Source organism: Pisolithus orientalis, assembly GCF_024613125.1.
Source record: "Pisolithus orientalis strain OTSU chromosome Unknown F5J12scaffold_20, whole genome shotgun sequence".
Taxonomy (NCBI): domain Eukaryota; kingdom Fungi; phylum Basidiomycota; class Agaricomycetes; order Boletales; family Pisolithaceae; genus Pisolithus; species Pisolithus orientalis.
The window spans coordinates 512910-614049 of NW_026260801.1; the positions used below are offsets into that span (position 1 = coordinate 512910).

General features: G+C 48.4%; 27 protein-coding genes across 27 annotated transcripts; 12 read left to right on the forward strand and 15 right to left on the reverse strand.

Annotated features, from left to right (window-relative positions):
* Positions 1–1331: 1331 nt before the first annotated feature.
* F5J12DRAFT_783805 (uncharacterized protein) lies at positions 1332–3285 on the reverse strand (the record flags this gene model as incomplete). Its single annotated transcript, XM_051742916.1, is given in 12 exon segments — positions 1332–1446; positions 1680–1804; positions 1918–2064; positions 2110–2307; positions 2355–2386; positions 2439–2442; positions 2474–2673; positions 2693–2747; positions 2861–2887; positions 2942–3042; positions 3135–3150; positions 3199–3285. 12 exon segments carry the CDS (start codon positions 3283–3285, stop codon positions 1332–1334), a joined length of 1107 nt encoding a protein of 368 aa, XP_051598772.1.
* A 1522-nt stretch (positions 3286–4807) lies between these two features.
* Positions 4808–5213, forward strand: F5J12DRAFT_783806 (uncharacterized protein; the record flags this gene model as incomplete). The annotated part of the gene is made up of 2 exons (XM_051742917.1): positions 4808–5009; positions 5059–5213. The coding sequence occupies 2 exons, from the start codon at positions 4808–4810 to the stop codon at positions 5211–5213; spliced, it is 357 nt and encodes a 118-aa protein (XP_051598773.1).
* A 2333-nt stretch (positions 5214–7546) lies between these two features.
* F5J12DRAFT_722914 (uncharacterized protein) lies at positions 7547–8127 on the forward strand (the record flags this gene model as incomplete). The annotated part of the gene is made up of 2 exons (XM_051741410.1): positions 7547–7576; positions 7630–8127. The coding sequence occupies 2 exons, from the start codon at positions 7547–7549 to the stop codon at positions 8125–8127; spliced, it is 528 nt and encodes a 175-aa protein (XP_051598774.1).
* Positions 8128–8854: 727 nt separating this feature from the next.
* F5J12DRAFT_680849 (uncharacterized protein) lies at positions 8855–9370 on the forward strand (the record flags this gene model as incomplete). Its single annotated transcript, XM_051740246.1, has 2 exons — positions 8855–9138; positions 9184–9370. Coding segments are annotated over 2 exons (471 nt in total), but the record flags the coding sequence as incomplete, so codon positions are not given.
* Positions 9371–11092: 1722 nt separating this feature from the next.
* On the reverse strand, positions 11093–12366 carry F5J12DRAFT_840333 (uncharacterized protein). Its single transcript, XM_051746103.1, has 5 exons — positions 12126–12366; positions 11833–12066; positions 11562–11775; positions 11235–11505; positions 11093–11182 (listed from the first exon to the last, which is right to left on the reverse strand). Exons 2-4 carry the CDS (start codon positions 11899–11901, stop codon positions 11471–11473), a joined length of 318 nt encoding a protein of 105 aa, XP_051598776.1. The 5' UTR covers positions 11902–12066; positions 12126–12366; the 3' UTR covers positions 11093–11182; positions 11235–11470.
* F5J12DRAFT_947471 (uncharacterized protein) lies at positions 12051–12528 on the reverse strand (the record flags this gene model as incomplete). Its single annotated transcript, XM_051749761.1, has 2 exons — positions 12051–12368; positions 12427–12528. The coding sequence occupies 2 exons, from the start codon at positions 12526–12528 to the stop codon at positions 12051–12053; spliced, it is 420 nt and encodes a 139-aa protein (XP_051598777.1).
* A 2141-nt stretch (positions 12529–14669) lies between these two features.
* On the forward strand, positions 14670–15732 carry F5J12DRAFT_783808 (uncharacterized protein; the record flags this gene model as incomplete). Its single annotated transcript, XM_051742918.1, has 3 exons — positions 14670–14915; positions 15028–15433; positions 15599–15732. 3 exons carry the CDS (start codon positions 14670–14672, stop codon positions 15730–15732), a joined length of 786 nt encoding a protein of 261 aa, XP_051598778.1.
* A 1823-nt stretch (positions 15733–17555) lies between these two features.
* F5J12DRAFT_208564 (uncharacterized protein) lies at positions 17556–18928 on the forward strand. Its single transcript, XM_051738422.1, has 3 exons — positions 17556–17796; positions 17862–18023; positions 18078–18928. The coding sequence occupies exons 1-3, from the start codon at positions 17725–17727 to the stop codon at positions 18510–18512; spliced, it is 669 nt and encodes a 222-aa protein (XP_051598779.1). The 5' UTR covers positions 17556–17724; the 3' UTR covers positions 18513–18928.
* A 1224-nt stretch (positions 18929–20152) lies between these two features.
* Positions 20153–21779, reverse strand: F5J12DRAFT_208306 (uncharacterized protein). The gene is made up of 6 exons (XM_051738421.1): positions 21320–21779; positions 21188–21265; positions 21079–21135; positions 20856–21011; positions 20367–20800; positions 20153–20303 (listed from the first exon to the last, which is right to left on the reverse strand). The coding sequence occupies exons 1-6, from the start codon at positions 21332–21334 to the stop codon at positions 20249–20251; spliced, it is 795 nt and encodes a 264-aa protein (XP_051598780.1). The 5' UTR covers positions 21335–21779; the 3' UTR covers positions 20153–20248.
* A 4523-nt stretch (positions 21780–26302) lies between these two features.
* F5J12DRAFT_913858 (uncharacterized protein) lies at positions 26303–27287 on the reverse strand (the record flags this gene model as incomplete). Its single annotated transcript, XM_051749104.1, has 4 exons — positions 27039–27287; positions 26844–26981; positions 26383–26628; positions 26303–26329 (listed from the first exon to the last, which is right to left on the reverse strand). The coding sequence occupies exons 1-4, from the start codon at positions 27234–27236 to the stop codon at positions 26303–26305; spliced, it is 609 nt and encodes a 202-aa protein (XP_051598781.1). The 5' UTR covers positions 27237–27287.
* Positions 27288–30001: 2714 nt separating this feature from the next.
* F5J12DRAFT_208689 (uncharacterized protein) lies at positions 30002–30887 on the forward strand. Its single transcript, XM_051738424.1, has 3 exons — positions 30002–30157; positions 30220–30727; positions 30795–30887. Exons 1-2 carry the CDS (start codon positions 30083–30085, stop codon positions 30697–30699), a joined length of 555 nt encoding a protein of 184 aa, XP_051598782.1. The 5' UTR covers positions 30002–30082; the 3' UTR covers positions 30700–30727; positions 30795–30887.
* Positions 30888–32417: 1530 nt separating this feature from the next.
* F5J12DRAFT_208678 (uncharacterized protein) lies at positions 32418–33492 on the forward strand. Its single transcript, XM_051738423.1, has 3 exons — positions 32418–32533; positions 32589–33023; positions 33087–33492. Exons 1-3 carry the CDS (start codon positions 32531–32533, stop codon positions 33300–33302), a joined length of 654 nt encoding a protein of 217 aa, XP_051598783.1. The 5' UTR covers positions 32418–32530; the 3' UTR covers positions 33303–33492.
* An 854-nt stretch (positions 33493–34346) lies between these two features.
* Positions 34347–35190, reverse strand: F5J12DRAFT_783815 (uncharacterized protein; the record flags this gene model as incomplete). Its single annotated transcript, XM_051742919.1, has 6 exons — positions 34347–34516; positions 34566–34614; positions 34662–34808; positions 34869–34900; positions 34952–34970; positions 35056–35190. 6 exons carry the CDS (start codon positions 35188–35190, stop codon positions 34347–34349), a joined length of 552 nt encoding a protein of 183 aa, XP_051598784.1.
* A 12637-nt stretch (positions 35191–47827) lies between these two features.
* Positions 47828–48700, reverse strand: F5J12DRAFT_783816 (uncharacterized protein; the record flags this gene model as incomplete). The annotated part of the gene is made up of 4 exons (XM_051742920.1): positions 47828–47911; positions 47969–48037; positions 48261–48583; positions 48670–48700. The coding sequence occupies 4 exons, from the start codon at positions 48698–48700 to the stop codon at positions 47828–47830; spliced, it is 507 nt and encodes a 168-aa protein (XP_051598785.1).
* Positions 48701–50214: 1514 nt separating this feature from the next.
* On the forward strand, positions 50215–51636 carry F5J12DRAFT_208974 (uncharacterized protein). The gene is made up of 4 exons (XM_051738426.1): positions 50215–50540; positions 50594–50783; positions 50846–51356; positions 51428–51636. Exons 2-3 carry the CDS (start codon positions 50613–50615, stop codon positions 51320–51322), a joined length of 648 nt encoding a protein of 215 aa, XP_051598786.1. The 5' UTR covers positions 50215–50540; positions 50594–50612; the 3' UTR covers positions 51323–51356; positions 51428–51636.
* A 1675-nt stretch (positions 51637–53311) lies between these two features.
* On the forward strand, positions 53312–54444 carry F5J12DRAFT_840460 (uncharacterized protein; the record flags this gene model as incomplete). Its single annotated transcript, XM_051746104.1, is given in 6 exon segments — positions 53312–53703; positions 53771–53929; positions 53984–54229; positions 54273–54293; positions 54313–54339; positions 54372–54444. Coding segments are annotated over 6 exon segments (889 nt in total), but the record flags the coding sequence as incomplete, so codon positions are not given.
* Positions 54445–56849: 2405 nt separating this feature from the next.
* Positions 56850–58206, reverse strand: F5J12DRAFT_928143 (uncharacterized protein; the record flags this gene model as incomplete). Its single annotated transcript, XM_051749430.1, has 7 exons — positions 56850–57093; positions 57157–57169; positions 57220–57271; positions 57319–57465; positions 57713–57831; positions 57857–57878; positions 58006–58206. The coding sequence occupies 7 exons, from the start codon at positions 58204–58206 to the stop codon at positions 56850–56852; spliced, it is 798 nt and encodes a 265-aa protein (XP_051598788.1).
* Positions 58207–59232: 1026 nt separating this feature from the next.
* F5J12DRAFT_783819 (uncharacterized protein) lies at positions 59233–61624 on the forward strand (the record flags this gene model as incomplete). Its single annotated transcript, XM_051742921.1, has 6 exons — positions 59233–59549; positions 59750–59840; positions 60070–60223; positions 60487–60523; positions 60672–61043; positions 61078–61624. 6 exons carry the CDS (start codon positions 59233–59235, stop codon positions 61622–61624), a joined length of 1518 nt encoding a protein of 505 aa, XP_051598789.1.
* Positions 61468–63582, forward strand: F5J12DRAFT_209093 (uncharacterized protein). Its single transcript, XM_051738427.1, has 6 exons — positions 61468–61979; positions 62033–62060; positions 62114–62188; positions 62241–62297; positions 62361–62630; positions 62677–63582. The coding sequence occupies exons 1-6, from the start codon at positions 61654–61656 to the stop codon at positions 63496–63498; spliced, it is 1578 nt and encodes a 525-aa protein (XP_051598790.1). The 5' UTR covers positions 61468–61653; the 3' UTR covers positions 63499–63582.
* Positions 63583–65480: 1898 nt separating this feature from the next.
* Positions 65481–68377, forward strand: F5J12DRAFT_928145 (uncharacterized protein). The gene is made up of 11 exons (XM_051749431.1): positions 65481–65677; positions 65737–66011; positions 66064–66211; positions 66271–66439; positions 66524–66689; positions 66781–66912; positions 67038–67154; positions 67266–67402; positions 67696–67780; positions 68078–68224; positions 68291–68377. Exons 2-11 carry the CDS (start codon positions 65903–65905, stop codon positions 68323–68325), a joined length of 1245 nt encoding a protein of 414 aa, XP_051598791.1. The 5' UTR covers positions 65481–65677; positions 65737–65902; the 3' UTR covers positions 68326–68377.
* A 172-nt stretch (positions 68378–68549) lies between these two features.
* On the reverse strand, positions 68550–70958 carry F5J12DRAFT_840524 (uncharacterized protein). The gene is made up of 6 exons (XM_051746105.1): positions 70566–70958; positions 70485–70512; positions 70341–70430; positions 70234–70293; positions 69799–70184; positions 68550–69748 (listed from the first exon to the last, which is right to left on the reverse strand). The coding sequence occupies exons 1-6, from the start codon at positions 70754–70756 to the stop codon at positions 68875–68877; spliced, it is 1629 nt and encodes a 542-aa protein (XP_051598792.1). The 5' UTR covers positions 70757–70958; the 3' UTR covers positions 68550–68874.
* Positions 70959–73541: 2583 nt separating this feature from the next.
* On the reverse strand, positions 73542–76333 carry F5J12DRAFT_840541 (uncharacterized protein). Its single transcript, XM_051746106.1, has 7 exons — positions 75649–76333; positions 75407–75593; positions 75324–75356; positions 75146–75265; positions 75014–75097; positions 73615–74951; positions 73542–73565 (listed from the first exon to the last, which is right to left on the reverse strand). Exons 1-6 carry the CDS (start codon positions 75834–75836, stop codon positions 73983–73985), a joined length of 1581 nt encoding a protein of 526 aa, XP_051598793.1. The 5' UTR covers positions 75837–76333; the 3' UTR covers positions 73542–73565; positions 73615–73982.
* Positions 76334–76906: 573 nt separating this feature from the next.
* Positions 76907–77404, reverse strand: F5J12DRAFT_209316 (uncharacterized protein). Its single transcript, XM_051738430.1, has one exon. It carries the CDS (start codon positions 77245–77247, stop codon positions 76987–76989), a length of 261 nt encoding a protein of 86 aa, XP_051598794.1. The 5' UTR covers positions 77248–77404; the 3' UTR covers positions 76907–76986.
* Positions 77196–78094, reverse strand: F5J12DRAFT_209309 (uncharacterized protein). Its single transcript, XM_051738428.1, has one exon. It carries the CDS (start codon positions 77838–77840, stop codon positions 77376–77378), a length of 465 nt encoding a protein of 154 aa, XP_051598795.1. The 5' UTR covers positions 77841–78094; the 3' UTR covers positions 77196–77375.
* On the reverse strand, positions 77974–79649 carry F5J12DRAFT_209314 (uncharacterized protein). The gene is made up of 6 exons (XM_051738429.1): positions 79341–79649; positions 78989–79263; positions 78885–78941; positions 78704–78835; positions 78137–78649; positions 77974–78082 (listed from the first exon to the last, which is right to left on the reverse strand). Exons 2-6 carry the CDS (start codon positions 79172–79174, stop codon positions 77996–77998), a joined length of 975 nt encoding a protein of 324 aa, XP_051598796.1. The 5' UTR covers positions 79175–79263; positions 79341–79649; the 3' UTR covers positions 77974–77995.
* A 1258-nt stretch (positions 79650–80907) lies between these two features.
* On the reverse strand, positions 80908–82859 carry F5J12DRAFT_783824 (FAD-linked oxidoreductase; the record flags this gene model as incomplete). The annotated part of the gene is made up of 8 exons (XM_051742922.1): positions 80908–81140; positions 81196–81307; positions 81358–81571; positions 81805–81825; positions 81847–82109; positions 82174–82476; positions 82555–82632; positions 82710–82859. 8 exons carry the CDS (start codon positions 82857–82859, stop codon positions 80908–80910), a joined length of 1374 nt encoding a protein of 457 aa, XP_051598797.1.
* A 5191-nt stretch (positions 82860–88050) lies between these two features.
* Positions 88051–89460, reverse strand: F5J12DRAFT_209477 (uncharacterized protein). The gene is made up of 4 exons (XM_051738431.1): positions 89357–89460; positions 89033–89304; positions 88609–88966; positions 88051–88522 (listed from the first exon to the last, which is right to left on the reverse strand). Exons 2-4 carry the CDS (start codon positions 89300–89302, stop codon positions 88176–88178), a joined length of 975 nt encoding a protein of 324 aa, XP_051598798.1. The 5' UTR covers positions 89303–89304; positions 89357–89460; the 3' UTR covers positions 88051–88175.
* Positions 89461–101140: the final 11680 nt, after the last annotated feature.

A 101140-nucleotide genomic window follows, 5' to 3' on the forward strand; every position in this document is an offset into this window, starting at 1 on the left:
TCACCACTGAACCACACTTTGACTCACACCAGAGAGACTGAAACAACCACAGAAGACCTTTCCAAGTGAATGACAGACCTGAGGTGACCAAAGAATGTCCTCCTAGAGGTCATACTGACAAAAAGAACATGCTGTCCAAGCTGGATGGGCTGAGAGGGCACAGATGAGGGTGGGATGTACCAGGATGCTTCAGGACAGAAGCTGGTAGGAATTCCTGGTAGATATAAGTAGCCATGGTCCCTAGCAAAGGGGACAAGTGAAATGATTGACATGGAGGCAGCCATATCAGAAGAATTTAGTGAAATGAGCATCTTTTGGAGGGAGTGCTGTAGAAACATGTGGAGTGTGCAAATCCTTTCCAAGTTTGGAAGGTAGGATTGCATGGCTGAGCACTACAAGCAAGTGTGGGAATGGTCTTGGTATCTGCAGAAATGATGGAGATATGTCAAAAACTGGAATGCTGTACATGGGCACTTATGAATTTTAACCAGCACTTAACTTGCTCCCTTTCTTTCTCTTTGGCACTGATGACCCATTCTTGTGCAAGGGATGACTGCCAACATTTCTGGCTGTCCTCTTCACATGAGGGCTACAGTCTTCATCTCCATTCATCAGCTGTGTCCATGTCCACCCCACCAAACACCTTTGGTGTGTGACAATGCCCATGCTCCAGCTAGCCTTAAAAAGCAGCCAGTTATGTGTAGATAGAATTATCACCTGACAGAAGTACTAAACCACCCTTACTCCAAGGTGGAGTGTCTAAAACAGCCAGCAGGAACAGTGGACTGGTGGAGGGCCAAAGGCCCTGCCACCAGGGCATTCACTCACTTGTAAGGGAAGGTAGGCCACAGGGGGCCTCTGGTTAGGTAGATAAACTACATTTGTATAGTGTGACATAGGGTTACAACTACCCTCAAGCACTTAAATATGAGTTAAAAATAAAAAATAAAAATAGCAACACAGAGCCAAAAAGGAAGCAGACTGCTCTCTCCACACCAGTGGGTCAGATAGTTGTTAGAAGTGTCTGTACCTGCAGTGGACCAGGTTACTGAAAAAATACTACAATACTGCACAGTTGTTATAGTACTAATGCATAGTGGTCTGTACCATGATGTAGCAAATTTGTCAGCCACTGCAATGCTGGCAAGATGGCTGGCCTTCTCAATCACAGATATTGCAATTAGATGTACTCGATAACACTCAGGGAATCCTGACTTAGTATCATATCAATATTTTCAAGAGTATTGAACAAAAAGATGCATAAATTGAAATGTATGGACATGCAAATCAAAGCATATGGATGCATAAATCAAAGTGTATGGATGCATAAATCAAAGCATTTGATGATATTGGTGAAGTTCAGACAGCCCTCCCTCAAAGGCCTGTGAGGATGATCTGGCCCATGGATATTCCCCAGCCTGAGGATCACCTTCTGGATTGATGTGACTGTATGTGAATGCAGTAGATGTTGGGTGGAAGGGAGCCTACCCCTGAGTGGGATGGAGCCCCATACATCAGCATTAGAGATGACACAGCCTCATAGACCACTACCTCATCTGCGCAGGGTATGAATACATGCAGAATCTTCTTTGGAGATGTGACAGTTTGGTTTGAAGAGATTAATTTCCTTGCAGTGGTTGTCATTTTCCATAGTCAAAACACCAAGCAAGGCAACTTACATTCCCTGTGTATTCAACCACATGAGGTGGGCAGTGAAAGCAGGCCCAATGGCAGTGTTCTGCAATGCTTCAATAAAACCCTCATAGTATGCATTGAATACAGGGCAGTAGTCTGATCCAGTGAACTGGATTGCACTACCAGAATTGTGTGTTCATCCTGGTGTGACATGGTCAAGAGAACAGGTAAACTGCTTATGAATTAGTCTGGAGGTATCCACAGAAATAATTATCAGCTTACTGCCACAGCAGAGAGTGCATACATGTGTGTTGGCATGGTCTTGTAGCTGCTGGCAAATGTTTTAACTGGGGAGACTGATTGCATATACCAGAAGTTTGTATGGAATCTCTTGAAAATGGAGTTTCCAAACCATCTTATGATGAGGCCCTAGAGACATGTCAGTTAGATGCAATTGGTTGTAAAATCATGCACATTATTGTCATGCTCATGCATAAAGAAGTTGGTGATATCAGTCTGGTCCTTGAGTTTTTCCAATAGCAAAGTTTTCCATAGGGTATATGCTGGAGGGTCTGCAAGAAGTTGAATATCATTGGTTCTGAAGAACTCCATCACATAGGTTTCACTGAATTCTACAGCTTTGGACCATACAAGACCAAGTGCCTTCAGAATCTGACAGGCAGATTAGTGAATGTTATCAAAAAATGCATGAAACTTACCAGCATTTCAATATCCTTCATCATTGCTACATCTATGTGGTAGCTTAAGGGCTTGAGTGCTCACAAAGCTTCAGGAAGACTTACTGCCCTGCAATGCCACATTTGCATGTGACAAACACATGGACAGTACTCTTCCAAACTGTGCAGGTGTTTTGGCCATGGAGCCAACTGATGTTCAAAATCATTTCACTAGCTAATGCCTGGCATGTGTACTTCAACACTTCCTGAACATCTTCTCTATACCATGCAAGGCACACTGCATTGACATTTTTCTTGTGGGTACTGCATGGTGCCCAATGCCTGGGTGCACTCCTGCCATCTTCATCATATGTAGATACCTGGCTCAAAGTGTGGATAAAAGTTGCTCTTGATGACAGGGTTCTTGAAAATGTTCTGAGTGATGATGTCCATCATGATGATATGGAGTAGATGGATGAATCTGCAAATGTGCAAAGTTGGTCTTGTGATGGGGCTCTAGAAGCCCCACAATGCCTTTGGTGGGTCACCAGGACATCCATTTCTTTCCCTGTGACCTGGTAATGAGTCATCATAAGGGTGTATTGATTTAGAGTTGATTGGATTGTTACCTGGATCATTGCAGCAGCTGCTTGAAGTCTGTTTGTGGCAGTCATTACTGGTGGCTGGGGTAAGGTGATTTGTGGTGTGAACACTACCAGATTTTCAGATACTGGGGGTGGATCAATCATACTCATATCAGCCTGATATGTATGAACATGGTGGGGGGGGGAATGGTATCATGGAAGGGTCAGTGGGACAAACTGATAAGGCTCATTGCCTGCAGGGGTTGTCAGTTAGTGTCAAATTGAGCTCAATTGAGTCTTACCAAGGTGATTATAATGAGTGAAGGATCTGTACCCATCAGGTTCAATATTGGTTGTGTTGGTGTCTGATTGAGATGGAGTAGGGCCATGGTATTTGATCAGATGGAACAGTGGCAGATGTTCCACAGGACTGGTCACTGATGATGCTTGATTGTGACTATGGCCATGACCATGACCATGACCACCTGCATTACTACTGCACCCTCTTGACTTGGAAGGAGGATTTGAGCCCTGTAGAATGAAGGTGGGGTGGGCCATCAGGATCAAACTCACATAAGACAGTGCACACTCACAAGGGGGCATATCTAGGGGACTGTAGCTAGAAAGAACCAGTAGGGTAGTATATATAGTAAGCCCTGGGGATGCATGTTTGCAGGCATGCTTCATGATAGACCCTACACCTAATCAGCTGGGCAAAAAATGAAAACAGTGCCATAGTAGGTTAAACTTACTGAAGCTCCATGGACAGAAGACCATATAGGATGCCAACTCTGGGGTGAGGTGCAGAAGTTGCAACATGTGGTGTGCCTCAAAATTGCTGCATTCATGCCAACATGCCAATGCTTGGTACAGACATAAGATGGACATTGTGCAGCCACAGCACAACACAGCACATAGACATATAGAACAAACAATAAGTATACCATGCTGTATGATGGGCATAAAGAATTCAAGCATTATCGAAATTGGAAGGGATGGGGGAGGCAGAACCTTCACATTCTGACCCAGAAAAGTCACTGTCCTCAGTGTTACTGTTATCTACTGGTAAAAGTTTGATGCCAGGGTTAAATAATGCTAAGCTTCCTTCACAGCTAAGGATATGCTTGACCTCCCCAACCTGACAGTCAGCAACTTTCAGAAAGGTCTTTGCCTCCTCGAAAGTCATCCATAGCAATCATTCACATCAATTCAATCTCTTGAAGGCAGAGGTGCTGATACTTGACACCTGTGGCAAATGCATCTCAGCTGGCCCAAGCAAGCTGCAGCATCAGATGAGAGCAAAGGTCCTCAACCTCTGGAGATATGTTGGCTGTAGTCTGTATCTCATTGTCAATATCAAGTCTAGCTGTTTACAAGATTTCCTGACCATTGTGACCAGTTTCTTGGTCTTTTTGCATGGAGAACCACTACTTTTATCAGATGGAAGGGCCAGCTGAAAGTGGGTGTGCTTGAGACTTTTGGGTGATAATGCAACATGATCCAAAACCTCTTCCTCCCTTAACTTAGTTGGTGGTGTACTCATCATATTTGTTTTTTGATGAAGGGGGGGTTGACAGAAGGGCAAATTGACTGGATTGTGGTGTGCTAATTGAGTGATTTTCTGATGACTGCATGGACATATTGGCACCAGTAAGTACTAGTGCACTTAGCAGTAGAAGGTGGTTTGAGGGAGCACAGCTCCTAACCCTAATCCTATATCACTACTCATGGGTTGGGGACACATGTAAACCACTGACTGTAGATCCCCATCTCTACAATGATCCTTGTCACTTATTCCCCCAGTAAGCTTTGCCCATCATCCATTTTTAAAATTGCATGACCCATGTAAAAAGAGGCAGAACAGTAACCTGGGACTTCAGTATTGGAATGGCCACCTCAGATCCCTTCTCAATGACTCTTCCTGCCCTAGCTAATACTGGCTTCACTTGGCCTAACTGCACTACACTGTTTACGACAGGGGATGCCATGATGCAGCATCTGTCTGGGCCAGGGCCATGTGGACAGTGGCTTGTTCAAATCCTACCCAGCATGGAGCCTGTAGGGTTGCCCTTTGGAGATGAATACCTCAATGATGTCAATGCTGCTAATGATGGTGTGTAGCATTCAACAATCTTTATGCAGTTAACATTTAAATTCTCTAGTTGACACAAATAGGAACTTCAACAACCCATTCAATGATAGTGATGATGATAGTGAGAACAGCAACCACACAAACATTTACCATTCCCTTGAAGATGACACCCACTACAAATATCCTGAAACTCTCCCCCCTTCAGCATCAGCTCCACATGTATGAACATATCATCCAAATCAGGGTGAGAGCCTCAAAGGAGGCTTGAATCATCTTCAGTGCATGGACCAAGATGAATTCACACATATATCTGACTCTGAAAACATTTATTATCCATTTGCATCAAAGGGTGAGTGGGAACTCACCAACTGGCTGGCAAGTGGTGCCTTATCACAGAAGGAGATCAATGCTTACTTACATCTACAACATGTGAGTGTGCTCATCCAGCACATGTGTGAATACTCACTGTTAAATAGACAAAAGACTTCCCTGTTTCATTCAACACCACCAAGGATCACCATGCACATATTGAATCTTTGCCTGAAGTCCTGCATTGGCATTTTCAAGATATTAAAGTAGAGTCTTATCAAACAAAAGATCTGCTCATCCTTGATTGGCATGATGGTCCTCAAGGCAGTCAAACACCTCTTTTGCAAGTCCAGTTTTTGCCAATTGTATGGACATGAGTCCATATTGAGAGTTTGAGGAAACACTGAATGGCAGAGAGCATTGTCACACACCAAAGGTGTTTGGTGAGGTGGACATAGATACAGCTGATGAATGGAGATGAAGACCATAGCCCTCATGCAAAGAAGGACAGCCAGAAATGTTGGCAGTCATCCCTCACACAAGAATGAGTTGTCAGTGCCAAAGAAAAAGGAAGGAAGTGAGTTAAGTGCCAATAAAAGTTCTGAAGTGCCTGTGTATGGCATTCCAGTTTTCAACATATCTCCACCAATTCTGCAGATACCAACACCATTCCCACACTTGCTTGTAGTGCTCAGCCATGCAATCCTACCTTCCAAAATTGGAAAGGATTTGCACACTCCACATGTTTCTACAGCACTCCCTCCAAAAGATGCTCATTTTGCTAATTCTTCTGATATGGCTGCCTCCACATCAATCATTTCACTTGTCCCCTTTGCTAGGGACCATGGCTACATATATCTACCAGGAGTTCCTACCAGCTTCCATCCTGAAGCATCCTGGTACATCCCATCCTCATCTGCCCCCTCTCAGCCCATCCAGCTTGGACAGTGTGTTCTTTTTGTCAGTATGACCTCTAGGAGGACATTCTTTGGTTGCTTCAGGTCTGTCATTCACTTGGAAAGGTCTTATGTGGTTGTTTCAGTCTCTCCAGTCCAAGAAGCATATGGATCCTTCCTCCCTGCTCCCTGCAATGTCTTCATACCAGTCTTGTCCATCATTCTTCCAAAATTGCAACAGCTACAGTATAATCTACTGTTCTCCACTCTCCCTGATTGCACCTATGATGAGTATGATGCACATCTTGCCTCCTTGTTGCAAGATACAGCAGAAGATGCTCCCCCCCCATCCTCTCTTCCAACAGAGCTCCAATCATGAAGTTTTTAGTTGCTTCACTGAGAGGACAGTTAGGGGGGGAAGTTGCAATCCCCTATGCTCCTGTCACCCCACAGACCCCCAAAGCTTGACCCCTGTTGACATCTGACTCACCCTGTCCACTTTTGGATGTACTATATCAACATCAGATCAGCACTGCCTCTCTGTCATCCCACTTTGGCCCAGAAGTGATCTCTTCAAGATGTGACATGCACAACCTCCCCCTAATGTGATTCCAGTGCACTTTCCCAGTTCCTGACATTACTTGACTCATACTTTGACATTCTGACTGTCTTTGACTCACCTGTTGCCAATACTTACCAATCTTTTGACCTTGCTTACTGATTCTTCACTTTTTGGCTTACTTATCCTTACCAGTGCTCACCAATGCTTTCTAAGATGATTAACCACCACTTACATTCCTTACTCATCAGTTACCAATCACTTACCAAGCATTTGCACCTTGTTTTCCATAGGCAATGCCCCTGTACTGTATATAAATCACTGTACCTAGATAGCTGAATAAGAAGAAGATGTCAGAGAGCCCCTCTTTCTCATAGTTTATCATCACTCAGTAATTCATTCATCAGCTTCAATAGTTGAGACTTTATTAAGGGTCTAACTATCATCTACTTCACTTATTATCATCTATCATCAATCTACTTTGCTCCAAGTCCTCCCTGAGCTCAGTGCAGCTCAGAGCATCAAATTAAGTCACCATCCATCCTTCTGTAGGCTGACAGCAGTCTACCCTATTGCATTCTATCACATTCTTGCTCCTTCATCAGGAGCACCCCCAACCCTCAGCACTTGTCTTTGAGTGTTGTAGCTTGCAAAAACCCTCCCAAATCAAAGGCTCTACCATCTAGGTACCACATAGGCACACCACCACTCACTCTTATTGTCTTTTGTGTTGGTTTTGGTTGGTTTTCACCACTGAACCACACTTTGACTCACAGTGTGTGTACAGCAAATTCATGAGTGCTGATTGGGCTTGGGAGATACAGGTCAGTAACATGTTGATCAAGTACATCTCTGACACTGAGACTTCCTGTGATAGGACTCATTACCCACTGGTCATTCCTTCCTTGGTGTAATTGGTGCTTCAGACAAGACTCCTTTGACAACTGGTACTGGCAATAAAGAAATGCACCCACTTTTGCTCTCCCTAGCTAATATTCATGCTGGTGTGCAGATGAAGGCCACATCACATTCATTTGCACTTGCTGCATACCTCCCAATTCCAAAGTTCCATAACATTTCACCTGCAGTACAGGCTGTTCTATCCTCCCATGTGTATCACTTTGCCATTTCAATCATGATGAAGAACTTGAAGTTAGCCCATCATGATGGTGTGGTCTTATCTGATCCCAACAGTGATCTTTGCATAATCCATACACCACTTGTTGCTTGGATCACATATTACCCTGAGCAGCTCCTTGTGGCCTGTGTTTCCTCAAAGAACTCTCCAATCTCCATTGCCTACAGCAGACCACTTTGGCAACCCCACCCCTCATCTCTCCTGTGTTCACCAGAATACCCTTGCAGCTATCCATGAAGCATGCATCACTTGTGATCCATGCAATATTGCTGCATTCCACAAGGTATGTTTGGAAAAGCATCTCAACAGCATTGTGGAACCATTCTGGGTGGATTGGGGGGATGCATGTCCATTGGTCTTTCTCACACCTGATGCACTCCATCAATGGCACAAGTTTTACTTTGACCATTGCTTGTGCTGGGTTATCAATATTATCAGAGGTACAGAACTCAATCATCACCTTGCTCTCCTTCAGCCAACAATTGGGACATGTAATTGGCTGAATGGAATTTCCACCCTCAAGCAGTGCACAGGCAGGGAACATTGTGATCTTGAAAAGGTACTACCCATTGTTGCCACAGGGGTGTTGCCAGACAATGTTCTTTGCACCATTTGGGCAATTACTGAGTTTATTTTTCTTGCACAGAACATCTATCACTTCAATGAGACCCTACATTCATTCATGGAAGCACTGTGGGAGTTCCATCACTATAAACAAAGTGTCATTTCTGCTGGAGGTTGCCAAGGTAAAAATGGACCACTTCAACACTTCCAGATCCCAAAGCTGGAGTTGACTCAACATGTTGTATGGAGCACATGTGCTATGGGTGCTCCTTACCAATGGAGCAGTGACATCATGGAAAGGTGTCATATTACCCATGTCAAGGCTCCCTATCACCTCTCCAATTGCCATGATTTCCATAAACAATGTTGTCATTTTCTTGATCAACAAGAAAAACAATGGTTTTTCCAGCTCTTCACCATGCTCAAGATGGCAGGTGCACCTCTTATCAATGAGATGCTGTATGAGGCTACCCAGATGCAGATTCACTACCTGGAATCAACTTGGATTTCTAATGTATTGCCAAATGAACAGTACATGGGCTCTGTAGCACCCAGGAAGTCTGTCTTCAACAGTGGCCAGTCTTGTATTTCTTCCAACAACTCCACTGCATTTCTCCTTACTGCCAAGCCCCACTTTCCTAGCATCTCCATTGACTATGCAGCTCCCCTTTTGATACATGACCTGTGACCTGCATTGGGAGACTTTTTTTTGGGCCAGTCATACACAAGCTGCCATGGCTGCCATCTCTCCTCACCCAATTCTCCCCTCCCTTTCTTGCACTTTCACTCCTGGGACAAGTTTTGCATTCAGCAGCATTTGGCACAGGACCCCCTCTCCCTGTCACCACCTCAAGCAATTCAGGCTGTTCCCCCGAGCACCAATATGCCATGGGGTTGGGCAAACACTGTCCTGATATGCCATGAGAGTGGTGATGTGATTTCAGCTGGTCATGTGGATGAACATTTGCTTTATATTCCTTATCACTTTTTACTCTCACCAACAACACCATTCTACCATTCTGGGTTATCTTGTTGCCCAAGTTCAAGCAATTTTACAACCTATCACCATTCCCCCATTCCCACCCCTCCTTTATGTTGAGTTCTTCAACTTCTCCAGTGCCCATTCTGCAGTGGTAGATGGTATACATGTCACTGTGCCTGCTCCCAAGATCAAAATGTTTGTCACTCAGCAGTGCTTCCAAAGCAATGGCCAGCAGTTAGGAGATATCATTTGCTTGGATGATGTTTGTCAGGCTGTCCAACTCATCCCCAAGTTCAGTGCACAGGCACCACCCAGGTTGACCTGTGACAACTGCCTGGAGGTTGGATGAGAGTTCTATGTCAATAGCTTCACAGATAAAGAGGTTTTCCATGCCATTCTTAGTTACCAGTAGTTGCTGCACATGATTACCAATGGCATTCTGTTTAATCTTACAATGTACTTGAGTCATATCCTTGCAAACAGATAATCAGGACTTGATCATCATGATTGCCACCACTTCCCGGTCAGATAACTGATAGTCCATGTACGTGATTACACCCGCATCTTTAGAATGGTAATTTGCTACCATGTGCGACAAGCTACTACAACTCGCTACAAACTGCTAGTTCGGCAGTGAGTTGCTACGAGCGGTTGCCTCGGCTGACCATTTCACTGATGCACTGTTGTTGAAAGATCAAGTCTTCTAATCTTCCTGAAAGTTCAGACTCTCCGCGCCCGTATTTAACTAATAATAAATTGATCGCAGTGATCGATCTCGATGTTCAATTTGAAGAAATCAATGTCAGCGGTACAAGCGACGACGGTCGGGGACGAGTGCAAGGGAATGAGTTAAAACTACACCTCTTCATCAGAGCAGCCTATAATCTACATTTTCACCGTATCCTGTTTGCACCTTGAGACGGAACGAGGAAATCATGTACCACACTGATCAGTGCAATGCCCGGTTCCAAGTATTTGAGAAAATCTCACGTGATGCATGGTGTGGCCAACGCAATTATGTAATGGCGGCAAACAAAGTGAAACTATGAAGTAGCCGAAGTCGTAAGTCCCTTGAAGCACATGGACCACTTGTGATGCTCTCACATTATCCTTGTCATCAAGCGCTGTTCTATGAGTGGACAAGGTTCAAATTCCTCAATTTAGTCCCATATTAACTTGGCGCCCAGGTGTGGCGTCTGGTGGAGTACTCTGCAGTTGAACCGCGACCGCTGACTCGACTTCTCGTCGATCCGATAGGATAGGTGGATGGTACGAGACACCGTAAAGCTGTAAATACTACAAAGTCACCGCGAAACAAATACAAGTCCAGTGAAAAATCGAGTAATACCGAGTTACCTACCCGTGATGTGGCCATTCTGTCGTTCTCGGGTTGGCAGCAAGCATGGGGTTTCAGGTAAGTCGCTGTCACAATGACGCGGTGCTTTTACAAAGCTCAAAAACGGTTTTAGGTTCACTGTCGCGGTGGTTAACATAACTTCGCGTACGTATGTACCGTCGAAGCGTAGTTGATTGCTTCCTGAGCGTTTGTTGACCATGCCGCGTGTAACATAGGTCCGGTGAGTGGAAACTGATAAGCGGTTCGATTCCTATGTGAATAGCTGTACTGGGTTATTTCCCGATCTGCATGATGCCGTAGCTAATATTTGATATTCAGCATTACCTGGTGGATCATTGTCTGTCGATTTTGAGCTAAAAATCCTGGCGATTACGTGACGAGGCGAGCAGGTAAGTATTGGCTCTCACATGCATATCTTCTTCTCTAAATGCCCAAGTCCAGACATGAAATCGACCGAGAGGAACCGGGGGATGCCAAATCGCGGAATCCCTGCCTGCTGAACAGTCTCTCCAACACAGGAGGCCGACTGGCGATACTACGATGGAGGTCAACCCTCGAACGAACTTGCTCAAGATAGTTTCATAGGAACTTTCACCTACATATAGGGGTTCCTAGTCAACAGGCAATGGCCCACCAACGTGCGAAGTCTGCGAAAATTCGCTGCAAGATAGGGGTACCTAGCGCGGTACCCGGAACGGGTCCCTTATATTTGGTATTTAGTATATGTATATTGCATGAAGCTTGGTGTCATAGTTATCCCTTTCACAGCCGGTATTTCCTTTGGCCACTCGGATTTCCAGCGACAACGGTAGCGGAATTCCACGCGTTGCGCAATAAAGGCTATTTTCCCGTCTTGTGCATGGAATCCACATACACTATTTCTGCTCCTGCCTAACTCAGAACTTTCTACTAACTTGCATCGTGTCTCCTCTTCGGGTGTCAGGTGATACGCACTGGAGTGGGTGAAATTATAAGGATCACCCTACACGGCATTTGGAATTAATATGACCTGATCAAATGAAAGTGTGAAAAGGCGCACGTCCGCGACTACGTCCTGTAATTTGGCGACGAGCATACGATACATGGGTGGAACGACCTGGACCGGCATGTTGATCAAGCGTTAACACAAGACGAGTCCTAGGTGGGCTTTGGCCCGATTTTGAACCTGTATTTTTGGTGCAGGCAGCAAAGACAACGTGCTGTAGAGGGTAAGATCCGCTGATATCTTTGGCAGCATATACTACCCTATGAGAGCCTTCACAGCAGGACTATCCTGTGCTCGTTTTGTCCATCAGTGAACGCTAAGAAATTAAAATCAGGAGGTAAGCGTACTCGGTATGCATCGCAGCTCAAGACAGTAGGAAGAGTACACGGGTTGCTCTCTTCGCCATTTGTTTTGATGGTGTTCTCGACGCCAGAGTTCGCTGCCGACAAGATCAAATCTGTTGACGTTCCTGTCTGCAAGCCTTCGGCGCCCGCGCCGAACAGTTGAATCAATAACTGATTGATAGCATGGTAATCGACCTCAGCGTTCAAATTGCAGAAATCAAAGTCAACGTCGACAAAAGCGGGTGTCTACTGAGGTAGTGGTATCAGCGAAGATGATCAGTATTGCAAGCGAATAAACACATACTTCTTCATCAGAACTATCATAATCTGCGTCTGTATCAGGATTTTGTTTGCGCTTTGACACAACAGACTCACAGGAGCAGCTTTTTTCGGATTTGTGGCCCATCATTTGGCCAACCTGATCAATGATATGACCTCACGTGATGGCGACACTGTCGTGAACGTTCAGAACATGTCTCACATTGCCCTTCCGATGTGCCAACGAGGCGCCGTTGTATAAGTACACCGTTACAGCGTTGTCCGGTGAGACGCTTTCCCGGTCACTTCTACTGACATGGCATCCAGTCGTCACTTCGTTAGTATTTCATGGTTCAATGTTTCCCGACCTTGTACTGACATGGCACTCAGCGTAACTTCTTCGTTAGCATGTCATGGATTGGTGATATTGCCGTGAATGTTCAGAACATGTCTCACATCGCCCTTGCAATGTGCCAACGAGGCACCGTTGTGTAAGTACACTGTTTTACAGCCTTTCCGGGTTACTTATACTGACATGGTATCCAGTTGTCACTTCTTGGTTAGTATTCCACAGCTCAATATTCCCCGATCTTGTACTGACATGGCACTCAGCGTAGCTTCGTTAGCATTCCGTAGTTCAACAGTTACCATGGATTCATTCTGGCTCTCGGGTTTTGTGTCAGAAAACAGCCACATCCAGGTCATTCTTTGGTATGACTGCGCACGGCTCCCACCAAGCAGTGTCCTTCCTTGCTGCTGTCGTTGGCACGGCCTGTATTGCCCACTGCACAAAATCGAGCAAAATCGAAGCGAGATTACTCGCTTCCTCCAAGCGTCTGTTGGTGGGACTTTAGCCGAGAGACGCTGTGCCTGACATATATCTGGCGATTGGGAGTTGATAAGCAGCGACTCCCCCATGTCAAAAACCTTCCCCCCCACTTCCCCCTCCCAGCTCTCTGTGCGATTCTAGGCTGATATCAGGATTCCGCGCTGTTATATGTAGGTTGCAAGGTTAGGGGGCTGTACGGGACCATATGAACATGTAAGCATAACCTCCAGCGGTAAATCTCGGTCCTGATTGACTAATTGCGACAAACAGCCGAAAGAAAAGGAAAAGACACCAGGAACCGCCGCCACAGCATCTGCAAAACTACCCGAGGGAGTGAGCAGGTTATACCTGCCTCCGTTTGGAAGTGACTTGTCGTAAGACTCGCTAAGACACTTGTTGGCCAATGAGAGAGCTCGCTCAAGTGCGGAAGAGCTGTTAACAGCCGCGTCGCGTAGCTGTTTCCCAGATGCACATCCCTAGGCTCATCACCATGACAGGATCTATTTTGGTGATGCAATGTTGGAGTGCAGAGCACCCCAACACCGCGAACGGACGCGCCGTGGTTCTACTTGGACTTTCATTTTCCCCGGCCAGTACCGCCAACCAAACGAATCAGCTGGGTGCGAACATCCACAGCAGCCAGTTGCATTGCCCAGGGGGGTCTCCTGGGTTGGTTCCTGTGTACTCGCTACATGCGTAATTTTGAACTATATTCATTGTCTCCGCAGTCAGTCACTCCTTGACTGTTCGGCTTCCCAATGGTTGCCTTGCTAGGCTTTTCTCCAAGGCGAGGTTGCGGTCGAGATAGCGGCCTGCCTCTCGAGTTAGAGGAAGTTCTTCGATCGAGTGAAATTTAACCCCCCAACCCGCTCATAATACCAGGGTGTAAGTGATGCTCACAGATTTCTGGAAGCAAGTTAACGCCTGTCGGAGTTCTATAGGACTTTCTGTTAATTCTTTCTTGCAGTCTGCTGTCAACTTCCCACTTGAGATCCGCGTATTTGACGTCCATTCCTGAATTTTAGTCCAACTAGGGCTGCCCTCCAACATCAGAATCCACCGCCTCCATATGTATTGCAGGCCCACAAATGTCTCTCATGTCTGCCTTTTTCCAGTCAATTCAATTGCGAACGAGGTCAGTCACATTCCCACCTCAGATCCTTGGCTGCCTTCCTTGGTCCACTGTTCTAAAGTATCCATAGTCTTCATATATAGATGCAGACCTCTGAGCGGAATCCCTTCATCAAGCTCGTTTTCTGTTCACCAACCCCTTCAAAATTATGTTCCCTCAGCCTCGGTTTTCGTCCGTATTCCCCACCCCCGTGGAGGGTTATGACGCGTCTGCTTGTTATCTTCACTACGATCTGGAAGACAGCGACTGCTTCCCCCCAGACGAAGACTTGCTGGGAAAGCGAACAACTTCTTTGCTATCAGAGTAGACCTTACGCCACCTCTTTGCAATGTGCCAGCACCTCACTGTCATCTTCTGCATCAGTGGTAGTATTCATTATGATTTTCCCGAGGTGAAGAGACCATCCACATTTATCTTCGGTGCAGCCTGCTTACGCTTTTTACCATATTCCAGCAGCCGCGCACATCGGATGCACCAGCTATATCCGGACAGTCCACAATCCGTGTGGATTACCTGCAAACCGCTACTGTTTTCGGCCACCAGGACAGTGTACAAGGAACAGCGAATCACTACAGTATGTCCCACTTGGGACCTTCCTATTTTCCCGCCGTGGGATCTGTCGCCGCAAGCTCGACTTCGATATCTGCATCGGCAGGGACTGATTAATGACTTCCATCTTTTCACAGTTCGATTCCTTAGTGGTCTCGGTTCAAGCCACTGAAGTCAACGTTCCCGCCAGACATCTTGCTCTTCCCCAAGGGTACCTGGGACCCTTTAGCAATGATGCCGGCGCCGTCGTCACCTCTGCCAGTTCAGTTGGCTCCCTCGCCACAGCCGACACGACAGCTTTTCCTTCGGAGATTTCCCGGGTGTGCCCCATCCCAATTCGGTTTACGAACACAGCAGCCGGCACTCCACAAGTAACGCCACAGCCCTATCGAAGGCCTTGTGAGTGGAAAGACAACAAGGGGCGTATATGCGGCGAACTCGTCGGTTGGTATTGTCAGGACCATCTGGCCATAGTCCACGGCATCGTCAACATATCAGGTAGCACCCACGTCACATGCGGTGCTTGTAGCGAGAAGAAGATACGTAAATTTATTTTAAGGCACTTTAGAGAGAGGCACATTGGGTTCCGTCGCTCAAAGCGAAATGCCGCGTAGGCTAGTAGGCAAGAGATTGCTATATTCTGGTGAGGCCTATGGATACCTCTTCTGTTGGACGAATTTGATAGGCTTTTTTTCCGTCTGTACACAGGTCTTACGTACACTGCAAAGAGGAATCCTATTCAGCTTGTGGTGCTTGATTACTTTCCTCGTGGGGTCGTGATCGCTGCTCATCCTTTTACACGAGCTGCTTCTGTTCCATCCTATGACTGTGGTGGTGAATGAACGCTGATATCCCATCACTGAGCATCATACACCCACAAACAAATAGAAGCCATGTCGTTCGGTTTCTGCTAAATTATTGGGTAACAATCTGAAAAACTCCGATTCGTACAACTGTGCCTACTCCACGGCTCTCTCTCTCCACTGTTGCACCCCGTTCCGGTGAACAGGTTTACGTAAGATTGTTCGTATTTTAGCCTCCGGTATGATCTCGGTCTTAACGAAGATTCACAGGGCCACGAGGTTGCCACGAATGTTAATGGTCCAGGCCCCGCCGAGAATGATGACCCTGCATTCAATACCACAGCATTGAGTTCCCTCAAGACCAATTCCTGTGACGCTGATACTAGGGAGCAATAAGCTTTCACCTACACTGGTTTCGGTGGTCTCGAAGACATGCCGTTCCATTACTCCGGAATAATTCACTCTTGGAACTGCTGCTATCTTAAGGTCCGCGTTGCATGGAACCTTGCGCTATGGTGTAAGGGACCTATTGAAGTGCAGATGTTCGGTTATCTCCGGTTGGTTCCAGCGAACGCTTACTTCCGCGGATACCGTGTTGGTACATATACAGATGCAAGGGCGCATCCACACCATTATTTCAGGGTTCGATTTGACCCATCTGGAAGACTAGCTTTTTACGGAGCTATCTCCGTAGCACCCCTTTTTACTTTTGGCGGACCTCAGTGGCAGCGTGCCAACATTTCCACGCTGCAAGGATACTTAAGTATCTGTGGGCTACGGCGTAGCCCTCATGCAGCCGAAGGCTTCGTCTCTCCCGTCCTTTCTTAACACTCAAACATTCCTTTTCCTAGAGCTTTCCGCGCCCGCGTGATCCCTTCTACAGATCAGACACTCATCCTACACGACACTGATGCCTAACATATATGCCATGTTGGACCATTCGCCGCCATCATTCTCTCGGGATGTGGCTCTCTCACAGCAGGAGTATGAGCTCAACTACATGCTGTATGGCGCAGTACCCAGGGACTTCTCGAATGGCGAAGATGCACTGCACCAAGACCGGACCATTCCACCGTTGACGTGAGCGGCATTTCACATTGGGTACCAATTTTTGACGTATCCCGTATTCAGAGGTCATCCTGTGATCTTAACCGAGGTTGGCCGTCCTACCATCTCTTCCACCTTAAAGGGGTATCTAAGGGATTTCTAGTATGATCAACTTTTTCCGATCCATTTGGCACAAACCTCGGCTATTGCGCCTGCCCCAGGAATACATGGAACGAGAGATGTACGGCTTCTCCACCGAGTTACCTGCCGTGACACTTATCGCACTCCCAGCGTGCTCTAGACACACTATGCCTAGCTGACGATGTTGGCAAGGTTGAGCCGTTCGTGGTGGGTTCATGTTTGACGGCATCCCCTGAGGTCGCTAACACATTACAGTTCCCCTTCGTGCAACAGCATCCCCCTTGCAAGTCCACTACCAGCCGCCCGGGCTAATGCCCTCGACCTGATGAATGGAGTCCAGCACTGGGATGTTCAAAATGTAGGAGTACATGATCCCCTTCCCGTTGCTTCATCGGCCAGTCACTGGCCAAGGACATGGAGGGCCGTCGATGGTAAGCTCGACTTTGGCGAGTGCTGCCTTGGGTTACTGATTAGTTGTGTTAAGTTTACGTTGCCGCCACATGACGCCCACTTCACCTTGCACTGACGCTAGTGTACAAATCGGCGAGCCGATGTGGAATATGAACATCGATCGAGAGATCCTTTTTAATCTCGGAACTCCCGGAGAATCTCGTGGCTACCAGGATGGACAAACCTTGCACAATTCGAGTGAATCATTATCTCCATTTTCCAACTGGACTCCGCCGTCTTCTCAGGGACTGCCCGCCGGGGCCGTTCCAACGCCCGCATATCCCCCAATCGTACCAGATATCGTTGATGGAACCACGACGAACGTGAGGATGATACCCCTCCCACCCTGATCGTACTGTGCCTCAGCCTGGAGGGGGGGACACTCATGAAAGGATGGACAGAATTTGTCACGCCTTTGGGAAGATGGCACTATTGTCATACTCAAATGAGCCGTGGAATCAGGAGGTAATGTGACTTCCACATTTCCATATCCCCGAGCAACCAGCTGAACACTTCTTACCGTATTCCAGCAGCTGTGTACACCGGGCACGTCAACTATGTCTGTGTTGTCGACGTACCACATGGACTCCCCGAAAACCGTCACATTTTTTGGCCACCATGGCGGGGTGCAAAATGGACCAAACGACCATGTCATTTCCCAGCCCTGCTCTCCAAATGCGGGACCTGTCATTGTAAGTTTGACTTGATACCACAAGAGCCGCCACTTACTCATGCTTTCCGTATAGCCCGCACAACACGTGCCCCCTGCGTGTCCTGGTCTTTTCACAGGATACTTGGAACCGCTCAACGGCGGTGCCAGCTCCGTCGCCACCTTTGGCAGTTCAGTGGGCGTCCTTGCCACAGCCAACTTGACAAATTTTCCATCGGAAGCTTCTCAGATACACCCCTCCCCAACTCAGCCCACAACCTTCGCAACCTCGGGGCCTCCACAACAGTCTTTCAGTGATCCGAAGCCCTGTCCTTGGAGAGACGAACAGGAGGTTATATGCAACGAACTCGTGAGCTGGGATTGTCAGGACCATCTGGCCTCTGCCCACGGCATCGTCAACGTCTCGGGTAGCACGCTTGTCACATGCGGTGCTTGTGATCTCCAACTGAAGCGCGAATCTCTTTTGAGACATTTTCGAGAGGTGGATCTCAGATTCCGTCGCCCAAGGTGAAATACCGCCAGCGATCGCTGACATCTAACAAGGTACGGATACCTAACTGTGTGCTTGAGAATATTGTGAGACCTTCATTTCGACCTGCATACAGGATTTTCGTACACTGCGAGAAGGGGTCCCGTAAACTGTGTTATTGTTATGACTTTTTTTGTGATCGTTCGCTCTTTCTACACACCCATTTCTATTCCATTCTATGGATGTGGTCATGAACGATGCTGAGCACTTAATCTGCCACTATGTATGTACTGGTTATCATACATTCACAAATAAGTACATGGCAGTCACGTCGTTTGGTTCCAGTCAGACACTTCAGTATGTAGGGCGCAATCAGACTGCTTGTTCTCATTCCGTAGCTCTCGTTCTGCTGTCGCACCCATTGCAATGCACGATTTTACTTATGTAAGGTAGGGAAGGTCGCAATGGAAATACCGCCTGGAAACGCCAAGTCTCGCGCAGGAAGTTCACAGTAAATGCCAATATTGTGGAGCTTTGGGTGAGAAAATTGTAACGCCACAGTTCGCGGAAAGCAGTGAATTCCCACCTCAGATCCTTGGCTGCCTTCCTTGGTCCATGTTCTAAAGTATCCATAGTCTTCATATATAAATGCAGACCTCTGAGCGAAGTCCCTTCATCAAGCTCGTTTTCTGTTCACCAACCCCTTCAAAATTATGTTCCCTCAGCCTCGGTTTTCGTCCTTGGTCCCCACCCCCGTGGAGGGATGCGACGCGTCTGCTTGTTATCTTCACTACGATCTGGAAGACAGCGACTGTTTCCCCCCAGATGAAGACCTGCTGGGAAAGCGGACAGAGTAGGCCTTACGCCACCTCTTTGCAATGTGCCAGCCCCTCACCGTTAGAAAAATGTGGATGGTCTCTTCACCTCAGGAAAATTATAAAGAATACTACCACTGATGCAGAAGACCTACAGGAGATTCCAGAAAAACGCTTACTCCCGCGGGTACTGGTGGTACATTTGCGAATAAATGGGCGCATTCACATGACCGTCCAATTATACAGCCTCGTGGCTGGGTTGGTGTGTTTGAAGGTTCGATCTGACCCATCCGGAAGACTACCTTTTACGGAGCTTTCGTTTCTAGGGCGCATCCTTTACTCTGCGTCGAGTACTTGAGGGGCAGCATGCCTGCATTGCCCCACTCAGTATAATGGTCTGACCACACCATAACCCTCGTACGGCTGAGGGCTTCGCCTCCCCTATTCCTTTCTAACTTCACTTCGTGCTCCTTTTCCCCCAGAGCTTTCTCCATCCTCGCAATCCGTTCTGTGGATATGCAACAGCATTCATCCTATGTGACACCAATTCCCAGCATGCATGTCATGTTGGATCGCTCGCCACCATCATTCTTTCAGGATGTGGCTCGCTCCAAGCAGGCGTACAATCCCAGCCGCTTACTGTACGGTGGAGGAGGCGGGTACCTCCCTGATGGCGATGATGCACCACACCAGCACAGGACCATCTCACCGTTCACGTGAGTGGCATTTCATATTGGGTACCAATTCTTGACATACCCTGTATTCAGATACGGTCATTCCATGATCTTAACTGAGGTTTGCCATCCTACCATCTTCAGTCATGAGGAAGTGGCCGCCCTCGTAGTATCAAACTTACAATGACAGCTTCTGCATTTGGATAACAAGACTGGGATATATCGTAGTAGTTTGGTGCTCTTTGCACACCGTCCTGGTGGCCGAAGAAGGTAGCGGAATTTGAGGGGTCTACGTGGTAGGTTGACAGCACAGACATAGTTGGTGTGCCCGATCCGCACAGTTGCTGGAATACGGCAACAAGCGTTAAGCTGGCTGCATGGAAGATAAACGTGGACAGCGTTCTTACTTCCTGATGCCACGACTCATTTGAATATGACAATAGTGCCATCTTGCCAGAAGCGTGACAATTTCCGTCCATCCTTTCACAATTGTCCCCCCCTCCAGGCTGGAGCGCAGTGCGATGGAGTAGGAAGGGTATCGTCCCCACGTTCGTTGTGGTTTCATTAGCAATGTTTGATACGATTGAGGTACATGTGGACCTCGGAACGGCCCCGGTGAGCAGTCCATGAGAAGGGGGCGGTGCCCAATTGGAAAATGGGGGAAACGATTCATTCGAACCGAGGAAGGTTTGCACATCCTGACAACCATGGGGTCCTCCGAGGGTTCCGGGATTAAAAAACTTCCCTCGATAACTGTATTCCACGTCGATTCACCCATTTGTACGGCATCGTCAGTGCAATGGGAGCAGGCATCACGTAGTGGTAGCTGGGGGTGCTGAACCTTAATAATTAACTAAGTAGTAACCCAAGACGGCACCCGCTGAAGTCCAGCCTACCATCAACGAGCCTCCACATTCCTCGGCGCGACTGGTCGATGAAGTAACGGGAAAAGGATTATGTACCCCCACATTTTGAGCACCCCAATGCCAGACTCCATTCATCAAGTCGAGGGTATTCGCTCGGACGTCTGGGAGGGTATGTGCGTAGGGAGGCTGTTGTGCGTAGGGGCACCGTAATATGTTAGCAGCCTTAGGGGGCATTGGCCAAAGCTGAACCCACCATGGACACCTCAACGTCTGCAGCATCGTCAGCTTGGCACAGTGTGTCCGAAGCATACTGGAAGTGCGATAAGAGTCATGACAAGGAACTCAGCAGAATCACGATTTACATCTCGAGTTCCATGTATTCCTAAGGCGGACACGATGACTGAGGTTCGTGTCAAATGGCTCGGAAAATGTTGATCATGCTAGCAATCTCTTAGAATTCCCTTTAAGGTGGAGAAGATGGTAGGACGGCGAACCTCGGTTAAGATCATGGAATGACTGTATCTGAATACAGGGTATGTCAAGAATTGGTACCCAATGTGAAATGCCGCTCACGTCAACGGTGGGATTGTCCCGTGCTGGTGCGATGCATCATCAGCATCAGGGAGGTGCCTGCCTCCTCCACCGTACAGTAAGAGGCCGGGATTGTACAGCTGCTGGGAGCGAGCCACATCCAGAGAGAATGATGGTGGCGAGCGATCCCACACGATATGCATGCTGGGAATTGGGGTCACATAGGATGAGTGCTGTTGCATATCCACAGAACGGATTGCAAGGATGGAGAAGCTCTTGGGGAAAAGGAGCACGTGGGTGAAGTTAGAAGGGAATGGGGGAGGCGAAGCCCTCAGCCGTACGAGGTTTATGGGCAACGCCACAGAAGCCTTCCAATGATTAGGTGATGTCCCTGCAGCAATATAATTAGCCAGCGAATCTGCCGCAACCATTCGGGGAAGGCAGTGGGTTCTGAAGCAGCGCCCGCTCGCCCACAAAGCTACCATCTCTCCACATGAACCCCTGTCTGCAGCTCGTTCGATCGCCCCGATTCGGAGCCTAACAGGGCTTAAGCCCTACCGCCAGTCGATGCCAGCTGCATATGCATACATTGATTCCGCCGCCGAACCTATAGAAAAGGTGACTCCATGTCGATCATAACCTTAATCCTTTCCTCCTTCGTGCGCACAGAAATCCATCCCGGATTAACGTACGACTCCACGGGCTTCTAATGAGTCTTCCTTCATCAAGGGGGGGTCCGCGTGGCTGCAGCGTTGCCTACCTTGGATGGAAGGTCAAATGAATGTGGAATTGCAAGAGATGACGTAGCTTTTGGACAGCATGTGCACCAGAAGCGCCCTCAGAAGTTGCGAAGCAACTCTGCACGAGGTCAGAGCGAGCAAACAACTGGGCCGTAGTGACCAAAGACAAGTGTGTCAGTTCTATTCGCGCTGCCTACCCTAGAAAGCCACTCGCAAGGTTCGTGGCAATCTATGTCCCATGCACTTTGATCCCTGACCTTCGAAGTCACTCTCAACATCGACTCTGTGAACAACCTCATCTACCACACGTTTGCTAAAGGTGATGTAAGCAGAGATCTCCATGTGACGGAAGGTCATTGCCAGTTACTGTCGTCACTGCCTCCCATTGCCACATAGCATTCTCCTCCGCTCTCGCACTATAATCCCGCGTATGCCTCTGTTTTCGTAGCGTAAACGTTACTTGTATGCGTGTACCGCTTCGAATTCTGCTGCGCAGAAACCGTCACTTCCTCCCTCGGATGTCAGGCGTGCGCTGCCCTTTAGTTGATGGAACTACCTTGTGCAGCAAACTGACTTAGTACGATCGGGGCAAATGAAAGTGTGAAGAAAACAGTGACCATATCAATATCGAATTTCGTCTCCGGGTATGCAATACGTCGACCAAGATTCGCGCCAAACAAGTTCTACGTGTACCTCTGTGCGATGCTGAACCGGTGATTTGGGCGCAAGCAGTGAAGACAGGGTGCTGTAGAGAGCAAGATGCCCTGTTACTTTTGACGGCATGCCATTAGCAGGGAAGCCGGAAAAATAAACATTCGTACCCAGTGTTGCAAGGATTGTTCCGCACAGTTGTTAGGAGATCAACATCTGCTGTGAGTGTATACATTCCGCGGCTGGTGTCGAATCAAAAACAGAATATTGATCGCATAGTGATCGATCTCGATTCCCGATGCTTAAATTGAAGAAATCACAGTCAGCGCTATTGACGTGGTGGTATCAGCGACGATGATCAGCATTTAGTTGTAAGGGAAGTGGGAAAAAGGATGCCCCTTCTGTAATCTATATATTGTTCGCACTTTGACGTAGAACAAGGTGCTGTTAGATTTGGCAAGTCGTACGTAGCCCATTTCGGCCGCGTCCATCCTGAGCCGTGAGAATCTGAGCTCCGAAGCTTCGCGTCCTGCAGCAGACCATATAACGACATACTCAGGCAAGTTCAGGTTTCCAGGAAGAAGTGCACAACACAACGCCACCGAATTGGAGTTTCTTTGAAATAGGTATAGCTCTTGTGCAGAGCCGTAACGTATGGATCACAGGCATCAAAAAGCGAGAAGATCAGAACCTCACGGAAGCCTTCCATGGGGCATCGAGTGAACTGACCACAGCGAGAGAGCTGGCATATGGTATGGTGCCGTACAACTGGCGGTAAGTGTTTACTTCATACTTGGTGTAGTAGGGAAGCCTGGGGACAGGAGGTAGCAAACAGTCACGTAGTGCTTAGTCAGACAGACGAAGACTTGGACGCGCAGCATGTGCAGCTACAAAGTTTAGCCTATAGCTTTCCCAGAGCTCAGTTCATTGCTCGGAGGCTCTCTCCAACTTCTTCATCGGAACAAATTCACAGAGACTTGTGGGGGGCGGGCCAAGCTTCTGGAGCAGATGTACTTCAATGATACACCCAAACATGGAAACAAACCCCTGCCCTGGAGGAGGATACAAAACAATTAGGACAAAGCGGTCAGAGTCGTAAAGGCCGCTATCGTGTATAACAAACCAACACGTAACACTATCTCATGTGAGTAGAGCTGCCAGCCTGGCGATATCAGTCAAGTCTTACCTATGTCGCCGAAGCTGAATACAGGTGTATCAGGTGAGTACTTGTCCTACTGGCACCAGTATGTGTCCCGTTTTTCGGGCGGGTGTGATTATGGTTGCTCAATGTTTTGTTGACGGCAAGATTTTAAACTTACTGCTGCATACCTAGTTACTAATTTCTGTAGATAAGCCTGGCACGTCGCAGACACACTATACTGGGTACGTGGGCCTAGCAGAACTCGAGTCAAAGAACCACCAGCCTCCTTCCTCCCCTGGGACCTTATTGAACTGTTCCTACACGATCAAATTCATCTCTCACCGATTGACACTGTCTGGATATACATACATTGATCCCCTCTCTGAACCTCTGGAAAAGTTGCCTTCCGTGTCGATCTTAACCTTAATCCTTTGCTCCTTCCTGTGCACAGAAATCCATCCCAAGATCGACCTGTGACTCTATCAGGCTTCTAGCGTTTTCTTCCATCAATGGAGACTCCGTTGCCCATCTTGGACGAACGGTCGAATAAATTTGGAGTTCCAGAAGACAGCGTAACTTTCTTGTTGCGTATGTGCATCAGAGGCTCACAGAGAAGCTCCGAAGCAGCTCTGCGAGGGGAAAGAACGAGGAAATGAATGATGTATGATGACCAAAGAGAAGTGAGTCAATTGTGTTTCGCGCTGCTTTACCCCTAGACAGTTACCTACAAGGTTCAAGGCAGTCCATGCCTGCGGACCTTCGCATCGTATATCCTGATCTGCTGGCACTATGAACACAAAGTCACTCGTAACATCGATGTTGTGAATAAATTTTTCTGTCATACTTTCGTAAACCGATTTTGAATTTGACACAACTCCGTACGACCACGAGTCATCTCCAGCACTGTTGTCACTGCCTCCCATTGCCACACTGTGTTTCTCGATCTCCGCACTACATACCTTTGTTTTCGTACCGTAAATGTTGAATCAGGAGTATACCTGTCTATCCCCCTACTAAGGAAACAAGTGATGAAGAAATTTCGGAGTCAGGGGAGTAGTTCACAAGGTGTGTATTGAGAATCATCATAGAAGATGAGAAGGTCCATTGACTGAACCTGCTCTATCGGCTTACTGAGCTCCTTCTCTTCTCACAATGAAGCAGGGAAAGAGTCAGAACATGACCGTGGTTCTGCCCACACGTTGACCGCAACCCGGGTAGCACACTGGTCAAAAGCAGTATCACCATGTACAACAGCTTTCACCGCCTTCACATTGACTCTAACCACAAGAAAAGAAAAGACCAACGACGCTATCGAGCGTGATGCCAGTCTGCTTTGTCGAGCGCAGGGAGTGCCACAAGATAACCCATTACAGGAACCTGGCACGACTCGTCTACTAACATCAAAATGGCTACTTCCTCGTTCTGGGGTACAAAATCTCTGCTCCGTGCTGATCCAGAACTTCCTGCCAACTCGTATCACTTCGTGTGCAGCGACTATCGCCTCCCCTCCCTCAGGGCATCGGGTGCTATACCCTGGGTATAACCAGGTATGTACAACTATGTAGTGGGAACTATAAGGATCACTTTGCACAGTGCTATGGTTTCTCCGATCGATTGCATAACTGCAAGAGCAAGTGGCACTGATATGTTGATCAAATGGGGCTCTGTAAAGTGCAAGATCCGTTGATGCAGTGCTTAACAGCATGTGCTGCACGAGAACCTTCACAACCTTCACAAGTCAGATCATCCGACATATTGTAGATTCGTCAACAGCAACACAGGAGCCGAAAAGGAAGCGGACTGCTCTCTCCACCAGTTGTTAAAAGATTTAATCTTTTAATCTTCCTGAAAGCGGACACTGTCCGCACCCGTGTTTAACTAACAATAAATCGATCGCAGTGATTCGATCTCAGTGTTCAATTTGAAGAAATCAAAGTAAGCTGGTACCAGGCAACGATGCTCGGGGCTCAGTGCAAGGGAAGGGGATAAAATCATACCTTTTCATCGGAACAGCCTATAATCTTCATTTTCACCTCATCCTGTTTGCACTTTGACCTGGTTTCAAGTTACACAATATCTGTGATAATCTCACGGTGTGGTTGACGCAGTTCTGTAATGACGGCAAACAAGTGAAACGATGAGATAGTCGAAGTCGTAAAGTCCCTGAAGCATATGGACGACTTGATGTTCCCACAATATCCTTGCCCTCAAGCACTGCTCTATGAGTGGACAAGGTTCACATTCCTCAATCTAGTCTCATATTAACTTGGCGTCTAGGTGTAGCGTCTGGTGGAGTAACATAGAAGTTGATAAGTGGTTCGATTCCTATGTGAAAGGCCGTACTGTGTTACTTCCCTATCTGCATGATGCCGTAGCTAATATTTGATATTCAGCATTATCTGGTTGATGAATGATTATCTGTCAGTTTTGAGCTGGAGATCCTGGCGGTTACAGCGACGACGCGAGCAGTAAGTATTGGTTCTCACCTGCATACTCTCTTCTCTAAATGCCCAAGTTTAGATATGAGATTCGACTGAGAGGGACTGGGGGATGCCAAATCGCGGGGACCATGCCCACCGGACAGTTTCCAACACGGGACTGCCAACTGCGATACCACGATGGAGGCCAACCCTCGAACGAACTTGCTCACGGTAGTTTCATTGGGACTTTCATCTGCGTCTGGGAGCTTCCTAGTCAAGAGGCAACGGCCCGCCAACGCGCGAAAGTCTGCAAAAATTTGCTGCAAGAGAGGAGTACCAGTGCGGCGTCCTGAACGGGTCTTCTTGTATTTGGTATTTGATTTATGCAAAATTGCATTAAGTTTGGTCTCATACTTATCCCTTCTGCAGCCGGTATTTCCTCTGGCCACTCGGATTTCCAGTGAAAACGGTAGCAGAATTCCACGCGTTGCGCAATACAGGCTATTTTCCCATCCTCTGGATGGATTCCACATACACTATTTCTGACCCTTCCTAATTGAGAACTTTCTGATGACTTGTATTGTGTCAAATCCTTCTTCGCAGCAGCCATCGCCTCCTCTTCCTCGGGCATCAGGCGATACGCACGGGAGTGGGCGAAATGATAAGGATCACCCTACACAGCATTTGTAATCAATATGTCCTGATCAAAGGAAAGTGTGAAAAGGCATACATCTGCGACTGCGTCCTGTAATTCATCAACGAGCATACAATACATGGGTGGAAAGATCTCTACAGGCATGTTGATCAAGCGTTCACACAAGACAAGCCCTAGGTGCGCTTGGGCCTGATTTTGAACCTGTATTTCTGGTGCAAACAGCAAAGACAGCGTGCTGTAGAAGGTAAGATCCGCTGATATCTTTGACAGCATTTACTACCCTATGAGCGCCTTCACAGCTGGATTATCCTGTGCTCAGTTTGTTCATCAATGAAGGCCGAGAAATTAAAATCAGGAAGGAATCGTACTCGGTATGCATCACAGCTCAAGACAGTAAGAACAGCACACGGATCACTCTCTTCGCCATCTGTTTTACTCCCGAACGCCCGAGTCCGCTGCCGACAAGATCAAACTTGCTAGCCTTCCCGTCTGCAAGCCTTCGGCGTCCGCGCCAAACAGTTGGATCAATGACCGATTGACAGTATGGTAATCGACCTCAGCGTTCAAATTCAAGAAATCAGAGTCAATGTCGGCAAAAGCGGGTTTCTATTGAAGTAGTGGTATCATCGGAATTTTGTTTGAGCTTTGACATGGTACACTAATGGGAAAATACAGCATGTTACACGTTGACACGGCAGACTCACAGCAGCAGCTCTTTTCGGATCTGTGGCCCATCATTTGGCCAACCTGATCAATGATATGGCCTCACGTGATGGTGATACTGCCATCAACCTGTCTCACCCTTACCATGTGTCGACGAGGCACCGTTGTATAAGTACGCTGTGTTACAGCCTTGTCCTGTGAGATCCTTTCCAGGTTACTTATACTTGGCATCGAGTTGTCACTTCTCGGTTAGCATTCCTAGTGTAGATGCCGGTTACCTCCGGTAGCAAACATCCATCTGAGCGACAAGCCTGAAGCACTGCCACCCTGCCTTTCTGCATCAGACGAGCACCCCCCAACAGACCGTCGCTGCTCCCACTCCAGCTCCTCACCCAATTGTCATTCCTTTCACCCACCCACCATGCCCTCTTCTTCACACTATAGCCACAGCCATAGATTAGCCCAGCCACCGTTCTAATCTTAGCCCAATAATTACATACTGTTCGAAATGCTACTGCTATGCCTACGCAGTCCTGTCAGAGCGAGCAGGTGACCCGCCCTCCCGAGCGGCTCCGCCTGCCTCGCCTCCGCCGAGCTAACGCTCGGCCCAGCCCAACCACTGACAGGACAGATCCTAGCGAAATGCGTGAGACGAGGATGGAATGGTTTAATATTCCCCGGTTTTGTACTGACATGGCACTCAGCGTAACTTATTCGTTGGCATTCCATGGTTCAACAATTACCATGGATTCATTCTGGCCTCTCGGATTTTGTGTCAGAAAACAACCACTTCCAGGTCATTCTTTGGTGTGATGGCGCACGGCTCCCACCAAGCTGTGTCCTTCCTTGCTGCTGTCGCTGGCACTGGCCTGTATTGCCCACTGCTACAAAATCGAGCAAAATCGAAGTCAGGTTACTCGCTTCCCTCAAGCAGTCTATTGTCGGGACCTTAGCCGATAGACGCTGTGCCTGACATATATCTAGGCGAATAGGGATTTGAATAAGCAGTGACTTGCCCATGTCGAAAACCTTCCCCTCCTACTTCCACTCCAGTCCTCTGCGATTCTAGGCTGATATCTGGGCTTCCGCTCTGTTATGTGTAGATTTAAAGGTTGGAGGGTTGTACGGGACCATATGAACATGTAAGCATAACCTCCAGCAGGTGAATCTCGGTCCTGATTGACCAAATGAGACAGACTGCCGACAGAAAAGGAAAAGCACCAAGAACCGCTGCCGGCACATCCCTGGGCTCATCATCGTGACTGGATGTAGTGTGGTGATGCAGTGTTGGAGTGCAGAGCACCCCAACACCGCGAACAGACACGCCAGTGGTTCTAGTCGGACGGTTCACTTCCCCGGCCAGCACCGCCAACCAGACAAAGTCATCTGGGTGCGAACATCCACAGCAGCGAGCTGCGTTACCCCAGGGGTAGGGGGGTCTCCTGGGTTGGTTCCTGTGTACTTGCTATATGCGTAGTTTTGAGCTATGATCATTGTCTCCGCAGTCGGTCACACCTTGGCTGCTCGGCTCCCAATGGTTTCCTTGCTAGGCTTCTCTCCAATGGCGAAGTTGCGGTCGAGATAGTGGCCTGCCTCTCGAGTCGATTCATCTATCGAGTGAAATTTAACCCCCCTCCCCCACTCGCTCATAATACCAGGGTGTGTAAGTGGCGTTTACAGATTTCTGGAAGTAAGTTAACGCTGTCAGAGTTTCATAGGACTTTCTGTTAATTCTTTCTTGCAGTCTCCTGTCAATTTCTAGCTTGAGATCCGCATATTTGGCGGCCTCTCCTGTCCTCAGTCCAACTAGGGGCTGCCCTCCAGCATCAGAACCCACCGCCTCCATATGTATTGCAGGCCCCCAAATGTCTCTCATGCCTAACTTTTCCAATCGATTCAATTGCGAACGAGGCCATCACGTTCCCACCCGAGATACTTGGTTGCCTTCCTTGGTCCATGTTCTAAGGGATCCATGGTCTTCATATATAAATACAGGCCTCCGAGCAGAATCCCTTCATCAAGCTCGTTTTCTGTCCACCAACACCTTCAAAATTATGTTCCCTCAGTCCTCGGTTTTCATCCTTAGTCCCCACCCCTGTGGAGGAATACGACACGTCTGCTTGTTATCTTCACTACGATCTGGAAGACAGCGACTGTTCCCCCCCAGATGAAGACTTGCTGGGAAAGCGAACAAATTCTTTGCCGCCAGAGTAGGCCTTACGCTGTCTCATTGGAATGTGCCAGCCCCTCACTGTCGTCTTCTGCGTCAGTGGTAGTATTCATTATGATTTTCCCGAGGTAAAGAGACCATCCACACTTATCTTCGGTGCAGCCTGCTTACGCTTTTTATCATATTCCAGCAAGCCCGGGCATCGGATGCACCAGCTATATCTGAACAGTCCACGTTCCATGTGGGTTACCTGCAAACCGCTGCTGTTATTAGCCACCAGGACATCATGCAAGGAACAGCGAACTGCTACGGTATGTCCCACTTGGTACCTTTCTATTTTCCAGCCGTGGACTCTGTCGTCGTAAGCTCGACTTCGATGTGTGCATCGGCAGGGACTGATTGATGATTTCCATCTTTCCACAGTTCGATTCCTTAGTGGGCTCGGTTCAAGCCACCAAAGTCAATGTTCCCGCCGAACATCCTGCTCTTCCCCAAGTGTACCTGGGACCCTTCAGCAATGATGCCAGCGCCATCGTCACCTCTGCTACTTCAGTTGGCTCCCTCGCCACAACCGACATGCCAGCCTTTCCTTCGGAGATTTCCCAGGTACACCCTATCCCAATTCATTTTACAAACGCCACAGCCTTGGGTGCTCCACAAGTAACGTCACAGCCCTATCGAAGGCCTTGCGAGTGGAAAAACAACGAGAGGCGTATATGCGGCGAACTCGTCGGTTGGCACTGTCAGGACCATCTGGCCGTTGTCCACGGCATCATCAGCATATCAGGCAGCACCCGCATCACATGCGGTGTTTGTGGAGAGAAGAAGAAACGTAAATTTATTTTAAGGCATTTTAGAGAGAAGTACATTGGGTTCCATCGCACAAAGCAAAATGCCACATAGACTAGTAGGCAAAGATTGCTGTCTTCTGGTGAGGCCTATGGATACCTCTTGTGTTCAACGAATTTGACTGACCTTTTTTTTTCGTCTGCACACAGGTTTTACTTATACTCCATGAAAGTATCTCATTAATTGTGCCGTTTGGTTACTTCCTGTTGCTCATTCTTTCATACGAGCTGTTTTTGTTCCACTGTATATGTTCGGTCATGAACTCCACTGATCCGCTAATGTTAACCATCACATACCCACGGACAAATAGAAGTCATCGGTCGGTTTCGGCTAAAGTATTGGGTAATACTTCAACTGGTACACTACGTTCGTTCTGCCGCTTTCACTTTGCTGTTGCACCCGTTCCAGTGGACAGGTCTATATAAGATAGTAAGTGTCTCACCTAGTTTTGGCTTCCAGTACCATCTCGGAATGTTCTCATCGAAGATTTGTGAGGCCACGAGGTAGCCTGCCACAAACCTCAATGATCCAGGCCCCGCCGAGATACTACGGAATTGAGTTACCTCGCCACTAGTTCCTAGTGACGCGGATACCCGGGACAATAACCTTCTCAGCTTTAATGGTTTCAGGGGCCCCAAAGATATACTGTCCCATTGTTTCGGGGCTATTCGTTCGGTTGAGGTGACTGGTCGGCATGCGCCTGCAAGCCACCAAAACATCTCGCCCATGAAACTGTTCCTATTTTAAAGTTTGCGTTGCACGGAAGCTTCCGCCATTGCACAGGGACCTATTGAGGTGCAGACATTCGCTTATCTTCAGGAGATTCCAGCAAACGCTTACTCCCGCGGATACTGGTGGTACATTTGCGAATAAATGGGCGCATTCACATGATCGTCCAACCATACAGCCCCGTGGCTGGGTTAGTGTTTTGAAGGTTCGAATCTTTTCCAGGACGCATCCTTTACTCCGCGCGGAGTACTTCGGGGGCAACATGCCTGCACTGCCCCACTCAGTATAATAGTTTCGGATCACACCATAGCCCTTGTACAGCTAAAGGCTTCGCCTCCCCCTATTCCTTTCTAACTTCACCCGCGTGCTCCTTTTCCCTCAGAGCTTTCTCCATCCTTTGCAATCCGTTCTGTGGATATGCAACAGCACTCATCCTATGTGACCCCAATTCCCAGCATGCATATCGTGTGGGATCGCTCACCACCATCATTCTCTCTGGATGTGGCTCGCTCCCAGCAGGTGTACAATCCCAGCCGCTTACTGTACGGTGGAGGAGGCAGGCACCTCCCTGATGCTGATGATGCATCGCACCAGCACGGGACAATCCCACCGTTGACGTGAGCGGCATTTCACATTGGGTACCAATTCTTGAACCCTGTATTCAGATACGGTCATTCCATGATCTTAACCGAGGTTCGCCGTCCTACCATCTTCTCCACCTTAAAGGGAATTCTAAGAGATTGCTAGCATGATCAACATTTTCCGAGCCATTTGACACGAACCTCAGTCATCGTGTCCGCCTTAGGAATACATGGAACTCGAGATGTAAATCGTGATTCTGCTGAGTTCCCCTGTTATGGCTCTTATCGCACTTCCAGTATGCTTCGGACACACTGTGCCAAGCTGACGATGCTGCAGACGTTGAGGTGTCCATGGTGGGTTCAGCTTTGGCCAATGCCCCCTAAGGCTGCTAACATATTACGGTGCCCCTCCGTACAACAGCCTCCCTACGCACGTACCCTTCCAGACGTCCGGGCTAACGCCCTCAACTTGATGAACGGAGTCCAGTACTGGGGTGCTCAAAATGTAGGGAGTACATAATCCCTTTCCCGTTACTTCGTCGACCAGTCGCGCCGAACAATATGGAGGGTCGTTGATGGTAGGCTTGACTTCAGTGGGTGCCGTCTTGGGTTACTGCTTAGTTAATTATTAAGGTTCAGCACCCCCAGCTACCACCACATGATGCCCGTTCCCTTTGCGCTGGCGATGCCGTACAAATGGGTGTGCCGATGGGGAATACGGTTGATCGAGGGAAGTTTTTTAATCTCGGAAACCTCGGAGGACTTCATGGTTATCAGGATGTGCAAACCTTCCTCGGTTCGAATGAATCGTTATCCCCATTTTCCAATTGGGCTCCGCCCCCTTCTCATGGACTGCTCACCGGGGCCGTTCCGAGGCCCACATGTACCTCAATCGTATCAAACAATACTAATGAAACCACAACAAACGTGGGGACGATACCCTTCCCACTCCATCGCACTGTGCTCCAGCCTGGAGGGGGGAACAACTGTGAAAGGATGGACGGACATTGTCACGCTTCTGGCAAGATGGCACTATTGTCATATTCAAATGAGTCGTGGCATCAGGAAGTAAGAACGCTGTCCACGTTCATCTTCCATGTAGCCAGCTTAACGCTTGTTGCCGTATTCCAGCAACTGTGCGGATCGGGCACACCAACTATGTCTGTGCTGTCAACCTACCACGTAGACCCCTCAAGAACCGCCACCTTCTTCGGCCACCAGGACGGTGTGCAAAGAGCACCAAACTACTACGAGACATCCCTGTCCTGTTATCCAAATGCGGGAAGTGTCATTGTAGGTTTGATACTACAAGGGCGGCCACTCATTCATAATTTCCATGTTACCTGACAGCCTGTACAATTCATTCCCCCTGTGGTCCCGGTTCAAGCCACTGAGGCCAGTGTTCCCGCCGCACATCTTGCCCAAGGAGACTTGGGACCTCTCGGCGGCGGCGCTAGCGCCATCGTCACTTCTGCTAGCTCGGTTGGCTCCCTCGCCACAGCCAACATAGCAAGCTCTCCATCGGAAGCTTCTCTGATACATCCCCTCTCAACTCAGTTTACAAACTCCACAATCTTGGGGTCTTTACAACAGACCTTCAGTGATCTGAGGCCCTGCCCTTGGAAAGACGATCAGGGACGTATATGTGGCAAATTCGTGGGTCGGGATTGTCAGGACCATCTGGCCTCTGCCCACGGCATCGTCAACATCTCGGGTAGCACGCTTGTCACATGCGGTGCTTGCGATCTCCAACTGAAGCGCGAATCTTTTTTGAGACATTTTCGAGAGGTCGATCTCGGATTCCGCCGCTCAAAGTGAGATACCGCCGATGATCGCTGACATTTAACAAGGTACGGATACCTAACTGTGTGCTCGAGAATATTAAGAGACCGTTGTTTCGGCCTGCACACAGGATTGCCGTACACTGCGGGAAGGGGTCCCGTAAACTGTATTGTTTTTATGACTTTTTTTGTGATCGTTCGCTCTTTCTATATGCCCATTTCTATTCCATTCGATGAATGTGGTCATGAACGACGCTGAGCGCTTGACCTGACGCTATGTATATGCTGGTTATCATACATTCGCAAATAAGTAAATTGCAAACTTCAGGCCGCTTGTTCTCATCCCGGCACAGTAGCTCTCGTTCTACTGTCGCACCCATTGCAGTGCACGGTTTTACTTAAGGTAGGGAAGGTCACAATGGAAATACCGCCTGGAAGTGCCCGTCTCGCGCAGGAGGTTCACAGTAAACGCCAGTATCGTGGAGTTCCGGGTGAGAAAAATTGCAACGCCTGTTATGCCACAGAAGCCTTCCAATGATTGGGTGATGTCCTCGCGACAATATAATTGGTCAACGAATCCGCCGCACCTGCCCCCGGAAAGCAGTGGCTTCTAAAGCAGAACCTGCTTGTCCGCAAAGCTACCATCTCTCCACATGAACCCCTCGTCTGCGGCTCGTTCGGTCCTCTCTCTGCGCAAACCAATCCGCTTCTTGGCTATGGGAACCGATACCGGTGACACCCTGTAATGCGTACCAACGAAACCGAGAAGACCAGGCCCACCTAGGAGGGTCGGGATCAAGTGATCAGAACATCGTGCGTAGCAGGCAACCTACATCGCCATCCCATGTGGGTGGCTCCTTGGACGGCGGAACCGCCAGCTACGTCGTACATACAAGACCGCCGACCGCCGAAGCAAATTGCATACATGCATCTCCTGATACCAGTCCCTCTGACACCTCATCTGCCTCTTCCGATATGTTCCCACTACAACAGGCTCGAACGCTGAGCGTTTCCCCTCTCGCGGAGGTACGATTATGTTGCTCAAGGTTTTGGTGATGGTAAGAACTTTAACCTAGTGCTACTTACCTAGTTGCTAAATCCTGAAAATAAGCCTGGCATGTCACGTACATACCGTGCCTACCGGGTCGTACCCCGATTCGAAGCCTAACAGGACTTAAGCCCTACCGCCAGTCGATACCAGCTGCGTATACATACATTGATTCCGCCGCCGAACCTATAGAAAAGGTGACTCCATGTCGATAATAACTTTAATCCTTTCCACCTTCTTGCGCACAGAAATCCATCTCAGATTAACGTACGCCTCGACGGGCTTCTGATGAGTCTTCCTTCATCAGGGGGGAGTCCGCGTGGCTGCCGCATTGCCTACCTTGGATGGAAGGTCGGATGAATGTGGAATTCCAAGAGATGACGTAGGTTTCTGACCGCATGTGCATTGGCGGGGCCCTTAGAAGTTGCGAAGCAACTCTGCACGAGGTAAGAGCGAGACAAATGAATGGTGTGTAGTGACCAAAGGCAAGCGTGTCGGTTTTATTCGCGCTGCTTACCCTAGGAAGCCACTAGCAAGGTTCGTGGCAATCTATGTCCCGCGCACTTTAATCCCTGACCCGCAGGCAGTTCGATCTTCGAAGTCACTCACAGCATCGACTCTGAAAACGACCTCTTTTACCATACGTTTCCTACATGTGATGTAAACGGAGATTTCCGTGTGACCGTAGGCCGTTGCTAGTACTGTCGTCGCTGCCTCCCACTGCCACATAGCACTCTCCCCCGCTTTTGGACTATAATCCCGCGCATGCCTTTGTTTTCGTTACTCGTATGCGTGTGCCGCTTCGAATTCTGCTGTGCAGCGACCATCACTTCCTCCTTCGGATGTCAGGTGTGCGCTGCACTGTAGTTGATGGAACTACCTTGGGCAGCAGTGGGACTTAGTACAATTGGGCAAATGAGTGAAGAAACAGTGGCCGTATCAGCATCGAATTTCGTCTCCGAGTATGCAATAAGCAGGTACGTTGACCAAGCATTCGCGCGAGACAAATTCTACGTGTGCTTGTGCGTGATTTTGAACCTGTGATTTGGCCGCAAGCGGCGAAGACAGGGTGCTGTGGAGGGCAAGACGCCCTGTTGTTTTTGACAGTAGCATGCCATCAACAGGAATAAAGAGGCTGAGAAAAAACAATCGTACCCAGTGTTACAAGGATTGCTCTCCACAGTTGTTGGAAGATTAACATCTGCTAACTTTCCCGTAAGTGTATTATACTCTCCGCGGCTAGTGTCGAGTCAAAAACAGAATATTGATCGCATACTAGTGATCGATCTCGATTCCCGATGCTCAAAATTGAAGAAATCAAAGTCAGCGCTATTGACATGGTGGTATCAGCGACGATGATTGGCGTTTGCTGCAAGGGAAGTGGGAAAAAGGATGCCCCTTCTGTAATCTACATCTTGTTCGCACTTTGACATGGAACAGGGGTGCTGTTAGATCTGGCAAGTCGTACGTAGCCCATTTCCGATGCGTCCATCCCAAGCCGTGACGCGCGAAAATTTGAGCTCCGAAGCTTCACATGAGCGACCTCCGTCTGATGTTTTTGAGAAAATCTCACGTGATGCATGGTGTGGCCGACGTAATTACGTAATGGCGGCAAACAAGTGAAACGATGATCATGGCCGCCGAAGTCGTTAAGTCCCTTGAAGCACATGGACGACTTGATGCTCTCACATTATCATTGCCATCAAGTGTTTCTCTATGAGTGGCCAAGGTCCAAATTCCTTTATTTAGTCCCATATCAACTGTTGGAAATATAGTAATAGTTCTGATATCTAGATTGATCCAGACTTACATGTGTATCAACACATTGTTTGTCACATGACTTGCCTTAGCAATCAGCCCCACAATGATGTCAGTTATGACATCATTTCATACATCATATTCCATGACATTCTCTGCTATTCCATACTATACATAGTAGTAGTTTCCTTTTATGCTACTGGTCCATGCATACCTACTCATGTATATAAACTTGGGGTATCTCTCCTAGAGTCCCCATTGTCTCAAGCAAACAATCTAGTGTTCACTCAAACAACTGAGCCCCTTACAAGTTTTCACTCAAGTCTACAGCTGTTCTAACAAAGGCAAGTGCTCTTGTCTTATTGCTCTTCATAGTAGCCTGTCCTCTGCACAATAGGTTATGAGCCCCACCTTCTAGGCAAGTGCTATTTACCAGTTTGCATAGCTTGATCACTGTTGACAGACACATCACTATGGACCATGTGGGCCTAGATGCGCTAGGAATGGCTGTAGCTATCTTCACTTTGTTGCTAACAGCTGGGTTAAACCAAGCTGTACTTTTACTTCATTATGGTGGTTTTGATCCTTTAATGTTGCAGGAGCTCTTTGTTTGCTCTACTGCCTTTTGGTTTACTCTATTAGGTCTTTCTGCCTGGTGGCAACACCAACAACTGATGCTACAAGAGCTCATTGTTTGTCAAGCTTTAATTCAAGCTCTCATTTGTCATCCACCTACTCCACCTCCACATTATCTACATTTTCACCTTCCCAACATTGATTTCAATGCTGACCTAGATCCTGTACTGCTGTACACCAAAGTTGAGGCAGCTGATGCTCCTCTTCCTCGATGTGCGCTGACTCCTCTTCCTGGGGAAGTCCTTGCTATGAATGAGTTGCTCAATCCTGAGCCTGTTCTTGCAATTGTCGGTGACCCTGATGGTCTCACTGAGTTTGATTTACTCTAACTCGTTCGTGGTTCTTCACTGTCATTACAGGAACTAATCTACAGTCATCACAAGATGTCTCTCATCATCACTAAGAAGACTGAACTTCTCACTGCTGAGCACCATGACAGGATGCATGAAGTGAAATGGAGGAAGTATGTGGTAAAAGAAATAATAGAGTACATTGAGATGTTATACGTATGCAACTGCTTGTCCTGGGAGGAAGCCATGCTGTCTTCTATGGCCTTCTTCAAGAAGCCTAACCCAGCTACATACCTCGTTCTGCTTGCTGACATGGAAACAGCATGGTCCCAAGTACCCCACTTTCCTGGCATCAATTCTCCATACTTCTATCCAGGCCTTCATCTCACATATCATGGCTACCTTACTGACTTCTTTCCCAAACTTTCCCATACCTTGTCACCTCATGCTATAGCTAACTTTAACGGTTGTGATCTTCCTTCAGTTACCTATGAAGATCCTGCCATCTGGACTGTTCTGGCCTTCACCATCACCCATGACACATTTGTCTACATCTACTACAATGTCCACATCCTCTACGATCCCTGCATCTGTGGGCTCATCCCTCCTCTCAGGGTTTGGCATGAACATCTTGAATGCCATTTCTGAGGAGTTTGGATTGATGGGACAACAGACATCCAATGTGTCCCAGGCTGGTTCAGGGAATGCTGACATGGAGGAGACCACTTTGATAGCAGTCTCACTGGGTTTATTGCCAGATTCAAATCTGAAGCCACTTTGGGAAGTAGTCTCAGATATTTGCCAGCTAACAGACATCTTAGCTGGACTGATGGATACGCTGTCGATTGATTCACTTACTGGCCAGGAAAGACAGAAATTCTTAAAGATCTCGAATGTACCATGGAGAATAGTAGTTTTGACTATCTCACAGAACCCTGATGCCAGGGAATACTTGCAATGGCTCTTAGTCAAGCTTGCACAGCTTGAGCTGTTAGACAGGCTTTATCCTCTTCCAGGTTCAATGGATGTACCATATGTATCAGGCAGCTGGTACCATGAGGGAACTGATAGTTGTGTCTTGGACGAATCCTATAATGTCTTTGAGTTACTTACTAAAGATGTACATTTTCACCACTCTGACTGCTTTAATGTTCCATATTCTTGCACCGATCCTTATCTAGGATTTACATCTGGAGGTGAACCTTTACATGATTGCCAATGGTCATTCCTTGGCTATCATTATTTCCCTCCACTAGACTTTGAATGTCTAGAGCACAACAACTCTCACATCCCCAATAGGAGATTTGCTGAGAGAGGAACAAAAATTATAAAGCAATGGAAAAATCCTCATCCATACACTCCCAAGTACTGCAAGCACCATCCATCTCAGTCTGCTAGAGCATCAGCTCGCAGAACCAAAATTCAAGGATCACATTTATTAAATCCTCCATCTATGTCAACTCATCCAACTTGTTCGTTTCTATACAAACATTTGCTTATGGACTTTTGACACCTAGATGTCCAAAGGTCTTTCTAAGCAAATCCCAAAACTTAACAGAGTCAATTATGCCTCTTGGTCAGTTCTTATGAAAGTGTATCTTCAAACACTTGGCATCATGGGAATCATTGATGGCACTGTTGCCTTACCTGGCAGCTCCTCAGGCAGCTATTCAATGCCTGGCACACTAGTGACATATGTGCACAGGGTATTCTTACCCTATACTGCGATCCAATGATCACTATGTCAATTGATGTGCTGGCGACTTCTAACACCAAATGGGTGGAACTCCAAAATCAAGTATGGCACTTCTTCTGCCATGACTATGTTTATGGAATTTCAAAGGCTTATCTGGATTCAAATAAAGCTAAAGGATGACATCATGGCTAAAATCTCTGAAATTACCATGATCATGGTGGCTATCTCCAGACAGGGCATTGCCCTGAATGATAAAATGAAAGCTTTAATTTTAGTCCACTCAATGTCACAAGCATGGGAGCAAGCTCCTGTCAATATCTTATCCTCTATTCCTGCTGATCAATTATCTGCTGATATGGTCATACCTCATATGAAAGAAGTCTGGTCCCATAAATCAGGAAAATCTATGCTTCCACAAGCTGAAAAAGCTTCTGGTTCATCTATGCAAATTAAACAGGAATCCAATTCCCTTCTGGCATGCATGAATAAGCCTCCTCTTTGCAATATCTGCAGAGGCAGCCATAATACTCAAGATCATCAAGGTGGCTCTGGATCTGGATCTTTCTGTGGAGGATGCAAAGGTTGAGGTTGAGGTCATGGATGTGGAGGTTATACTCCTTACCCACAACAGCAGCAGCAACAACAAGGTTCTGGCTCTCAGTGGCTGAGGCCAAAACTGTCGCTGTGGCAAGGGCAAAGCCTGCACCAATAATCTCAAAGTTGAGGGTGCAGAAGCTATTAATTCCGCCTATATCAAAGAAATCCCTGAAGGATCCTTATGATCCTAACACTCATTCCTACAATGGTGAGTTCGGAGGATATGAACCCTCCTATGAGAATTATGAAAATGCTGCTGAAGATTTTGATATTACTGCTTTAAATATTCCCTCTCGCAAACCTTCCCCTGAATATTCTCTCCCAGATCCTACTCCAGTTGAACGAGTTTATTCAAATGACCTCAACACCAATCTCGGCTCGCATGTTATTGCCAAGAGTAATGAATATGATCCTGATCTCTTGAGACAGGACTTGATTATGGCTATGGAGGTTGTTGGTCACACTCCCCATAACCCTGTCAGTCCTTCCACTGGCCAACTTGTGCCCTGGTACATTGATGAAATTTCCAATTACCAACCAGACCAAGTTGAGTCAGTCAAGATTCATGTTAAACTTCCTAAGTCTAATTCACCATGTACATGTTCTATTTGTCATTGAGCAGCCCTTGCTTGCCAGTGAGTGGACTCATCCCTATGGGAACCATGGAAATGGGAGACTTTGAACTCTCATCAGGGGGCGATTCCCCTTTCCATTACTCTCAAGGACTGGATATGTCCTTGTGACCCCCTCGAACCCTCAGTACGAATGGGAACTCCTGTTTTGGCTCATGAGAACATGGTGGAGGATAGGAATGTTGAGGACAATGGTGGTTCGGCTTCACTGACAGCACAGATTAATGATCTCTCTGCCTGACATGTTCAAGGACATGATCGTAGTGACAGAGGATCTCTCTGAAAATCTGTACTTGTAAAAAGTGTTAAGAAGAAAAACTGCCCTATGTCTCTATCTACCTTTCACAAATCTGTGCCAGATCCTGTTTCATGTAAACCATTACATATAAAGCATAATCCAGACATCAAGTATGATCCCAACAAATCTGCATCAGGATATCTCCCAAGTGCATTCAATGGCCATGCTTTTGATTCTTATGACTGCTACCCTTTGGGTGTGCATTTGTCATTCAAGAACCTACCAAAGGGTGAGTCTATATGGATGTTGGATAGTGGTGCATCACATCATGTGACACCCTTTAAAACTGATTTCCTTACTTTCCAAGAATTTAAAACTCCTTCCCTTGCATCTACTGCTGGGTTAAGTCAAGTTCAATTACTTGGAGAAGGAACAGTGGTTATTCGCCTGGAAAATGGCAGTAATCTGTCACTACATAATGTTGTTTACAGTCCTCTTTTTTCAAAGAGACTATGCTCAAGAAATGCGCTCCTTAAAAATGGGTACTGGAGCACAGTGACACTTACAAGCGAGATAATCAGAGCACCAGACAGCTGGATTGTCCTTGAAGCTAAAATAGCCTCACTGACTTCACCCCTTCATTGGTTTGTGGGCGTTGTCACACACCAAAGGTGTTTGGTGAGGTGGACATGGATGTAGCTGATGAATGGAGGTGAAGACCGTAGCCCTCATGCGAAGAAGGACAGCCAGCAATGTCGGCAGTTATCCCTCGCACAAGAACAGGTTGTCAATGCCAAAGAAAAAGGAGGAGGCAAGTTAAGCACCAATAAAATTCTTAAGCGCCCATGTACGGCATTCCAGTTTTCGACATATCTCCACCAATTCTGCAGACACCAAAACCATTCCCACACTTGCTCGTAGTGCTCAGCCACGTGATCCTACCTTCCAAGATTGGAAAGGATTTGCGCACTCCACACATTTCTACAGCACTCCCTCCAAAAGACGCTCATTTCGCTAATTCTTCTGATATGGCTGCCTCCACATCAGTCATTTCGCTTGTCCCCTTTGCTAGGGACCATGGCTACATATATCTACCAGGAGTTCCTACCAGCTTCCATCCTGAAGCATCCTGGTACATCCCACCCTTGTCTGCCCCCTCTCAGCCCATCCAGCTTGGACAGCATGTTCTTTTTGTCAGTATGACCTCCAGGAGGACATTCTTTGGTCGCCTCAGGTCTGTCATTCACTTGGAAAGGTCTTATGTGGTTGTTTCAGTCTCTCCAGTCCAAGAAGCATATGGATCCTTCCTCCCTGCCCCCTGCAACGTCTTCATACCAGTCTTGTCCATCATTCTTCCAAAATTGCAACAGCTACAGTATAATCTACTGTTCTCCACTCTCCCTGATCGCATCCATGACAAGTATGATGCACATCTTGCCTCCTTGTTGCAAGATACAGCAGAAGATGCTCCCCCTGCATCCTCTCTTCCAACAGAGCCTCATTCATGAAGTTTTTATTTGCTTCACTGAGAGGATGGTTTGGGGGGGAAAGTTGCGATCCCCTATGCTCCTGTCACCCCACAGACCCCCAAGGCTTGACCCCTGTTGACATCTGACTCACCCTGTCCACTTTTGGATGTACTATATTGGCATCAGATCAGTGCTGCCTCTCTGTCATCCCACTTTGGCCTAGAAGCGATCTCTTCAAGATGTGACATGCACAGCCTCCCCCTGATGTGATTCCAGTGCACTTTCTTGGTTCCTGACATTGCTTGACTCATACTTTGACATTCTGACTGTCTTTGACTCACCTATTGCCAATACTTACCAATCTTTTGACTTTGCTTACTGATTCTTCGCTTTTTGGCTTACTTATCCTTACCAATGCTTACCAATGCTTTCCAAGATGATTACCCATCGCTTACATTCCTTACTCATCAGTTACCAATTGCTTACCAAGTGTTTACACCTTGTTTTCCATAGGCAATGCCCCTGTACTGTATATAAGTCACTGTACTTAGGTAGCAAAAAAAGACATCAGAGAGCCCCTCTTGCTCGCAATTTATCATCTCTCAGTAAATCATTCATCAGCTTCGATAGTTGAGACTTTATTAAGGGTCTAGGTATCATCTACTTCGCTTATCATCATCTATCATCCATATACTTCACTCCAAGCCCTCCCTGAGCTCAGTACAGCTTAGGACATCGAATTAAGTCTCCATCCATCCTTCTGTAGGCTGACAGCAGTCTACCCTATCGCTTTCCATCACATTCTTGCTCCCTCTTCATCAGGAGCACCCCCAACCCTCAGCACTCATCTTTGAGTGTTGTAGCTTGCAAAAAACCCTCCCAAAGAACAGGTTCTACCATCTAGGTACCGCATAGGGACACCACCACTCGCTTTCATTGTCTTTTGTGTTGGTTTTGGTTGGTTTTCACCACTGAACCTCACTTTGACTCACAGCATACTGCTTCCACCTACTACTGTTTTTGGGGTCCTTTGCCCTCTGGTTAGGACAACTCAAGAGTCTCTCTGGCATAATCACATGTGTCACCCAGCTCAAGCTGTTCTCAGACACATTTGCAGATTAGGCCTAACACAAGATATACAAATACAGGGGGAGCAATCCTCATGTAAAGGTTGCACACAAGGCAAATTATCTTCTGAAGCTTTTAAACCTTCGTGGAAATGTGCTACAAAACCTCTCAAGTTGGTCCATGCTGACCTTCTTGAATTACCTGTTGAATCCTATTTTCAGTCAAAATGTATATTAACCCTCTTGGATGATTATTTGTCCTATGGTTTCTGTCTCTACCTTCACAACAAATCTGATACTTATACTGCATTTGCCAACTGGATGGTGTCCATGCAAAATACTACTGGGCATCATCTACTTGTGCTCTGTTCAGATCGAGGGGGAGAGTTTATGGGTCATACCTTCAAGGTGCTCCTTTCTTTGCACAGTATTACTCATCAGTTATCAATCACCAATCAACCACAACAAAATGGTTGTGCTGAAAGGTTCAACCGAACCATTTCCAAAAAAGCAGGAACAATTCAACATCATGCCTGCATTCCAAAATGCTTCTGGAACTTTGCCTTCAATTGTGCACTTCATGTGTACAATAGAACTCCTCTCAAGAGGATTCTCTTTAAAACTCCAGTTGAGCTTTTCTTAGGAAAAGTTCCTGACATCACCTACTTCCGCACCTTTGGCTGCAAAGCCTTTGTATGGGTTCCTAAAGAACAAAGGAAAGATAAATTGGAACCTCATGTGATCGAGATGGTATTTTTAGGTTATGAACCAAATACAAAAGGATATCAATTCCTTCATGGACAAAAGATCATTCTTTCTTGTACCACAAAATTTGTAGAAGACTCTTTTCCTTTCTGCTCTGATCATTCTTCAAAATCCGAAACCTTTGACCCTGGTTCCAATGACAACCATGAATCATCTTCTTCCGACTCTGAAAGCCTTCATTCACTTCTGGATCCTGATCAGATCCAACTGCTGACTCATCACTGGCAACCACCTCATCCTAATACTCCACTGAACCAATACCCACAGCAGAGAGCTGTGGACCAGCCTAGAGCTCATCAACAACAAAGAAGAGCACCTGCTGCTGTACCACCAGTTGACCCTCATCATCTTAGGCACCCTCATGAACCACAGAATATTCCTGGTGACTCATGAAATGTTTGTAGAGCTCAACCACCTGCTGATGACAGAGAACCTTGTCCAAAGCATCAATTTATTCCCATCTCTCATCCTGGAAACATATATGGAGATAGACCTCCTGTCCAGATTGGAAGGGACATACAACAAAATTGGGATCAAGCACAAGAGTGGATTCATAATGCTGAGTGCCATGCACAGCAATCCAGAGAAGATATTCAGAGATACTCAGAAGAACAGGAGACCTCCTTCTCCAAGGTTACCTCCTGCTTTAGTTCCTCCTCAAGTTCCTCATCAGTGGACTGAACATCCACAAGGAACTACTCCACCTTCTCCTTTATCACCACTCACTCCACTTCCTGGATACTCCACAATCTCCTAAAGGAATGCCTGGCCAAGAGGCCAAAATGCATCCTTTCAAGTTTGCACTTGCTGCTCAAATCAAGGAATCTCCAGAACACTTTAAAGATGTGCTAAAATTATCTCCTGATCTACAAAAGAAATGGGTCGATGCTATGAAAGATGAATTAAAATCTATTGAGGAAAGACAAGTATGGACTTTGGTGGATCCCCCAAGAGATCAGAAACCAGTAAAGTGTCGATGGGTATTCACTATCAAAAGTGATGGCCGTTACAAAGCTCATCTTGTGGCAAAAGGCTTTACACAAGAATTTGGCACCGACTTTGAAGATACCTTCTCTCCAGTGGCTCATTTTGAAACCATGTGCAAATTCTACTTGCATTTCACTGCCCAGAAAAATTGGGAAATGGAAGCCCTGAATGTTAAAACTGCCTTTTTATATGGCAATCTCGATGAAGAAATTTATATGGAGCAACCAGAAGGTTTCAAAGTTCCAGGTCAAGAGCACAAGGTTTATTAGGTTGCTTAGAGCCCTTTATGGCTTAAAGCAAGCAGCATTAGCATGGAATAAAGCCTTACATGCATCACTGCTTCACATGGGCTATATACATTCAAAAGTGGATGCTGGAATCTATATCCATATGTCAAAAGCTGGCATTGTCATCTTTCTCATCTATGTCGATGATGGACTCTTCCTAGGATCAGGACAAATGTCTTCTTAAAGCCAAGAAAGAAGAATTTATGAAGAAATGGGAATCCCTGAGACCTTGGTGAAGTCAAGGAATACCTTGGCATTCAAATTCACCATAATAAATCAAAGAAAGAATTATATCTTGATCAAATCCCTTACATCAAAAAGGTCATCAAAAGGTTTAATATGGAGACTGCTCGAAATGTTCGCACTCCATTACCTTCAGGATATCAACCAGAAAAAGGACCATCAGATTATCAAGCCACATCATCACTCAGATCACAGTACCAATCTATCATCAGGTCTCTACTCTATATGGCCCTTGGTACTTGTACTTGTCCAGATATCACTTATGCAGTCATCCACATGTCTCAATATATGGCAAATCCTACTGAGGATCATCACAACAAGGCCCTGCACATAGTTTGTTATGTTGCATCCACTCCGAAATTGGCCTTATACTATTCTGGCCTCAAATCTTGGATCTTTGGTTTTGCTGATTCCTGATTGAGCTGCTAATAAAGACACTCATCATTCCACTACCAGTTATGCTATGTTCCTCAGAACATCCCTTATTTCTTGGCAATCAAGAAAACAGAAGACTATTGCACTCTCCTCTACAGAAGCTGAATATATGGCTCTCTGTGATGCTGCACTGTCAAATCAAATGGCTACATATGCTATTTGATGAACTTAAACTCAAAACAGAAAAGACCATACTCTATTGCAATAATATGGGAGCTCACTTTATTGCTGAGAATCCTGTATCAGATGGTCATTCTAAACATATTGAACATCCAATGACACTTTGTTCACTGAATGTGTACAAGATGGTTTGTTCAGTATTGAATACATTCAAACTGACAAACAGAAAGCAGATGGTCTTATGAAATCTTTGACATGGCAGAAATTTGAAACTAATCACTTGTCAATGGGCTTAGTTAATCTCCCATTCTAGAGCGAAGGGGGAGTGTTGGAAATATAGTAATAGTTCCGATATCTAGATTGATCCTAGACTTACACATGTATCAACACATTGTTTGTCACATGACTTGCCTTAGCAATCAGCTCCACAATGACATCAGTTATGACATCATTTCATATGTCATATTCCATGACATTCTCTGCTATTCCATACTATACATAGTAGTAGTTTCCTTTTATGCTACTGGTCCATGTGTACCTACTCATGTATATAAACTCAGGGGTATCTCTCCTAGAGTCCCCATTCATCTCAAGCAGACAATCTAGTGTTCACTTGAAACAACTGAGCCCCTTACAAGTTTTCACTCAAGTCTACAACTGTTCTAACAAAGGCAAGTGCTCTTGTCTTATTGCTCTTTCATAGTAGCCTGTCCTCTGCAGTGATATCAACTTGGCAGTCCAAGTGTAGTAGTCTGGTGGAGTACTCTGCAGTTCAACTGCACAACTGCTGACTCAACTCATCATCAAGTCCGACAGGATAGGTGGATGGTACTAAGACACCTGTAAAGCTGTACATACTACAAAGCCACTGCAAAACAAATACAAGTCCAGTAGAAAATCGAATGTTACTTACCCATGATGTGGCCATTCTGTTGTTCTCGGGATTGGCAGCAAGCACTGGTGTTTCAGGTTAGTTGTTGTCACAATGACGCGGTGCTTATACAAAGCTCAGAAACGGTGTTAGGTTCACTGTCGCCGGTGGTTAACATAACTTCGCGTCCGTATGTACCGTCGAAGCGTAGTCGATCGCTTCCATGCCGCATGTAACATAGGCCCGGTGAGTGGAAATTGATAAGCGGTCCGATTCCTATGTGAATAGCTGTACTGCGTTACTTCCCTATCTGCATGATGCCGTAGCTAATATTTGATATTCAGCATTACCTGGTTGATGATTGTCTGTCGATTTTGAGCTGAAAATCCTGGCGATTACGCGACGACGCGAACAGGTAAGTATTGGCTCTCGCATGCATATCCTCTTCTCTAAATGCCCAATTCTAGACATGAAATTGACCGAGAGGGACCGGGGGTGCCAAATCGCGGGATCCCTGCCTACCGAACAGTCTCTCCAACACAGGAAGGCCGACTGGCGATACCACGATGGAGGTCGGCCCTCGAACGAACTTGCTCACGATAGTTTCATTGGAACTTTCATCTACATCTAGGGGTTCCCTAGTCAACAGGCAATGGCCCACCATCGTGCGAAAGTCTGCGAAAATTTACTGCAAGACAGGAGTACCTAGCGCAGCACCCTGAACGGGTCCCCTTGTATTTGGTATTTGGTTTATTCAATTGCATGAAGTTTGGTGTCAAACTCATCGCTCGTAGCCGGTATTTCCTTTGGCCACTCGGATTTCCAGTAACAACGGTAGCGGAATGCCACGCGTTGCGCAACTCAGGTTATTTTTCCCATCTTGTGGATGGAATCCACATACACTATTTCTACCCCTGCCTAACTCAGAATTTTCTACTAACTCGTATCGTGTCTAATCTTTCTGCACAACAGTCATCGCCTCCTCTTCGGGTGTCAGGCGATATGCACAAGAGTGGGTGAAATTATAAGGATCGCCCTATACAGCATTTGGAATTGATGTGACCTGATCAAATGAAAGTGTGAAAAGGCATACATCTGCAACTGCGTCCTGTGATTCGTCGACGAGCATACGATACATGAGGGAACGACCTGGACCGGCATGCTGATCAAGCGTTCACACAAGACAAGTCCTAGGTGCGCTTGGGCCCGATTTTGAACCTGTATATTTGGTGCAAACAGCAAAGACAGCGTGCTGTGGAAGGTAAGATGCGCTGATATCTTTGACAGCATGTACTACCCTATGAGAGCCTTCACAGCTGGATCATCCTGTGCTCGTTTTGTCCATCAGTGAACGCTGAGAAATTAAAATCAGGAAGTAATCGTACTCGGTGTGCATCGCAGCTCAAGACGGTAAGAAGAGCACGCAGATCGCTCTCTTCGCTACCCGTTTTGGTGGTGCTCCCGACGCCAGAGTCTGCTGCCGACAAGATCAAATCTGTTAACCTTCCTGTCTGCGAACCCTCGGCGTCTGCGCCAAACGGTTGATTCAATAACCGATTGATAGCATGGTGATTGACCTCAGCGTTCAAATCAAAGAAATCAGAGTCAACGTCGACAAGAGCGGGTGTCTGCTGAAGTAGTGGTATCAGCGAAGATGATCGGTATTGCAAGCGAATAAATACATCATCAGAACTATCGTAATCTGTGTCTGCATCGGGATTTTGTTTGCGCTTTGACGTGATACGTTAACGGAAAGATACAGCACTGTGTTACACTCTGACACGGCAGACTCACAGGAGCAGGCTTTTTCGGATTTGTGGCCCATCACATGGCCAACCTGATCAATGATATGCCAACCTCACGCCATAGTGATGCTGCCGTGAACTTGTCTCACATCGCCCTTACGATGTGCCAACAGGGCGCTGTTGTATAAGTACACTGTTTTACAGCCTTTCCGGGTTACTTATACTGACATGGTATCCAGTGGTCACTTCTTGGTTAGCATTCCATGGTTCAATATTCCCCGATGTTGTACTGACATGGCACTCAGCGTAACTTCGTTAGCATTCCATGGTTCAACAGTTACCATGGATTCATTCTGGTTCTCGGATTTTGTGTCAGAAAACAGCCACTCCCAGGTCATTCTTTGGTATGACGGCGCACGACTCCCACCAAGCAGTGTCCTTCCTTGTTGCTGTCGCTAGCACGGCTTGTATTGCCCGCTGCACAAGACGGAGCAAAATCGAGGCGAGCTTGGTCGCTCGCTTCCCCACGAGCGTCTGTTGGCAGGTCCTTAGCCGATAGACGCTGTGTCCAACATATATCTGGCGAATGGCAATCGATAAGCAGCCCACTCCTCCCCCATGTCAAAAACCTTGCCGCTACCTCGCACTCCGCGCCTATTTGCACAATACCAAGCAGTTGCTTGCTGATACCTGGGATTTAGCATTATCCCGTGCACTGTTATCTATAGGTTGCAAGGTTGGAGGGCCGTAAGGGGTCATGTGAACATGTAAGTACAGTCTCCAGCGGTGGATCTCCGCCTTGATTGATCCATTGCGACGATAGGCAAACTGAAAAGGCAAAAAAATACCCGGATTTCCAGATCGGTATACTCTACCCGATGTTTCTGAGCCCATCACTGCCGCAGACCGCCAATGCAGTGTTGGAGGGCGTTACGAATGGACATACCAACCCGACAAATCAACTCGTCGCCAGCATGTACAACAGGCGACTGTATCCCCTTTGGGGGTCTCCTCAGCAAGACCCTGTGCATTTGCTGTAAGGTAGCTTGGAATTATTATCCTTGCAAGCGATCGCTCGTTGTCTACCTGGCTTCCCAATGGTTGTCTGGTACCGGACCACCCTCACACGAGGTTGCGACCAAGAGCAGAGACCTGTTCGTTCAGTCGGAGGAGGTTCGGTGATCAATTGGGATTTAAAGTCTTATCCATTCACAATCGCGGGGTGTACAAGTGGCGCACTGACGGGTTTCTGGAAGTAAGTTAATGCTACCGGAGGTTCATAAGACTTGCCACTAACCTTTTTTTAACACCTTCAACTTAGGATTCCACTACTTTTCTCCTCAGTTTGCGTCCTTCCCTGCCCTCCATTCAATTAGCACGATGCCATCACATAGCCGTTATAGATACCCGAGCTGCCCTTCAGGTCGATGTTCCGAAGGATCCATGCCCTCCATATGTATGGCAGCCCTCCCAACGGTCTCGCATGGAACCCTTTCTAGCCAAATCATGTTCCTACCTGACCTCCAAGTCAGGAGGTATTTGACTGCGAAGGACGCCACCGTATTTCCACTTATGATCCTTGGAAGGTCTTCCACGGTCCATATTCTAGAAAATCTGAAGCCTCCGTATATTTGAACCCTCCTAACGTCTCCCTCCCACCAGCTCGTTATTTTCAATCCACCGTCCCCTTCAAAACCATGCTCTCTCAGTCCGAGTTTTCGATCCTCGACCGCGTCCCGGAGGCGGCATCCGATTGGTCTGCTTGTTATCTTCACGGTCTAGAAAACAGCTACTGCCACTTCCCAGACGGACCTTTTCTGGGAGAACAAACGAGTTCTTCGCTACCAGAGTAGGCATCACGTCGATTCTCTGCAATGTCCTGCCTCTCACTGTCATTTTCTGCATCAGTAATCGTATCTGGTATGATGATGATGCCGAGGTGCAGAGACTACTTATATTTATCTTTCATGCAGCCAACTTACGCTTGTTACCATGTTCCAGCAATCGTGTGCGTTGGCTATGCCAGCTATGACTGATCTGTCGATGTTGCGTATGGATTGCCCGAACGCTGCTGTCGTTGTAGGCCACGCAGATTGTGTGCAAAGTGCAGCAAATGACTACGAGATCTCCCAATACCACTGTCCAAATCCAGGATCTGACACCGTAAGTTCGACTTGGTATTACAACGGTGGTTACTTGCTGACTGTTTTCATGTTACCTGACAGCCTGCACAATCCATTCCCTCCGTAACCCCGGTTCAAGCCACTGAGGCCACCGGTCCTGCCTCGCATCCCGCTCTTGACCAGGGAAACTTAGAATCCTTCGGCGGCGGTGCTAGTGCCGTCGTTACCTCCACCAATTCGGTTGGTTCCTTCGCCACCGCCAGCATGGCAAGCTTTCCGTCGGAAGTTTCCCATACACACCCCTTCCCAGTTCAGTTCGCGAACTCAGGTCCTCCACAACAGTCCTTCGATGATCTAAGGCCCTGTCTTTGGGAGGACGATCAGGGGGGTAGATGTGGCGAACTCGTGGGTCGGGATTGTCAGGACCACCTAGCCTCTGCCCACGGTATCCTCAAGATATCGGCTCGTACGCGCATCAGATGCGGTGCTTGTGGCAAGGTGGGGCTGCGCAAATTTATCTTAAGGCATTACAGGGAAAGACATCTTCGATTCCCTCGCTCAAAGCGAAATGCCGCGTAGAACCCAAGGATTTGGATTGGATTGCTGTGTTCTGGTACGGCTTATAGATACCTCCTGTATTCGACAAAGCTGACAGACCTTTACTCCTGTCGGTGCGCCTGCTAGACGCACGCTCGCGAGAAGGGGTCTCATTAATATAGCCGTTTCAATTACTTCCTCGTCACCGTTACTCGCCCTTTCATACGACCTTCCTCTGTTCCATTCTACGAATGTGGTTATGACGATGCCGATCCGCCACTACTGTCGTCACATACCCACAAATACATTGCCGTCACAGTCTTTCGGTTTCGAATGAAATATTGGCTAACAATCAAACACGCTTCAACTCCTATACTACAGCCAGGCCGCTTGTTCTCGCTCGCCAGCTCTCACCTACTGTCTCACCTATTCCTGTGGACGGGTTTACCTAAGATGGTTATTGTCAGTCATGGCACATAGCTTTGTTTCCAGTATCACCTCGAAATATTCTAATCGAAGGTTCGCGGAGCCACGAGGTGCTTGCCTGTCACAGACTCCAGTGATCCACGCCCACCGCCAAGAACGAGAACTTGCGTTCAATGCCACAAAATTGGTGTTACCTCATCATCAGTTCCTGTGACGTGGATCCTTGGAAGCTATGGGCTCTCAGCCCTATTGGTTTCAGGAGTGTCACGCCGTCCCGTTTATCCGGAAATAACAGGTGCTGCAATCCACCAGCACAACCCACCCATCAATCGGCTCCTACTTCAAGGTCTGCGTTGCATGGAACCTCCCGATATCGCGTTGGAGGCCTGTCAAAAAATTGCTTATCTTCGGGAGATTCCAGAAATTATGTGCTTCCGCGCCTATCATACCATCCACAGATACAAGGGCGCAGCCACCCACCCCCATGCAGCCACACAGTATATCGGCGTATTTGATCGGACACGTCCCACGCGTACGGGGATATTTCCAGAATAGAATCTTTACTATCGCCATTCGTTTACTTCTGTGGCAATGTGTCAGCATTTCCACACTCGGAACATGTTAAATACGGAGTACATTGTACCCTCGTGCAGCTGAAGGCACTACCCGTCTCGTTCCTCATAGCGCTCCACTCTCCTTTTACCCAGTGCTTTCGGTCTGATTCTGATCTTCATGATCCGCTCTACCAGCAAGCCAAGGGCTTTATTCTACCCGGCGCAGTCGCCCGACATACAAATCGCGTTGGACCATCCGCCGCCATCATTCTCTCGGGACGCGGCTTCCTCAGAGCAGGAGTGTGAGCTCGACTACATGCTGTATGGCGCAGTACCCAGGGACTCCTCGCATGGCGAAGATGCACTGCATCAAGACCGGACCATCCCACCATTGACGTGAGCGGCATTTCACATTTGGGTACCAATTTTTGACGTATCCTGTATTCAGAGGTCATCCTGTAATCTTAGCCGAGGTTGGCCGTCCTACCATCTCTTCCACCTTAAAGTGATTTCTAAGGGATTGCTAGTATGATCAACATTTTCCGAGCCATTTGGCACAAACCTCGGCTATTGCGCCTGCCCCAGGAATACATGAAACTAGAGATGTAAATGTGCATCGCTTCTCCGCCGAGTTACCCGCCATGACACTTATCGCACTCCCAGTATGTTCTAGACACACTATACCTAGCTGACGATGTTGGCAAGGTTGAGCCGTCTGTGGTGGGTTCATGTTTGGCTTTGACCACTGGCATCCCCTGAGGTCGCTAACACATTACAGTTCCCTTTCGCGCAACAGCATCCCCTTGCAAATCCACTCCCAGCCGCCCAGGCTGATGCCCTCGACCTGATGCATGGAGTCCAGCACTGGGATGTTCAAAATGTAGGGGTACATGATCCCCTTCCCGTTGCTTCATCGACCAGTCACGGCCAAAGACATGGAGGGCCGTCGATGGTAGGCTTGACTTTGGCGAGTACCGCCTTATGTTACTGATTAGTTGTGTTAAGGTTCAGAACTTTATGTTGCAGCCACATGACGCCCATTCACCTTGCACTGACGCTAGTGTACAAAACGGTGAAACGATGTGGAATATGAAAACTGATCGAGAGATCCTTTTTAATCTCGGAACTCGCGGAGAAGCTCGTGGCTACCAGGGTGAACAAACCTTGCACGATGCACATGAATCATTATCTCCTTTTTCCAACTGCACTCCATCGTCTTCTCAGGGACTGCTCGCCGGGGCCGTTCCAACGTCCGCATATCCCCCATTCGTACCAGATATCGTTGATGGAACCACGACGAACGTGAGGATGATACCCCTCCCACCCGATCGTACTGTGCTCCACCATGGAGGGGGGGACACCCATGAAAGGATGGATAGAAGCTGTCACGCCTCTGGCAAGATGGCACTATTGTCGTATTCAAATGGGCCAAGGCATCAAGCGGTGAGGAGACTATCCACATTTCCATATTCCCCATGTAACCAGCTGAACGCTTGTTACCGTATTCCAGCAACTATGCACATCGTGCGCATCAACTATGTCTGTGCTGTCGGCGCACCACGTAGACTCCACGAAAACCGCCGCCATTTTTGGCCATCATGACTGTGTGCAAAGTGGTCCAAATTACCATATTTCCCAGCTCTACTCTCCAAATGCGGGACCTGTCATTGTAAGTTTGACTTGATACCACAAGAGCCGCCGCTTACTCATTCTTTCCATATAGCCCGCACAACACGTTCCTACCATGGCCTCGGATCAAGTCAATGAGGTTCCCTCCGCGCGTCCAGCTCTTTTCTCAGGATACTTAGAACCGCTCAACGGCGGTGCCAGGCTCCGTCGTCACCTTTTGGCAGTTCGGTGGACCACCCTTGCCACAGCCAACATGACAAGCTCTCCATCGGAAGCTTCTCAGATACACCCCTCCATAACTGGGCCTTCAACCTTCGCAACCTCGGAGCTTCCACAACAAGTCTTTCGGTGATCTGAGGCCCTGTCCTTGGAAAGACGGACAGGAGGGTGTATGCAACGAACTCGTGAGCTGGGAATTGTCAGGTCCATCTGGCTTCTTCCCACGGCGTCGTCAACATGTCCGGGTCACACCATTCTCACAGTGCGGTGGTTGCCGCTCACCACTAAGGCGCAAGTCTTTTTTAAAACACTTTCGAGTGGTGGAGCTTGGATTCCGTCGCCGAGAAATGAGCTACGCTAATGATTGTTGTCATCTAATAGGGTACGGAGAGCTAATTGCGTGCTCGAGAATATTGAAAGACCTTTGTTCCGGTCCTGCACACAGGACCTGACGCACACTTGCAAAAAGGGGTCCCGTGTTTATGTAATGACTTTCCTCTGATTGTTGCTCGTTCTTTCCACGCACCCGTTTCCATTCCATCATAGTTATGAATATGGTCATGAACGACGCTGAGCGCTGAGCGCTTGATCTGCCACTATGTATGTACCGGTTATCATACACTCATAAATAAGTAAATGGCAGTCACGTCTTTTGGTTCCAGTTAGACACTTCATCTTGTAAAGCGCAATCAGGCTGCTTGTTCTCGTCCTGTAACTCTCATTCTACTGTCGCACCCACGGTTTTACTTATTTGTGTAAGGTAGGGAAGGTCCCAATGGAGATAGCGCCTGGATGTACCTAAGTCTCACGCAGGAAGTTCAAAGTAAATGCCAATATTGTGGGGCTCTGGCTGGGAAAATCACAACGCCACAGTCCACGGAAAGCAGTGAGCGCGTAGAAAATAACCAAGGCTTCAACCTGCTTCTCCGTAAAGCTACAGTCTGCGGCTCACCCGACCGCCCCGCTCGCCGCGCGAGCCAGTCCGTTTCTTGGTAAAACAGTTCCTGGAATCTCGACTCTGGTGGCACCCTGTGAACGAAACGAAGAGGACCGGGCCCTTATATGGAACGCCATCAGTGATGGCAGGCGCAAAGATCGAAACGCAGGTTCACCTTAGACAAGGACCCAGGTGATCTGATCAGAACATTGCGTGCAAAGGGCTAACCTGTAACGTCATCGTATGCTGTGGGTCGTTCCTTGGACAGCAGAACTGCCAGGAGCTATACTATTATAACTTGTACGAGACTGCCGACCTCCTGAAGTGAATTACGTGCACTTCCTAGGATACCAATGTCTCTGACAGTCTCAACTACTCCCGACAGCGAGTTTGACAGTCGAGCATTTCCCCTCTTTCGTGGAGGCGTGAGGTTCTGTTGATGGTAAGAACTTTAATATAGCACTACTACCTACTGTATTTACTTCAATTCGGACACTAACAGGGCTTAGGCTAAGGAACAACAGCGTTTCTCCTCAGGCACTTTGTTTAACTGTTCCTACACGGCCAAATGCGCCTCCCGCCAATTGATATCAGCTGTATAAGCACATTGATTCTGTTGCCGAAGAAAAGGTGGCTCCACGTCAATCAGAACCTTAATCCTTTGCTCCTTCATGGTTACAGAAATCCATTTCAGGTTAACGTACGACTCCACCAGACTTCGCGTGTCTTCCTTCATGAAGGGGAGTCGGCGTGGCTGCAGCGTTGCCTATCTTGGAACGGAAGGTCAAATGAATGTGGAATTCCAAGAGATGGCATAACTTTCTGACTGCATCAGAGGCGTCGTCAGACGTTACGAAGCAACTCTGCACCATATAAGAACGAGGCGGGTGGTCCATAGTGACCAAAGGCAAGCGTGTCAGTTCCATTTTGCGCTGACATTACCATAGAAAGCTACCTACAAGGTTAGTTGATGGAACCACCTTGCACAGCACTGGGATTTAGTACGATTGGTCGAATGAGGGCGTAAAGAAACAGTGACCTTATCAACATGAATTTCGTCTCCAGGTACGCAATAGGCAGGTGGAGCGGCCAGGACTGTCACGTTGACCAAGCGTTCGCGTGAGACTAGTTCTACGCGTACTTGTGCCTGATCTTGAACCTACGATTTGGGCGCAAGCAGCAAAGACAGGGTGCTGTAGACGGCAAGATCTGTTTTTTGATTTTGACAGCAGGTACGTACCCTGTCCTTCTATTAGCAGGAATAGGGAACCCGGAATGAACAATCGTGCCCGGTGTGTAAGGATTGCACCCCACCGTTCTTAGCTTGCTAACTTTCCTGTAAGTATTGACTCTCCGCAGCCAGCGGTGAATCAACGAATAGTAATCAAACAGTAATCGATCTCGGCGCAGGATTTGAAGAAATCGAAGTCCGCGCTGATGACAAGGTAGTGTCAGCGACCATGATCAGCGTTTTGCAAGGGAAGTGGGGAAAAAAGGATGCCCCTTCTGTAACCTACAACCTGTTCGCACTTTGACACGGAGCAAGGATACATAAGTACCGCAATGTTTGCGCCGTGCGACAAGACAGATCGATGAACCACTACTCATCGATGATGTCTTCAGCCAAGTTGATATCTTCTGAGATGATATGTGAGCAAGCGATGCGTTACATATACCTGGACTTCAAGCATATGGACGACTTGATGGACTCAACATCACCCTTGCCATCAAGCGCCGTTCTTGGGTATTCTATATTTCGGGCCTTCGGCTGCGGGGGACAAGGTTCAAATTCTTCACTTTAGTCTCATAATGACTTGACGTTCAGTGGCATCCGGTTGAACGGCAACGACTGACCCAACTTATCATCGATTTGACTCGCGCTGCAGAGATGACTGGCAGGTGAGAAAATTGCAACGCCACAGAAGCCATCCAAATGGTCAGCGAAAGCAGTGGGCGCGTAGATGGCAGCCAAGGCTTCAACCTGCCTGTCCGTACAACTGCCATCTTTCCACATGAACCCCTTTTCTGCGGCTCGCTCGATCCACTCTCTGCACCCCACGTGTGCGATGTCATCAGTGATGGCACGCACAAAGATTGAAACGCACGTTCACCTTATGCGAGGACCTACGAGGGTTGGGATCAAGTAATCAAAGCATCGCGCGTAGCGAGCTAACCTACATCGCCATCGCATGTGAGCCATGGCTCCTTGGACGGCGGAACCGCCAGCTACGTCGTACATACAAGACTGCCGACCGCCGAAGCAAAGTGCGTACGTGCATCTCCTGATGCCGGTCCCTCCAACACTTCATCTGCCTCTTCCGACGTACTCCCGCTACAGCGGGTTTAACCGCTGAGCGTTTCCCCTCTCGCGGAGGTGCGATTATGTTGCTCAGGGTTTCGTTGATGGTAAGAACTTTAACCTAGTGCTACTTATCAAGTTGCTAACTTCTGAAAATAAGCCTGGCATGTCACGTATATACTGTACTCGCTGGGTCGTACCCCGATTCGGAGTCTAACAGGACTTAAGCCCTACCGCCAGTCGATACCAGCTGCGTATGCATACATTGATTCCGCCGCTGCACCTATAAAAAAGGTGACTCCATGTCGATCATAACCTTAATCCTTTCCTCCTTCGTGCGCACAGAAATCCATCTCAGATTAACGTACGACTCCACGGGCTTCTAATGAGTCTTCCTTCATCAAGGGGGGGTCCGCGTGGCTGCAGTGTTGCCTATCTTGGATGGAAGGTCGAATGAATGTGGAATTCCAAGAGATGACGTAGGTTTCTGACCGCATGTGCATTGGAGGGACCCTCAGAAGTTGCGAAGAAGCTCTGCACGAGGTCAGAGCGAGGCAAATGAGTGGTCCGTAGTGACCAAAGACAAGCGTGTCAGTTCTATTCGCGCTGCTTAGCCTAGAAAGCCACTCGCAAGGTTCGTAGCAATCTATGTCTCGCGCACTTTGATCCCTGACTCGCAGGCAATTCGATCTTCAAAGTCACTCACACCATCGACTCTGAAAACGACCTCTTTTACCATACGTTTCCTAAAGGTGATGTAAACAGAGATCTCCGTGCGGCCGTAGGCCGTTACCAGTACTGTCGTCACTGGCTCCCATTGCCACAGCACTCTCCTCCGCTTTTGCACTGTAATCCCGCACATGCCTTTGTTTTCGCTACTTGTATGCGTGTGCCGCTTCGAATTCTGCTATGCAGCGACCATCACTTCCTCCCTCGGATGTCAGGCGTGCGCTACACTGTAGTTGATGGAACTACCTTGCACAGCAGTGGGATTTAGTACAATTGGGCAAATAAAAGCGTGAAGAAACAGTGGCCGTATCAGCATCGAATTTCGTCTCCGAGTGTGCAATAAGCAGTTAGAACGGCCGGGAGTGATACGTTGACCGAGCATCCGCGCGAGACAAACTCTACGTGTGCTTGTGCGTGGTTTCGAACCTGTGATTTGGGCGCAAGCAGCGAAGACAGGATGCTGTAGAGGGCAGGGCGCCCTGTTGTTTTTGACAGCATGCCATCCACAGGAATAAGGAAACCGGAAAAATAAACAATCGGACCCAGCGTTACGAGAATTGCTCTCCACAGTTGTTAGGAGATCAACATCTGCTAACTTTCCCGTGAGTGTATACTCTCCGCAGCTGGTGTCGAATCAAAAACAGAATATTGATCACAATCGATCTCGATTCTCGGTACTCAAATTGAAGAAATCGAAGTCCGCGCTATTGACGTGGTGGTATCAGCGACGATGATCGGCGTTTAGTTGCAAGGGAAGTAGAAAAAAAAAAAGGATGCCCCTTCTGTAATCTACATCATCTTCGCACTTTGTCATTGGAACAAGGGTGCTGCACCTTGCCGCAGGGCTGATAGCGCTGATCAGTGATGATGTCATTCAACCAAGCCGATATCTGAGATCTGAGTGTTCACGTGATGAACTTCAAAGTCAGAAGCACTTCCCAACCCGTGCCAGACGACTTGATGCACTTGACATCATCCTTGCCATCAAGCGCTGCTCTTAAGTACTCTGTATTTCAGCTGCGGCGTACAAGGTTCAAACCCCTCACTATAGTCTTATAATGACTTGGTGTTCGAACGTTCAGGTGTGGCCTCCAGTTGAACGACAACCGCTGAGTCGCTGACTCAACTCATCATCGGTCTGACAGGATTGGTGGACCACATGGCTTTACGAGACATTGTAAGGCCATACAAAGCCGGTGCGGCGAAACAAATGCAAGTCCATTGGAACATCGAGCAATACCGAGCTACGTACCGTGGGGTGGCGATTCTGTCGTTCCCGGACTTTTTCGCGACGGCGAACGCGGAGTTCCAGATTGGTCTTTGTCACAATTACGCGGGGGCTTTTACAAGGTTCAGGGACCGTGTTAGGTCCTTCGCCGCGGTGTTCAGCATCGCTACAATAACTTGGTGTATGTATGTACCCTCGAAGAGCGCCTATTCGCTCGCCAAATGTCTCCCACATGTAACAAAGATCCGGTGAGTGACAACGGTCCAGTTCCTATGTAAAAAGCTCCTTGCCCACGTATCAGGGCGTTACTTCCTTATCTGCATGATTCCAGTCCATAGCTAATGTTTGATGCTCAGCATTACTTGTTGAGTGATTACGGGTGACGGTACTATCACATGAGTATTGGCATTCAGCTGTATATCCTATCTGGGTGACCGGATTTATATAGACATAGGCAGAATTGGGGGATGCCTAGTCGCGGGGTCCTGGTCTTCCGAACAGGAATTCCTGAGTGTTTCAACACAGGACGCCAGCTGGCGGTTCTGAAAGAACATACTCACGATATTTCGACTGGAACTTTTATTTACCTCTGCGGATGTTGTCAGTCAAATAGGTAAGGTGGCCCCCTTTGCGCATCCTGTGCAAAAATTTTACTGCAGGATAGGAGTTCCTAGCAGAGCGTCCTTAACGGGTCCCTTGCATTCGGTGTATACATGTTTGCACGAGATCTTTTCCTTTTTGCACCCGGTCTCTTCTTTGGTTACTCAGATGGAAGTAGCAGAACGCCCATGCATTGTACAAGTCGCGGCTGCTGAGATATACCTCTCGCTTGGCCTCAAAGTCGGGTTAAGAGCTCGCGCGATCTTTGTGTCCTCTACGACCAGCCGCGTTGCTGGTGGCGCGCGTGGATTTCCACATAGAAGTATGTCAAAGCGGCCAATGATATGTGCAACCCGACATTAATTTTTCTTTCTTAAATTAGCATGCTCAAGATACACATTTATAGCCCCTTCGACGTGGTCGAGAAATTGCCTTTCGTCGCGAATTCCCTGTCTCTATTGACACTCATAAACTTGTCATCCCAACTCCTGCTTCTGACCCTGCTTCCCACCGAGGCAGCGGCGTCCGCTGTTCCAATTTGCCCGATCCACTACATCGAATCAACGAACGGCTGTCTCCCACTAGGTGAACATGTCGTGGAACAGGGAGAAACACCATCAGAGTAAGTGAGTAAGTCATGCATCGTCTTTTTTCCTTTGCTGACGACCCATCATCACCTTTCACTTGAGCGGTGGCCCTCGAACTGCTTTTCTCGAGGTTTGGGGACGATCTAAACTATTGAATACTGAAATCCTGACACCTGCTACTAGCGGCCATAGTTTGAGGGATATCTTGCGCAAATTGCAGACAACAGTTATAGTGACTCTAATTTTCAACGAGCCAGCATACTCCCTCCAATTGTCGGGCTGGTCAACGCAAATTCGACTTCGACATTTACAGGAGCAACGCAGGAGCAACGACTCATCAATGATTACCATGTTGCGCGAAACCCTGCACAAATCATTCTTTCGTAACCCTGCTGAGGGCGCCGAAAGCAATGTTCCTGCTACCTATCCCGGTCTTTCTCTGGGACGTTTAGAACATTTGTACCTCAGTTATGGCCTTAACGCCATTGGCAACCCCATTAAATCAGTGGGCCCCCCTCCCATCCCAGACACACAGCGCCGACCACCCGGTATTTCGTTGGAGGCTCCCTAGAATCCGACTCCTTCACAGGTATCCGCTGATGACGGACGGCCATGTGGCTGGGGAGACAAGTGTGGGGGTATATGTGACGTGCTCATACGCTACCATTGCGAAGCCCACCTGGCTTCCGCCCACGGTATCGTTAACATGCCGCGGACTCAACTCGTCGAACGCGGTCGGTGTGGGAAGCGTATGGGACACAGGTCTATGTTGTGGCACTATCGCGAGGAGCATCTCGGGTTCCACCGTTGATAGAAGGATGTTCCATGGTACACTCCATTCCCCCAAGGATCCATGTCCTGGTGTGACTGGCTACCCATTGTCCACTGAGTGCACGTCTGCTATCCAGGTGTCGTTACGTGCCGGGATGGAGGGTTCGGGGCTATACAATCCTTTGCTGTACAAGCATCCTCCCTCGCATATATCGAGATCGACATATGTGGGGGCGCCGGGTACGTCTACGCTTAACTCTCCAGCACTCAGCATGTCGCGAGTGCCTCCAACGTTGGTGGGCAATCACTTGCCCGGAGTCGTTCCAGAGTGGCCGGTTGTCACCGCCAGCACTGCCGCGCTCTGAGCTGATAAAGCGAAACTACGAAACATAGCATGCTTTCTGACCCCCGTTCCCAATCTCTGACTCTGTCTTGTTTTTTAACAATCCACAAGCCTTTCCTTTCTACTTTCTGTGGCTCACTCCTACGTTATTCCGATTTGCCCGGTCCTCGCTTTCTTTCTTGGTTCGCTTCCGGTGATATACAAGGCGAATCATTCTTCTCAACGTTGTCAAACACGCTTGAATTCTGCCCATCCCCAGCATCATTATCTCAGGATATGTTGCAGCAGTGCCATCTCAGCCATGTGCTGCACAGTGCTGCACTCGGCACCTCTCCCGGTGGCAGTGTTCCGGAACGGGTGCGAACGTCTTCTTTCGGGTAAGTGCGATTTCACCGTGGGTCGTGGATGACTCATCATTTTTCTGTTTTAGAAATGATTGTTCTACTTTCCCCTCTGAGGTTTGCAAACCGCCCATTTTCGTATTTGATATGAAACCCTGACCACCGTCTAGCACCGCCAGCAAATTTTGAACTGGCCACATGCCCAAACTTTAATGACCCACGCGGGCATAAATGGCGCACAAGATGTTAGTCACTATTCCAATGGTTCTATGGTCGTCACACTTATCACGAACTCAGCATGCTCGATCTGCATCATTGTCGAACGGGGGAACCGGCAACGGCAGGCCGTTTATGGTAGGCTCAACTTTGGCGTCCTAAGCTATTCAAGGGTACTCACTAAGAATTCCTTCTGACCAGCACCCTGCCCAAACGTGCCCCAGGGATGAGAGAGGTGTGGAGATTCGTGGCACCCTTGAGGGGTGTACTAATGCATTCAACTCAATTGGATTCTCCTCCGAAGGGGAGAGGATTGCCTCAGGCTCTCGGGACAATACCGTGGTGGTCACCGGTCATATCCCTGACCTAATGAATGGAGGTCCGAGTTATGTTGCTCAGAATCCATCAGTAAACTGTTCCATCACACCATACCCAACAAATCGTAGTGGGCAAGATGAAAGGCTTTCCTCAGTAAGGACGGTTTCGGCATATTTCAGCGGGTGTTAATTGGATTAAGGTTCCTGCCGTCCCACCGATGCCATGTACTGGTGATTTTCCAGTCATTGGCACTCACGAAGTGGTTCAGATGGATGTGCCGCGGTACGATGTTGAAACTTGCCTGGTGGATCCTCGTAACTACCGCGACACACCGAGCTATTCCTTTTGCCAGGTCGCTGACCTAAGCCCGCCGCTGTCTTCACCTTCAAACGTCTTTCTGCCATCTTCTCAAGGGTTTTATGCGTGCGTGAGCAATGGAGACGTTTCAAACACGCGTTCGTCAGGTGTTGACCTCGCTACTGGAACCACCCTGTCTATGCCAGCAACATCCTTCCCCTACCATACCGTCTCTCAACCTGGCTGTGTACACGATCATGAAATGACGTGCAACGAAGACGGCGCATCTGGCCAGAATGTTTACTCGGCGGTACCGTTGTCATCGCCTTTAAATATGGCTCGGGAGCTACACCCGCCGGCCTCCGACCACTCCCATAATGGCGGGAATCTTCCAATGCCTTTGGGATCACCTATAGCTAACTCTTCCGCTGCTGTTTTCTCGAACAGCTTGCTCACGACACGCCCTTTTTGTGATCACATTGCACGTAAATCCTGTGGTTGGAAGGGTGATGATGGAATGGTATGTGGCAGCCCTGTGACGTCCCATGATTTGCCAAATCACTTCGCTGCTATCCATGGCATCAAAAACATGGCATCGGATATCAAAGTCGAGTGCCGTTGGTGTCCTCCAGGTTCGCGAAAGCAAGTTAAGCGGGAAAGCATGATCAGGCATCTGAGGGAGGTACACTTAAAGTGCCCACGCCCAAAGAAAGGGTCTATGTAGTTTTCCTCGCAGTTTTCTTCAAGACATCCTGAATGTCGACGTGACAATAAGTGAGCACGCACTTCTTGGTTTGTCTTACATAATTTCCGTGTGTTGTGGCCTTCGCTACAAATTGTGACAGGTAGGTGTACCATTCTGCGTATCATCAGAGAACGCTGATCCCTTTAATGCACCCATCTTCCCACTCGTTTTTGATGCTCGTGGCTGACCATCATTTCTCCATCCTTAGAACTCAAAGCGAGAAAGAAATATCCTTTATGCATGATTTAAATCGAAGACGCACTTGCTGCATGCAAGTTGATGATTACGACTATGTTAATAATCGCTCTACTCTATTTATGTTTTCGTATACACGATGAATGGCGGACTGGTTTAGTAGTTTTCAGATATACTTGTTAGGATTCAGTCAATTTTTCTGTTGCAGAAAGCTTTGGGACTCCCAGCTATGGGTAATCTCTGCGTAAACTATGACAGCTCTGTTTGATGAAGAGATTGTATGGGCATGTTCAGTGAAGACGTGTCGCGTCAGTCTCACATCATACTTTTTACCTTCACGGTCGAGAACAAATCAGTACTCGCGAAACGCGGGCCACTCTCGCGACTTCGGCATAACGTTTTAGCTATCGTATCACCAAGCAAAGTAGCGCTCTGGGCGACCCGATCCGGTCCGCAATACTTTCTTGGCCCATTTGCGAGGTTTGTCGAGTCCGCTGTCGCTCCTCTGTGCATGTCCGTCTGTTCAAACATCTTATATTTCGTGTGTTCCGAAAGCACTGGGGAGATGCGACAAAGGTGGTAACCGGCTGCCATGTGATTTACGTCAACGAGCGCTTGCTGACGTCGATAACGCAGGTGCTACATCTGCAAAACTACCCGAGGGTATGAGCAGCGTATGGCATCTGCAAGACGGTCGAATTACAGCATGCGCTTCAGACAGTTTTTGAATTGTTTGAGAGCTCGGCACGCACTGTTACCGATGCTAAGCGCTCTAACGTTGCTCTTAGAGCACTAAGCGATTTGCAGATGTGGATGCCTCCGTTTGGAAGTAACTTGTCGTAAGGTTCCTTTCGCGCTCAGTAAAACGCCTATTGGCCAATGAGAGGGCTTGCTGAAGTACGAAAGAGTTGTCAACAGCCGCGTCGCGTAGCTGCTTCCCAGCTAGTAGGCAGTAGAGTATTGACATACGCAGGACACCAGGAGTACAACAGTTCCTGCGATTTGGGTTTTCTTACCTCATTTTATTCCTTTTGGAAGGTGATTCCACCGGGTGCGTAGCAGTCAACGTCACAAGAACATGTTTCGGTACTCCGCTCAGGAAGGTGATAGAGGTATGTCGGAAGAGAGTAAGTGGACACGAGGGTACTGCAATGATCTCCGATAGATGGATGAGGGCAAGCGAGTTGCTCATAAGATTAGCACAGCGGAGTGTAATAGGAAGGTAACATCACATCACAGGGACGTTGAACCGAGAATGCAAGTTGGACACGAAGCGGTGGCCATAATATTAAATCGATGTGTGCGGAGACTTGAGTAAGGTGATACACCACTGCTAATCAACCAGTGTAGTAAGCTCACCTCTAGGAAGCGTGGTTGCAAACTGAGTAGGGTTCGATTCAGCGGCTGTCGTCTGTGATCGCGGCCAACTCAGCGGTAGGGCTGCGAAGGCCTCTTTTCTTGGGCTTGATATGGTCCCGGGAATGTATTCGGCTTTGGACACGAAGTACACATGCAGCTTTAAGTTCAAGTTCAGTGCTGCCACATCAGTAAATTCAGCCAAATTACAGCATGCACGTTAGAAAGTTTTTGAATGCTCTGCAAACACTGGCGAATATTAAGCGCCTGAACACCCAGGTTTTTGAACGCTTAGCTTTACTGATGCAGGCCATCTTCGATGGCGTGCCAGAGGGTGTCGCCCGGGTGTCACGGTGTTGTTATGTAAGCCAAGTGAGAGCGCCTCTAGACGTAAGTAACTAACCTCGTCAGGGATATGTTTGCAGTCTACTAGGATTCATTCCAAAGTGCTCCTACTGGAGTACTTACTCTCTGCCGCATCTTAACTACGTCACACTCGAATACAGATGAGTTCCCCAATCGCCTCATTGCACTATGAACCCACCTACATCTATCATTTCAATTTGTGTGCCTCAACAAAGGTAAAAGGAAAGGTCAAAAGGAAAGGGTGAGAACCCTTTCTTTTTTAACTTCCGGCAACCATTCATGGGGCTGGCCCACATGTAGACTAGCTTTGGGGCCACTTCCGCACTTCGCCCAAGCGCCCATAGCACCTAGCGCCTTCGATGCCTCGTTGCAATCGCCTGTCCTGTCGTATATAACTGTACCAAGGTGAGAACCATTTTTAGCTCATATCGCTACCTGCATCCTCGCCTCCACCACTCCAACCGTGATGCCAGGGGACCGTACATCAAATGAAACCTCTACAATACCCCTTCAAGTTGTGATTTCTAGCAGGGGTCGACGTTTTATCAAACCCAAATTTCAGCGGCTTCGCCGTTGTACGTGGTCGATTCATATTATATGACATCTCACGACGGTCTACGTGCACAGTTATGTCCCTTGTCTTAATTGGCATACCTTCACTTGGGGGACTTCTCCAGATATTAGAGCAGGAAGATGGAATGCAGTGGCGTGAACTGAAAAATCAGTTGGTTAACCGCACGTCAAATGTTACGGTCGTTGGTTCCCTTGTGACGGCGTATGTCCTGTGTCCTGATGTACCACTCTCCCCCTGTGCTTCCACTTACTCAAATGTAGAGCGGCTGTTTCGTTTGTGACAAGTAAAACCCCGTCGCCCATAACAGCCTGGGATGATTCGTTTCCGTACGTTTGCCTTTTGGCCGGTGGTCTGTGTTCCGCTTTGTGTGTTGTGAGTGGCCTTGGACTTGTTATGTTTTTGAATGCTGTGCAACCTCAGACTGTAAGAGTAAGTGTGCTATCCTTCCTCCCTCCCTCCCTCCCTCACTCTTATTGCTGATATCCGTGTGCTGCCAATGTCCGGTAATGATAGGAAATAAATACAAGCACATTCAAGCTTACAATTGTTGCTGTGTTGCTGGCGATGCCATTCTTCTGGCTGTTTACGGGCATACTTGTACCAATTATAGGAATGACTGTAGCTGTCTGGCTTGGTGACAACACTTTTGCGAAGGCGAGTGTAATAGTGGGCGTCATGGGTTTAATTTTGACCTTACTGGTGATTTTTGCTTCACTTTACTAAGTCTTATTTTATCATGATACACATAACTTTGCATTCCGTATCAGTAGCACGCAATGCAATGAGGCTGCATTCCACATGCGTCACTGCGAATGAGAAATTGGAGATGTCTGAAGTCACTGCGATCCCTGCCCAGTATGTACCCTTCAACTTATTAAACACAAGTCTGGACTTCTCCGTTAGTGAGCGAGCAGCTGGAGTCCAAATGGCCGTCCTTCGATAGGCAGGTTCTATACTTACTCACAAGAATTTACTCTCCCATCTAATGATGGCCCTGGTCAGCGACAGTAATCATCCTTCTGCTCAGGTTGGCTGTGTGCCCAAGATCCCGCTTCACCGTGCCCTTGGTTAGTAGTGATCACGAAAATCCCTTACATTGTCACCTCGAATCCTGACATCAACATATTGAGTCGCGTGCAAGGGAGTATGTAGGTGATGGATGGTAGCTTCCTAACGAGTAGTTGTGCGTTTCTCTTCAGAAGAAAGATGGCAATAGCTTACAAGCTTTCATACCGTCACCTGCGCCGTCCTGCAGGCATCCAGTCCCTCGGAGCGCAGCGTGCGTGGCAAAACAAGTGGTTAGTCTCAAGCGACACGCGCTTTACCTATGCAGCTGAGTTGAGAGTGGACAGTGCCATAATTCGACTGGTCGATGGACGCGTAAAGTACACAGTGAGTGAGTACGGTCACAGCGCAAAGCCATATTCAAATCCTTCATCGGTTCGAGAACTCCATATCTAGTAGTGGCGCTAGTATGCGTCGAATCTTCAAAATTACTCTTGCGTACCAAGAGATTTCCGCGCTCCACCATTGTCAGTCACGGGACAGACATGAATTTCATCATACATCTACTCACCTGCAGTTTGTGTAACGAGGATCGAACGACTTGGTCCCAAGCTTCTGCCTCTCCCTTAACTTTAACCCATCCCCAGCGATTTTCGAGAGAATCGCTATGGCGCTTGTAGGTAAGTTCGGGCTGTGCCTCCACACGGGCGCTGAATGCGGGAATCCCCTCAGACGTTGGATATTGGATTCCTCCAGTTCGCGAATGTAGGTTGGGGGGCTTCAGGAATGAACGAAGTGCATGAACGTAGGGCGCCTGGTGTTCCTGCGCAACAATGTGGCATCTGCATGGGATTCATACTAGGATCATAACATCTATTGTAATTTTGTTTTCCTTGCCCCACTCCACTGCCTTTTGCGGATACGTCCCACCGCGGGAATCAAGGTGGCAAGAACAGACTGCCTTAGTTTTAGGGCTGCGCTACTCAGGAACGTGGTGAGAACAATGTCGGCAAATAGCGAGCACGAGGGAGATGGGAGCACAGTAATATCTCGAGTGGATAGATCAGCACTGGGAAATTGATCTGATCGCAAAATTGCCGCAGTGGAGCAGGGTCATGGGCAAAAGAGACGTGAAGGCGGCCCCGAACGGCGGCACTAGTTCCGCAGGCCGGGCGATTGATTCTGCAACTCGTGCGCATGCTGTAGCTGGTAAGTGAATTGTAGTACGCGGAATGGGCAGTACGACTTGCAATCCACGATCACTCCCTGTGGTAGAAAGACAAGTGACGAAGAGACGGGACAGGCGGTAAGAAATATAATGATGCATGTGGTCAGAAAAGGAAGGTGACAGATGAACTTGAGAGCTGACCTCAATTGCTCGTAAAGTAGATGCAAGAGTACTTAGAAGCTAGGAGCTATCTCGCAGTCGCAAACGAGTACAACCCAATCACCAGAGGGAGGGTGCTTCCATTACCCGGTTTCTTAAGAAGTTACCACAATCACAAAAGGATAAGTGGGACAACCACACGACTGACCCAGGGAAACATTGCCTTCTGTGGTCAGAGAAGGAACAGTTCTATACTAGCATAGTTAACTATCTAGCAAGGGCCCCTATGGCCCGCCATTCCCCACAAGCGAGTAGATATCCTGGTGGCAGGGTCTTCAGCCCTCCACTAGTCCGCCGTTTCTGCAGGCAGTTTTCAGTGCGAAGCTGGGGAGTGCAAGTCATATAGAAGTACGGAACATGTGAGTCGATCGGATGGGGAGAGCAGGACGTGAGTGGCGATGATGTTTTGTTTTGAGATGTGCGAAGACCGTGCAGGTGGGATTGCTTAGCGAGAGGAGCAGCAAACTTGTCGTTAGCGCCTATTATTCTTCGAACGTGGGTAGCATAAGTGCACTTCTCTTAGATGCCTCAGCATGTTTTGGCGTCTGATCTTCTTTTGCTCCATTGGAAGACACCAACGACACACGATTTCGACATCCCGTGCCATGTTCTCGAGGCCATGGAAAGCAGCAAAATGATCCGCGCAGTAGTACGTAATAGGTATACCGCATTTTCTGGCCTCGCCATCCTGCCAGCCACAGGGTTTGTGTACATTACGATCGCAGACCACACGTGCTTTTCGCATTCCCCTCGGAGTTTGTTGCTGGGCGACAGCACAACCACGTGCATGACGCAGCGGCCCTGAAAGGTTCCTATCCTCAACGGAGGACAGGTGGTCATGTAAATGAAGCTCGCGGGGTAATGACGGAGATCGTTTTGGAGGCAGTGATGGCACGTGAACGCTCACAGCCTGCCAAGAGTTCCACTTGCTTTCATCAAAATTTCTATAGTTGTCTACCCCACTAGATGTCATCTCGGTTGTATCATCATCGAGGGTGTGTGTTGCGTGGTTGCCAGAGATGCGTGCGCTATGACCAGGGAGTGTGGGTAACAAGCCATCCCCGATGTGCGCTGCGCGATTGTCGAGGGTGCCCGTTGTGTGCAGCTCCATGTTGGTTTCACCACGAAATCTATGGAAACCCGGCAGAGCTGCGGGCGTCGCGAGGGGAGGGTGAAGAGACAGGGAGCATCCAATATGCTCTTGCGGTGACTGAGAGGTTGGGATCTGGTTGGGCACTAGAAAGGATGGATGGAACGAAATATGATCGTCGGTGGCAAAGTAAGAGGTTGATGTGGACTGCGATGGGGTTCGACGTGTGCAAGGGAAGGAGGTCTGGGGATGCGTTCTAAGGTACAGAATGAATTAGTCGGACAAGACGTATTGGATACGACCCACTGTTTGATCGGTTGCTTTGGAAAACTAAGGAGAATCTGCGCTGACGTCCTCACTCCTGTTCCGATCTGTTCTAGAGGTAGTGGAACGTTGTCGCTGGTGAGGTCACCTGACGGATGCACTTCCTGAACCGAGGGCGATAGCCGGCTCTGAAGCCCAGACCGCGGTGTATCTGAATCGATCACCTGGCTCGCAGGTCCAGCGGAGCCATGGTCTTGACCACCGAAGGTTGAAATGTCCACGTTTTTCTGTGGGTATGCTGACGATTGTCTTATGGCATATGGTGGTGGAAGACTTGTGTGCGGGAAGGAAAGTGTGGCACAGTGGTTCGTGACATGGCCGGGGGCGTGGTCCTGTATGTCCCAGCGCTGATTAACCGTAGGAGAAACCTTGATCTGGATGAGAACGTTTGCAGTAGTTGTCACATGTGGAACTTACGATAGACGATGCTCCGCTTTCGCCGGCAATATAGCCCAACGGTAATGTGACCTGCGCACTCTGGAAACGTGGTGAGAGGACAGCAAGATCGATGGAAAGTGGCTTACATCTTGTTCTCCGTTTAGATAGCCAACCGGACTGGAATCGGATACTGGAAACGGGCCAGGTATAGTCGGGCAGCTTTGCAACTGCAGTGCCTGCGAGTAACATGTTAGGACACCCGCGCTGAAAAGTGGAGACGGCTTGCAAACCTCGGAGATAGCGACGGCGCAATCATCGCTGGTACAAATAGTCAATGAGCGAGCAGAACCTGATGGAGGGATGACAGCTACCCTGTTGAGGACATGGGACATAGCGATTTCTGCACATCAATGGAGGTAAACTCATAGGCAGGTGCTGCGGCATAATGGCTGTGATTGAGAAAACAATCCTTTTGGAAAGCTAGGCTCTGAGAGTCTTGCACCGTCGATGTACTCGGCCGTGCATGATCCGGCAAAGGCAGAGTGAATGTTTTACTGTACATGGTGGTTTGCGCCCACAATGACGAGGACAGATCTGGCAGGACGAAAGGGAGGGAAAGGAAGGATCGGTATGCAGAACAAACCACCAGGATATATCCATATTTAAAAAAACGGCGAAAGTCAATGTGTATCTTTGACTGACGACGAAAGTGCTGAGACGGCGAACACGTGTGGCACTGTGGCTACACTCCACCGGCAAGCTAGGAACCAGCGCGCGCCCATCAACTGCGCAGAGGGGGACGAGTAAACTAATGACTCCGAACGGATCTTCCCGTACTTTCCTCGTTTTGGAGGGCCCATATTCGCTTTTCGCAATTCCCCAAAACAGGTCACAAGGCAGGTTGGGCCACTAACACCGACGACACGATGCTTATTATCAACAACATTGCGTTATATCGTCAACGCAATCTTGGGTCTATATGTCACTAAGTACCTTTTACAGCCACCAAGGCCCCAGAAGCAAGCTATGGATCACTTGGTGCATGCCAGGAATGACGCTGACATCCGACATTGGAGGTATGTATATATGATAAGATGTGTCCTGATCATTTTATTCATTTGGCCTACTGCTTGTTCACCTGAGTAAACACTTGGATTATTTTAGAGTTCGCACTATTTTGTTACTCCAAAATATTATATTCCAGTACCGGAGACTATCAGTATAGGATCTGGACGAGCGGAATCCTTGCGTCAATGCACAGATGGCATCACTTAAGAAATAGAAAGAAAAAAAAGAATTCCATGTGTAGCCGGATTTCTAGGAGCCTGTCATCGTGGCGGAGATGCATCAGGAACGCTGGGAATGAGTACACGTCCACAGAACGCAGGCGTGACCTATTGGCTATGACGCTGCATCTGTAACATTAAACAAACAAAAATAAAACAGCTGATTGCGCGACTTTTGCAGTGATGCGCAGAAAATTTGCAGGTGGCTGTGCCCACAGTCACTGACTAAGCAGGGCACGTGCACGGGGGAGCAAGTGAGTCAGGGCTACACGCACTCCTCGCCCGTTCCTCGGGACTCGTTTCGATGCTACTGTACATAACCCATGTAATAATGGGTATTTTGCCAAGAAACGGGCCCAAGTTCGCTAGGCCAGTGATGACTTGTGGCGCGGAGTGCGGTCACATGAATTTGCAGGTGGCGATGCCGTGGGAATTTCCCGAAGGAGCAATCCCGCCACCAGGCGGGAGGGGCGGGGAGGGGGTCGAGCGTTCGAGCGGGCCCTGTGGGGCATCACGGCCTCGTGGATTGGGTGGGATGACTGGGGAGGGTGCCGACGAACTGTGTTCACGTCCTGCCTACGTTTATCTATTTTATCTGCCCTCCTAGCTAGTGCAAAGTGGTACAAGGTGGCTGTGTTAAAAATTATGCAGGGGTAGTATAAAAAGTTGCGCAGGAGCAGTGCTGCAAAAGTCGCGCAATCAGCTGTTTTATTTTTGTTTGTTTAATGTTACAGATGCAGCGTCATAGTTCGCTGTCCAGGCCTCGCTCAAAAAGAATGGCGCGATTGATTTGTATGGTATACGATACCGTTTTGGATGGCATGTGGGTGCAGATGGGCCACAGGTCGACGTTCGCACTAAACAAAAACGGAAGGAGTAGGACACCTTGAATGGGTGTTCAGTCCATACCAAGGTCCGTGGCGTGCTCCACGACGGGAGGCTGACAGCCACGATGTGTATACCTACCTATATTCGACAGCTCCATCAGACCGTCAACATGCCTGACATATCAACACCTAGCGGACGGTAAGTTCTGCTACAGCAGCGATGTATATGGACAATATTACTGAGAAATGCCTGCACCTACTGCGTGCCTAGCAAACTGACAAAGGAAAATACGTACCACAAACCTTAAGACTGAAGGCGAAAACTCTGATGGCCTAACATGGATTGACGGAACACTTTACTGGGACGATAAAGTTCCTGATCTCACTTTCCATCCCTGCTTACTTGCTCAGGAGTATGAGGGCAGCACCTTTATTGTGAACAATGTTTCATCTCGGCCAACGAACAATCGGCGTTGCCGAGAGTCGTGTCATTTTAACTTCATACAGATCTCATGGGAAAGTGGCAAGCCAAGATCACACCGTGAAAGCATTGCTGTATTGGCTGTTTTGCATGAGAGAAGAACGGAATAATTCTTTGGGATCGGAGAAGACATACACGGGTTAGCAAGGGAGCCGCCAATAGACTACCAGCTTTGACGTTTTTGATCTTGTGTGGTGCCACAACATTCGGGCGCATGGCCATTTCAAGTAGGAAGTTTGTCTTCTCGGGGAGGGCACTACGGCACCTGGTAAGGGACCCGTTGTGAACACGTGCAAATGAAACCAAGACTTATGTAGCGTTTACGTACCAGTACCATCGAAGGGACAGGAAATGACGGAATCGTGGTCAGGACCAGTCAGTGACGGGTTTAAACAAGCTTAAACCATCTATTCGCTTCCTGATGACGTATCTAAACTTGCAGCTGGAGGTAGAAGGCAGACTGCCATTCAGGGGATTCGAGATGGCATGTTATCAATATTGTGGCTGGACCAAGCGTCGACTCGCACAGATCACACCTTGGACATGGCTTGTGCGGTTGTTCCACCTTAGGAATTTCACTTGACCGGTGAGATCTTGAGAACCCGAAGCACCACCTTTCAGTTTCAGTTGACAATCAGTGACCCTTCATACTAACTATTTATGTATAATAGCTTTCACCGAGATGATGCTGGAAGGTTCTGTAGGTTCTAAGTTAAATCAACTCTTGCTGTAGCTGACATACCCCGCCGCGAAAGTTTTTCTAATGTCACTATACCCAGCGAAGGATCTTGCGAAGTCCAATGTCTACCTCACTCGGATTATTCGAGTTAGAAAAGGCAGGATATGAACAGCAGGTACGCTATAATACACGGATGACCCTTGTGGTCGACAGCGGGGGATACAACACGATGAAAGAACACAAAGCAGAAGACGAACACAATGAGCGTGGAATAATGGCACACGCAAGACAAGCAATGAAAGGTAAGATAAGGATATGAGGAGGCATCCACGGAGGGGGGGGGGGATGGACATCACATAAACGCGAGTGAGACCGATTGCAGGACAAGCGCCACGCAGGTGATGTGGCCCATCAGATAGTACAGCGGCTCGCGAGGGAAAACGGTTTCGAAATCTTGGTTGCGCGAGCAAGCAACAACAATCACGGAAAGGAAGTGGTCCGAGGGTTACCGCACCCTATGTGATCACAGGAGAGGGGGAGAACTGTTCCTGACGTTTTAAAAGGTGCGCGAGTCTTTTGTTTTTCGAACGCTGGTACTTCATGTGTGCCTCCCTCACGTGTCTGATGAAACCTTTTCGGTTCATTTCTTTTTGCACGCCTAGAGGACACCAACGGCATCGGACCCTGGCTTCCGATGACATGTTCGTGATGCCATGTGCAGTAGCGAAATGACTTTCGCAGTGGTAACTAATTGGCTTGTTGCAAACCATCCCATCCGGCTTAATCCAGCCACAGGCTATGCGAGCCTGACGTACCCCTGTCGTCTTCTCATAAGGACGGTCTGCCGTTTGCGGTCCCGAAGGCACTGTACAGTTCCTGCCACCAGCATGGGGTAAGCGTTCGAATGTATGCAGTTCGCAGAGAGACGCAGATATGTCTGAGTTCAGATGACGATAAGACTGAGTCGTTGCCTTCACTCTCCCATAATCGTCAACACGGCCAGAGGTCATGTTCATGGCGGGGTCGTGGATGATACCTGTCGCCATCGTATTCGTGGTTATACCAACACAGGAACCGAAAGAAATTGACGGCTCCGTGCATGTTTGGATGTTCTCACTACCCAAGTAGTCTGAGGGAAACAGCTCCCCAGTTGCAGGTATAATCGGGTTTGTAGGCGCCCACCGCGGTATCCCCGACTCAATTACCGGGCCTAATGCACTACCGCTCCAGGTTGCTCCCTCACGATCCTCCGCCCAGCTATCAAACTGGAGTGAAGTGTGATCACAAAAAAGGGGAGTGGAGATCGGGCCCATCGTAGGTCCCGCGGAGGCATGGTAAGCGAATAGTGGCACCTCACACTCTGGAATGTTTTCGTTGCCCCGCGAGTACCCCATCGAGCGTCCCGTTGTGCGCGACGACGGAGTGGCGTTGGGTGGTGGTAAAAGTGAAGCATCAGAGTGTGCTATATGACTAGAGGGGTGGTACTGCGCGTCCCAGTGGTCATGAGACGGTGTAGGATTAAAGCAGGGTATAGTAGGGCCCTCACCGCGACGTAGTCCGCCTGGAAGGGTATATGAGCCTGAACGATTGGGATCGCGACGGAGCGCTGGTGCAGAGGAACGGGGTGACCCTTGATCTGCGTTAATAGCGCTGCATGGCGGTGACGGCGCTAACTCACAGTGCGATGACCACCGTGTTCCTGGGGGGGAGTTTGCGATGATAAGAGAGGATGGTCATCGTAGATCGGAGCCTCAGTCGTCTGTGCTGGAGTGCGAGCATGAGGGACCGAGGGAAAAGCCTTGAACCGAGTTAGGACTCTTAAGTTACTAGAGGCGTGTGAAGCTTATAGTAGGTACTTCATTGTCCAAGGGTGATGCAACCCGCGCATTCTGCAAACGCCATGAATACGAAGATGTCGGATTAAATGAAATACGCTTGCATTTTGATATCTAATTAGATGATTAACACGGGTATTTGTGATGTCCAAATTGCGGTATAGGAATGGAGTGGGCAGTATCGGATAGCTTGGCAACTGCAGCCTTCGCTGGCGAGGTGTTAAGAAATCCACGTTGGAAGTGATTGGGGACGGTAGGCGAGCCTCGGAGGCAAGGGAAGTACAACCATCGCTGAAGTGGAGAATGAGGGTGAGTTGGCAGAACCCGATGGTGAGATGTCGCTTGCCGTGAAGACAGGGTGTATTCTAGTTCTTGGACTTCAATGTCCTCAGAGCCATACGAGGGTGCTGTACCATGATGTGTGTGATCCAGATGACAACCTTGTGCATGGGGTGGACTATGAGAGGGCAGTACGGATGACGTCCTCAATATCGTAAGTGAATCGAGTAGTAAAGAGAACGGCTTGCTTTCCATGGTTTTGCAGGGCCGATGAGAGCGAGGAAGGACAGAGAATGTGAAGGTATGTGGAACAAAAGACGTTTGAGTCGCCGCCGCATTTAAGAATGCAACGGTAGCTAGACAAGTCCACCTTGCTAAAACCCAGAGATCGCCCAGAGAAGGTCAAAGCAACACCTTGCTGTTGGCCAGCGGACCAATGATCGCTGACCCGAAGCAACGGCATCTGGAGGGCAGATGCTGACAGCCTACATAACTGAATTTATTACTGACATAGCTTCATCGAGAAACGAGATCCAATTGTGTAGTCCATCGAGTCTCGTTTTCTGACACGGGGCAGGTATCCAGTCCGACTTTCCTGATTTGAAGTAGTGCGGAGGCATGATTTGGGTGGAACGTTACTTGATCCTTAGTAATTTAGAGTCCGATGGTGGCTGTCAGCCAGGTTCCTTCCCACCCCTGCTTCGAGTTGGAGGGCGGCTTATGTATCACGAGCGGGGACAGCTCCTGACAAGTGTTGCCGTGCGATCTATTTTTCAGCCACCACGGGACCCTGAGGGAGGTCCCTCCGTCCGAAGCGGAGATCATATCTTTGAGTGGGGCTGATCGAGATCACGCGCACGACCGATCGCAAATCAGAATGCCTCACATTGAACAGATTTTTGGGAATTTGAGTCGACATTTATATAACGTGATGAAATATAATCATTAAGTATGGCTCCGAACCAAAATTTCAAGTTTTGTTTCATTTTACAGGTTAAACTTGAGGTTTAGTCGACCTGACCACACTTTGTACTTCATTTCAAGTCTTGTCCTACATATAAGCCCAGGTAAAGTGCCAATAAATCTGTTATGTCAAAAAGGCACGCGCGATAAGCCTTTGCCGTGTTATTACAGTAAGGTTAGGTCTCGAAATTCCGAACCCCCGGCCATCCTTGCTGAAGGGTCAAATGACGTCATCCCACAAGTGTGTAGGTGTGTATTTCACCAATGACATCTTTCAAACTCAGCCGAACTCGGTGAGTGTTTTCATAACAAGGGCATTTTCCCCTTCTACATACATGACAGAGTCTCGTGGCTTTCACACTCTTGGATACTTCAGCTAGTAGTAGTGAATAGGCCTATCTGTTTGTTTGTCTATCTTTCTGTCTGTTTCTACTGCGTCAGATTATTCAAAGTCAGGAAAATTATGAAGTGATGGGAAATGCAGCACGATGAAAGAAACTACAATACACGACAAATCTATGATGGATACTGTAACTGACGGGGAGATGTGCAGCAACAGTGATGCGAGAAACCAAGCGGGTGGGTGAAATGCGACAATGGTATACATGGAGAGTGGGTGAGGGATGGATATACTCAAGTACCAGTAAGCGCCAGTTTCGACTACCTGTGCATCACGCATGCGCGTGAAGATGATCTCGCCCATCGATCAGTGCAAAAGATGGTGTAGGGCGCGTTTGCGATCTTGTTTGTTAAGCCAGTCACCAAGACCGTTACAGAGGAGAAAGTGGCAAAGCGGTGCGTGCGACCAACAGATGGCGCCATATGTGATCACTAAAGAGGAGGAGCGAGGTCGTCAGTGTCGGTAAAACATTTTATGATTCCCTTTCTCGATCGGGGGCAGCACAAATGTGCTTCCCTCAGGTGCCTGAGTATGTTTTTTCGAGTGACCTTCTTTTCCGTACTTAGGGCACACCACCGGCAGAGCACTTCGACCTTTGCCGCTATGTTCTTGATTTCATGGACGGCGGCAAAATGCTCTGCACAATTGTTGTATGTGACGGGTGCACCACACGGTCTGCCATCTTCATTCTGCCAGCCACAGCGTGTGGGTACGTTCCGATCCGTGAGTGGGCGCACAGCGGACGGTTTTATCCGGCTCCGGGATTGGATCTTGACAGAATGACCTGCACGACGGGTGGAGATTGTCTCGCTAACACATGGAATTCCCTTCATTTTCGTCCGATGACGAGCTCTGGTACGACCACTAGCTTGACTTGCTTCAACCCGGTTGATCATAATTCCAGAAGGAAGATAATCTGCCACTGGCGGCCCGGTGGGTGTTGGAAGGTTGTCGTTTCCAACGCCAGAGGGGTTGTCATGCGTACAGAACTCGCTCGGCGATGGTAGGGGTGAATTCGGGAACAGTGGTATCGATGCTGATGCATGTAAGTTTACAACCTGGGCATTCGAGTTGGATTGAGATAGGGTTGGAAGCGTGCGAGGAAGGACTGTGGGACACGATGGGTGTGGGTGCGAATCTAAGATCGCGGAAGTGGGTTAGTCGAACATGGCATAAGTGGCGAGTGACTCACTTTTATCTCTTGGCTTGAAGGTAGATAAGGCTTTCTTGCAGACCAAGTTGAACTTGCCGCCAATTCCACAGGCGCTGGAATGATCTCACTGTCCAGATGGTCCGAAGGATAAGGACCTTGAAGTAGCGGCACAACCGGTTTTGAAGACGCCAACCATGATACATTTGAGGTGGGCGAAAAGAGAACTGTGGATGCCAGGCCCGTCGAAAGTCCAGTGGTGGCATGATGAGCGAAGGGCGACTTGCCAAACTTTGAAACGTTCCCGTTCTCCCACGGGGATCCTAATGAGTATTCTACTACATTGGGTAACATAATACTGGTGTTTGGTGATGAAAGTGCAATGCCAGAGTATGCGGCATCGCCGGAGGTGCATCCCTGTGCATCCCCGTCGTAATGGGGCGTTTTGGTACTAACAAGTAGCGTGTCATGGTGGTAGTTCTGGGAAGGAATGTGGGCTTGAGTAATTGGAACAGGAGCGATACGGTGAAGCAGCTGAACGTGTTGACCCTTGATCTGCGTTACAACATGAGTCCCGACATATGTAGCTGTGCCGGAAAGTCGGCTTACGATGGATAACCTCCCATCTTCGTCAGCGTAAGATGTTGAAACGGGGTAGTTCGCTTGTGCATATTGACCACTCCAAGCCGTATCTTGGTACCTCAGTGTTGAGGTCGGAGCCTGATTGAGCGACGGAGAAACCTTCATCTGGATGAGGACCCTCGGCTGACTGGACACCCGCAAAGCTTACGATAGATAATGCGCCAGTTTCAGCGACATGGTCCAAAGGTATTTCGGCCCGCGGTGTCTACGGATGGAATGAGAGGACGACGAAATCGATAGAAAGCGACTTACACCCCGCAGATAGTCAACTTGAGGTTGTTTGATGGCATAGCCATGGCTGGCTATCGCACCATAATGCATGTGGTTCAGGTGATAGTCCTGTTGAAGACATAGGTGCTGAGGGAGTCGTGTGGTTGACCCACTTGACATTGCGTGAGAGGGGGTTACCGGCGAGGAAGAGGGAGTAATGCGGTGCATGTTCGATTGAACCCACGACGAGGAACAGTCTGGATAGAACGAGATATGGAAAGGGGTGAAGCTAGTTCCTTTATTACCTGTATTTATCGCTATGTGGAGCAGGGGTCAAGTGGGGGTGTCAGAGTTCCAACAGCGGTAAAAGTGCAGATAGTTCTGAGGTGCCTACCCGGATGCTCCACGACATGTACGTATGTCCAACGGATCACTGTACCGGTGCCTGGGCGGATAAGTTATCCGACACTCTCGAGATAATGATTTATGAATTAGGCATGTGGTGGCGCCTGGTGGGCGGCACAAAGTCCAACGTTCCAGAAAGAGGATGCACGTGTTTCGCAGCTTCACTTGAAAAGGAATCCGAGTATGGCATGAAGGAAGGAGGGTTGGAGGGCGGAAATGCATTAGTACATAGTTCTGATGTGTTGTTAAACTTTACATGACATCGCAGTGTACATAGATCAAGGGAAAGGCAGTCGATAAGTGCGGGGTCGAGGTGGTGGAGGGAAAAAAGTGCCTTTTGTGGCTATACTTGGGAAAGGGCAAATTGCGGTATCGTCGGCGTTGAGGTGGTAAAGGTGACTGAAACGCTTTCAACGAGTAGCCTTGCCCCTGGTGTTTCCAAAGCACGCACTACAAGTTTAGTAGGTCGAACAGTGTGAGATCAACCCGTCATCACGCCGTGTTTCGAAAGGAGGCAACGAAGGAAACTCACATGACTTCACGCATCTTCCCAGAAACGACTGTGCACGCCAGATGATAATAACAGTCTGCAGAGTGATATCCATCGCTTTGCAATCTCCAAACCGACCGGAGGACTCTTCAGTGATCGACGGGATGTTAGCGTACTACCCGCTCGCAACCATGGTGTACTGCATCCGCCAGTGCCATTGTACATGAGAGGCAACCACGCACCCAGGAAAATGGCTCGTCTACCTGTTGAACCTCTCCCGACACATGCGGGGACTTGACGCGAGGTTTGGAGTGCCACGGGACTCCCGGAGGATGTATTTGGCAACGGAGGGGGCGGGCAAATTGAAAACACAAAGTACAAGGTTTGCTTCCGCCAGCCTCAGATCGGTCTCACAAAACTTACTTCAATGAGCTCACTTCAACGTTGGGAAAAGGAGCATGTCGCCGCATAGTTATGACGGTGTCCACTTCGTGCGTATGCACTACGGCGTCAGACAATGTGCGGTTTACAAAGACACAGAATACGGTGGATATAAATAAGTAATGAGTAACATGACAGAAGACTTGTCCACCTCGCTCTTTGCCAGGGTTGTAAAGGATGGATGTGAGTCAGTAGACCAGAGCAAGGCAGTATCCAAGATCTAATCCCTCATCTGAGCTTATCTCGATGATTGGGAGTGCTAAGCACAATCTGGCAACACGTATGCTGCGCTTCTTGGACAGCAAGACCGCACGAAGGACCCAGTCATGAATAGGAACCTGTAATGCCTCGCAATGAACCATTTCCCTCGTATCTCGGGTCCCCAGGACCTTCTGCCGCAGGATAAATAGAAACCGAGGTGCCTGACGGTGGTCTGATTACCAGACTAACCATAAGGGACCCAGTCCGTGAGTGCAAAAGTGGCTAAACTTAGCAGAGGCAACAAATACATGAGCCTGGCACGTTCGTTGGATGGTTTCTAATCCAGAAGACATCCCGCAGCATCACACCACTCCACGACGGGAATATTGGTTTGTGACTGGGGTGTCTAAATCGTTCACTCAGTTCACAGCCCCACGCCACCAACCAGCTTTTTCCTCCCCCAGAGTCCCAAAACAGACGCGATCTTGATTGTGCGTCGGGGAAGGGAAGGCATGACCTTTGAAAGATGGGGATGCATCAGACCATCGTAGAAGATTTCTAGGCACCCAACGCGCCGTGGCGTGCGCTTCATTACACAGGGTATAGTGCTGATAATACGGGCAACTATATGATTTGTCAACGAATCTTCCATACTACCTATAAACGATGATCAAAGGGCGCGTAGATGCTTCCGGAAACTGAGCAAGCGTACATCTTTCCACGACTTCTCGAGGAATAACGATCGTCCGCGGCTTGTCCACCCCACCTTCTTCACGGGCCAATCCGTTCTTGACTAATTCCTGAGGAACCAACTCTGAAGATCCCTAACTGTGCCCCAAATAGAACGCCAAATGTAATCAGCGATGGCACGCACGATGGCCGAAACACACGTGTTGTAGCACCTATCGGTCTCCACCTTAGAAGAGTATACAAGGGAATCTGGATCAGTTGACACGGACATCGTGTATAACGAGCGAATATGTGACACTGTTTTGTGTGGATGGCATGCACTACGGACAAGCTTGACATCTAAAGCGTACCCCTTCTTATGTGAGAGTGCAATCAAACGAGCAAGGTGGGTTGGGGTCCTGTCGGTGGTAAAGTATTCAGCCTATTGCAAGTTGTCTAATTCCGTGGCTCACCTCCGAAGATAGGCTTGATGCGTCACATAAACTAAGGGTTATAGTTCTGCGACCCGCGGGAACTCGGGCCAGAGAATGATCACCTTGTCCAGACATTCTCCTCAAGAAGTTAGTTGAATTATTCCATCAGTGCGTGACTGAAGGCAAATACCGGCGGCTGATACCAGTTGCTGACGCACATATTAGTGCCGTCGTTCAGGCTATCAGGAAGTCAAGTATACTCCGCGTCGATCACAATCTTGATTCTTCGCTCCTTCGCAGGCAAACAGATTCTTCCCAGATTAGCGTGCAGTTCTTGTAGATCTCGAACGTCTTCCTCCATCAAGGGAGACCCCGAGTGGCGACAAGGTTGCCTATCTAGGACAGCAAGATCTGATGAATCTGGAGTACCGGGAAATAGCACGGGATCTGATAATTCTGGTCGCGTGTGAACAAGGTGCAGGGAGAAGTTGCGAAGCGACTCAGCACGAGGGAGAAGCATGGGCTATGATGACCAAAAACAGTGCGTCAGTTACATGCATATTTCCCTGCCCCAGAAAACTACCTACGAGCTTCACGGCAATCCACGTTCCACGCCCTTCAATTCCTGACTCGTTGGCAAGACGATCTTCAAAGTTTCCCATCGTATCAATGCTTTGGATAATCCCTTCTACGGTATGTTTGTGAATGGGTTGTTCTGAACTCGAGGCATCTCCGTGTGACCGCTGACCTCTGGTAGTACCGTGAGCGGTGCCTGCCGTTGCTACACTCTCGTCGACTTCTGCGCTGTACCCCAACGGCATAACTTTATTTTTGTTTCGTGGACGTTGAATGAGTGGCAAGATATCCTGTACTGTCACTCTGCCCACGTACTATCAGACCGGACACAAAGATGGAATGATGGGTAAACACACCATCAAAGCATCGAGCACGGTACACGCACGACGTACCCGCGCGAAGAAAGTCCTGCGTAGGATGGTCTCTACCTCACGCCCTACCGAAGGAACCCGAAGCAGGTGGTCAAGGACCTGTAAGAGCATGGTCCACAAGGAAGGGTATCGAAATGAGACTACACGACGTATGAGCGTAGAAGGAGAATAAAGACCGTGGACTTCGTTTTGGCTATCGGAATCGGCGTTTCTGGTGATGAACCAGGGTAGAAGGGAAGGCCGAGTGACAGGTCAGGGTATGACTTTGCGTCTGCCCACAAATTGAACGCAGCTGAGCTAGATATGTCACCAGTAGAAAGCAACATTCGTCGATTGCAGATGTATTCCCACCGCAATGAAGGCGGTAACGGGTGAGATAGGCGAGAGCCTACAATTGATCGACGACAGGTGTTATCGTGGAATACTAATCCTATGTAGAGAGAGAAACACGCCACATCGTAGAACACACATCGTGAAGATGCTGCAGAGTATTGGTGTGAGCAGGTCTAGTAGTGGGCGCAAAGGAACGGGATGTGGGCGTACTTTTAAATATGCCCAAACGCAAGTTCCTTCCGACTGCAAGTGACCCGAACATCCAGGAACGAGGTCGGGCAGCGGTGGGTCATAGCAATTCCGAACCACGGTGTGCTTCACGATACCCGCTATAAAAATGACTGTCAGAGCTGAGTCAGCGCCCCACAGCGTTGATCGGGCCACCCATCACGCAATACGTCGGAGTTTTCCGGCTAGCCACCTCTAGTGCACGAGGGCAGTCACCACCAGGATCAAGGGGCAAATGTCAGGTCAGCCAGTAGTAGACTTTGCTAGGTGAGTGATCTTCTGGACAGGACATCTCCAACACCATATCGAGCTCTTTCCGGGGCTGTTGAACCTTGGCTCAATAGTACATGCCAAGTTCTCTCCCGTCACCACGACCGCCAGTTTTTTTTGGTATAGACATCAAACGTTATACTCACGTCTGCTCGGTTGTGGATCGCATAGCCTGTTTAGATTGAGCTTGATGAGTGGAGCCTCCGGTGCAACATCTCCCTTCGTTGTACTTCATTGACCGGCTATTCTCGGAACTTGGAAAGTGACCGTCACCGTGGTACAGCAAAGGTAAGTCGTAGGTGTGCCTTTGAACAAGTCCCGATTCCCGATCTCTCCTGTGCTGTTGTTTCCTTTAGGTTGTAGATATCCTTCGACAGGCTGAGGTGAACTGTGCCGTGGTCATGTGCTGATCCATATCTTCATCTTATCAGTAGGCACTCGATGATGACGGTGGTCACGGGCGAAACCCTTTCCTTGAAATTCAAGATACACCCTATCCAAGCCACTAAAATTTGTGTTGGCTCAATGCTTAGCATCTACTGGGCCTTAAGGTGGTTGATTTTGCTTAGGTGTCTCTTTTACCTCTTTTGGACGCGGACGGTTGACACCCGCCTGATCGTTTGTACATGACATGATTCCCTCGGATGCAACATTCGTATCTCGTTCTGGCTTTTTGGTCATGCGCCGAGAAACGCAGACATGACCTAGACTTCGTGAGTGATTATATCCCGACTCTCGATCTTTACGTCATTAGCAATGTTGTGGGCCCCAATTCTCATCGAGTAAGTCACCGTTTCCAACTTTCACCGCGTTCTCACACGCTGCACTGTACTGGGAGTGTTCTTGTGTATTGACGCCAATGGCTAGGCACGTGCCAGTGCGTTCGTTTTGATCGTGAGAGGGAAGTTTGATCAATACTGTCGGAGGACATTTTCCACTCTCTACTAATACTATGCGTGAGAAGTCCGTTGAGATCCAACTCTAAATCAATTGGTACAAGATAAGAACATAACCGGTACACAACGTCCGTGAGGGACTTGTCTGACTCGAGGGCATCTCCGCTTTACTACCCTATCCGGCCGAGGAAATTGCATCTTATATGATCACTGGTAACTTCTTCCTTTCCGAGGTGCGTGAGCCTCTCTTTTCTTTGGACACTAGTACCTCATATGCGCTTCCCTTATATTCCGAACGAAACCTTTTCGTTTCACCTCTCTTCACGCACTTACAGGGCACCAACGGCACACGACTCTGACAACTGATGCCGATTTCGTGGTGCCGTGTGCAGTGGCGAAATGACCTTCGCAACGGGAATAAATTGGCTTTTTACAGGCAATTCCATCGGGATTGATCCAACCGCAGGCAATGGATGTGATTGCGAAGTTGAGGTACATCGGTCGTCTTCTCATAAGGATGGTCTGCCTCTAGCGACGCCAGAGGTTTTGCGAAGCTCCCGCTGCCAGCGTGGGATAAGTGTTTGAACGTATGCGACTCGTAGGGTGATGGAGCTTCGTCTGAGATTGAGGGCAGTGGTGACGTATTCGTAACAGTCTACATGGAAACTGCGATAAAATCTGTGGACGTCTGGATGTTCGCGACCAGAGTAGTCTGGGAGATACTGCTCATGAGATGCAGGCATGGCCGGGTTTGATGACGACGACCACGATACCTCTGAGTCAATCACCTACCACGGGGAGTATCCTAATAAGTGTCTCATCGCATGGTGCGACCATCAACAGGTGGTCGGAGGTGATAAAAACGGAAGATCGAAGCGTGGGGCATGATCAGAAGTCATGGGGCGGTGGTTATTCCTAACTGGAACGTCATCCATCGCACCCGTTCAGGTGGTCTTGGACCGTCTGCGAGCTTTGGATACGATAGTTGAGCAGCCATCCCTGAAGTAGAGCGCGGAGGTAAGTTGCAAGCACTCGTTACAGGAATATGATCCATTCAGGTTGCTCATCCTCGAATGGGCGTCCTTCAATTGGCAGAATTTACTCTCCAAACTACCGACGGCCTTGGTGAGCGACAGTAAGCTAGAAAGTACAAAGCGAACGGGTACGGACGTAGCACAAAGCTACGTCCAAATCATTCATCAGTTTGGGGAATCCATATCCAATAGCGTCGCCGGTGTACGCCGAAGCCTCAAAATTACTCTCGTGTACCAAGAGATTTTCGCATTCCACGACCGTCAGACACCCGAACAGGCATGAATTTTATCATGCGCCCACTCACTTGTGGGTTTTGTGACCAGTTTCGACTGACTTAATGCCAAGCTTCGGCCCGTCTCCCTTAATTTTATCACATCCCCAGCGATATCATCACCATGCTTGCAGGTGAGTTAGGGATGTGCCTCTGTACGAGCACTGAAGTTGGGAATCCACTTAGATATTGGATGCCGGAATCCTCCAGTTCGCGAACGTGGGTTGGGGTATGTGTTGATAGGTCGTGTTGAGACTGATCGCTTCCGTGTACTGAACCCTGCCTGATTAGAGTCTTCGTCTAGGATCGGGTGGCATTGAACACTGACAGGGCTTCACTGCGGAAAATACGTCTCCTGCTGCTCTCTGTGCTTACCTTCCAATCAACCATAATTGAATCTCCGTTCGGTTCTTCCAACTCAACGAGGACGCTATCAGAGGTATCTGTTATGAAGTAGGCATGAATGGGTCGATCTAACTTTTCTGTGGTGAGATACTTTAAGTGTGATATTTGCATTATGCTCTGGCTCCTTTATCAGCCACTCGAATTGGGAACTAGAAGTAAGACCTCAGCCTCAGGATAACGCTGGACTGCGAATTTTTGGCTAATTGATGCGACTCTAACCTGTAATTCTTGTTTCCTTAACCTTCTTGACCGTCGACCCACACCGCACCGAGCGGTTTTCTAATATGCAAAGTTGTGGGGGCTCAACCAGCCCACGGATCAATATTTGCCTCTTCGAGCTTACTAGCCACATCAAGGGGGTTGGTTCAAAATCAAAACTAGACGGCGAGTCATACGGAGCGCCCAAAAGACATGTGGTGGGGGCTGCAGGGTTACAGGCAAGTGTTGGATCTGCGTAGATAGAGTTACACGACTAGCGGAAGTACTAAACCAGCCTCACTGCAAAGGCGGAGCGTCTAAAACATCCGGCGGGAACGGCAGACTAATGGGGAGCCACAGGCTCTGCCATTAGGGCATTCGCTCGCTGGTAAGGCATGATAGGCCATAGGGGGCCTGTGCTAGGCCATTAACTACAATAGAATAGTGCAACATAAGGAAGTCACTCCCTCACGCACTTTGATCCAGAGTTTTTTTAAAAAAGGCGAGTGTTCTACGCCTGGGATCATATGCCAGATTGAAAAGTAGGTATGTTCTGACAGGTGTTGGCCAGTCAGTTTCCCACGGCTCTGGCCTGTAGGAAATTTTCGGCGATGCGATAGCTGCACTCAACTGGTTGGCAGATTTCGATCTTCTCCTTTTCCATTATTAGTCAGAGGGGGACTGGGGGGGTTCAGGAATGAATGAGATTCATTTCTGGAGAGCGCCAGGTCGTTCCTGCGAAACAATGTGGCAATCGCATGGGATTCACACCGGGACCACAACATCTATTGTGATTCCCCCCCCCCTCCCCCCTTTTCTCTACACCACTAGCTTCGGCGGATGGTCCCACCGCGGGAATTAAAGTGACAAGAACAGGTTGTGTTGGTTTTAGGGCTGCGCCGCTCAGCAATATGGTAAGAACAATGTTGTCAAATTGCGAACATGAGGGAGTTTGGGAGGGCAGCGATAATCTCAAGTGGATGAGTCAATATTGGGAAATTGACCTGATCGCAAAATTAGCAGCAGTGGAGTAGGGTCATAGACAAGAGAGGCGTGAAAGCGGCCCCGAACGGCGGCGCTAGTTCGGCAGGCTGGGACGACTGATGCAGCAACACGGGTGTTTTTCTCTTCATGTAAAGGCGCGCATGCTGTAGTTAGTGATGAATGAATTGTAGTATGGGGAATGGGCAGTGAGACTTGCGGTCCACAATCACTCGCTGTGCCAAACCATTCGAGGCAGGAAACACAACACAATACAGTCGCTATAGTGGGACAGGGAGATCCCGGTAGCAAGACAAGTGATGGAGAGACAAAACAGGTGGTGGGGAATATAATGATGCTTGTAGTCAGAAAAGGTAGGTAATAAATGAACTGCTGAGCTGACTTCGCAAAATAGACGTAAGAGTAGAAGCCACTTGGTAGCTGCATACCAGTACAACCCAATTGTTAGTAAGTTACCACAGTCACAGAAGCGTAAGTAGGACAATTGTAGGCCGGAGAGGCATGACCCAGGGAAAAAATTCCCTGGTGTCGTCAGTGGAGAATCGCAAATTTGCCGTTAGCGTTTGGTGTCCGTCGCGCGTGGGTAGCCTAAATGCACTTCTCTCAAGTGCCTCAGCATGTTGTTGCGTATGACCTTCCTTTGTTTCTTTGTAGGGCACCAGCGGCAGATGATTTCGATGTCTCGTGCTATGTTCTTGAGGCCATGAACTGCGGCAAAATGGTTTGCACAATCGTGCGTTACAGGCGCACCGCATTTCGTGCCATTGTCATACCGCCAGCCACAGGGTTTGGATACACTGCGATCGCAAACCAAGCGTGTCTTGGGCAGTCTCCTCGTGGTTCGTGGCCCTGAAAGGTCCCCCACCCTCATCCTCAATACGAGACAAGTGGTTCAGCGGATGAGGCTCGCGGAGTAACGGCAGGAATTTTTTGGCAGGCAGCGACTGACTGCATGTATAAGCCGATCGAACTACATTCGCTTCTGTCAACTTTCCTATAATTGGCTATCCCACCCGAGATCGGACCTGCACTGTGATCGGGGAGAGTAGGTAACGGGTGATCGCTGAGGGTGTATGCTGCGCGATTGTCGAAAGTGCTTGTTTCATGCAGTTCCATCCTGCTTCCAGCACGGAATTCACGAAGGCCTGGAAGATCTGTGGGCATCGTAAGGTGAGGTTGAACGGGGAGGGGGTTTCCAAAATGCCCTTGCGGGTACTGAGAGGATGGAATCTGGTTGGACACCAGAGAGGAGGGATAGAACGAGATGTGATCGTGAGCGATGAAGCAAGAGCTTGAGACTGACTGCGATGAGGTTGGACTTGTGTAAGAACTACGGGTCGGGAGGTGTGTTCTAGGAACGAATTAGTCGCACAAGACGTATCAGAAAGACGACGCACCGATCGATCGGTTGCCTTGGAAAATTCAAGAGAAACTGACCTGGTGATGCCATCTCTGTTCGGGCTTGTTCGAGACGCAGTCGAACGTTGTCGTTGAAGTCATTTGACAGATACTGTTCCGGAAGCAAGGACGATAGCCGGCTTGAAAGCCCTGACGCATTTGAGTCGAACACCTGGCCTGCGGTGTGATCATGAAAGGCGGGTATAGAGCTCAGGCCCATCATAGGTCCAACGGAATCATGGTATAGATCCCCAAATATCGAAACATCCACGTTTGTCTGCAGAAATCCTGACGACTGTGCTATAATATAGGGTAGTGGAAGACTTGTGCGCGGGAAGGAAGGTGTGGCATTGTGGTCCATAACATGACCGGAGGTGTGGTCCTGCATGTTCCAGCCCTGATTGACAGCAGGTGAGACCTTGACCTGGATGAGGAGAATAAGAGTACATGTCATGCGACTTACGATAGATGATGTTCCATTTTCGCCAGTAATATACTCCAACGGTAATGTGGCCTGTGCACTCTGAGAATGCGATGAGAGACGCGAGGCCACTGGAAAGCAGCTTACATCCCGTTCTCCGTTTAGATGGGCAGCTAGACTCAAGTCGGGCACTAGAAGCGGGGCAGACATAGTCGGACAACCTGGCAACTGCAGTGCCCGCGAACGTGTCAGGACACCGCAGTAAAAGTAGAGACAATTTGCAGACCTCGGAGATCGAGACAGCACGATCATCGCTAGAACGCAAAGTGAGTCAGCAGAATTTGACGCAGGAATGACAGTCACCACGTCAATGGAATGAAATATTGTGGTTCCTGCTCATCAATGGTGGAAAACCCATAGCCTGGCGCTGCACCATAATGCCTGTGGCCGAGATGACAATCCTTCCGGAATGTCAAGCCCTGAGACTGTTGTTCTGTTGATATGCTCAACGGTGCATGATCCGGTGTGAATGTTTTGTGGTACATGGTAGTTTTCTCCCACAATGACAAGGACAGATCAAACCGAACGGAAGGAAAGGAGGGGATCAAACCAAACGACCAGAATTGATCCATATTTAAGAATGAGAGAAATCAAAGCGTGTCTTTGACCGACGATGAAAGTGTTGAGATGGTGAACACGTGGCCACACTCCGGTTGACGAGCTAGGAACCAGCAAGAGCAATGGTCCGTGCCTACTGACTGCGCAGAGAGAATGGAGGGTTGCATTTGTTTGAGGATAGTGACTTACATGAGTAGACGATCTCATCACATAAATATTTGATTTAGGAAGCACTGATTGTGGCAGATATGGATTGAGGGCAACCTGCGGCGAGGCCTTGAGACAAAGCATGAAAGAGGAGGGAGTACTCGGCATGTGTCTTGGAAGGGAGGGCTCGTGAAGAGGCAGTGGTATCAAACGCTGGACGCCCGCAATGATCAGATCACTTACTCATCTGTTTGGCATCCACCCAACGCGCTTCACAATCCGCTTCACAATCCGCTTCACACCTTCCCCAATACGGATACCTGCACTTCTATGAGCGTCAGTTCATGGATTTCAAGGCAGATAATCGCCAAGGCTCTGGAGCAGAGAAACCTGCTGTGCGAAAAATAAGACGTGAGCCGAGCCGAGTATCCGAAGTCGGTGTGAGGGACTCGGAGCACAACTGGTGACGTGAAGTGTGATCACAAACGAGAGTATTGCTCCCAAAGATCTTCTGGAACAAAACCCCAAAGTGGAGCCGGCTGAAACATGGTCCTGCGAAATGGTTTTAACGCTGTGCTTGGGAACTATAAAAGATACAGCTTGGAGGGTCTGGCCGGGTTCTCCAAGGTGTATTCCCGTGTCTCATCGCCACTTGCATCGAGCGTGCACATACTTTTTTGATACTTTACAGCAGTTTGCGTAAATAATGTCAGTAGCAAAATATTTGTGAGCGCATCGTGAGCTCTGTCCGATATGGAAATGTAGGAATGCGTGCCCTCGTTGCCTTCGTGTGTCTGCGTACTGCCGGCGACGGCCAAACCACATCATGTAAACGGCGTCTCTGCCCTCCTTCTCTACCTTCCTAAGAAGGGAGGGACCAAGTGTCTCGCTCCACGCAGTGACCCAGGGTCTCCCCTGACGGGTCCCAAATCTAACGGGGACTCACAGCAGACTTACGAATTTACACCCTGTTCACGGCTAGTTCGTGCAATGAGTCTCTGCCCTCCTTCTATGCCTTCCTAAAAAGGAAGAGACCGGGTGTCTCGCTCCACGCAGTGACCCAGGGTCTCCCCTGACAGGTCCCAAATCTAACGGGGGCTCACAGCAGACTTACGAATTTACACCTTGTTCACGGCTAGTTCGTGCAATGAGTCTCTGTCCTCCTTCTATGCCTTCCTAAAAAGGAAGAGACCGGGTGTCTCGCTCCACGCAGTGACCCAGGGTCTCCCCTGACAGGTCCCAAATCTAACGGGGGCTCACAGCAGACTTACGAATTTACACCCTGCCCACGGCTAGTTCGTGCAACGAGTCTCTGCCCTCCTTCTCTGCCTTCCTAAAAAAGGGAGAGACCAGGTGTCTCACTCCACACAGTGACCCGGGGTCTCCCCTGACAGGTCCCAACAATCTAATGGGGGCTCACAGCAGACTTATGAGTTTACACCCTGCCCACGGCTAGTTCGTGCGGTGAGTCTCTTCTCACGCGACTCACAATAGATGATGTTCCATTTTCGCAAATAATATACTCCAACGGCAATGTGGCCTGCGCACTCTGAGAATGTAGTGAGAGGACGCCGGGGCCACTGGAAAGCAGCTTACACGCCATTCTCCGTTTAGATGGGCAGGCTAGACTCGAATTGGGCACTAGAAGCGGAGCAGACGTAGTCGGACAACCTGACAACTGCAGTGCCCGCAAGCAACGTGTCAGGACACCACATTGAATGTGGAGGCAGTTTGCAGACCTCGGAGATCGAGACAGCACGATCATCGCTGGAACGAGAAATGAGTCAGCAGAATTTGACGCAGGAATGATAGTTACCATGTCAATGGTATGAAACATTGCGATTCTTGCACATCGAGGGTGGCAAACCCATAGCCCGGTGCTACAGAATAATGCCTGTGTCCGAGATGACAATCCTTTCAGAATGTCAAGCCCTGAGACTGTTGTTCTGTTGGTACGCTCAGTGGTGCATGATCCGGTATGAATGTGTTGTTGTACATGGTGGTTTGCTCTCATGATGACAAGAGCAGATCAAACAGAACGAAAGGAAAGAAGGGGGCCGGACCAAACGACCACGATTGATCCATATTCAAGAATGGGAGAAATCAAGGCTTGTCTTTGACCGACGACGAAAGTGTTGAGACGTAGAACACGTGGCCACACTCCAGTTGACGAGCCAGGAACCAGCAAGAGCAATGGTCAGTGTCTACCGACTGCTCAGAGAGGATGGAGGGCTGCATTTGTGTGAGGATAGTGACTTACATGAGCAAATGATGATCACATAGATATTTGATTTAGGAAGCAGCCGATTGTGGCAGATATGGATTGAGGGCGACCTGCTGCGCAGCGTTGAGACAAAGCAGGAAAGAGGACGGGGTGCTCGTCATGCGTTTTGGAAGGAAGGGCTTGTGTAGAGGAGGTGGTATCAAACGCTGGAGGCCCGCATCAGATGATTCAGATCACTTACTCACGTCTGATGCATCCAACCCACTTCGCAATTCGCTTTACAATTCGCTTCATACCCTTCCTAAAACAGTGCATAGTTGCATGCTGTGACATTCACTTACTGGTAAATTGATAACCGTACAACAAGGCACAATCTGAACTTTGCACATGTAACGTCAGACTGCGATGCGGCGCTGCTGTTCAACCATCGCAACTCCACGCTGACTCTGCAGCACGCCACATGTTTTGCCATTTTGTTTCATCAAATTCAAACTTTCCAAATACTTTCGACTTCTACTGCGCAGGAGTTGCAGTAAAAAAAGTAATTCATTATTTGTCCACGCGAGTCAGATCGGTATAGCCTACCGAGCGCCGCACCCCGAGAAATAGGGGATTGCACTCGGCGGAGGGGGATGTGGTTGGCGGTCGCATGGATGAACCCGAGTAGAACTTTGGGCGCATTGAGAGATGACGATGTGATTTGGCTCCGTTGTGCCTATCACAATCTCTTGGTCAGGTTCCCACAGCTTTCGCTGGGAGTATGACTTCGGCGTACTTCAGGATCACCGCCAGCGGAAGAACTTTGTAGGAGCCTATAGGAGCCCGCCCTGTGGTCCGAGATCCATGCAAAAGTAGAAAAGGCGGCTTCGCGGGCAAGTGACATTTATAACGTCATGTATGTGTGATCGGTCTGATCAGCTTCTGTAGTCAACGCTCAACGTCCAAGTTCTTCATCTGGGAAACAGCTATGCCACGCGGCTGTCGACAGCTCTTTCGCACTTGAGCAAGCCCTCTCATTGGCTAGTAAGTGTTTCACCGAGCACGAAGGGAGTCTTACGACAAGTCACTTCTAAGCAGAGGTTGCTGTGGACTGGTCTTCCCTCGGGTGGCTTTGCAGATGTTGGTTCATTAGCGATCTGAGGTCCATGTGTTGAAACTCCCATCCTGTTCCTAGTGGATGCCAATGATGAGCCCAAATGAGACCAATTTACTAGGAACACAATGGAAGTTTCAACATGTGAACCTCAAATCACTGATGAACCAAAATGAGGGTTGGAGCTTGGTGCACGAACTCCTGCTCTCTGAAGTAGGTACGTACATGCTTGCTAATATTTTCGTACATGGACATTTCCCCCCTACCGTAATGTCTACAAGGTGATGTGATTCTTGAATGTATCAGTTTGTGGGTAGGCATTGCAGTGGGTGGCATGTCACTGCCTGCACCCTCTCCCTATAGTGTCAGCTCATTCAATGCAAGGGGATTTTAAAGTGATGGGAAATATAGCACAATAATAGAAACTATATACCCTACATGACAAAATTTATGACAGACAAATACTACAGTCATCTACCAGCACTTGAACCACCACCAACACTTGAACCAAACACAAATTATGTGTGAATTCCAGTCACAACAAGTAAGACAATGGTTGAGGCAATGAAATACAATACTTTGCTATGCTTGGCTATAAGATAGGCCTTGCTCAAGACCACCATTAGACTGATGATTAGTGTTTTACCCTTGAAATCATGAAGTTTCATAACTACTACAGGGAATATGAATGCTGTAGCCATTCTAACTAATGGAATATTTACATTTGCTTCTTTGCTTGGTGGTTCCAACACCTGATTGGGAGATCAGCAACTTGTCATGTTGCCACTGCAATGCTGATGAAGGAAGTCAATAAGGATGTTGAGTTGTTTATCAGTACATGAGATATCCCTATTATGGAATAGTCAGTAGGGACTCAAATATCATGGCAAATAGAAATGTGCATGAAGTCTACAACCCACTCAAGTTATGGCTGGCCATGCAAAATCCAAGTGCAGGAAGCAATGTACTGCAGTTGTTGATCAAGAAGAAGGTCTTACATATGTGATGAAGCTGTGGAATGATGACAAAGAGAAGCCAGAGGAAGATTGGAGGAGTCTGCAAGCAATTTGTTGTGAGGCAGAAGAAGAGATAAAGAACAGGAAGAAGAAGCATATTACTGTTGACAGGGTTACTCTCACAAGACGACTTTGAGGTGGGAGAAGCTGTCAACAAGCAAATGAGGAAAATCATTCCTGGCTTACATCCAAAGAGGAGGAGAGCATTGTGGAGTATTGCCTTGACCTTGCAGCAAGAGGCTTCCCACTCAGTCACAAGAGGCTCAAGTTTCATGTTGACACCCTCCTACAAGCACAACTTGGCAATTCTTTCCCAGAGACAGGGGTTGGAATGAATTGGACTGCGCATTTCCTTGATTGGCACTCAGAGCACTTGGGCACATACTGGAGTTCTTGTCAAGTTTGTGATGTCTGGGTTGAGGCTGGACCAGAGGTTGAAGCAGGTGTGAGGCCAAGGGGTTGGGATCAGGGGGAAGGGGAAGAGATACAGGTGGTGGACTGATTGGACTTAGTGACTGAGATTACAGCACTATTCCCTTGCATGGGTTTCAGTCTGAGTCCAAGGCCAAGAATTACAGATAGAACTTCTTTGATTTCAGACTGGGGACTACAGGCTGAGTATCTAAGAGCTTATATACTAGAAGTAGCTATAGTATGAAGACTGGTAATGCTGGTCTCACAAAGATTGCTAAGATGATTGGTAAGACAAGTATTAGTAAGGTACGACTAAGGTAACAGAGACTGGGACAGGGCAAACCAGGGACAAGACTGGGCAGAATTCAACTGAAGTGACCTGCACTGCAAAGCAGTGTGTACTGTGCTAGACCATCTGGGGATAAGGGATTGGTGAGGCCAAGGCCAGACTGAGTGAATGTGAGGCTGAGTCCAGCTGGGGTCAAGACATGACTATGACAGTATCCCCCTCTTAGGGGTCAAACCTATGAGACCCCTGTGAGAGCAGTAGGCTGAGTCTGAACTTTGGCTGAGTTCAAAAAATTGATACTTGTGGCCTGCTAAGCCCTTTGTGTCTTTCCTTTGTACTTCATCCATCATGTCTGACTCAAGACTGATCACCATGGCTGATAACAACAATGAAGCCTGGGTTGTAGTGGACTGGACCTGAGTGTCAGATGATGCCATTCAGTACAACACTGATGAGGAGGAGGAAGTGATGAAGGCTAAGTTGAAGGAAAGGAAGAGGCAAAAGGCAGTTGAACAAGCCTGGTGAGAAGAACAGGCTCAGCTTGAGGCCAAGAGAATGGAGAGGGAGAGGGCAGAGGCCAAGAGGGCAGAAAGGGAGAAGGCTGAGGCCAAGAAGGCAGCACAGGAGGCTGAGGAGAAGAGTGTGTGCAAGGAGGAAGAGAGATGAGAGGCCAAGCATAAACACAAGGCCAAGGCCATGAAGGGTGATGAAGCTGGGGCTGGTAGTAGTGAGGCTGCTGAGGTGAAGAAGGTGGTCATGGACCCCAGGTGAGTATCTTCTCTACTCCTGTGTGTTTTGTCTGAAGCCCACTTTTTTTAGCTATACCCACTGCACCCAGGCAAAGACTGTCTGTGAGTTCCTTGTGGATGGTAACAAGAAGTGGGTTGCCTGCATATGGTGCAATCAGTTGAAGGGCAAGTGCTGGTGGCCAGGAGATGGGAAGGATACTGAGGCTGGTTCCAAGGCCACTACCAAGGTTGATAATAGGCAAGAAGCAGATGGCTGATGAAGAGACACCTGAGCCTGGGCCAAGCCAGAAGAAGCAGGTGAAGTCAAGACTGACTGAGGTATTGGAAATTGACAAGCCTGAGGCCAGCAGGAGTGGGGCAAGGAAAGCCATTGCAGGGGGGTTTGCAGGCTTTGAAGACAAGCTCAAGTGACTTATTGACATTGCAGGGCTCATTGCCAACAACCTGGTGGGCCTCTTTGAGCTCCAAGAGGCTGTGGTTGAGAACTCAGGCTGGATTGCCGATGCACTTGAGGCTATGCTTGATGAATCCTATGGCTTTGGGGTGGCAGTCACCCCTTTGGACTCAGGCTCATCTGAACTGGACACTGAGGAGTTGCACAAGGAAGCAGAGTGGCTGCAGGCCAAGGGTGAAGAAGAGGAAGTTGAGGGGGAAGATGAGCCCATGGCTGAGGCCAAGTAGGCCTTAGTGTAGACCTTTTTGTTTTTTCCCTTCTTCTGCAAATGTCATGTCCAGTGTCCAGTCTCATACAGTAAAGTAAGAGGAACAAAGAAGAAAAAACAAACAAGGTAAGTAAGAGGACAAAGGAAACTAGATACCAGGAGAGAACAGAAAAGAGAACTGAGGCCAGCCAAAGCCAGTCCTCATTGGAATGGGCTGGGTTTACTAGGATAGCTGGAGTGAAATTCTTGTATGAGTTCAGATGCATTGTCCAGCTCTGTAGTGAGTACCCAAGTGGTTTCTTCATTGGTCCCTTCATAGCCAGTTCACCAGACTAGGTACTGTAGCCAACACCAGCAATGCTGGTTGACCTTGGAGTCAAGGATTTCAGCCACCTCAAACTCTAATTCACTGTCAACCTCAACTGGTGGGGGTGGTGGTTGAGTCTGGTTTGGGATGGTGTTAGGAATGGCTGGCTCGAGTTGGGAGATGTGGAAGACTGGATGGACTGCATGCATTGAGTCCAGCAGGCACATTGTGAATGAGTGGGTACCAGCCTGAGCTATGACCAGATACAGTCCAAGGTTCTTCTCTGAGAGTTTCTTGGAAGGCCAGGTTGACCAGAAGTATTTGGCTTTGACATACACCTGGTCACTGACCTTAAAGTCTGGGGCTGGCATGTGTTTAGCATCAGCTGGTCCTTGATAGTGCTGTTGTGCAAGGGTCATCTCCTCACATAGGCACTGGTGCAGTGAGTCCAGGTCAACTGCATGATCATGAGCCCAAGCAGAGGTGAGATCATGCTCTGGGTATACCAAGATGTTAGGGTGGTAGCCCTTATTAGCAAAGAATGGTGAGACACCAGTAGTAGCACTAGGGGCATTGTTGTAAGTGAACTCAGCCAGAGGTAGTAGTTTGGCCCAGTTGTCCTGCTGGTAGTTGCAGTACACTTGGAGGTATTGTTCAAGAGTCTGGTTGGTCCTTTTGGTCTGGCCATCACCTTCAGGGTGGTAGCCTGAGGTGAAGTGTAAGTGCATATCTAAGGCCCTGCCAAGTGACTGGGAGAAGTGAGAGATGAACTCCAAGCCTTGGTCTGAGGTTACATGGGCCAGCACTCCATGCTTAGAGAAGACATGGAGTAAGAAGAGTTTGGTGAGTTCTGGGGCCATGATAGTGTTGTGGGTTGGGATGAATATGGCCTGCTTGGAAAGCTGGTCAACTACAATGAGGATGGCCATGAAGCTGGATGAGGCTGGGAGTTGCTCAATGAAATCCATAGAGATAGAATTCCATGGCTTCTCTGGCACTGGGAGTTGTTTGAGAAGGCCATAAGGCTGATGGCAGGAAACCTTAGCCCAAGCACAGGCCATGCAAGACCAGATGTAGTCTTTGATGAAGGTCCTAAGGCCAGGCCAGGTGTACTCACACTGGATGAGTTCTAAAGTGCAGTTTTGGCTGAAGTGGCTGGACAGGGGGTGGTCATGCTTAAGCTGCAAGACCCTAAGGCAAAGATCATTTGAGTCTGGCACATAGATCCTTCCATTGAGATGAAGGAAGCCAATGTCATCTACTGACCACCAGGGATCAGGCATGTTGGACAGGCAGATTTGTGAGACCAGGTCATCCAGCAGTGTGGTCAGGATATCATTGTGTAGTTTTTCAATGTCCATTAAGGCAACTGCTCATAAGACTGGGTACTTGAGGTAGGTTGCACAGAGGGAGACTACTAGTTGCTCCTAGGTGAAGACTAGTCTCAGGTTCTGCAGGTTCACTTGGGCATAGCTGCTATCCCCCTCTTTGGGGTAGACATCCCATTGTCTAGTTGGGCTTAGCCCTGAGCTTACTGGGCCTGAACCTGATGATCATATTGAACTGCAAAAGGAATTCAGACCAGCAAGCTTGGTGGCAAGTGAGTACCTTAGAGGTAGAAAAGTACTCTAGGTTCTTATGGTTGGTGACAATGTTGACTGGTGAGGCTGAGCCCTCAAAGTAGTGGTGCCAGGTCTGGAATGCTTCAAATATTGCAAGCAATTCCTTATCATGAGTATTGTAGTTCAACTCTGGGGCCATCAGAGTACAGGAGTAGAAAGTGACCAGGTGTATCTGACCATCACCACAAGTGATGGAAAGGATGCTGGTGATGGTGTAGTCCAATTCATTGGTCTCCATGGTAATGGGGACCCCAGGGATGAAGTGAGTTAAGACTAGCACAGTTGTGAAGGCAGCCTTGAGGTTGTTGAATGACCAGTGGCACTCCTCAGAGAAGTTCCAAGGAGCACCCTTGCAGGTAAGCCAAGTCAGTGGTATGATGATGTCCAAATAGTTAAAGATAAACTGGCAATAGAAGTTTGCAAAGCTGAGGAAAGATTGTATGTCCTTGACCTTGCAAGGCTCAGGCCAATTGCAGATAGTCTGGACTTTTTCCTTGGACATTGTGAGGCTGGCAGGGAGAGGTGGAAGCCAAGGTACTCAACTGAGTCCAAGTGGAACTCACATTTCTCTGGCTTCACATAAAGGCAATGAAGCCAAAGCCAGCAGAGTACCTCTTGGACATGCTGCATGTGGGACTCCTTATCTCCAGAGTAGATTAGGATGTCATCTAGGTAGACAACTACACAGACATCCAACATGTCTGCGAAAATGGTATTCATGAAGCATTGGAAGGTGGCCAGGGCATTGGTGAGGCCAAAGGGCATCACTAACCACTCATAGGAACCATACAGAGTCTGGAAGACAGTCTTCCATTCATTGCCCAGAGCAATCCAGATGAGATTGTAAGCATGCTGAAGATCAATCTTTGTATAGATTTTGGCTCAGCTTGGTGAGTCCAAGAGGTCAGAGATGAGTGGTAGCAGGTATTAGTCTTTCTTAGTGATTTTGTTGAGGCTGCAGAAGTCTACACAGAGCCAGAGGGAGCTGTCCTTCTTCTTAACAAAGAGGACTGGTGCAGCATAGGGGGAGGAGGTCAGATGAATGAAACTGGTGGTGAGGTTTTCATTGATGAAAGTCTGGAGAGCTTGGAGCTTGACTGGGGACAGCAAATAGATGGTGCCTAATGGTGATGTTGTTCCTTCTTCAAGCTCTATTTTTAGGTCATACTCCTGGTGAGGTGGGAGTGCCAAGGCCTTGGCTTTACTGAAGACATCAGCAAAATCATGGTACTCTTCTGGCACATTGGGTAAGGTCAGGGGAGAGGAAGCTGAGGCCAATTGGACTTGAACTGAGGCCAGGGGGTGGAGCTGAAGTTGGAATTGGACAGACCCTTCAAGTTTGCAGGCACACATGAAGGCAGCTGCATTGATTAGGGAAATGAGAGGGGCCTTCAGGGGGGTACAAGCCAGGGAGTCAGAGACCAGTACAGATGGCACAAGGCTGTGTTGGTCACTAGGACTGGGGTCAGGAAGATCGGTGGGAACTGGACTTACAGGGGGTGTCAATGGGGTTGGCATTCCTTGTGTATGAGTCTGGAAAGTAATACTGCTCAATACCCAGTCAATCAAAAAATTGTATTGGGTGAGCCAGTTATGCCTGAGAACTACTTTACACTTGGAATCCAATGGGGCTAGATACAGGGTTACTGGTGTGACATCTCCAGATGCAAAGTGGATTGAGACATCTATTGCTTTGGTTATGGTGAACATGGATGTTCCATCAAAAAGCCAGAGTCAGATTGGTGAGACCGAGTAAGGGGTAAATGAATGTTGATTAGCAAATTGATTATCTATAAAACAATGGGTGGAGCCAGAGTCCACTAGGGTACAAAGCCAAGGTAAATGATGACTTTCAATAGTGACATAGGGGGTTAATGAATTCAGACTGGAAAGAGCAGATGCATTGAGTCTAGCCTCCAAGTTTGCACAACTGGAGTCAATGCAGCTCCTGGATTGTGCAGAGTCCTGGGAGCTGCTACCTATTTTTTTTGTCTCAGGGGTAGAACCCAAGCCCAAGGCTGGTGCAGCCTCAGTAGTGGCCACAGTGTGAGCCTTGGCCTTTCTGGCTTTCTTGGGGCATTTGTCAGAAAAATGACCAGACCCTCCACAGAACATGCAGAGGTTCCTGTCCATGCAACACTTGCATTCCTTGGAGGTGAGTTTTCCATCCTTGCTGAGTTTGCTAGACTCAGGCTTGGATGAATTGCTGTTATTGTTGTTGCCTGGCTTTGATGAAGCTGGCTTGGACTGCATAGAACCAGTATTGTTGCTACTGCCAGTCTTGGCTTTCTCTTGGCTGGTCTTGGACTGGTTGTTGCTGGTGGAGCTGCCAGACTTGTTGTTGTTGTTGGAGGAGGAGCCCTGGTGCTTACTTGCCCATTGGATTTCTTCCTTGTACTCCCAATAGCATGCATCTATTTCCTGGGTGAGATGACAGAGCTCATGTAGAGTCTGCAGCTTGCCAACCTGACATACTTCATCTTTGATCCAGTCTGGGAGCCTGGAGTAGAAATGATGATGCAGTGCACCATCTCTGTAGCCCTGGACTTGCAAAGCAAGTCAGTTGAAGTCCACTACATGTTTATTTATGTGCTGAGTGTCCTTCATATGTAAGTGGTCAAGCTGACTCTCAGTGTCAGCAACTGGGTCATGAGGTCCAAAAGTGGTTTGTAACTCCAGGATGAACTCCCTCCAGGAGTCCATCCAGAGAGGCTGGTCATCAGGGTCCTTGACCCCAAGCAAGTCCAGCTTGAACCATTCAAGAGCCATGCCTTTGAGGTAGGACTGGGCAAAGATGACTTTGGCATGGTCAGTCTTGGAAATTAAGCTCACACTGGATAAAGAAGGCATGAAGCTTCTTGGGGTCAGTGTCATCAAAGGTTTGGGCTCATGCAACTTGGTCCTGCTCAAGGACTCAGGACTAGTGCAAGTGTTGTGGGCCAGTAGTTTGATGGCCTTTGTGAGACTGTTGAAGACTGCAACCATAGGTTCAGTGTCTGGGTCTGGGAA

Coding starts and splice junctions, on each gene's coding strand:
- F5J12DRAFT_840333 (XM_051746103.1), bottom strand. CDS start 11,901: ATGCCGGTCCAGGTCGTTCCACCCATGTATCGTATGCTCGTCGCCAAA. Junction 11,776..11,832: donor TACAGGACGTAGTCGCGGAC/GTGCGCCTTTTC, acceptor AATGCCGTGTAG/GGTGATCCTTATAATTTCAC. Junction 11,506..11,561: donor GTGGCCAAAGGAAATACCGG/CTGTGAAAGGGA, acceptor TATACTAAATAC/CAAATATAAGGGACCCGTTC.
- F5J12DRAFT_208564 (XM_051738422.1), top strand. CDS start 17,725: ATGGACAGAATTTGTCACGCCTTTGGGAAGATGGCACTATTGTCATAC. Junction 17,797..17,861: donor ATGAGCCGTGGAATCAGGAG/GTAATGTGACTT, acceptor ACCGTATTCCAG/CAGCTGTGTACACCGGGCAC. Junction 18,024..18,077: donor CAAATGCGGGACCTGTCATT/GTAAGTTTGACT, acceptor CTTTCCGTATAG/CCCGCACAACACGTGCCCCC.
- F5J12DRAFT_208306 (XM_051738421.1), bottom strand. Junction 21,136..21,187: donor GAATACATGGAACTCGAGAT/GTAAATCGTGAT, acceptor TCGCACTTCCAG/TATGCTTCGGACACACTGTG. Junction 21,012..21,078: donor CAGACGTTGAGGTGTCCATG/GTGGGTTCAGCT, acceptor TACGCACAACAG/CCTCCCTACGCACATACCCT.
- F5J12DRAFT_208689 (XM_051738424.1), top strand. CDS start 30,083: ATGCAAGGAACAGCGAACTGCTACGGTATGTCCCACTTGGTACCTTTC. Junction 30,158..30,219: donor CAGCCGTGGACTCTGTCGTC/GTAAGCTCGACT, acceptor ATCTTTCCACAG/TTCGATTCCTTAGTGGGCTC.
- F5J12DRAFT_208678 (XM_051738423.1), top strand. Junction 33,024..33,086: donor ATGAGTCGTGGCATCAGGAA/GTAAGAACGCTG, acceptor GCCGTATTCCAG/CAACTGTGCGGATCGGGCAC.
- F5J12DRAFT_208974 (XM_051738426.1), top strand. CDS start 50,613: ATGTTCCAGCAATCGTGTGCGTTGGCTATGCCAGCTATGACTGATCTG. Junction 50,784..50,845: donor CAAATCCAGGATCTGACACC/GTAAGTTCGACT, acceptor GTTACCTGACAG/CCTGCACAATCCATTCCCTC.
- F5J12DRAFT_209093 (XM_051738427.1), top strand. CDS start 61,654: ATGCTTTCTGACCCCCGTTCCCAATCTCTGACTCTGTCTTGTTTTTTA. Junction 62,298..62,360: donor GCAACGGCAGGCCGTTTATG/GTAGGCTCAACT, acceptor CCTTCTGACCAG/CACCCTGCCCAAACGTGCCC. Junction 62,631..62,676: donor AAGATGAAAGGCTTTCCTCA/GTAAGGACGGTT, acceptor AATTGGATTAAG/GTTCCTGCCGTCCCACCGAT.
- F5J12DRAFT_928145 (XM_051749431.1), top strand. CDS start 65,903: ATGCCAGGGGACCGTACATCAAATGAAACCTCTACAATACCCCTTCAA. Junction 66,690..66,780: donor TGTAATAGTGGGCGTCATGG/GTTTAATTTTGA, acceptor CCGTATCAGTAG/CACGCAATGCAATGAGGCTG. Junction 66,913..67,037: donor AAGTCTGGACTTCTCCGTTA/GTGAGCGAGCAG, acceptor CCTTCTGCTCAG/GTTGGCTGTGTGCCCAAGAT.
- F5J12DRAFT_840524 (XM_051746105.1), bottom strand. CDS start 70,756: ATGTACAGTAAAACATTCACTCTGCCTTTGCCGGATCATGCACGGCCG. Junction 70,431..70,484: donor GCGCCGTCGCTATCTCCGAG/GTTTGCAAGCCG, acceptor TGTTACTCGCAG/GCACTGCAGTTGCAAAGCTG. Junction 70,294..70,340: donor ATCTAAACGGAGAACAAGAT/GTAAGCCACTTT, acceptor CCACGTTTCCAG/AGTGCGCAGGTCACATTACC.
- F5J12DRAFT_840541 (XM_051746106.1), bottom strand. CDS start 75,836: ATGGAAAGCAAGCCGTTCTCTTTACTACTCGATTCACTTACGATATTG. Junction 75,594..75,648: donor GAATACACCCTGTCTTCACG/GCAAGCGACATC, acceptor TCTCCACTTCAG/CGATGGTTGTACTTCCCTTG. Junction 75,098..75,145: donor AACACGGTGGTCATCGCACT/GTGAGTTAGCGC, acceptor ACGCAGATCAAG/GGTCACCCCGTTCCTCTGCA.
- F5J12DRAFT_209316 (XM_051738430.1), bottom strand. CDS start 77,247: ATGGGCGAGATCATCTTCACGCGCATGCGTGATGCACAGGTAGTCGAA.
- F5J12DRAFT_209309 (XM_051738428.1), bottom strand. CDS start 77,840: ATGATCAACCGGGTTGAAGCAAGTCAAGCTAGTGGTCGTACCAGAGCT.
- F5J12DRAFT_209314 (XM_051738429.1), bottom strand. CDS start 79,174: ATGCACCGCATTACTCCCTCTTCCTCGCCGGTAACCCCCTCTCACGCA. Junction 78,942..78,988: donor AAGTTGACTATCTGCGGGGT/GTAAGTCGCTTT, acceptor TTCCATCCGTAG/ACACCGCGGGCCGAAATACC. Junction 78,650..78,703: donor AAGATGGGAGGTTATCCATC/GTAAGCCGACTT, acceptor GTTGTAACGCAG/ATCAAGGGTCAACACGTTCA.
- F5J12DRAFT_209477 (XM_051738431.1), bottom strand. CDS start 89,302: ATGATCGTGCTGTCTCGATCTCCGAGGTCTGCAAATTGTCTCTACTTT. Junction 88,967..89,032: donor AAAATGGAACATCATCTATC/GTAAGTCGCATG, acceptor GCTGTCAATCAG/GGCTGGAACATGCAGGACCA. Junction 88,523..88,608: donor AACAGAGATGGCATCACCAG/GTCAGTTTCTCT, acceptor ATTCGTTCCTAG/AACACACCTCCCGACCCGTA.